At 38.9% G+C, this 144,179-nt stretch overlaps 5 protein-coding genes across 5 annotated transcripts in view; 4 read left to right on the top strand and 1 right to left on the bottom strand.

Annotated features, from left to right (window-relative positions):
• Window positions 1-24,672: 24,672 nt before the first annotated feature.
• Window positions 24,673-67,681, bottom strand: LOC122407775 (uncharacterized). The gene is made up of 4 exons (XM_043414197.1): window positions 67,632-67,681; window positions 66,373-66,472; window positions 53,815-53,900; window positions 24,673-25,285 (listed from the first exon to the last, which is right to left on the bottom strand). Exons 1-4 carry the CDS (start codon window positions 67,633-67,635, stop codon window positions 25,020-25,022), a joined length of 456 nt encoding a protein of 151 aa, XP_043270132.1. The 5' UTR covers window positions 67,636-67,681; the 3' UTR covers window positions 24,673-25,019.
• On the top strand, window positions 27,486-33,889 carry LOC122407774 (uncharacterized). The gene is made up of 5 exons (XM_043414195.1): window positions 27,486-28,759; window positions 28,849-29,049; window positions 29,133-29,288; window positions 29,369-29,614; window positions 29,870-33,889. The coding sequence occupies exons 3-5, from the start codon at window positions 29,261-29,263 to the stop codon at window positions 33,802-33,804; spliced, it is 4,209 nt and encodes a 1,402-aa protein (XP_043270130.1). The 5' UTR covers window positions 27,486-28,759; window positions 28,849-29,049; window positions 29,133-29,260; the 3' UTR covers window positions 33,805-33,889.
• Window positions 67,682-67,980: 299 nt separating the features above from the next.
• LOC122408514 (uncharacterized) lies at window positions 67,981-69,896 on the top strand. The gene is made up of 6 exons (XM_043415308.1): window positions 67,981-68,163; window positions 68,274-68,342; window positions 68,761-69,124; window positions 69,208-69,316; window positions 69,509-69,731; window positions 69,829-69,896. The coding sequence occupies exons 2-6, from the start codon at window positions 68,339-68,341 to the stop codon at window positions 69,894-69,896; spliced, it is 768 nt and encodes a 255-aa protein (XP_043271243.1). The 5' UTR covers window positions 67,981-68,163; window positions 68,274-68,338.
• Window positions 69,897-107,197: 37,301 nt separating this feature from the next.
• Window positions 107,198-110,266, top strand: LOC122408512 (uncharacterized). Its single transcript, XM_043415307.1, has 8 exons — window positions 107,198-107,643; window positions 107,723-107,778; window positions 107,884-108,222; window positions 108,292-108,391; window positions 108,473-108,756; window positions 108,928-109,300; window positions 109,406-109,626; window positions 110,181-110,266. Exons 1-8 carry the CDS (start codon window positions 107,198-107,200, stop codon window positions 110,264-110,266), a joined length of 1,905 nt encoding a protein of 634 aa, XP_043271242.1.
• A 29,709-nt stretch (window positions 110,267-139,975) lies between these two features.
• LOC122408511 (uncharacterized) overlaps window positions 139,976-144,179 on the top strand; it is a 5,608-nt gene continuing 1,404 nt past the window's right edge. The window contains exons 1-5 of the mRNA XM_043415306.1: window positions 139,976-140,453; window positions 140,543-140,743; window positions 140,827-140,982; window positions 141,063-141,308; window positions 141,564-144,179. The exon at window positions 141,564-144,179 is cut by the window's right edge and continues 1,404 nt beyond it. Coding sequence (XP_043271241.1) covers window positions 139,976-140,453; window positions 140,543-140,743; window positions 140,827-140,982; window positions 141,063-141,308; window positions 141,564-144,179 — 3,697 coding nt within the window. The remainder of the gene's footprint in view (window positions 140,454-140,542; window positions 140,744-140,826; window positions 140,983-141,062; window positions 141,309-141,563) is intronic.

Raw genomic sequence — 144,179 nt, 5'->3', positions numbered from 1 at the left:
GTACGCACGCCTAGGATTCTACCTGTTCCTCAAAAAACCGGCGGTTTATTACCCTTCCTCGTACCCATCTTTGCCGGTCTTAGCGCTGTTGGAGCATTGTCGGGTGGCAGTGCTGCAATAGTCAAAGCTGTAAATGCTGCTCAAGCGGCTAAAAAGGAATTGGACGAACGTAAGCGTCATAATCGAACACTCGAGGCCATCGCTTTGGGTAAAGGTTTACACTTGAAACCATACAAACAGGGTTTGGGTCTTTACCTCGGGTCAAAAAACGTATAATCACGCTACCACATCAACCACTCACCGACATCGATCTGCTAAAATATGCGGGAGCCATGAAAATTCGTAACTTTCGCGGTGTTTTCATGCGTGACATTTACCTGCGGACGGACTACTCGAGCAAGAATCAGCAATCGTTAATTTGGATGATAATGTGGGACCTGGTACACACTGGGTTGCTTATAAAAAATCTGGCCGAGGAATCACATACTTTGACAGCTTTGGCAATCTTCCACCTCCACCCGAACTCATGAAATACTTTAATGTTGGTAGCGTTAAATATAATTATAAAAAATATCAAGAATATGACACAATAATATGTGGACATTTATGTTTAAAATTTTTGTGTAATCAACTGAATCGGCGAGACAATTATAAACTATATAAATAAAGATTATGGAGCTATGTGTTTAGTTCTAAAGTTGCGAGCATCATGGATGACAGTTTAACTATTACCATCACTGGCACATCCTCCATACTCGAAGCACAATTTTTTCCACCCATCGAACTATCGCCCGACAAAAATTATACTCTTGGACTCGTCGAGCTGCTCACGTTCAATTCAATTCCAAATATTGACATTGGTTGCAATGAATTTCATGTTGGAACGCAAGTGTTGACCATTCCAACGGGCAGCTATGAAATTGAAGATATTGAAAAATATTTGAAAGCTCAGTTGACAAACATACAAATTCAGCTTAAGCCGAATAATTATACGCTACGTAGTGAAATTGAGTGTAATCAATCGATTGATTTTACATCGAACAATTCTATTGGACCTCTTTTGGGTTTTACATCGCGTCGATTGGAACCCAATAAAAGACACGTGTCTGATTTGCCGGTATCCATTATCAAAGTGAACGCCATCCGAGTCGAGTGTAACATAACAACTGGTGCATACATCAACGGACGAAAAGTTCACACAATTCATGAATTTTTTCCATCTGTACCGGCTGGCTATAAAATCATCGAAGTACCATCGAGTGTCATTTATCTACCAATCACAAATCGGCGAATTGACAATATACAACTTCGTATTGTTGATCAGGACAGAGATTTAATAAATTATCGCGGCGAAGTAATTACCATACGACTTCATATAAAATCTCGATGGGGATAATTTACAATCACCGTATTGGCAATATTAATAAGCCAACATGGGATTACGAAACCACCAGTCGTCGAACGACGCTGAAAGCGTTAACACCTCAAAACCTTCTACTATTAAAGAGTTTGGGTCTCAAAATTCGTGGAGTTGCCGTGTGAGAAATTATATGTTGTGCATTTGCTGCTTGCGATGGAGGAAGAAATCATAAACATCCAAACACCCGTCATGTTTGACGAATCCATCATACATTATGAGGTTCATGCTCATCAACCATACGCATCGTCAACATACAACAATAGTGATGAAATACGTATTTCAATCCAACATCAAGATTTATCAATTTTACCGAGCAAAAGTTCAATTCACATTTGCGGTAAACTGACAAAGGCGGATGGTACAGCGTTAGCTGCAATGAGCCTCGTCAACAATGCCATTTGTCATTTATTCGAGGAGGTGCGTTATGAACTTAACGCAGTTGAAATCGATCGTAATAAAAATGTGGGAATCACATCTCTCATCAAAGGATATACATCTCATTCGTCGGCGAGAAGTGCAATGCTTGAGAACACCGGTTGGCTCGATGTTGAGGAGACTCAACAAATTGTAGACGTAGCAGGCAACTTTGACGTATGCATACCACTGAGCATGCTGCTGGGATTTGCTGAAGATTATCGAAAAGTGGTGGTGAATGCAAAACACGAATTGATCTTGACTAGATCACGTTCCGATGATAATGCAATAGTTCAAGCAGCCGCTGAAGATTATAAAATTACATTACGAAAAATTGAATGGCTCGTTCCATACGTCACCGTGGCAGATAAACGGAAAATTCAACTGTTGAAATTCATCGCCAAAGATACTCCAATTCCAATGAGTTTTCGTACGTGGGAATTGTATGAATATCCAATGTTACCAGCGACATCGAAACACGTGTGGTCTGTCAAGACATCCACACAGCTGGAAAAACCTCGATATGTGATCCTGGCGTTCCAAACAGGACGAAAGAGCGTTAAAAGGCAAAATGCGAGCAATTTTGATCATTGCAATGTTACCGATGTAAAATTATACTTAAATTCACAATGTTATCCCTATGGTAACATGAATTTGAATATACCGCAAAATCAGTATGCAGTACTATACGATATGTATACAAACTTTCAACCGATGTACTACAATAAGGAGGCCGAACCGTGGCTTACAAAAACGGATTTTCTCAAATATGCTCCTCTCATTGTGGTTGACTGCTCGAAGCAGAACGATTCTCTCAAGTCTGGGCCTGTTGATGTACGCCTTGAATTTGAAACAAGCACAAATATTCCTGCTCAAACATGCGCATACTGTCTCATTCTACACGATCGCATCGTTGAATACAATCCTGTGAGTGGTGGGGTGAAAAAATTGGTATAAAGTCATGGTGATGATTTTACTAATCGTCAGTCGAGATGGACTTTATCGTTGATCTCCAGGGTTTTAAGGGCTCACGCAATGAATTTTTCCCGAAAGAAATATCAATTATTCGAGCCAACGACAAAATTTATAAACCTCTAACGCTGTTCTTCAAATCACCATGTACTTGGGACGCGCTACCCGGTCGATATAAAATAACAAACAAATGGTTGGAACGAAATGTTCACGGGATTCCATGGGACTATGAGGGTCTACCATACAAAACAGCGAAAATAATCATTCAAACAATCTTACAACGAGCTCGTGCTATATACGTGAAAGGGAGCGAAAAGTCTTTGTGGCTGAAGAATTTCTTGGATCTGTCATCGGAAATTATTAGTATGATTTTTCAATAATGATCACAATTATACATTTTTTTCTTTTCACGAAGATTTTGGAATATGTTTGAACAAAATTTTACTCCACTTGTCGGCAAACGTTTCCATGTAGAGTTCTCTCGCTTGAGCCGCCTCCAACAGCTTTTTGAATTCATCCTCGTCTTGGTCGAAAGCCTCAGAAAGTCTCCCCGGTAGAAAAACCATGAATTGACCTCCGATGTTGGCGATGTATCGTTTTCCAAATTTCGTTTTCACCGATCGAATATGATGAATTGGATGATCAGTCCCGACCTCAAGTTCAATCAGCTTCTTCGTTGGTATGTTGTTTTCCAGCGTGGCAACTTTGTTCAAAGATGTAAACTCCATTTTTGAAGAGTGATTTTTTTTCTCGTCTGCTCTCGAACTAATGCAGCAGCTGACTGACGACGACGTTGCTCTCGATTTCTCTTGAATTTTTAGGGTTATTCCCCCTCTACCTTATGCATGTCCTCCCTCTCCCGACATTTTCTACAATTTTTCCGTAGAGGGGCCGGAGCATCAATGTGATCTTCCATCGAAGACGTATTCCAATGATCATGGCATCGACGCAACGATTGAATTTCAACGTCGGATTTGTAGTAATATGGAAAACGCTCCCACAAAACATCCGTAAAGTCACTGAAATATTTCTTGAACGTTGATGGTGATATAATGAGGAGTTCTTCCGCCGTCATTTCACGAGGGCTCCGTATACAATAAATTGCATAAATATTCACTAGTTGTTCCATGATCCAACATTTTTCACACTCTCGACGTATTGGTCCTAGAGCATCAATATGAGTCGACAACCACGGTGGATTAAAATGATCGTGACAATATTGATAAGACTGAACTTTACTATCACTCTTCAAATGTTCAGGTAATCGATCCCATAGCGATGGAATGAATTTACCATAATATTTTATGAGCAGAATCTTAGGAATTGATTCGAGTTCATTTTTAGTCAGCATCCAATGTTCTTTCAACGGATGGATCGCATACATACTCGCACATCTATCCATCTTGAGAATACTTTTCATACTGAAGTCTTGAAAAAAAAAAACAACAAAATGTCGAAAAAATCTTGAGACCTCTTATAGAATTATTGTAGAATAATTTTGCTGCAGACCCTTCCCTATCCGGCCCGCACATGAGCGATGACGAATCAATGGCATTTCAAACTGAATGTATTCATCTCGACATACACCCAGAGTTCAAAACTCTTAGAGAATATTTTTTCTCGTTCACTCCGTCTCTCTCATGCTTTTGCACTCTACGGTCATTCTATCTCTCTCACACCTCCCTCTCCAACTGCAGACCCTTCGTTATGCCCCCCCCCCCCCTCCCCTCCCTTATCTGCATCCGAGGCGAAGACAAATCCGTAACGCACTGGTCATAAATTAACACGATTTTTCTCATTCCATCTCTCTCACACTCACCATCGGCTCTATCTCTCCTTCTTTTTCAAGGGCCGCGAGAATGTGTGCGACACACACACACGGCCCTACGGCGCGCGGCTTCCCCCTTCGCTGCCCCCCTCTGGCCCTGGCGCTTCCCCGCACACCGCTCCCCCCTCGCCCCCATTTGAGCCAGAACCGGCGTAGCCTTACTACTTATCTCTCTTTACTGTCTACTCTCTGTTATCTCCTTCATTATTTCTTGCGTCTTTCTGCCTTCTGCACTGCGTTACCCTTGCGTTTTTCGTATGTTTTCTTTTTCTTTTTATACATGGAACCGAATGTTTCACTGCGTTTCACACTCTTATATTGTTTCCCGTTTTTTGGCAAATTTGTTTATTATTTGGTTTTTTGGCCGTGCTCGCCGCTTTGTTTTTGTTTACGTTTATTTAACATGATTTTGTATTTTTATTTTTGTTTCCTCGTTATTTTCTCTTATTTCTCTTAAGTTTATTTAGTTTATCTTTAGTTCAAGTTTATTTTTATTTTTAGTTTTAAGTTTATAGCTTAACATTGCTTTATTTATTTCGTTGCTTATGCTTTTTGTTTTTTTTGTATTGTTATTTTTTGCCCAATGGTTTTTCCGTGGGATAATAAATTCATTCATTCATTCTCTCTCTCTCTCTCTCTCTCTCTCTCTCTCTCCTCTCAAGTGAGTATCTGACAGCACGTAAACCTAAGCTCCAGCTCAAACCGTACTTTTCTGCTGCCGCTTTGTGCCTTCGGGCGTTTTTTGTTCCAGGGCAAAGCACGCAAAATATTGCTTTTATCCTATTCATAAAAAATTGATCTAATATTCATACATCTTTGGGAAAATTGGGATGAGAGCTGATAGATTCCTAACCTCAATCTTGCACGCCGTTACTAAATTCACCGTTCATTCCTGAGCTTGGACTACATCGCCTGTAATTGGCTCTTGCTGGTGTAACGGGAGACTGTGATTGGCCAATATTTAACTATTAGTGGTGCTCTTATCTGCCACTGCGTATGCTTGCCGGATCATCACGCGGGCCTGAATGCGCATGCGTCATCGTTTTCTGCTGCCTCACTGCCTCTACCACAATTCCTTCTACTGCTCGACGGTGATATTGGTATGCTTGATCTTTTTCTGGAGCCTCATTGGTCAAGTCCTCTGTATTATTCACGGATCATACAGAATTACCACCACATTCTTATTTACTCACTTGTCAAATATTATGTGTGACTGAGATTTGAGGTTAGCCGTTGTGAATGCTATCCTTTGACTCACGGCGCGATATTGATTCGTCTATAAATTGTCTAGGTCACATGTTTTTGACATAATTTCTACTGGATTATTGACCTTTTTATGTGCCATTACTTAGATCGCACTACAATTATTATTATTACTAAGCAATTTTACTGTTCTGAGTGTGAGTGAATGAACGTATGGATGTACGAGAACCTACCTATAGTTATTGCTACATACTGGATCACTTTTTTTCTCTTCTTTTAGCGTTGTTTTGTAACTATATCAAGGCATTGTTTTGCAAATAATTTCTTTCTTGTTCGGTACTGCACGCTGGCGCTGTGTTACAAGTGTGGCAAACCCGTTGCGACCCTGGGCGTCTCGTGTCCTGGTTGCGATCGAGCCCTTCACCCTGGTTGTGCTAAATACTATTTGAAGACAAGACGTGCGCTGCAGTGTTGCCTCAACTACTTATCCACTCAAAATAATAACACCGAAATCGAATCTGAGCTAGAGAAAATCGAAATGTCAACCACGAGAGCACCGGCCCCGCTCTCAGCACCTGGAGCGACTCCTGGTACTCAGTCTATTACTCCGCCTACTATGACAAATGAGCTTTTGCTGACAAACTCTTTCAATGCGACAGCAACAGGGTCAATGGATGATGGGCCGTATGGCAATGGTATGTTGGCTGGCAACTTTTTTACGCAACAGTCTCAACCCTCTCAACAATCGCTCAATAAAACCTTATTAAACAGAATTCTTGCCGAAATTTCAGCTTTCAGGGAACACCAAGAAGTGACCAATAATGAATTTCGTGCTCATCTAGCTCGCATACCCATTATTGATTCAACGGTTAGCAAGCATTCCGAACAAATTGCAGCTCTTCAGCATGAGGTTCAGATGTGGAAATCTCAAGCTCTTGCAAACAAGCCTGCGGAGGAGGATTGTGAAATCATTGTGTCCGGAATTCCGGCACATGAACAGTTTACTCCAGAAACATTGGCCACGAGTATTTTTGAATCCCTTGGCATTTCAAACTTATCGAGCCATATCATAGGCTGTCGGAAAATGAATTTGCAGTCAGTGACTGTTGCCAACGCCTCAAATCGAATGCTAGGGGGCAAGTACATCATGACATTATCTTCTAACTCTATTCAAAACGCTGTGATGAAAAAGAAAAGGTTCAAAAATGAGCTGAAGTGGGGTGAAGTCTTTCCTCAGTGCCCAAAATCAGTATCTAATTATCAAGAGACTCGGCAGAGTCTCGGGACAAGTACATTGACAGCCCTGTCGTCTGCTGGCCCGAGGCTCTCGCCAAGACTATATTATCTCTGAATAAAACGATTCGCGGTGGTGGGGGTTTGACAGCCCTGTCGTCTGCTGGCCCGAGGCTCTCGCCAAGACTATATTATCTCTGAATAAAACGATTCGCGGTGGTGGGGGTAAAATCGACATGTCATTTTCTTGAATTGCGAAGCTCAGGAGTTATGTCGCAATTTGAAAATTGAACTTTCAGCTAATTAAGAAATTCTCTTTCGATTGCGCCCAAAATCAGCATGATCGGTGGCGTAATTGCTGAAAAAAAACTTTGCACGGGCTCAAGATTATGCAAAAAGTACCAACACATTTACGCAGCTGACGTATCCGTATATGGGTTCAGACCGATACATACAAGGGCTTCTTGATGCCCATCATAACCAATCACCGGTGAGAATCTATCCGTCTCGACCAATCGCCGATGAGAAAGTTTCTGATAGTCCTCAATGTTTTCTTGTATACCGTCTATTATCGTCTGTTATGTTATTATAAAGTGATTGCGATCGTAGCCCCGTGGATCAACGGTGCAAGATTTGCAAATTTCGTTTAAATAAATAAAACATTATTGGAAATAGCAGTGGATATAATCAATTTTATTTTTTTCATAAAAGAAGTTTCAATAAGTTTCGAGCCCAATTCACGACAATAATATCTATAATAAATAAAACCTCAAAAGTGGATTAATTGATCTCATACAGTGTACTGAGAGTGAGTAAAATATTGAGAAGTGAAAACGTGAATAATGTGTATCGTGAAAATTAAGAATTATCTGTTCTACTTCGATATCGTAATATATACATAGATAGCAAATTTGCGAGATTTCGCGTCATGTTGACGTTTGGGGTTATGACCGCCGGAGTGCTGTTGCGTGCAGAGTGTAGAAAAATAAAAGTGGTTATTGAAAAGTGGAAGGAATCGATATTATTAATGACGTGACTAATTAGTGTTGAATAATAATAATAATAACAATGAGAAAAAAAACGTTCGTTCATTATAACCTCTAAAATGTTCTTTCCAAACAGAAATTCTATGTTGTGTAATTACATTAAAGAAAGAGGTGGATGGTTGTGTGTAAACGAATTCAAATAAATTTTAAAAAACTTTGGTCAAGTAATTCAATGTATTGTTGTCATAATTTCTTTCATTTAGTTTGGCTGTGTTCACCGGTCCCTTTTTTCCACCTCCTTAGCTTACAGTGTATTGTCATACCAATTTCTATTTGTTCTCCAGACAATACGAGAGATATTCGTATTTCTATTTTTTTATATTAATTTCAACAAGATAATTTGAAATATTTATAACAAAAAGCCTTCATGATTGCTTGTTCATACACCCAAGTTTTGAAAAATCTTTGGGCCATGTAAATGCATAGATATATTCACTTGAGTTGTTACATGATAAATTTGGAAATTTATTTCAATAAGTCATTGGGTGCTTAATTTTCATGATATCAAAATTTGTATCTTCGAAATGCAATGAACACCTCTAAAGTTCGACAAAGTGATGAAGTGACATGTATATTGAATATTTCCAGACCATGTTTGCGATTGGCATTGTGGGTTGAAAAATTCATGTCTGCAAGTCTACACCTGATCATTTTTGGATGTGATCAAATATTTTGTCTGCGGATAACCAAGGAGACATACAAAATTACAGCATTTTGCTTGCTTCAACATGCATTGTATCTGTAACTTTTTTTTTGAATGTGTCATAATAAGTTTCAAAAATGTGGTTCATGTAATTTTTAAGTGTTTTTCCCTATAGCACCAAAGTCTGTATAACTGGTACGTAGCAAGTACCTATGAACTTTGATATTTCTGTGAAATAGCAGGTATGCCAATCATTTAGCTTTTTGGTTCCGACTGGAATATATTAACGAAGATATTCATTACTAAAGTCTTCACCTACTTATTTCTGAATAGATCTGAAATTACTGTCTTCAGAAACTAATGCACAGATACATGAAACAATTTTGATTTCTGTTCTCTTTCAATTGCGCTGTCTTTTTTCTTTTTAACTATGGCTCTGCTCTTTCCGATCCTTGTTTTGACTCCATCGGTTTGCAGTGGATCGATGCATATTATTAATTGGTTGCCTAATATGTGTCCTATGATTTTCTACTATTTCTTCATGCTGATTGTGGTAACGTGATTCAAGAGGTTTCCAATTATGATCATCAATCGCACATTTTGTACAACAGATTCTCAAAACAGTTTCTGGTCTTGATATAAGTGTAGTTATTCTTTTTCCACCTGGTCTGTCGAGTAATAAATTTTGAAACTTGTTCCAAAAAGTCTTTGCATGCTTTTTTTGCTGATAATATGAAAAGTTGAATCTTCGGAATGCGGTAGGCAAACACAAATATTGACAACAATACTTATGAAATGACGTGTATGTTGAGTATTCCTATTCTGCAAACTGCAAATGTGGAATTATTGGTGAAAACATTCATTACGATAAGTGTACAGTTGCTCAGTTTTCGATGCGATTAAGTATAATACCTGCCAACATCATGGAAACCTACAGAATTTCTGAATGTTATGTGCGCTATGTCATTTTAATGTAACATCATGACTTCTAACAACTTTCCACTCTAATACTATAGATTTGGATCATTGAAATACAGCAAAAATCTGCAAACTATAAAATTTATATACTGTGCCATTCATTTTATTTTTTGACTTGCACCGTAACATAAATATCAAGTGAAAAATTCATTACAAAAGTCTTCAGTTGCTCATTTATGGATGGATTTGAAATTGCTGTCTTCCAAACTCATTGCGCAGATACATTGAATTGCAGCAGATACCTGCGAATTTGGAAATTTCTGTGGATAAGTATATGTGCTAAGTATCACCCCCTATCTTTATGGTAATATGTAATGGAACTTTGTTCAGCAAGTTTTGAAGTATTTCTTTTCAAATAGTATTAAAGTTTGTACTACTGCGGTATGGAGCGAATACCTTCAAACTTTGATATTTTTGTGTCGCAGCATGTGCGCCAATTATTTAAATTTTTTACTCCAACCGTAACATGTAATTTCAAAAATTCATCACAAAAGTTTTCAGCTTTACTAATTATCTTAATTTTCCTTTTTCTAAATTCTATGCTAAATTTCTGAATTTCCTAATTTATTTCTAAATTATCCTGAAATGAAATTGTTTTCCTCCACAAGCAATGCAGGTACCTTAAACGTCTTTGAATTCCGTTGCTCTGTTGAATCAAGTACGCTCAGTTTTGATTCAACCAGGGGATCCTGAAAATCGGAGGGGAATCGATTCTTTAAAGTGTGTACCTTGTTGAAGTAACGATTGACTTTCATGTGAATTTTTAATGATTTCATTTCCATTAATTTTTTAGTAATTTTGATAAAACGTTGTGAGCCCGACAAGGATTCTCAACGCTCATTTGTCGCCGGAGATTATATTTCGAATAACTGATAAATACTTGACCTCGAATTGATATAATACATTTTAGTACTGCACGTAACTTCCGTTATGACTTTTTTTGGATGGATTTGAAACTGCTGTTTTGAAACTGAAGTTTTGAAGTATTTCTTTTCAAATAGTATTAAAGTTTGTACTACTGCGGTATGGAGCGAATACCTTCAAACTTTGATATTTTTGTGTCGCAGCATGTGCGCCAATTATTTAAATTTTTTACTCCAACCGTAACATGTAATTTCAAAAATTCATCACAAAAGTTTTCAGCTTTACTAATTATCTTAATTTTCCTTTTTCTAAATTCTATGCTAAATTTCTGAATTTCCTAATTTATTTCTAAATTATCCTGAAATGAAATTGTTTTCCTCCACAAGCAATGCAGGTACCTTAAACGTCTTTGAATTCCGTTGCTCTGTTGAATCAAGTACGCTCAGTTTTTTTACTTCTTTGAATTCTGACATAATAAATGTTTCCGGGTGCCTTTTTTCTGCAACTATCAAACTGTAGATAATTGAATCTCCGCGGCCACTTGCAAACTTTGAAAATATATTTCATCGGGGGCATGTTTTGGATGACACGAAAATGTCTAGATTCAGAATGCAAAAACGACATTTAAAAATGGCCAATTCTGTTGTATTCGTTGTGTCTTGAATTTGATCTATCTTTTCTCTTTTCCTTTCTTTTCACTAACGTTATAAGCCGGAAATCATATCTCAGCCCGCAACACGCATTGCTACATGCTCTTGAGTTTCCAATGGACTAAACATATTAGAAGACAAGGAGAAAAATCACCAAAGTCCAAGAACAAACCTCTATGGAAATATTTCCAGTTCAATTTTGACGAAATTTAGGTCTTTTTTTGTGGAAACCAACGTTATAAGCCGAAAATCATGTCACGACCTACAACCTGCTTTTCACCGTGCTCTTTGGTTCCTAATTGACAAAACATATTAGAGTACAAGGAAAAAAATCGCCAAAGTCCAAGGAGAGACCTGTGACGAAATATTTTCAGTAAAATTTGGATGAAAAATAGGTCTTTTTTCGTAGAAACCAACGTTATAAGCCGAAAATCATATCTCGGCCTCCAACCCGCTTTCCATCGTGCTCTTTGGTTCCTAATTGACAAAACATATTAAGGTACAAGGAAAAAAATCGCCAAAGTCCAAGAACAAACCTGTGACGAAATATTTCCAGTTCAATTTTTACGAAAAATAAGTCTTTTTTAGTGGAACCCAACGTTATAAGCCGAAAATCATATCCCGGCCTGCAATCCGCTTTCGACCGTGCTCTTGTGTTCCTGATTGACAAAACATATTAGAGTACAAGGAAAAAAATCGCCAAAGTCCAAGAACAGACCTGTGACGAAATATTTCCAGTTCAATTTTTACGAAAAATAGGTCTTTTTTCGTGGAAACCTACGCTATAAGCCGAAAATCATATCCCGGCCTCCAACCCGCTTGCGGCCGTGCTCTTGGGTTCCTAATTGACAAAACATATTAGAGTACAAGGGAAAAAGTCGCCGAAGCCCGAGGACAGACCTGTGACGAAATATGTCCAGTACAATTTTGACGAAAAATAGGTCTTTTTTCGTGAAAACCAACGTTATAAGACGAAAATCATAAATAATTCATAGAAATTTAAACTAAAATCCTATAGTCAACTGAACATAAATAAGGAACTTTTGAGAAAAAAGACGTGTTATCAAACCATAAACTTCCCCTAGGAAAAAAAAGGTTGGGACAAGTACATTGATGGTCCCTCGTTTGCTGATAATTCCATCCATGAAAAAAACTTTAAAACAAAATTTTTATAAAAAATGGGCAAAAAAATTATTGTATAAAAAAAATACAGAACAATTCGAAAAAAATTTCACAAATCTTGAAAAAGCATTATCTTTAAAAAAAACTAAACTGTATCTATTTTTTAAAGTGTTAAAAGAATCAAATAACAAGTAAAAAATAAAAACCGAAAAATCGCGCTTGAAATCATTTTGGAAACCGATGCCTCATTTTTCTTATTTGATTCGAAGGGCTAAATCAATTTAAAAAAATTCCATCTAATTTACGTGCAGCATTAAAATTTATTATATCAATTCGAGGCCAAGTATTTTCTAATAAATTGAACAAAGTTACCATTTGAGTTACGGTTTACAGCGGATCGATTCATATTATTAATTCGTTCCCTAATATGCGTCCTATGATTTTCTACCCCTTCATGATGATTGTGGTAACATGATTCGAGAGGTTTCTAACCATGATCTTGAATTGCACATTTTATAAATCAGATTTTCAAAAAAAAATCTGGTCTTGGCATAGTGTGTAGTTATTCTAATTAAAAAATTGATTATAAAAGTCTTCAGTTGCTCATTTATGGATAGATTTGAAATTGCTGTCTTCGAAGCTCATTGCGCAGATACATTGAACCGCAGCAGATACCTGCGAACTCTGAAATTTTTGTGGATAAATATATATGCGACGGATCACCCCTTATCTTTGATTATGGTAATATATAATGGAACTTGGTTCGGCAAGCTTTTAAGTGTTCCTTTTCAAATAGTATTGAAGTTTATATGACTGATATGCAGCGAATACTTCCAAACTTTGATATTTCTGAGTTGCAGCATGTGTGCCAATCATTCAAATCATTTACTCCAACCGTATCATGTAATCTAGAAAATTCATCACAAAAGTCTGCCGCTTTCCTAAATACTTCAATTTTCCTTTTTCTACTCTATTCTGAGGTTTTGAATTTCTAAATTCATTTCTGAATTGTCCTGAAATGGTTTTCCTCCAAAACCAATGCAGGTACCTTAAACGTCTTTGAATTCTGTTGCTCCGTTGAATTAAGTTCGCCTAGTTTTTTTGCTGCTTTGAGTTCTGGCATAATAAATGTTAGAAGTTTTCGGGTACTTTTTTTCAGCAACTATCAAACTGTGGATAATTGGACTTCAGCGGCCACTTGCAAACTTTGGAAATATATTTCATTGGGGGCACATTTTGGATGAGATGAAATCTCTAGATTCAGAATGCAAAAGCGACATTTAAAGTGGGCAAATCTGTTGGATTTTTCGTGTTCTTTCATTTGAATTTTGAAGAAAAGGGATAAATAAAATGTGTTCTATTAAGGAAATCTTTACCTCAGTTTTTTCTTCGTTCAAAGACTTGGAAAAAATTGCCAAAGGCCAAGGACAGACCGGTGACGAAATATTTCCAGTACAATTTTGACGAAAAATAGATCTTTTGTCGCGAAAACCAACGTTATGAGCCGAAAATCATATTACAGCCCACGAGACGCATTTCTTCACTCTTTTGGGTTCCTATTACACAAAACATATGAGAAGATAAGGGGGAAAATCACCAACGTGGAAGAAGAAACCAGTGCCGAAATATTTCCAGTACAATTTTGACGAAAAATAGGTCCTTTTTTGTGGAAACCAACGTTATAAGCCGAAAATCATATCTCGGCCCCCAACCCGCTTTCTACCATTCTCTTGGGTTTCCAATAAGTATAGCATATTAGAGTAGAAGAAAAAAAATAGCCCAAGTCCATGGACAGACCTGTGACGGAATATTTTCTGTACAATGTTGACGAGAAATTTGTTGTTTTTCGTGGAAACCAACGTTATAGGCCGAAAATCATATTACGGCCTACAACACGCATTTCTTCATGCTCTTGGGTTCCCAATAGACAAAACATATTAGAAGACAAGGAGAAAAATCACCAAAGTCCAAGACCAAACCACTGCCTATATTTTCAGTACAATTTTGAAGAAAAATTGGTCTTTTACGTGGAAACCAACATTATAAACCGAAATTTATTTCTCGGGCCTCATCCCGGATTCCTCCATGCTGTTGAGTTCCTAATAGGCATAACATATTAGAGTATAAGAGAAAAAATCGCCAAAGTTCAAGAGCAGACTTGTGACGAAATATTTTCACTACAATTTTTACGAAAAATTGGTTTTCTATGGTGGAAACCAACTTTATAAGCCGAACATCATACCCAGGGAAAATAAGGTTGTGAAAAGTACATTGATGGTCCCTTATTTGCTGATAATTTCATGAAAAAGATTATCCCATAAAAAAATGTTCGTATGAGAATGGAATCTATAAAAATGTACTAAGCAAATAATTCATAGAAATTTAAACTAAAATCCTATAACCGTCATAACATAAATGAGGAACTTTTGAGAAAAAAGGCGTGATATCAAACTATAAACTTCCCCTTGGGAAAAAAAGGTTGGGACAAGTACATTGATGGTCCCTTGTTTCTGGATGACATAGAAAAAAGATTCAGAACCAGGAAAAAAATTCTATAGAAATAATAAACGAAAAATTGAAAAGTTCAAAAAAATTCATAAATATTGAACAAATTGAAAAATGTACTATCCAAGTTACATGCAGTATAAAAATGTATGATATCAATTAGAGGCCAAGTTTTTATTGATAATTTGGAATATTTATTGAACAAATCGGAAACTTTAATTGAAACTCATGATAATTATTTTCAAGAAAAAAGTTAATGAAAAAAAAGTCATAACGGAAGTTACGTGCAGTACTAAAATGTATTATATCAATTCGAGGTCAAGTATTTATCAGTTATTCGAAATATAATCTCCGGCGACAAATGAGCGTTGAGAATCCTTGTCGGGCTCACAACGTTTTATCAAAATTACTAAAAAATTAATGGAAATGAAATCATTAAAAATTCACATGAAAGTCAATCGTTACTTCAACAAGGTACACACTTTAAAGAATCGATTCCCCTCCGATTTTCAGGATCCCCTGGTATTATTCACAACATTCAACTTCGTTTGGATCGGTACAAATTATGTTCAAATACGTCTTAAACGTACTTGTCCGGCCCATCACTTTTTATTCAAATTGCTCATTCGAAAACAAATCAAAAACAAAGTTAATGCATGTGTTAATATTAAGGAACAGTAATTCCCGAGAAAATAATTTTCCTTCGAATCGCTCTTGTCAAAATGAATCGAAAATGAAAGAAAAGTTGATTAATCTATTTATATCATATAAAGTCAGAATTCACAACAAAATAATTTTTCTCCAAATTCCAGGAATCCACGTGTGGTACTCGACTAGTGGTATTTATAAAAATGTGTACGTGACTTTAGAAAAAAAAACATTGCATGGCTGAGTAGGTTCGAAAATTTCTAGTAATGCGCCTGATTATTTCTCATTTTCATTGGTTCTTACCGAATGGTATGTGTTCACTGAAGAAATTGAGAAGTGGATATTGCTATACGAACTTGCGAACAATCAAGTTCAAATTACTTGGAGATATTATTTTTATTTTTATCCATTTTATTATATTTGTCATTATAGAAGAGCCCTGATTTGTTGTCGAATGAGCAATTTGAATAAAAAGTGATGGGCCGGACAAGTACGTTTAAGACGTATTTGAACATAATTTGTACCGATCCAAACGAAGTTGAATGTTGTGAATAATACCAGGGGATCCTGAAAATCGGAGGGGAATCGATTCTTTAAAGTGTGTACCTTGTTGAAGTAACGATTGACTTTCATGTGAATTTTTAATGATTTCATTTCCATTAATTTTTTAGTAATTTTGATAAAACGTTGTGAGCCCGACAAGGATTCTCAACGCTCATTTGTCGCCGGAGATTATATTTCGAATAACTGATAAATACTTGACCTCGAATTGATATAATACATTTTAGTACTGCACGTAACTTCCGTTATGACTTTTTTTTCATTAACTTTTTTCTTGAAAATAATTATCATGAGTTTCAATTAAAGTTTCCGATTTGTTCAATAAATATTCCAAATTATCAATAAAAACTTGGCCTCTAATTGATATCATACATTTTTATACTGCATGTAACTTGGATAGTACATTTTTCAATTTGTTCAATATTTATGAATTTTTTTGAACTTTTCAATTTTTCGTTTATTATTTCTATAGAATTTTTTTCCTGGTTCTGAATCTTTTTTCTATGTTAATATCTATCTGCGGGAAATGCTGACCCCACAAACTCGTGATTTTCTCACCAGTGCTCGCTCGAAAGGGCATAAAGCTGGATTCAAGTATATTTGGGCAAATAATGGGACTGTCTATGTCAGGAAAGCAGATGGTGATGCACGCATACAAATAAACTCACTTAAGGATATTCCAGATAACATTGCTTCTTCTGTCTGACTAGACATTTCGTCTGCTGTACTGCCTAGAACAAACAAAGTGAAAAAAATTGCTCCAATCCAATCTCAGTCTTTGTGTGGTTCCTTAAAGGTGGCACAATTCAATGCAAATTCACTTCCGGCGCATATCGACTTCGTTCGTGCTTATTTTGCTTCGCATACAGCCCATGTTATATCTATATCAGAGACATGGCTTCACTCACATATCTCAGACTCCGTTGTAAGCCTTGATGATTATTTTCTAATCAGGAATGATAGGGAAGGTAAGGAAGGTGGAGGTGTCGCGTGTTACATTCACAATTCTCTCAGAGCTCGCATTCTTGCTGCCTCGGCAAGTGAGTTCAGCAACTCCCCTGAATTCTTGCTCCTCAAAATCTCGCAACACTCTGTTACTCCATTACTATTTGCGTCGGTTTACAGACGACCGAAAGGACGTCTTCTGGATGAATTTACTAATGTTCTACTCGAATTCCTACCTTCTTTCTCCAATGTTATTATCGGAGGTGACTTAAATTGCAACTTATTATCAGACAATTTCGAAGCCTGCTACCTTCGTGACTTTATTTTTTCATCGGCTCTCCATCTAGTAAATTCAAATGCCACCTTCTACACAGCACAATCAGACTCGTGGCTGGACATCATTATGGTTGATGAAGAGGACAAGATTATATCCTTTAACAAGTCAGAGTCGTCCTTTATCGGTGGTCACGACCTCCTTGAAATCTCCTATAGGTGCAATTTTAGGCTTACTACTTCTCGCACTATCTCGCGTCGATGCCTTACTGCCTTTGACACTGATGTACATAACGACTTAGTAACTAGGAGCCTAACTACTATTCCAACCAACATAGATTTTTCTTCTCGTCCCACCACTACTGATATTGACTCTCGGATTCACTCCTTAGTTGGAGCCCTACGCAATGCCTTAGATGTTACTGCGCCTATCAGAGTGTTCGAAATTCAAAAACCTGTTGTCCCCTGGCTCTCAGAATCCATCAAAAAGCGTATCAAGGAACGTGATAGAATGTACAAAGTGGCTAAGCGATCAGGAAATTTGCTTGCGTATGAGATTTATCGCGATTTCAGAAATCGCCTGACGGACGAGATTAAATTAGCTAAAAATAATTATTACTTTTTCTCCCTTAACTTGATTCAGGAACCCACTAAACTTTGGTATAGTCTTGCTCGACTTGGACTTGTTAAAACAAATTCTAACTCTCCTTTGCGTTACATTACTACTGATGAGCTGAATGAGCATTTTGCTAGTGTCTCTAGGCGTACTCTGCCTGCTAATATTAACTCAAATATCTCGGACCAGTTACTTGTAGCACGAAATGATCATCATACTTTCTCACTGAGCACGGTGACGCCTGTCCAAGTTCTTACAATGATTGAAAAAATACCTTGCTGCTCATTATCACAGGGACCGGACGGGATCTCATGTTTCAGTGTGAAAAAGTCAGCTCCGGCGATCGCCGAATTTCTTGCCATTATTTTCAATCTAGCCATAGTAGAAGGCTATTTCCCTCCGCTAAGGAAACGTGCGTATATTCGCCCGCTATTAAAAAACAAAAAACCTGCTTCTTCTTCAGACACAAGACCTATTGCGAATCTGTCTGAGATTTCGAAAGTGTTGGAAAAGTTGGTTATCTTGCAGTTGGTGCCTTATCTCGAGAGGTTTAATCTTTTGGATCCCATGCAATCTGCGTATCGACGTGGATTCAGCACACAAACTGCCTTGCTAAAAGTCCTCGGTGATGCAAAAAAAAAGAATTGATAACGGGAAGCTCACCGTTCTGGTTTTATTTGATTTTAGTAAACCGTTTGATACGGTGTTACATAGTATTCTCCTAGCGAAACTGAAGACATTGGGTCTGGATGAGGGGGCGTTGAAATTTCTCTCTTCTTATTTATCCGATCGTTTGCAAGCCGTGATAGACGAACAAGGTCAATGCTCAAGATGGCTACAAACTGATAGAGGTGTCCCTCAAGGATCAGTACTTGGTCCCGTCCTATTTTCCATTTTTATTAATGATATCACGGCTAAATCTAGAGTCGCGGCAGCTACTCTGAGACAAGTACATTTATATATATGACGAGTTGCTGCCAGAGACTCTTTACCGGAGCGATAGCGTTTCCGATTGTTTTCGAAAATTTTCAAAATTTATTTCTTCAATAATTAATTAATTATAACATTTCGGAGAAGTTTATAAGTTGACATATTTTTTATTTTTTTTTTCTTTCGATTGCGACCTCTTCGAACTCTGTAGCTTAATGCGTTGAAGAGATATTAATTATTTATTTTTGAATTGCATCAAAAAATGGTCTCGGATTTTCGCACACATTTTTGATGTTTATTTGTTTTATTTAGTGACAAATCTGGTGCCATAATACATTTTATATACCTATATATTGTTTTTCTGGTGCCATAATGCAAGTATATACCTATATATTTTCATGACGTATAACGTATGGTGTGTTGTTTATGCTGATAGATGATGAGGTTATAAAGATTGCGAATTTGACAGTTCACCGATATCCCGGTCTGTAGTACAAGTATATACCTATATATTTTCGTTATGATATGACGTATGGTATGTTAGAAATGCTAACTGGATAAGGTTATAAAGATCGCGAATCTGATAGTTCACCGACACTGTTCCAATTTTTCCGGTTCTGTAGAAAATAGATAAAGGCAGGACAATGTTTTGGTAAAAGTGGTGAAAAAAAGTGAAGAAGAAAAAAAGAGAAATAAAGGCCGAGGAATCCAACAGTGTTATATGTAATGGAGACAAATCGAAAATTGTCAACAACATTCGGATTGATGGTATAAAATATTTAGAAAGATTAGAGTTTATTTCTATATATATCTAGAGACAGGACTAGAGATCAGTCAGGATTCTGAAACATTAGAAAAAAAATCCATGCCTCCGCTTTTTCCCATCAGCTCTCTCTCTCTCTCTCTCCCTTTTCTCTCTCTCTTTTCTCTTAAAATTACCTCCTCTGCAGAATGACCGACCAATTTTTGAGTTTGCTCTACTCTCAGCTGAATCTTTAACCCTCTTCATTCGTACCTCACTCAAATCTTCCCACTCGGCGGGACCAGATGGTATTTCTTCTTTTACCATTCTGTCTGCTTTACCGATTCTGCTTCCATCTTTGTTACTGCTCTTTAATGCTTCCTTAGCTCACTCTTACTTCCCCACCACGTGGAAACGTGCATTTATTCGGCCTTTGTTGAAGGTTTCGCCTCCTGCTTCGCCGTCTGACTGCCGTCCTATTGCGAATTTATGTGAACTTGCCAAATTGCTAGAACGTATAGTGCTAAAACAAGTTTCCTCTTTTCTAAATAACAATAATCTGTTTGACTCTAGGCAATCGGGTTTTCGGTGTGGTTTTAGTACACAAACTGCCCTTCTGCGTATACGACAAGACGTCTGCCAGTCGGTGGACGATAGGAAAATTACCCTACTCGTTCTCTTCGATTTTAGTAAGGCTTTTGATATGGTTCCTCACAATTTACTTCTTCTTAAACTTCGTTCTTTTGGATTTGGTGACCGTGCCCTCCGCTGGTTTTACTCCTATTTAACTGGTAGGTCTCAAGCTGTAATTGATCCCTCTTCTAACCATTCACCTTGGCTTCCTACTTCCTCAGGTGTTTCTCAAGGATCCGCCCTTGGTCCCTTACTGTTCTCATTGTTTATCAATGATATTGGAGCTCAACTTCTCTACACGCATCACATGCTCTTCGCTGATGACCTACAGATTTACTTGAGTTGCCTACCTTCTAATTTGGACGATGCTCTTTTGAAAATTAAAATTGATGTAAATGTGATTGCGGAATTTGCTTTGAGGAACGGGTTGAAACTAAATCTATCTAAATCTAAAGTCATCCTGTTGGGTAGTCCTGCGTATATAAATCGTATTGACTTGAACTCGCTTACTCCAATTATTATCGATGGCAAATTAATCCCGTTTGTCAATGAGGTACGGAATCTGGGTGTAATTATGAACTCGAATCTATCGTGGAACAAACAAATCTTGTCTCTTTCGAAACGTGTTCATTTTGTTCTTTACAAATTAAAATACCATAAATCGGCGTTGTCGGTTAAGCTTCGCACTACATTGGTCACTACTCTAATTTTTCCCATTATTGATTATTGTTGTCTAGTCTTTAATGATCTAACTGATGAGCAAAATACTGTATTACAACGTGCTTTGAATTGTGCTATCCGCTTTATTTTTGACTTGCGTCGCGATACTCATATTACCCCTTATAGACGTCATCTTGGTTGGCTGAGCCTGCGTTCACGACGTCGCTACTTCTTAGGCATCAGCATGTTCCACGTGGTAAACGGCACTGTGCCTACCTATTTGAGTGAGCTCTTTACTCGTGTTCCTCCTCCTCTTCGTCCGACTCGACAAATTCTACCTCCCACGTTCAAGATTCCTCATTTCAGAACTTCCACACTTCAAAATTCTTTTGCTTTTTCGGGTGCTAATTTTTGGCATTCCCTACCTTTCTCTATCACCTCCTCGGTTACTCTCTCATCTTTTAAAACTAGTCTTTTTAAGTTTCTTTTTGATTCAGATCAATGATGCAAATCTTTTATTATTCCATTTACTCTTCTTTTACATTTCTTTTCTTTTCCTTCCACTTGTTTGTTCGTATGTTTCATGGGTATCTCCAGCTTTCTATTCGCTGATTTTCGCGAAATTATATTCTTAATTGTTCTCATGCTTTATATTTACTCATTCGCTTATATTTACTATATTACGCTTGTTTTTACTTAGTTTTACGTAGTTTTTTTACTTAGTTAAGTTTAGATACGTATTAGTCTAATGAGCTATGTTATTTTTAAGTTAGGCTGTTATGCATTATGCTAGAATATGTTACTTTTAATCTTCATTTTATTTTATTATTTACTTTTCTCTTAATTCCTTCTTCATGTTATTTTTATTTTATGCTTTTATATTCTTGTACCTTGTGCCCCATAGCTTTGCTAGGGCATAAATAAACCTATCAATCAATCAATCAATCAATCTCTCCGATTGTATCATCAGACTTGTCGATGTTTATTATTGGAGAATATAATAAAATAACCCAAAGCAGGAATGTCGAAGGAGAGCAAGCGACTACAAAAGTATAGAAAGGCAGTATAAACGCATAATCTCTAAACGCATGACAGATTATTCGAAAGTGCTTAATTACAAAATTTCTATTGGCAATTCGAAACTGAGGCAATCAATATTTTTTTTCGTTTTGCATTGGTGGATTTTTTATCCATTAAAAATATTAAATTGGTCATAACGGATAATTTTAACTTCAATTCCAACAAAGTAAAATTTAAGTTCGAAATAAAATATGTCCGCGTGTGTGTATGTGTGTATATTAGGGTGGTCATTATATTTGGGGTCAAAATTTATTTTGACCTTTCTGCCCCCTAAACCGGTTCGAAATACATAAAAAGTAATGCTGTAATTTTTTCAGATTTTTGAATCAATGCTTAATCCTCGACCACGGGGGTTGAAGTTTTTCGTTTATAATACATGGAATTTTTCTGCGTTTGTGGTCACGATTTTACTGTGGGCCTCAATCCGTTTGGAAAATCTTGAAATTTTCAGAAATTATTTCACAAGCATGTTGCTACACGGAAAAAATTTCCAATACTCCTACCCTCAAAATGTTGTATAGTATCACCATACTAACCTAAATAAAGCGCAAAACGATAATTTTGGACACACAATTTCAAGTGAGCAGTTTTAACTAAGGAAGAAAAGACAAATTCTCCAAAATCTGATATAGGGGCTTTTTGAAGATGCTCTTTCAGAGTCTGGCATTTATTTTGTAAAATTAAATTAAAACCTTCAGTATTTGCATTTTGAATTGGAAAGTCAACAATTTTTGACGTTTTTTTTCCTGAAAATCGATTTTCGTTACTGTTGCTGCACTCAAATAACCATATCATCGTCAGCAAAAGTGTTCTCATTGTCTGACCTTTCCAAAACACTGGTTGTAACCAGTATTATAAAAGTATGTATAAATACTCTTTCCTCACTCAGTCTTTCCAAGATGGCGGTTTTTTCAAAACAGCATGATGTAAATTTGCGTGATTTTTTTTCCCGAAAGTCTCAACGTAACAAAGAAATATTACAGAACAAAATATTGAGCATCGTCTAAAGAATACGTCTGATTTTTATCAAAAATTTTCTAGCTGTTTTTGTATTTTTCAATTTTGACAATTTTTGGAAAAATTTTTGAAATTCGAAAAATAGTCACACGTATTTTTTAGATGATTCTCAACAATTTTTGTTATCAAATTTTTTTGTAAAGTCGAAACTTTTTGAAAAAAAAATTATTCTCCATCGCATAATAAATAGGTTCATAATTTTGTTCTCAAAAAGTTTCAGCTTTAAAAAAAATGTTACATAACAAAAATTGTTTGAGAATCATCCTAAGAATGCGTGTGAATCTTTTCAGAACTTTTAAAATTTTACAAAACATCGAAATTGAAAAATACAAAAATAGCTAGAAAAATTTAAAAAAAAATCACACGTATTCTTTAGATGATTCTCTATACTTTTTGTTCTGGAACATTTCTTTGTTATGTTGAGCCATTCGAGAAAAAAAATCATGCAAATTTTCATCATGCTGTTTTGCGAAAACCGCCATTTTGTAAAAATCAAGTGAGAAAAAAGTGTTCATCACCAGCGTTCTGGAAAGGTCAGTCATTGAGAACACGTTTGCTGGCGATAGTATGATTATTTGAGTACAGCAACAGTAACGGAAATCGGTTTAAAGGGAAAAAAACGTGAAAAATTCTTGACTTTTCAATTCAAAACGCAAAAATAATGAAGATTTTAATTTAATTTTACAAAATAAATGCCATATTCTGAAAGAGCACCCTCAGAAACTTGCTATGTCAGATTTTAAAGATTTTATCTTTTGTTCCTCAGTTAAAACTGATGTGTACTTGAAATTGAGTGTCCAAAATTGTTATTTTGCGCATTAATGGGTTAGTATGGTGATGCTATACAACATTTTGAGGGCAGGAGTATTGGAAATTTTTTCCGTGTAGCAACATGCTTGTGAAGTAATTCCTGAAAATTTCAAGATTTTCCAAACGTATTGAGATCCACAGTAAAATCGTGACCACAAACGCAAAAAAATTCCAGGTATTATAAACGAAAAACTTCAACCCCCGTGGTCGAGGGTTAAGTATTGTTTTAAAAATATGGAAAAATTACAGCATTATTTTTTATGTATTTCGAACCGATTTAGGGGGCGGAAACGGTAAAATTTTGATCCCAAATAACGATCACCCTAGTGTGTGTGTGAATATACCTAAACCAACTTGCATGTTCAATAAATCGATTTTTATTTTCAAAAAAACTGATTTGGCTTAAGGGAGTCACCCCCGGTGGGAGCCGCATTTTTTGGGGTTTTTCCCCGATGTTTTTGAGGCAAGGATAAAAAATATAGACTTTTGAAATTTGAAGGTTTCATTCAATGGTATTCAACTCTATGGTAGAATTTTTTAACTCTGATATTTCGGGTTTATTCGGTGTAAAACTACTTCAAAGGAAACCATCTGCATGGTCTCCACGATTCCGGAGGTTCCGTTTATCTGCGATCAAAAAACCAAGGAGCGTTTTGATTTGTAAAGCAGTGGCTATCGCCTGAACGTACAGAATCGTACAGAAATATTAAAAATTAAAAGATTATTGATCTATGCAATATTTTGGAAAATTTAAATCAGGTGTTTCAAAACGGACAAATCCTTCAATTTTTCATATTTCTGTATGATTTTGATTCAGGTGATAACCACTGCTTTACAAATCAAAACACTCCTGGTTTTTTGATCTCACATAAACCGATCCCCCGGAATCGTGAAGACTATGAAGAAACATATGGGTTCCTGTGGAATAGCATTACACCGAATCTACTAGAGATATCAGTGGGGGAAGAAGAATTTGCACGTTGGCGTATGCGGACGATGTAGTGATACTGGCGGAAGGGGAGGGGGAGATGAAAAGAATGATGAGCAGGTTGGAGAGATATCTAGAGGAGAAAAAACTGGAGCTGAACACGGAGAAGACGAAGGTGATGGTTTTTAGGAAGGGAGGGGGGAGAAGGAAAAAGATAGAATGGAAATGGAAGGATAGAAGAATAGAGGAAGTGAGGGAAGTGCAATATTTAGGCTTTTGGTTTAAGAGTAACGGGGGGTTAGAAAGGCATATAAAAGATAGAGTTAGGAAAGCGGCGATAGTAATGGGACAGGTGTGGGGGATCGGGAAAAGAAAATTCGGAAAGAACTGGGAGAGGAGGATGTGGCTTTACGACTCGCTGGTGTGGACGGTGATGGCATACGGGGTGGAAATATGGGGATGGGAGGAGTGGCAGGGAATGGAAAGGCTGCAAGATAGGTATTGTAACGGCACACTTGTGTGCCGCAGCCCCAGCAGCACAACTGCTGCCATCTATAGGAGTACCTGCGAACAATAAATAAAGGTTAATAATAATCATAATAGGTTAACAAATTATTTAGTTTATTTATATGCTGCCAGAGGGCTAAATTGAACAAATATTGCTCACAAGCAAAGCCAACTCTGGAAACATATAAAATCAACAGCGAATTCATGCTCGCTCTCTTCTCTTCGCTTCTTATAACAGAGCATTAGCTCAGCCAAATATCCAATATATTATTGGCAAGACTCAGCCTCGCTAGAGCCCGACAGTCAAGGAGTAATCCAAGACTGAGCGACAGCTCCTGTGTAGTGGCTGAATCAAACCAGTAGCATTAAAGATATCTGGCATATTGAAAGATCTCTGGATTCTCTCAAGTACGAAGTTTTATCCAGGAAAGTAGTAGGTGGTGCACTATGGCGACCCCCACTCCTATCCCCACTCCTATCCCCACTCCTTTCCCCCACTAGGCCGAGCGGCCGGCGTTGTGGGTGAGAGGTTTGCGGGTGTGCGGAGGGGGGATGAGCGTGTCGCCATAGTGCACCATCGTTTTTTCAGGTATATATATTTTTATTTTATATTTCTGAAAAAATATAAAATAAAAAATCTCTCTCTCTATATTAATTTTATTTTTAAAAGGGATAAAAAAAAGCAGAAAATAAAAAAATAAAAATTAAAAAGAAAAAAATAAAAAATAAAAAATATATATCGAGAAACTTACCAGGGTGGCGTGCCTCTCTCTCTCCCCGACCCAGGCTCCACGCCGCTGTCTCGCGCACCATTGTTTTTCACGCGCACACAAACACACACACACACACACACACACACACACACACACACACACACACACACACACACACACACACACTACTCTTCAGGGTCGTCCGGGGCGGCAGCAACGCCGAGGAGCCCGTCTTCAACCCCTTCGTCGTAATCGGGATAGGCGGCCCGCAGTTCGTTCACGAGAACACCCCCGAGATCCCGGCCGTCCTCGGCAAACAGCTGGATGCTCAGGGGGTGACGTGCAGGAGGACTCATGACCGTAGCCGTAAGAGGCCCCTCGCACAGCGCTTCCATCTCATGGATGGGATGGTGAAAAGCCTCTAAGTAGGCGAGGCTGTGGAGGGAGCACTCTATCACGAGCGCCGGTATCGCCTCTAACGCCGGTGAGGGGTGGTACAGGCAGTTTAGCTCGTAAAACTCACTGTCACCGTGGTCCACCAGATGCACCTCGACAAAATCACCGCTGTCACAGTACACTATTTCCCCACGGTACGCAATACGCGAGCCCCGCAGCACCACCACGCAGTTCACACCCGGCGTTGCCTCCTCGCTTTGGACGGGCCGGCCCAACCTCCCGTCTATAAACTCACTATACATTAAACCTACCACGTGGCGGTACAATTGTTCAAAAGCGTCGGTGCGGACGTATAGGGACGCGACGCTCAAGAACCGTATGACGCGGCACGTAAATGAGTGGCACAAAAACTCATAATCCCGGTAGCGCGGATACATTTTTTGGCGAAAAAATAAAAAAAAGAAAAAACTTGTAGAGGAGCGGTATATAAACGAGGCCGGGACGAGATACTCGCGCACGGTTCGGTTGAAGACTGACGGCTAAGACGTTCATGCAAATACGTGCTTATGGTGAGCACATCATTGCAGGGGCAAAAGAAGGACCGGAGGGGTGTAAAACAGCTGACACCTCGGCCCGATGCAGTCATCATCGTATACGGGGCAAAGGAATCACACATGCCCTCTCGCTCACTCTCGCGCTTAGATAAGACCGTTCGCGAGGCGCGATGCCTCGCGAGAGCTTGAGGTATTCGCTGCTTCATCAAAACTGCACGTGGCGGTAATCTCGACGGCGTACACCCTCTTACTCGCTCTCGTGCTAGCATACGCGTCAACGTATACGCTCTCGCTCGCTCTCTCTCTCGAGATACGGTACCTCGCGCTCACAGTGCACAGCCTCTAAGCAGGCGGGGGAGTACGTCATCGTAGCATTGACCTTAAGTCATAGCATCGCGCTGGTTCTTTAAGCAACAGCCGGCAACGATGGCGCATACCGTCTCCCTCGCTCCAGCGTCATGCTACATCCTCTTTCTCTCTCGTGAGGCACAATACTCGAACATTTGAGAGTCGTCGCAATGATAGCGCATGCTATCTCGCTCGCATCCGCGTCGTGATAAGCCCTCTCGCTCGCTCTCTCATGAGATGCGAGGCCCAGCGCTCTCGCGACGCCGTCGTGCAGCGTCATCAGAATTGCACGTGCATCGGCCGAGCGCTCCAGAGCTGTAACGAGGATAGAGCACAGCCTCTCGCCCACACCTGGAGACATGATACATTTTCTCGCTCACTCTCTCTCTTGTGAAGCGCACGAACGCGAGAGCAGCAGCAACAGCATATGCCCTCTCGCTCACACTCGCGACACCGTGCATTCTCTCACTCGCTCTTTCGCTAGATGTAGAGGCACAGTGCTTCAAAGCTGCAGCAGTGATGCCATATACCGTCTCGCTCGCTCTCATCACACTGATCCTTTAGCGAGCAAACCTCTCTCTTTCGCTCTCCCGTGAGCCGCGATGCTTTATACAGAGATGTCAAAACGACGCATACGGCTGCAGCCTCTTGATACCTCTAAACAAACCCCACCGATATATATTCTTTATTATATGCTATTTTTGCGGATTCAACCGATTCACTTATGAAGGGCGTATCTCCGGGGGCTAAAGACACAGCTCGGTCTTCGGGAGAAGATGCTATACAGGAGATGGAGCAATATGCTCGAAAATATGCTTGCACAGGCATAAACAAAGCTGTCTCACTCGTGCGCGTGCTTTTTCACGCAAACACCGGGGACCATGCAGAGTACTGTAAAACTTCAGCGACTGCTCCTTTGCCGTCTTGAAAAAAAAAATATCGCTAGCATTTTAATTATGATTCACACCTATCTTCTCGCTCGAGATATGTCAGTAGCGATTCAACCGTCATATAGAGCGGTATTTAACGATTACCCCTTACAATGTCGGATGAATCAGTGCGTTCTTGTATTTTGGGTCTTTTACGCCTAACAAAACCGCATAGCGCTCAGCTGAGACGTCGGTGTAATGATCTATGGTGTTACGAGCTGCTGCGTTTATCGGGTGATTGACTCGTGAACAGACTTAAATACGTGATCTGGTGGGCCCCTTTACGAGCTCTAGTGGTGGCCTATAACAGAGGCATATTAAGTGGTCAACGAGTGTTGGGTGTTGTGTATGAGGAGTTACAGCGCCGCGGTGTTTTAGAAGCTCCCCGCGTAAGAGGCCTTGTCGATGAAATCAGATGTAAGTACCATTAGCTCGATAAATCACTGTTGTTGACGGTTAGCAATACAGCAGTTATTTTTACCATAGGCTATCGGCAGTTTTACGATGCGGGGAGTGACGAAGAAGAGGCTCTCGCTGAGGCGACGAGAGCTGCGGAGGAAACGGATCTAGAGCGTCAAGCCGTCCTCTACCGTGCGTATTCAGCTCTGTTTTGGCGTTATTACCCCCCTCCGATTTTCGTTTTTAGACATAAAAACTACTGGGGGGTGGTATTTTTTCAGAACCGCTGCATGAGGAGGGGGTAGGGGAAGAGCCTAGAGCGAGCACCTCGGCAGCCCCGGCCGAGCCGATACCGCAGGGTTTCACCATAGGCCATCGGCAGTTTTACGACGCGGTGAGCGACGAAGAAGAAGAAGAGGCTCTCGCTGAGGCGACGAGAGCTGCGGAGGAAGCAGATCTAGAGCATCAAACCGCCCTCTACCGTGCGTATTCAGCTCTGTTTTGGCGTTATTATCCTCGATTTTCGTTTTTAGACATAAAAACTACTGGGGCGGTATTTTTTCAGAACCGCAGCATGAGGAGAGGGCTGAGGAAGAGCCCAGGGCGAGCACCTCGGCAGCATCGGCCGAACCGATACCGCTGCAGCCCGAGTCTGATGACGACGAGGCGTCGACTATTCTAAACCCCTCCTTGATGTTTAGCGATCGGTCTGATATACTGGGTAAGCATAGTCGTACAATGATAATAAAATAAAAATAAACCGCGTAAAAATAAACAGAAATTATGAAATAACCCAAACAGCTGTGTACCGGCAAGCCAGAGCAAACGATGACGACGGAGCGATAGCGGGTCCATCGTATCACCACCATCGTCAGCAGGAAGATGACCTCGTACAGCCCGAGAATCAGCTGGGGGTGTATCCGATGGATGCTCGACAGGAGGAGGAGGAGGAGGAGGAGGAGGAGGAGGGGGAGCGTCTAAACGAGGAGCGATTAGAAGCTAGACGCTTCGGCCTATGGTTTCAAGAGCTGATGGAGTGTGATTCAGGTAAAGAAATAATAACGTCTTCTCTCTCTTTCTCCCTCACTCGCGCGCTTTCTCTCTCTTTATCTCTAGCCCTTGCGGTATATACAGGATACGTTTAAAAAGGCTTTATTATATTTACCACAGGGTACTCGTCAGCTGACTCGTCAGCTATCTCGTTATAGGCGTACCGCGATTAGTACGAGGTACACTAAAGTTACAATATGCCTTTTTATCGGCGATCTCTACTCTATAACTCACGCCTTTGTTTGATTACAGATATACAAACGGGCGGGGGAAGAACGCGCAATACACAGGGGAACGAGGCTTTCGGGGATGTGCAACCCCCGGGAGGGCGGATCATCATCACGCACGATACAGCCCGTTATTTCAAACGTTTTCAACTACGTGGTCGGGAGATAACATTGCGTATCCGCCAGCCTCACGCTGGCGCAAACGTGACAACATGGCTTGAAGGAGCATTCCGCGATCTTCTGACGCATCTCACGAGTCACTGTGAGGATGGTGACTACGCGGGGATCTCGTTCTCCGCGAGCTGCTTAGCGCACGGCCCCGTCTGGCTTTCATTCCGCCCTGTCCGCGCCTATACATTTGTAGATATTTGGCAATTAATAACAAACATAGCTCAAAGTGCAGCGTCTCTGGATATTAATGATTCTTTCCATATAAAAGTATGTATCGTTAAAGGTTTGGAGGGTAGGGGGCGAAAAGGTTTGACACACGAGGGCGTTGCTAAAAAATCAATTTTAACGATTCGAAATACCGACAATCTGTGTCTACCGCGCTCGTTAGTAACAGCACGCGCGTACGCGGAAAGGGGTGAGATACGCTCGGGGGCTCTGCATTCTAGATGGCAGCGTATACGACAGATTAACGGGTCGCTTCAAAAAGAGGCGGCGCTTGAGCTCACGAGAAGCGCAAATGTTGTTATACAGCCCGCTGGCTGCGGTATGCGCGAAATTGCTATATACCAGAATTATTTGGCTCGCGAGGGGTTAGCTATCGTGGTTTTCGAGTTTTTGACTTTGGGGCGACGCGAAAGACCGGTGTTTGACGGTACACAGACGGTTATGGATACAGTAGGCTCAGTCCGGCACACGTTATACATTCTGTATTATGAGCGGTCGCATCATTTCCAGCCTATCTTGAATCTGCGTGGTGCTGTAGGCAGCTTAAACTTCTGCGCAATCTGTAACGTCCGTTCTCGTCGGGATCATAGATGTTTAAAAAAGAAATGCCCTCGCTGCCTTCAAGCACCGCCCTGCGCTCTGGGAGCAGCTGCCGCGATCAGATGCGAGACATGTAACCGCGATTTTTTTGGGGAGCAATGTTTAGAAAATCACAGGGCTGTTACCATCCGTCGTAAACACAGGGTAAACACTGTTTGCGAGTCTCTTCAGCGGTGCCGTAACTGCTTTCGCGCGATAAGACCTTTAGAGAAAAAGACGCATGTGTGCGGGGAGGGTTTCTGTAAAACGTGTAAATCGCGGCACCCCTATAATCGCCTGTGCTATATGAGGCCTATTCGCGTCGATGAGAGGCCAATAGAGAACATATTCATATTCTATGATTTTGAAACGCAGCAGTGTACCCCTCTAAAAGGTGATCCTACAACGCGCGTTCACGAACCGAATCTTTGCGTAACTCAACGTGTCTGCACCAAGTGCTGCGATAATGCTTCTATAGACGAGCCGTGCGAGCATTGCGGGGATCACGAGTTTATATTTAGGACGAACCCTGTGTGTCAACTTGTGGAGTTAGCCATACAGAGTATGCCGAACTTCTCTCACGTATTTTTAATAGCCCATAACGCCGGTGGTTTCGACGCCCAGTTTATCCTGCGCTACCTCATCGAGGAGAAAAAAACGCAGCTCCCTTCTTTAATAATGAACGGCACTAAAATCATCACAATGCGCATTGGCAAACTCGTGTTTCTCGACAGCTTGAACTACTTTCACATGCCTCTGAGTGCACTGCCTAAATCTTTCGGTCTAAAAACTGCTCTCGCCAAAGGATCTTTTCCGCATCTGTTCAATAGGCCCGAGAATCAAAATTATATTGGGCCGATGCCGCCTGCGGCCGATTACTCTCCCGACACTATGCGCCCGGAGGAACGCGAGCGTTTTTTTGCATGGTATAACGAGTTAAAGAATGCCTCTTATGTATTTAACTTTTCAAACGAGCTCATAACCTATTGTAAAAACGACGTTACGATATTGAGACAGGCCTGTGTGGTTTTCCGGAAAATGTTCAAGGACAGCGGACGCGTTTGCCCGTTTAGCGAAAACACAACAATCGCGTCCGCCTGCTTTCAAATCTTTCGAAAAAATTTTTTAAAACCTAACACGATCGGTATTATACCTACGGGCGGTTACAGATGGGCTCACAATCAGTCAAAAAAAGCGGTCTCTTGGCTCGTGTGGATGGAGCATTCTTTAAATCGTCGTATCATTCACGCAGGACGCTCGCGCGAGTTTAAATTGCCTCAAAATTTATTAGTAGACGGTTACTACGAAACACCTGATTCAGCCCACGTGTTACAGTTTCACGGTTGCTATTGGCACGGGTGTTTGAGCTGTTTCACTGTAAACAGAGACCGTGTACAAAGCGATGGTGATACACTGAACGAGCGTCTCGAGAGAACAAACGCTATATCGCAGAGAATCCGCTCAAGCGGCTACACGTTAACCGAGATTTGGGAGTGCGCGTATGACCGGATGATAAAAACAGATTTAGAGATGAGCGCTTTTGTGAGTGATCACCCTCTGGTTCGAGCGGAGCCTCTCAATCCGCGCGATGCTTTTTTCGGTGGTCGCACGGAAAACATGGTCACTCTGTACGACGTGAAAGACGGGGAGCAGATACGATATGTTGACGTTTGCTCTTTGTACCCATACATCTGCAAGTACGGCAAATATCCGGTGGGTCATCCAACGGTATACGTCGGCGACGAGTGCAGGGCGCTGACAGGTCCCGAAAATAATATCAGTCTTTCCCGCGTCGAGGGCCTTGTTAAATGCACAGTGCTTCCACCGCAAAATCTTTATCATCCGGTGCTGCCGGTGCGAATGCATCAGCGCCTGTTATTCGGGTTATGTCGTAGCTGCTGCGAAACAATGAACCAGGACGCGTGTCCTCATGAAGACCCCGCGGAGCGTGTGTTTAGCGGTACTTGGGTAGTGGATGAATTGCGAAAAGCTATTGCGTGCGGGTATAAAATATTAACCGTGAGCGAGATTTGGCAGTATAAGATAACGCAGTACAACCGCGATACACAGAAGGGGGGCCTTTTCACCGGGTACATAAACACTTTTCTTAAAATCAAACAAGAGGCTAGCGGTTGGCCCGAGGGTTATGCAGATGACGAGGCTGCCCAAGAGCGTTATATAACTGCTTTTAAGACAGCCGAAGGGGTTCAGCTGGAGCGGGGTGCGGTAGCGAAAAACCCAGGGCAGCGCTCGGTAGCCAAACTTTGTCTTAACTCCTTTTGGGGTAAATTTGGACAACGCGAAAATTTACCGCAAACAGAAATAGTATCGACACGCGAAAAACTTATGGAGCTGCTAAATAGCCCCGAGCACGAGATCACTGGTATGCTACCTGTTAACAACCAGGTGCTGTATGTTAATTATATGAAAACCAGTGATGCTGTAATACCGTCTAATATAGCAAATACTGTCATAGCTGCATACACCACAGCCCAAGCCCGTTTAAAACTTTACACCTATCTCGAACCGCTGGGTAAGCGTGCTCTGTACTGCGACACCGATTCCGTTATTTATGTCACGAGAAAAGAGCCTGGAGAGTATGAACCGCCAACGGGTCAATTGCTAGGGGATTTAACCGACGAGCTAAGCTCTTACGGCGAGGGCAGTTACATTAAGTCTTTCATCTCAGGCGGCCCTAAATTTTATTCTTTCATAGTTAATACGCCGAGCGGCGCGGAAAGCGAGGTTTGCAAGGTTAAAGGCATAACGCTGAATTACGCAAACAGCTCGCTGATAAATTACGAATCAATACGGTCATTTATAATAGGTGAGAGAGAAAATCCTGTTGTACTACAGTTTGATTCAATACGTCGTACGCCGTTCCACCAGGTTGTCACACGACCCGAAAAGAAATCGTGCATGCCTCTAAGCGTCAAGCGAAGACGTGATGGCGAATACGGCTCGCTCCCTTACGGCTACAAGTAACCGTTTATAAAAACTCTCGCTTTAAACATTGTTAAGCAGCGTTGTAAAATATCTATGTTATTACTGTAAAATATTTATACTGTTACGGAAAAATAAAAGCTCTATACATGTTTCAACTGCTCGAATTCTTTATATTATACTGCCCCGTAGGAAACGTGGTCATTCGCGCAGATGGATGTACGGTGGAAGCATCCCTGGACCTCAATGATCTGTGGTCCCACAGGCTGCGGTAAAACGTACTTTGTAAAAAAGTTTTTAAAGTTTATTTCACGGATGAACAGTGAGCCGTTTGAGAGAGTCATTTTCTATTACTCCGAGTGGCAGTCAGCGTACACGGAGTACGGTGAATCAATAGAGTTCCACGAGGGTCTACCTCAGAGTGCTGATTATGCTAACGACCCTCGCGCAAAACTTCTCATAATCGATGATTTGATGCGCGAGGCGTCTAACAACAATGTTGTGGATCTTTTCACCAAAGGCAGTCATCATAAAAATCTGAACGTTATTTTTATTACCCAGAACTTATTCCATCAAGGACACGGCCAGCGCGATATCTCACTGAATGCCAACTATATAGTGATTTTCAAAAATCCCCGTGATCGTGCTCAAATTCAGCATCTCGCGCGACAGGTGTATCCTGAAAACCCGCGTTTCCTACAGGAGGTGTACCACGACGCAACAGCCAAGCCGCACGGTTATTTGCTACTCGACCTGAAACAATCGACGCCTGACAACTGTAGATTCCGTACCTGTATTTTTCCCGACGACCCCCATCATTTTGTCTACGTACCGCGGAAAAAGTTTAAAAGCGGATGCAATGATGGTGAATTACCAGTTGAGCGCATGTAATGGCGCCCAAAGGGCTATCGCACTGTGATAAATGCATGATCGTTTTGAGCGCACTTCAGCGAGCTAACAAGATAACGCAAGGACCCAACACCTGTGGAAACACCTCCCACCCTTATTATTGTATTGGTCTATGCGTGTGGTATATTCTTAAAGGCACCGCTACCCCCCATCCCTATAGGTCGAAAAAATCGGCTAAAAGGGGCGATACGTCGAGAGGTTAGACAGTTTGACACGCGTAATGGAGCGAAACGGTGCACCGCTCTGTAAAAAGCACGTGACGATACTACGGGCTCTTCAGTATCTCAATAAAGAGCAGCGCGAGGCTGTCCTGCGTAAAGCGGACCCAAGCATCGTCCGCTGTATCTGCGAGTGTGCCTTGAACGTTCTTTGCGGTAACGTTCCTTTGAAGGCTGATCAGCGAAAAAAGCTACGACGACACGCTCCCGCTCTCCGTCGTTTAGCCGCGAAAAAAGGCTGCTGGAAAAGTAAAAAACGTTTTGTTATCCAGAGCGGCGGGTTTCTACCGCTCCTACTAGCACCGATACTAGGCACTGTTCTATCGAGCCTGATTGGCGGACGGGGATGATGGAGCACGCGAGAAAAATGGTTCTTATCCCTGAGGAGCATGTGGCACAGCTGGGCATGCAAAACCAGAGACAGCCAACGGCCGGCTGGAACGCCTCGGCCCAACCGCCACAATCTACTGATACCGTATTATCCAGACTGGACGCGGAGATGAATGAAATTTTGAACTCTAATACCTACAAGAATGAGAGGGAAAAATGGACAGCGTACCTGGTTGTGCTACAGCGTTATCTCCATTTTTCTGATGACGAGAGAGCTCGACAACACAGCGATCTTATGAAGAACGACCATGCAACGACGCCTAATTATGATAAAAGTGAAAAAGGAGAAACTCGTAACGGGATGAACGACTCCGTCATAATTGAAAGCATACCAGCCAAATATCGCACTAAAGCGAAGTTGCTGCTCCGCCGTTTACATGACGCGCCACGCAGCAATTTTTCTTGGGATTCCGGAGGAGTCGTATCGATTGAGGGTAGCCCTATTCAGGGCTCGAATATTGTTGATCTTGTGAACGACGCCATGAGAGCTAGAAAAATATCTAAACCGGCGGGGCGTGGTGCTTTCGCTAAATTTCTGAGAGCAATACAGACACCGCGGGAGTTCATCGGCAATGACGCGCTGTGGCAGGAGACAAGGGCCAATTCAACGCTACGACCGTCGCAGCTCGAGGAGAGCAGCAACAGCAGTACAAACAGCGACAGTACAGGTGCGACGAGTCAGTCGCCGTTCTTCAGCGGCCGCGATAGCAAATCAGATAACGCAGGGCAGAGCGGCAACGGTTATCCTCATAAATATCATAAGAAAAGACATGTAACCTGGGCTAACCTCAAATTATAAATATGAAAACGTTGGAAAAAGTGTATTTTAATCCATCCCATGAAGCATCGTTTTCAGGCGCTGCTAAACTGCTACGTCTGGCACGTCAGAAAAAAGTATCCAGAACGAAGACTCTGCAGTGGCTTGAGGGACAGGATGCTTACACGAAACACAAACCCGTGCGACAGCACTTTCCGCGACGTTTTTATAACGTACGGAACATTGATGATTTTTGGGAAGCTGATCTGGTAGATCTTCGCTCAATTAAAGATTATAACGACGGCTATGTTTATCTACTCGTTGTGATAGACACTCTCAGTAAATTCGCATGGGTTCAACCTCTACGCGACAAATCTGCCGCATCTGTGGCTAAAGCGTTTAATCTCATCTTGTCTAAGAAAAATAGCAACGGTCGATCACCCGTTTATCTGCAGACGGATAGAGGTAAAGAATTCGTAGGTGCTGCATTTCAGGATCTCCTAAAGAAAAAAGACATACGGTTTCGCATTGCGAGAAACCCCGATATCAAAGCGGCTATTGTCGAGAGATTCAATAGAACGCTGAAGGAGAGAATGTGGCGCTATTTCACGTATTCCCGGCAAAAACGCTACCTCGACGTTCTACAGAGCATTGTTTCAGCATACAACAACTCTACGCATAGCGCTATAAAAATGAAGCCCGTCTCAGTGACGTTTGCTACAGCCGCTAAGGCTCGGAATAACCTGATACAGCGATACAAAAGACCAGAGCATTGTCTCCCTAAATATAAGGTGGGTGACATTGTGCGTATCAGTAGCGCGAAGGCGGCCTTTGCAAAAGGTTACGAAGGTGGCTGGAGTAGCGAGCTGTTCAAGATTCACCGTGTGTCGTCCGGCGTTTGCCCTGCGGTATACTTCCTGCGCGATCTCCGCGACGAGGATATTGATGGTATATTTTATGAGCCCGAGCTATCGAGAGTGCAAACAAAGCAGGTTAAACAGCGGGCGTTAAAATGAAAGACGAGTTTTACATGGTTTTGCCTAGCAATAGTAGTATGGATTATTATCCCGATAATGTAACAACACGGTATACCACACATCTACCGCAGCGTATGTCTCTTCACGGTAGTTGGGCTGTTTCATTAGCTGAGATCCATATACCCGCAACCATTTTACACGTGCCTACCGATGGCAAGCGAAACTTTCTGAATATGACAACGGAGCAGGCAGCTGGTATCCCAACGAAGTACGTACCTGTCGAGGGCGCGCGAAACCTCCTGAGTGTGACAACGAGGCAGCCGGCTGGTACCCCGGTGAAGTACGTGCCTATCGAGCGCGAGTTGGCGACCGGTGTTTCAACGGCTTTTGCTTTTAAGGAAGATAACGCCTGTGTGCCACCCGGTGTATACCACAGCATAGGGACATTGCTCGAGGCTATTAACGAAATACCTTATGTCACGGGCCATTTGAAATTCAAGTACGCCCGCAACGGGTATGTGACGGTGAAGCGCGTCTGCGAATCCTGTAAGAACCTGGAGCATACCTTTTTTTTCTCCGACGTACTGAGCAAGGTTTTAGGGTTCACCGAAACAGGAGGCGTAGTAGTACCCCGTGGAGGATACACTGCTCAGAGGCCTGCCAATTTAGCCAACGGGACCCCCAACATGATGTACGTTTATACCGATATCTGCGAGCCCTATATTACCGGCGATGTTCGCACACCATTGCTACGTGTTGTGCCTGTTGCTATCGCCGATGCCCATAATTACGGCTCTGTGAGGATAAAAAGCTTCTCGCCACCGCGTTATATTCCCTTACTACATACTAGTTTTCAAACAATAACCATTGATATAAGGGATGAGTTTGGCGAGCCAATACCATTCGAGCACGGGACGCTGACGGTGACGCTACAGTTCAAACGTATAGACTGACCTGGGTGTATCTACAATGGATTACTATGACGAGTACTTCGAGATGCAAACGGGGAGCGGGGCTCGAACAGGCTATGGCGGTATCAGCCATGTGTATATCGGCTCACCAAACCAGCGAGGTCATGGCATTGGAAGTTTTTTAGGGGGTCTCTTTCGACGTATCATACCTCTCTTGAAACAGGGGGCTCGGACTGTTGGTAGAGAGGCGCTTCGCTCGGGGATTAACATGGCCTCTGATGTCGTTAACTCCGGTGTACAACCGAGAGAAGCGTTTCAAACGCGCCTGCGCGAATCAGGGCAAAACCTGAGGCGTAAAGCTGAGGAAAAAATTACATCGCTCATGAAGGGCTCCGGCTATAAAGACAGCAAAATTAATAAACTGGTGCATTCTGCTGCGGGGAGCGTATCACGGCGCAACTCTGTGAAAAGAAAGGCGGTGAAATCGCGAAAACGTTCAAGCGGCGGCGGTGGTGCAAGAACGAAGTGTGTTAAGAAGAGGAAGAAGGGTGTGAGAGGTAGAAGATCATCGGCTAAACCACGCGTCACGAGACGTAACAAGAAACCAAGAACAGTGACGGATATTTTTGCTTAAACTGCACTCTGAAAAATGGCGTTCCTACACGCGCACTCGTGCGAGTGTCTTAAGTCGGAGCTTGAATTATTTTCATTACCGCCAACCCAGACAACGATCGAGGGGACACACTCTGTATACTACAAACCAATCTCATCGCTGACGGATGATTCACCGATAGAATTTGTCGTCCCAGGCCAGGGGGATGAGTACATTGATCTCGCGCATACAATGCTAAGTATACGCGTTAAGATAGATGCCCCAGATTATAAAAAGACAGGGGGGTTAGAGGGCGTATCACCCGATGTAGGACCTGTCAATAATCTCCTACACTCAATGTTCAGCCAGATCGATGTATTTTTGAATCAAAAACTTGTGTCTCCTCCTAACAATGCTTATGCTTATAGAGCTTATATTGAAACTCTGTTGAACTACGCGTACGCCGCGAAGACCTCGCATCTTACGAGCGCTTTATGGTATAGCGATACAGAGGGAGCAATGGATGATAAGGGCGATGGTAACAAAGGCCTTGTAGAGAGACGGGATGCGTTAGGCAAGGATAGAACGATCGATCTTCTTGGACATCTGCATTGCGATATCTTCAATCAGGAAAGGTTTTTGCTGAACGGTGTTGAGATGCGTTTGCGACTCGTGCAGAACAATAGCGCTTTCTGTCTCATGACTGATTTGAAAAACTGTAAAATCCGCATCATTAAATGAAAAATTTCCTTACCCATTATTTATTGCTAAAATGACATAGTAGGATGATCAAGATAAGAAAAAAAATATGAGATCATTTTAGCATAGCCAAGGATTTTGAATAAATTTCGATTTCTGCAAAGAATCATGTTACACCTCCAACTGTACTGGCTAAAGAGTTCTGTGACTTCAAGCGTTCCCAGAATGATTTTGCGATTAAGATATTGTTATTCTAATTTAATGCACAAATTCACTATCAAAATTACACACAAACTTGGCGTGGATGGTTTTCAAATGGAAGCTCGGGAAGACACGATTGATCAAATATACTATTCAAAATTAATGGTTTAATGAATAAAATAGATTCCTGAGATAGTGTATAGATGAAAGACATTAATGAAGAAAATAAAATAATTAGCAAATATGAATGATTTAATGAATTATTACACAATAAATATCCAGGCGAATGGTTTAAATTATTGAATCAACAAACGAATAGAATGTGGAGAAAGTATGGTTTTAGGAATAAAAGAAATAGACAATCTGGTGAATGAATCAGAGAATGGGATACAGAATACTTGTGATGAACCAGTATATGGATAGGTAGACAAGTAAAAAATTCATACGTGGCTGGATGAAGGATAACGAAATAAGAAACAAATGAATTATTGGGCATTGAAATTCGCTCTAGATGCAGACGGATGGAGCATTAGCATTCCTTCGCCGAGCTTCCATTTGAAAACCATCCACGCCAAGTTTGTGTGTAATTTTGATAGTGAATTTGTGCATTAAATTAGAATAACAATATCTTAATCGCAAAATCATTCTGGGAACGCTTGAAGTCACAGAACTCTTTAGCCAGTACAGTTGGAGGTGTAACATGATTCTTTGCAGAAATCGAAATTTATTCAAAATCCTTGGCTATGCTAAAATGATCTCATATTTTTTTTCTTATCTTGATCATCCTACTATGTCATTTTAGCAATAAATAATGGGTAAGGAAATTTTTCATTTAATGAAAATATAGTAAAGATCATTCGAAACTAGAGGGGCGGTTTTTTAATACTTGGCGTTCTTTTTTTACTTTTTTGAAGTATTTTTAGAGTGATTTCGCTTTTTTTTTAGAAGAGTGACAATTAATAAATATTTTGGAAAATTATACATTTTTTCTTATCTCCAAAAAATTTTTTACAAATGATTTGTTTAAAGTTGAGTAACTACCTTCAGATGGCGAAAGCAATCAACGCTACTAAATATTTATTTTTTCTATGTTGACGGACAAAAACTGTTTAGTCAATTTCCAATGATGTAAATCTTGTCTATATTAGAATGGTCTTATATTTTTTTCCCTATCATGAAACAAATAATGAGGAAGAGAATTTCAAATTAACAATGATAATATGTGAAGATCATCCAAAACTAAGGTTGCGGTCTTTCAATATTTGTCGCGCTTTTTTTTTACTTTTTTTCAAGTGTTTTCACTACCGATGAGAAATTTCCGAATAAAAGACCAAAAATGTTCCGCGCTCTTTTTTCTTCTAATAGGCCACTGGTTTAGATCTCGGATGCAAGTAGGAGCATTTTAAAGGGAAGAGCTTACTTTGTTTTATTTTGGTTTACTTTGGTTTATTCGAAAAGTCATTACGACCCTTTTTACGGGTGCTACGTCATTTCGAAAGACGTTGATTTTTGGTTTGTTGGATTCCCCTTTCAATTGGACCGCGTTTTCACATGAAATTTTTTCTCCTCAATTCTACGAGCGAATCCTCAAAAGTTGAGGTTTTAGATTCAATTTTTTTATTGGAAACGATTTTTTCGCTCAATCATCGCGTTTTTAGCAAAAGAAAAATTTTGAAAATTCCCGCGTATCGCGAGAAATATTAAATTTCACATGATATTTCAAGCGTAAAAAGAGTCGCGTCAGCGATTGTTTATTCACTAAATTTTTTTTAACATTTTCCGCCATGCAATTTTCAGTGAAACTTCAAGTACCTCGATTGTCGTAACTCTGAAACAATGAGGTTTTTTAATGAAATTTGAAGGAAAAGTTTTACCTTTTATTCAATTTCAGCTCATGGGAATGATATCAGATTTTTTTAATTTTTTACTTCAAACAGTTATGGATTGATCTAGGTTTTTCGAGAATCATGAAGTCGTATTAGAATATTCAACGTAGAAAAAGTGTCATTTTTGCTTTTGAATTTTTTATTGATCGATTTCTTTATAATAAGACATGGCACGAAACACTGAAATGCATTCTTGAGAAACTCATAGAAAAAATACTGTGAATTGTGTAAAAAGTACTCATAAAATGTTTGTCTCATATCAAAGAAACTACCTTTGGTGTACAGCACTTTTTTTCACAATTCACGAAATTCACAAGTTTTTAAAAAACGAGCATTGGCATCTCATACCACGTATTCGCTCTGTGTACGTGGGCGGAGCCAAAAATCTAATACTACTGCACTAATAGTATTAGTGTATTCATGCATACTGCCAGCATCACCGTAAATGGAACTCCGGCGTTTTTGGGGGAACACGTATACACGACACACGCTCACTTTCAAAGTAGTGCGAGCGCACTACTTTACGCGCACGGAGCGAATAACCTGTTGACTGGTATATACAAAAAAAGTCGGGTCAGTTCTGGTAATAATGTATGATATGCATACATATTGAAATCTTGTTTTAAATTTTCAACCGATTGAGATGAAAAAGGGTTTACAAGTATTTTTTGTGTTGCCGAATCGACTTCCGGGCTTAATTTTCACCTTGAAAGAGGTGAAAATCGAGCGTTAAGGCTAACATTGTTAGATTTTTCAATGGAAAGTTATTATGCGATATTACCCGAAAATTCCAAGTTCCACACTAGACTCTTTAGAAATAGAACTAAATTCACTATCCCCGAAGAAATTAAAAATAAGGGTTGGGGTGAAATTTTCAGATTTTTCAATGGGAAGTTTTTATGCTATATTACATAAAAAGTATTCGTTTTTAAGGATACCAGATTCTTTTATCGAAATAAAATAAAATTCACCACCCGCGAAAGGATGAAAAAAAAGAGTTGGGGGTGAAATTTTCAGATTTTTCAATGTGAAAGTTTTTTACATTATATGAAAATTGCAAGTTTTTTAGGACACGAAACTCTTTTATTGAAATGAAAAAAAAATTACTATTCCCTAAGGGGTGAAAAATAAGGTTTGAGGGTGAAATTTCCAGATTTTTCCACGAGAAATTTTATGCTTTTCCACATAGAAACTGTATGTTTTTTGTAGAGCATGAACGTCCTTTATCGAAATAAACCAAAACTCCCGATCTGCCAAGGGGTGAAAAATGAGGGTTGGGGGTGCATTTCAATAGAAGAGTCTAGTGTTCTAAAAAACTCAGAATTTTCATGTAATATAGCACAAAAACTCCCTATTAAGAAATCTAAAAATTTCATCCCCAAACCTTATTTTTCACCCTTTCGCAGGTAGCGAATTTTATTTTACTTCGATGAAAGAATCTGGTACCCTCAAAAACAAACATTTTTTATGTAATATAACGCAAAAATTTCCCATTGAAAAATCTGAAAATTTTACCTCTAACCCTTATTTTTCACCCCCTCGGGGATAGTGAATTTTATTCATTTTCATCCTAAAAAATTTGGATTTTCCATGTAATATAACAGCTAGCAAATCAGAAATATTCTCTTTCAACCCTTATTTTCATCCTTTTCGAAGGTAGCTACATGAAAATTAAGATTAGGAATGAAATCAGCAACCTCGAAAATCCCAAGAAACAAATTTTCATGTATTTCGGTAATTTATTGACTCGTGCCAGTTTTGGCACGAAAACCAGAAAAAAAAGCTTACTAGTCAACCGGTTAATAATAAAAAATCAAAAGTAAAAATGAAATTTTTTCCACTCTGTATATTCTAATACGGCTCCATAGTTCTCGAAAATTCCAGATCAATTTATTAACGTACCATGTAGAAATTTTTGGTTGACAAAAATTAGCAAAAAAATCTGATAAAATTTGAATGTGTTGGAATTGAAGAAGTAAAATTTTTTCTCTCCGAATTTTCCAAAAAACCCCATTGTTTTACTACAGTTACCACAATCAATGTACTCGAGGTTCCACTGAAAAATAAAAAAAAAAAAATATATCGAAAATTGAGGAGACAAATTGTTTTATCTGAACTTGCGGCCCAGTTGAAAAAGAAATCAAACGAACGAAAATATCAATGTTTGTTGAAACGATGTAGTACCCGTAATGAAAGTCGTAGAGACTTTTCGAATACACCAAAGTAAAGCTAAATGTCTTCTCTTCAAAATACGCCTTGTTGCATCCCAATATCTAAACCAGCGGTGCAGTAGCATTAAAAAGAACGTGAGAACATTTTTGGATATGCGTATAGAACTCTCGCCACGCTACGACGAGTGGGAGAGAGAGGGAACGAGTCTTCGCGCGCTGTCTCTCGCGCTCGATCGGGCGCGAGTAGAGGGGATATCGCGTTCAGTGGACTGGGCGAAACGAAACGGGACAAAAGTAACGTTTCATGCAAAGGACGTATGTCCAAAGGTAAACAAACGCTACTTAAGTCTTTCTGACTCCAAGCGACTAGAGCGTACCGAAACATTCGATTTTAATTGCTTAAATCATCATATCTCGGGATTGAGTAAACGGATTTACTTGCAATAGGGATCAATTGAAAGAGAAAAATCGAAAAAAAATTATCACTAATTTTCAGATTTTTAACTACAATGGTTTATCCGTGAGAACGGTTTGAAAAACGTTATGACGTCATAAATCGACATATTCGCGTATATAAGAGTGCGGCAGGGCTCGCGCTGACTTTTCTTTTACACTTTCGTTTTTTTTTTAATACTTGGCGTCGAGCCGCTACCGCGTCTCTTGATCTTGATTACAGAAGCATCGCTAATCGTGCGACGCGTTAAGATAGCGCCCGGTATACTCCTGTCTCATGCGAGAGCTCTGTCTAAATCCACAGCAAAATATCCGCTGACGCGTGTCGAGGTTAAAGCTATATCAATGCACGCCGGAATACACGGCGATACTCTTGATAACGTCATACTGGGCCAACTACCAAAACGTATAATAATTGGTTTTGTCGATAATAAGGCTTTCAACGGTGATTATGGCAAAAATCCGTTCAATTTTCACCACTACTCGATCAATTATCTTTCTTTATATGTAGACGGCCAACAGATACCGTCAAAACCCCTGCAGACAGACTTCACAGATAGTAATATGTATGTGGATGCATATCACACGTTATTTTCTGGCTCGGGTATTCACTTTCTCAACGACGGTAATTGTATCTCGCGTTTGAACTACCCATACGGCCATTGCCTTTTCGCGTTTGATCTGACACCCGATCTCTCTGCTAATAGCAGCACCCACTGGAATCTGGTGAGGCATGGCAGCGTGAGGATAGAAGTACGCTTCGCGGGGTCTTTACCTACAACGATTAACTGTATTGTGTACGCTGAATATGATAAAACAAGTAAAAAATAAAAACCGAAAAATCGCGCTTGAAATCATTTTGGAAACCGATGCCTCATTCTTCTTATTTGATTCGAAGGGCTAAATCAACTAAAAAAAATTCCATCTAATTTACGTTCAGCATTAAAATTTATTATATCAATTCGAGGCCAAGTATTTTCTAATAAATTGAAAAAAGTTACCATTTGAGTTACGTGCAGCACTAAAATTTATGATATCAATCGAAGGACAAGTAATTTATGAGTAACTCCAAATTTCAACATCATGGAACTGTTTTAAGAAGCTTTTAAATCCAAAAAAATCACATGCAAGCTAGTCATTTCTTACTCTATGATGGCAGAGACAATCGATTTTTTTCAGACTTTCAGGAGCTACTGATATTATTCACAATATTCGACGTCGATTGGATCGATAGAAATTATGTTTAAATATGAGTTAAAAGTACTTGTCCGGCCCATCACTTTCCATTAAACTTATTATATTTAAATAAAAATCAGGGCTTTTTTAGAACTGTTGGAGCACAAATATTCATGCAGAGGGAATTTAGAGAGTTATTTTCAAGTAATTTTCTCTTAATTGCACTAATTTAATAAGAATGGAAACAAATTGTCCTGTAATATACAAAAGATGTTATTGTGCATCGATAAATAAAAAACATTTTGCACATTAAATATGTTGAAGCTTCCAAAATAACTCCCCAGTTTGTATTGCTATGACGGCAGTGTTTACTTCTCACTTCTTCCAGCGAACGAATTTCATTCGGCATAACTAACCTAAATCGCATTTCAATAAATTTTTAACCGGATTCTCCCGTACAGTTTCGTTTTTTTATGATTGATCTTTATATGATTTAAATGAAAAGTGATGGGCCGGACAAGTACTTTTAACTCATATTTAAACATAATTTCTATCGATCCAATCGACGTCGAATATTGTGAATAATATCAGTAGCTCCTGAAAGTCTGAAAAAAATCGATTGTCTCTGCCATCATAGAGTAAGAAATTACTAGCTTGCATGTGATTTTTTTGGATTTAAAAGCTTCTTAAAACAGTTCCATGATGTTGAAATTTGGAGTTACTCATAAATTACTTGTCCTTCGATTGATATCATAAATTTTAGTGCTGCACGTAACTCAAATGGTAACTTTTTTCAATTTATTAGAAAATACTTGGCCTCGAATTGATATAATAAATTTTAATGCTGCACGTAAATTAGATGGAATTTTTTTTAGTTGATTTAGCCCTTCGAATCAAATAAGAAGAATGAGGCATCGGTTTCCAAAATGATTTCAAGCGCGATTTTTCGGTTTTTATTTTTTACTTGTTATTTGATTCTTTTAACACTTTAAAAAAGAGATAAAGTTTAGTTTTTTTTAAAGATGATGCTTTTTCATGATTTGTGAAATTTTTTTCGAATTGTTCTGTATTTTTTTTATAAAATAATTTTTTTGCCCATTTTTTATAAAAATTTTGTTTTAAAGTTTTTTTCATGGATGGAATTATCAACAAACGAGGGACCATCAATGTACTTGTCCCAACCTTTTTTTTCCTAGGGGAAGTTTATGGTTTGATATCACGTCTTTTTTCTCAAAAGTTCCTTATTTATGTTCAGTTGACTATAGGATATTAGTTTAAATTTCTATGAATTATTTATGATTTTCGTCTTATAACGTTGGTTTTCACGAAAAAAGACCTAGTTTTCGTCAAAATTGTACTGGACATATTTCGTCACAGGTCTGTCCTCGGACTTCGGCGATTTTTTCCCTTGTACTCTAATATGTTTTGTCAATTAGGAACCCAAGAGCACGGCCGCAAGCGGGTTGGAGGCCGGGATATGATTTTCGGCTTATAGCGTAGGTTTCCACGAAAAAAGACCTATTTTTCGTAAAAATTGAACTGAAAATATTTCGTCACAGGTCTCTCCTTGGACTTTGGCGATTTTTTTCCTTGTACTCTAATATGTTTTGTCAATTAGGAACCAAAGAGTACGGTGAAAAGCAGGTTGTAGGTCGTGATATGATTTTCGGCTTATAACGTTGGTTTCCACGAAAAAAGACCTAAATTTCGTCAAATTTGAACTGGAAATATTTCGATAGAGGTTTGTTCTTGGACTTTGGTGATTTTTCTCCTTGTCTTCTAATATGTTTTGTCCATTGGAAACTCAAGAGCATGTAGCAATGCGTGTTACGGGCTGAGATATGATTTCCGGCTTATAACGTTAGTGAAAAGAAAGGAAAAGAGAAAAGATAGATCAAATTCAAGACACAACGAATACAACAGAATTGGCCATTTTTAAATGTCGTTTTGGCATTCTGAATCTAGACATTTTCGTGTCATCCAAAACATGCCCCCGATGAAATATATTTCCAAAGTTTGCAAGTGGTCGCGGAGATCCAATTATCTACAGTTTGATAGTTGCAGAAAAAAGGCACCCGGAAACATTTATTATGTCAGAATTCAAAGAAGTAAAAAAAACTGAGCGTACTTGATTCAACAGAGCAACGGAATTCAAAGACGTTTAAGGTACCTGCATTGCTTGTGGAGGAAAACAATTTCATTTCAGGATAATTTAGAAATAAATTAGGAAATTCAGAAATTTAGCATAGAATTTAGAAAAAGGAAAATTAAGATAATTAGTAAAGCTGAAAACTTTTGTGATGAATTTTTGAAATTACATGTTACGGTTGGAGTAAAAAATTTAAATGATTGGCACACATGCTGCGACACACAAATATCAAAGTTTGAAGGTATTCGCTCCATACTGCAGTAATACAAACTTCAACACTATTTGAAAGGAAACACTTTAAAACTTGCTGAACAAAGTTCCATTACATATTACCATAATCAAAGATAGGGGGTGATACTTAGCACATATACTTTTCCACAGAAATTTCCAAATTCGCAGGTATCGGCTGCAATTCAATGTATCTGCGTAATGAGTTTGGAAGACAGCAGTTTCAAATCCATCCATAAATGAGCAACTGAAGACTTTTGTAATGAATTTTTCACTTCATATTTATGTTACGGTGGGAGTCAAAAAATAAAATGAATGGCACAGTATATAAATTTTATAGTTTGCAGATTTTTGCTGTATTTCAATGATCCAAATCTATAGTATTAGAGTGGAAAGTTGTTAGAAGTCATGATGTTACATTAAAATCACATAGCGCACATAACATTCAGAAATTCTGTAGGTTTCCATGATGTTGGCAGGTATTATACTTAGTCGCATCGAAAACTGAGCAACTGTACACTTATCGTAATGAATGTTTTCACCAATATTCCACATTTGCAGTTTGCAGAATAGGAATACTCAACATACACGTCATTTCATAAGTATTGTTGTCAATATTTGTGTTTGCCTACCGCATTCCGACGATTCAAATTTTCATATTATCAGCAAAAAAAGCATCCCAAGACTTTTTGGAACAAGTTTCAAAATTTATTACTCGACAGACCAGGTGGAAAAAGAATAACTACACTTATATCAAGACCAGAAACTGTTTTGAGAATCTGTTGTACAAAATGTGCGATTGATGATCATAATTGGAAACCTTTTGAATCACGTTACCACAATCAGCATGAAGAAATAGTAGAAAATCATAGGACACATATTAGGCAACCAATTAATAATATGCATCGATCCGCTGCAAACCGATGGAGTCAAAACAAGGATCGGAAAGAGCAGAGCCATAGTTAAAAAGAAAAAAGACAGCGCAATTGAAAGAGAACAGAAATCAAAATTGTTTCATGTATCTGTGCATTAGTTTCTGAAGACAGTAATTTCAGATCTATTCAGAAATAAGTAGGTGAAGACTTTAGTAATGAATATCTTCGTTAATATATTCCAGTCGGAACCAAAAAGCTAAATGATTGGCATACCTGCTATTTCACAGAAATATCAAAGTTCATAGGTACTTGCTACGTACCAGTTATACAGACTTTGGTGCTATAGGGAAAAACACTTCAAAATTACATGAACCACATTTTTGAAACTTATTATGACACATTCAAAAAAAAAGTGACAGATACGATGCATGTTGAAGCAAGCAAAATGCTGTAATTTTGTATGTCTCCATGGTTATCCGCAGACAAAATATTTGATCACATCCAAAAATGATCAGGTGTAGACTTACAGACATGAATTTTTCAACCCACAATGCCAATCGCAAACATGGTCTGGAAATATTCAATATACATGTCGCTTCATCACTTTGTCGAACTTTAGAGGTGTTCATTGCATTTCGAAGATACAAATTTTGATAACATGAAAATTAAGCACCCAATGACTTATTGAAATAAATTTCCAAATTTATCATGTAACAACTCAAGTGAATATATCTATACATTATTACATGGCTCAAAGATTTTTCAAAACTTGGGTGTATGAACAAGCAATTATGAAGGCTTTTTGTTATAAATATTTCAAATTATCTTGTTGAAATTAATATAAAAAAAATAGAAATATGAATATCTCTCGTATTGTCTGGAGAACAAATAGAAATTGGTATGACAATACACTGTAAGCTAAGGAGGTGGAAAAAAGGGACCGGTGAACACAGCCAAACTAAATGAAAGAAATTATGACAACAATACATTGAATTACTTGACCAAAGTTTTTTAAAATTTATTTGAATTCGTTTACACACAACCATCCACCTCTTTCTTTAATGTAATTACACAACATAGAATTTCTGTTTGGAAAGAACGCTTTAGAGGTTATAATGAACGAACGTTTTTTTTCTCATTGTTATTATTATTATTATTCAACACTAATTAGTCACGTCATTAATAATATCGATTCCTTCCACTTTTCAATAAACACTTTTATTTTTCTACACTCTGCACGCTACAGCACTCCGGCGGTCATAACCTCAAACGTCAACATGACGCGAAATCTCGCAAATTTGCTATCTATGTATATATTACGATATCGAAGTAGAACAGATAATTCTTAATTTTCACGACACACATTATTCACGTTTTCACTTCTCAGTATTTTACTCACTCTCAGTACACTGTATGAGATCAATTAATCCACTTTTGAGGTTTTATTTATTATAGATATTATTGTCGTGAATTGGGCTCGAAACTTATTGAAACTTCTTTTATGAAAAAAATAAAATTGATTATATCCACTGCTATTTCCAATAATTTTTTATTTATTTAAACGAAATTTGCAAATCTTGCACCGTTGATCCACGGGGCTACGATCGCAATCACTTTATAATAACATAACAGACGATAACAGACGGTATACAAGAAAACATTGAGGACTATCAGAAACTTTCTCATCGGCGATTGGTCGAGACGGATAGATTCTCACCGGTGATTGGTTATGATGGGCATCAAGAAGCCCTTGTATGTATCGGTCTGAACCCATATACGGATACATCAGCTGCGTAAATGTGTTGGTACTTTTTGCATAATCTTGAGCCCGTGCAAAGTTTTTACTCAGCAAATACGCCACCGAGAATGCTGATTTTGGGCTCGTTCGACAGAGAACTTCTTAATTAGCTTAAAGTTCAATTTTCAAAGCCGTACATAACTCATGAGCTTCGCTATTAAAGAAAATCGCATGCCAATTTTACCCCCACCACCGCGAATCGTTTTATTCAGAGAAAGTATAGTCTCGGCGAGAGCCTCGGGCCAGCAGACGACAGGGCTGTCAATGTACTTGTCCCGAGACTCTACCGAGTCTCTTGATGTGCTTGAGATTGACTCATCCAGACAGGTCATCGTAGATTTCAGCGGTTGATGAGCGAGAGAGAGAAGCACCCTCAGTTTTCACTGAGCATTCAAAGAGTGACGGTCAAATAAAAAAGACGGCATCATGTATATTGTTATTGATGTGCAGGGCGTGAGAGGTAGAGATAACCAGTTTATACCTAAAGAAGTAGCCGTCGTATCGGTAAAAACTGAAGACTATGGTCACTGGATTGTAAAGCCGCCCTATACGGACGATAACTTGCCAGTCTTTGTGAGACGTCAAAATATGTGGCTACGCGATAATGTCCATGGTATAGAATGGTCTAAAGGCGATACATCGCTACAAGCGTTGGAGACAAATCTGAAAAGGATTGCGGGTCAGGCGACACGAATTTTCACGCGCGGCTCTGACAAATCATCGTATCTGGCGCAGCTCACGGGCTATTTTATTATAAATTTAGAAGATGATGAAGAGGCTCCTTCATTACGTCAGCTACCTCGAAGCGACGCATGCTGTATGCACCACCGCGTCGCAAACCACAGACAGGCCTACAGATGCGCCCTGAACAACGCTATGAGAATCAAAGCCTGGCTCTGTCAAAGCGAGCGGATTACCTCTCCTTATCGAAGTATAGGACTACCACGTCGTGGAGCATTGGTATGTTTGAGGCCAGGACCGTGGAGGAAGAAGAACCCCCGAATCATGAACAGTCTTCAGATCTTACAATCTCTCAAAAACATAAAGGAGCATGCTATAGGCGTCGTATCCCGAAGGTGTGGACGAAACCGACGGCATTCGTGGTTAACACCGATGGATACAAACGCCCAGGGGCCCATTGGGTCGCCATGTACGTCGATCGAAATGGACACGGATGGTTCTTCGACAGTTACGGCCTACCTCCAATCATCCCACAGCATCTCGCGCGTCTCCGAAGAAACTGTCGACTCTTCCGTTGCAACACGGTTCAACTCCAAGGCCCTAATTCGCAGTGTTGTGGACAGTATTGTGTTATGTTTTTTCATTATATGGCTACTGGTCTCGGTATTCAACGATTTAGAGATGTTTTTTCGCATGATTTGCAGCGAAACGATAAAATAGTTCATGAGTATTATAATGCGTATAGCAGCAAGGGTGGTAAATCTAAGGGCGTGGTTTCCGATACAGATGACTGTATCGGCAGGGGTTATAGGATTAAGCATTTACATTGTATACAGCACTGTTGCTCTCGTTCTCGGTAATCACATGCTAATAAAATTTTAAATTAGATAGATCGTTAGATACTTCTAACGACTGTCTCGTTGCTTTCAACAAGAATCACACGTGCCGTTTTAAAATCCTGTGTCTGTCTCCTATCCCGTTTCTTTCGGCGAAAATTGTACGAGTGGTGACGGGGGGGGCCCGGATATCAGATTTCGCTGACGATCAGCGCTGTTGTCTCTATGCAGCTGCAGAGCGTTCAACGTTCATCGTCAGTCGGCGCTCAAGGCTTGAGACTTTACGTCGGTCGGGAGGCATCATGAACATCGTCGTTGATATACAAGGCCTGAAGGATAAATATAATAACTTCGTGCCTAAAGAAATTGCCGTGGTCTCTGTGAAAACATCTTACTTAGCACACTGGGTCGTATCACCGCCTCACGCTTATAGCGTACTGCCTCCTAGTGTGAAACGACAAAACACGTGGCTAAAGTGCAATCATCACGGTATAGACTGGTCCGAGGGTGAAACACCTTTACGTGCGGTCGAAGCTGCTTTAAAGCAAATCGCAGTACAATCCGATCGCCTGTTTACAAGAGGATCTGATGCAGCCGCATATTTGACACAGCTAACAGACTGCTTCGTTATAAATCTAGAGGAGGACAAAGAACCACCGTCTCGTAACCTCCCCGAGAGCAGTACTTTTTGCATATTTCACGGCTTACTACATAAAAACACCTCGTTCAAGTGTGCTCTCAACGGCGCTGTGAGGTTAAAAAAATGGCTTTCTCATAACGATCGCTCCATCGCCTTGTGGGAGTACAGAACCACCACGTCCTGGACTGCTGGCTTATTAACGGTGGCACAGCGGGAGGAGGGAGAAGCAACCGGTATCAAAAAATCATCCTCGTAAAGAAGCGCATTGCCGCTGATCTCATCCTCACATTTCATTATCTTATAAATGCTGACTTATGCTAGCGACGGTCGGGACCATGGTAAACCAATACCTCCGCCAAGGTATTGTCGGAATTCTCCCACCACTGCCATCCTGTGGCGGGAGATGCTGCATCAAAAGTTTGTTGTCAGCTCTTTTCTGCATTCGAGGTAGGGATATGAATCTCTCAAACAGGAGGCTTAAATCATTTGAGCTCTCTGATGGTCAGTGCTCCCAAGTCACCGCATGAGTAAACGACGTGAATTGAAAGTACGCTTAGATCTCTTTTTGCACGATATCGCAACGTTTAAAGCCAGAATACGCAACATATCAGAACTCCGCGCTTTAACAGTGGCCATAAAAAAACTCGATCTGAACAATGGATTTCACGCTCGTCAATCAAACAGGCCTTTTGGAGTCCTTCCTCCCCGTCAAAAAACTGTCCGAGCTTGAACTCGCCACGGAATACCGCATCACCTGTATCCGTGTCGTCGAATCGAAATGGGGCAAGCGAATTGCCATGGACGTGGACAGCACATTTACATGCTTCCTGCCGGCAAGATTCGTCAAAGTTTTCGAAGATAAGAGCAGTTTATTCCAGCAGATGTGCGAAGCGGCCTCAAACAAAAACTTAATCATGCTGTACCACGGCACGAAGCTCAACAGACTGGAGTTCAAACCTGCTGAAGAATGATCATAAACAGGTATGGGGCAAAACTTATTTATCAGCCATCTGAACACTCCCAAGCGCACACGAACCTCTCTCACATTATGGTGTCTCTATCGGCCCTGTTACAGCATCGTCTGACCATCTAAGCAGCGCACCCCGTAAACCACCGCTCCATGGTCATCGGCGCCGTCGTGAAAACGAACGAAAATCCGAAAATATCCACAAAAAATACCCCCCTACTACTATATGTATTGTGAATTATATGCCATATTACAACCAAATTTGTAAAATTAATAAGGGTTGAAATATATACGGAGAAAAATAAAAAAAAGGTGGTGCGCTATGGTGACACGCTCATCCCCCTCCGCACACCCGCAAACCTCTCGCCCACAACGCCGGCCGCTCGGCCTAGTGGGGGAAAGGAGTGGGGATAGGAGTGGGGATAGGAGTGGGGATAGGAGTGGGGGTCGCCATAGTGCACCACCTACTACTCAGGAAAGACTAACTTGTCCAGATATCTTTCAACTAATAAATAATAAAGGTGATACTTTGACTTACCCAGATATTTTATAGAGATTCTCTCCGTCACTGGTCCTCCGTCACCAGGAGTTCTGCTCCACCTCTGTCGGGTCGCCCAAAGGTACCTGCTAGGGGATATCAAATCAATTAGTAAAAAGAATTATAAAATTATAAGTAAGAAAGCCACCCCTCTGCCTCTGGCTCAAAAGTAGGAGACAGAGTGGGGTTTCTCTAACCTCGAAAAAGAGGAGAAGTAATTAAAGGAAACGGAGTGGCTAGCCGTACTGTTAACCGTACGATTAGTTATTCGTACTGTCATTTATATATAAATATATCGATAAGCATGTTTATGTTTTATATGTTTGGCACAGGGCGTCGGCGGCGTTGTGTTTGTCGAATTGTTTTCACGCATGCGCATTGCGTATGACTGCGTCGTTACATTTGTACGATTTGCGCGCAAAAAGGCATTGTTGATTGTCGCCGGTGTTTGTGAAAAAAATTGTTCGAGTGATTAATAAATTAAAAAGTAATACTCAATTCAGAATTCGTTCATTATTTTGCCAGGTAAATTTTTTCTCAATTTTATGTATAAAAATTTCAATAAAATTTATATTTTTTCTTTTTTTCTGCTTGCATGACTTCACTAACCTCAAATTTTTGCACGTGTTACAGATTGTGTCTTATTTGTTGAACAGGATTTATTCAGGATTTATGATTCACAGTTATGTGTAAGTTTTTAATAATTATTTGTAACGAGTTTTTTTCGAGCTACTTTTGGTTTTTTTTCTTTTTTTTGAATTAGTGTTGCACAATCGTTGTGCTGTAGAACTTTTGAATGTTTAACGTAGTTTAGTCGAGATATTATTTTTCACCGGACCTCTGCGGTAGTTCAACTTTTTGTTGTTTCTGTGGAAATTGAAAAAAGACTATATTCAACTATGGTTTGTTATCCGAGTCGAACGTGAGGGTGACTTTCCGCAGTTTGATATAGTTAACTTTTTATGTCCGGTAAATTTTTTTGTTTTTAATATTTGAATTGAAATAATAAAGTTATATAAAATGAATATATATTTATATGAATTATATTCATTATTTAGCTTCATCATCAAGTTCTGATCATCGCTGTGATCTGTCCGAAGAGTCTTGTTCTAATCTCAGCGATATTGAGCGACCATCGACAAGTAAGAAAAAATCATCAAAATCATCAGTTTGTGCTGGGGACTCTCATTCATCGAGGGAAAAAAATTCACAATCTGTCATTCCGTTGACGGTCGGAGTGGAGTTTGATTCTATTACTCAACTTGAAGAATCAGTCGCAGCTTTTGGGAAAAAAGTTTATTGTGTTTATTATAAACGCGATAGCACAACTATTGAACAGTGCAATAATAGGGGTATTTCACCACCGCTAAATGCTAATTTGAAGTACTACCGATTGGTGTACAGATGTATTCACGGAGGAAAAACATTTAAATCGTTGACGAAAGGCATTCGATCCTCATCGTAAGTTTTGATAGTTATTTGTATTAGATTTTATTTTTTGTGGTTGTAATTTATATGTACAATTCTTATTGAATATTTCAGGACGTTTCAACAAGAATGTCCGGCTATGATTTCTTTCATTTGCAACCGTGATGGAAACAAGCTGGTGCTAAATAAAATGATTAATAATCATAATCATATCTGTGCGAAGGTATGAGATTTTTTAGTATGTTCGTAACATTTATCTTGAAAGTCTACGTATATTTAGAGAGTTTTCAAAGTTATTTTTCAAAAATGTTTCATATTGACAATGTAGTACTTTAAGGCGATTTATTAGTTGTGTGAGTATTAGAGAGACAAACATACGTTCGCCTTGGATATTTTTGATATTTTGATAAAAAGGAAAGTTTTCTGGTATAAATATAACACACTGTAATTGGAATTTGTTTCGAAATATTGAATCTTTCGAATTAAAATTTCTATTGATCGTACACCTGATAGATTACCTTTATTGTGATTTATATGAATTTTCCGAGATTCAATAATATGGTGTAGTTATGAAGAAAATTTAATTTCAAGTGCAATGGTTAAAATATTGTTTTTTCAAATATGGTAATAGTTGAATCTTGAAAACTTTGTAAGGAATTTGAATGAATTTTTCTACAAAGAATACGCTTTTTTAGTTTTTTTTTATTAAATTGTTTCAAGAAATTTGTGTAAATGAAAAAGAAATAATATTTAAGTAACATTTCTACATTTAGATTATTGTTTAAAAAATACGAAAATAAAGTCGGCTGAGGAGAGTAGTTTTGTTGTATATATAAAACAGAAATATTTGTTTAGAGAATGGTTTTTTTATTTATATAAAAATGACTATTAATCAAAATGTGATCTCAAATTTGACTAGTGTTTGAAATTTCGCAAACGATATTCAAAAGTGGGATTATTCCTAATTATGGATAATTGTTTCGAAGTATTGCATAAAGTTGTGAATCTCGATTTCAGTAAAAAATTGTATTGTTTTTAATGCTTATGTTTATTATTTTTTTTTAATTATTTTAATCCTTAGTATTTTTTTTTGATTAGTCAAAATTGCGTTTTAATACTCGTTTTTTTAAATTTATGTGGTTTTTTAGCACAATAATTTGGAATTATTATTTGAGCAGAAATATTTAAATCCAGATAGGGTATTTGGTAAATATTTGATATCGCGGCACCAGCGATAACACTCTAAATCCATATAAAGATTCCGCACACACGTCGAAGGTGCTCCAAACTCACCCAACGATTCCGCACACATTCAGGTAATATAGAAGTCATAAAAAAAATGTACAAGCCGATTACAGTTGGTGCCGCGATATCGAATATTCAATGAGTATTTAATGAATAATGTAGAACTAACGATTCAAATTTAAGATTATTGAAAGTCCGTTTTGTAAATTTTTTTTTTATGCATATGAAAATTCAGGAAACTATTAGCTTAAATTTATACGAATTTTACATTTTTAAAAAAGATATTTTTATTTTTTTTCTAGAAATTGTACGATTTTTGCCGCAAGTTCGAGCTATGACAACAGATGAAAAGACTCAAGTTAAAGAGTTGTTGGATATTCGTGCAGATAAAAAAATGGTCAAGCAAAAATGTGGCTATGATTTCGATAAGAAAATTTTGCTCAAAGATTTATCCAATCTTATCTCGCGAAAAGGAGGCCAAAATAATTTGAAAAACACAGTTGAAAAACTTGAAAAAGAATACGGTATGTATAATCATAATTAATTTTTATGATTGATAGTGAACTATTATTTAACGCATTTATGTTGAGAAGTATTTATGTGTCAATATTTTGATATTTTTTCTAGGAGCTGAATGCCACATATTTGAAGAAGATAAAGAAATGAAGGGTCTTCTTTTCGCAACACCTCATATGAAACAATCAATGGCTGCATATTTCGAATTCGTGGGTATCGATGCAACATTTAAGCTTCTTAATATACGGGCTCCTGTTTATCTGATGGTAGTAGAAGATTCTGAAGGGAACACCGAAATCGTTGCTGTTTGCATCCTTGTTAACGAAGATGCGGAAAGTATGACTTGGTTTCTTCAAGCGTTCAAAAAAATCCATCCCTCTTGGTCAAAGACTAGGTGCATCATGGCGGATAAGGATTTGCTTGAAAGAAGAATCATCAAAGAAGAATTCAAAAATGCCAATGTTTTGATATGTACATTTCATTCTCTGAGAACTTTCAACAGAGAAGTGAGCTGCGAAAAGTTGCCTATCACACCAGAGCAACGAGATGCGGCAAAAGGACTTTTTCAGAAAATGGTATACTCTGCGACTGAATCAGAGTATATGCGTTACTACAAAGAAGTTGAAAAGTTGCCATCGGCAATCGTAAACTACTTCAACAAAAATTGGCACCCGATTCGCAACGAGTGGACCTTGAGCAACGATTTTATGCAAAGTACATTCTTGAATACAACAAACAATCGAATCGAATCATTAAACGCTAAAGTTAAAAGCGTTGTCAAACTATACAGCACGTTAGAGGAGTTCATCGAAAGCTTATTCATTCTTATCACGTGCTTAGATTCGGAACGCGATTCCAAGGCTGCGTATAATTATCAGAAAATGTTGGTGATACCGTATGAAAAAGACACTACAGAGTGGCTTTATTGTCGTTATCTTACGCGACGCACATTCAAATTCGTTAGCAAGGAATTGAAGAGTTTCAGACGTGAGAAGAATATTTTTCAAAAATTTGTATGTGATTAAGAATTACCCTATTCCATAATTTGTTTGTTTTAGAAAATTTTGTACTCACAAATGGTTTGAAAAAGAAATAATATGCATTAATTTGTGTTCTTCGATTCTGATCAGGTTTTTTCAAACGGCTTTAAACCGTATAAGCGGACGATTAAGGACTGCTTATTCATCCGTATATGCTTGAATACATGATTTTCCTTTGTGATCGGATGACTAATTTATCCTTATTCATCTGAAGGCTTTTTCGAACGGCTTCAAACCGTGTAACCGGACGATTAAGGACTGCTTATTCGTCCGTATATGCTTGGATACATGATTTTCGATTCTGACCGGACGACTAATGTATTCTTATTCGTTCGAAGGCTTTTTCAAACGGCTCCAAACCGTGTAATCGGGTGATTAAGGACTGCGTATTCGTCCGTATATGCTTGTGAAGTAGAAAATTATTGTTATGATTGTTGTGAGGTTTTGTTCGTGCGGAAGAAGAAGAGTATAAAAATGTGGTTTCGTTTTGTTTCAAGACTTTTGGGGTAGAGATTTGAGATGTCATGGAAACGAACGAATAACAAAAAGGAAAATGCTGAAGACAAGACGTGAAAAAGATTGATTAAGAAATAACATCCAACTTATTGTATAAAGCATTAAAAAGTCTTTATTTTATCTACGACAAATCAGAAGTGGGATATACCAGCGTTTTTCAACATTAAAAAAAAAAAAAAAAAAAAAAAAAATCAGTGACGACAAGAACTCATTGTGAATAACTCATTGCTCTTGGTGGAAAATGGGTCGCAGCAGATCTCGTGAGAAGAATTATAGACATGATCGAGAAAAGAAAAAACGACGGGAAGAAGAACGCTCGAGTGATAGGAAGATATCAGCGAGATGTAATTTGAAGCGATCTCATAGAAGTCCGGAAAACCAAGGTCGAATAAAAAAAACACACAAGAATTCAGAACACAGTAATTTAACTGAGATTTCTACTGTGGTTGATACGAATTTTGCTAAATTGACAGAAATATTATCAGGTATGGTGAAATTGAATACTCAAAAGACAAGTAATAATTTTATAAATGAAAAGTTTCTACCTGAATTTGATCCATCGGAAAAGAATATATCGGCAATGGATTGGTTGAATAAAGTAAATACTTGTGCTATATTATATGGATGGGATGAAAAGACTAAACTTTATTTAGCGGTGTGCAAGCTTCGGGGAAATGCAAAAGTCTGGTATAATGAATTACATGAATCACAATTGACATGGTCAGTATTTTCGCATGCTATTGTAAAGCAATTTCCGGATGAACTTAGTTTTGGAAAATTACTCGAAGAAGCAGTTTTATATAAAAGTAAACCTGGTTTGGATTTGCAAATGTATTGTTTCAAAAAAATAGGAAAAATGAATAAGCTAAAGCTTGAATTAACGGAGGATAAACTTGTTGATTTTGTGGCACATGGAATTTGTGATGACAGAATTCGCACTATGATTTTAGCATCTCGTTATAAAACTCTATACGAATTGAATAATTGTTTGAGTGTTTATCAGGAACTACATATTGCTAAAACTAAAGAATCAAATAAAAATCATCCACGTGATGATACATTTGTAAAACAAAAAATACACGAAGAAAAGAAAATTGCTTGTTATCGATGTGGTAAAATTGGACATAAAAAAAATGATTGTCCTGATAAAGGAAATACCTCAATAATAAAAACAAACGAGAATTCAAAGTTGAATGAAAAGAATGATAGTAGACCTAAGTGCGGATTCTGTAATATGGTTGGTCATACGGAGAATCGTTGCTATCGCAAAAATGAGAAAAAAAGAGTGACGAAACCTTTATGACTAGACCGTCTCGCAGTTCCCTTAAAAGTCTGCGAAATAAACAAGTGCAAAGTACGTAAACCACTCAAAATGTGTCGTATAAACAATATTGAAAATGAATGTATTATTGATTTGGGAAGTGATTGTTCGATAATGCGCGATAGTGAAGCGAAAGTGCTTGGATTGAAACTATTGCAAACAAAAGAAATTTTGTCAGCTTTCAATCAAGCGTTAGTTACTCCAATCGCTCGCGCTGAAATTCAACTTTTAATTGATGATATAAATTTCGAGATAGAAATTTACATAGTCCCGGATGATCAATTATCAAGGAAAATACTTATTGGTCGTGATATACTTGCAAATTCGGGAGTTAAGGCAACTGTAGATGCTATGGGAATAAAGTTGATAAAAGACAATACTCATGACAAGTTGGTGAAACCTCTGGAAATTAATAATGTTGAAATGAGCATAAGACCAATAAATGAAGATGATATTCAATGTTCAATAGTAGATCGTAAAGTTGTGGCTAAAGTATTACAGTTGTTGAACAAATATCGTTCGAGTATTGCATTAAATATGAGAGAATTGGGCAAAGCTGAAGGTACAACAATGCAAATTCGATTGACAGATGAAGAGCCAGTACATTATCGACCTCGAAGGTTGTCTTACATGGAACGTAAAAAAGTAAAAGAAATTGTTGAGGAGTTAGAGGAGAATGGAATTATTCGTGAAAGTTATTCACCATATGCAAGTCCGATATTATTGGTACCAAAGAAAAATGGAGAAAGTCGAATGTGCATTGATTACAGAGCAATTAATAAAAAAACAAAACCTGATCCACATCCTTTACCACATATTGATGATCAAATAGATCGATTATCAGGCAAGAAGTTTTTTATTTCATTGGATTTGAAGTCAGGATTTTATCAAATTCCAATGGATGAAGACTCGATTGAAACGACTGCATTTGTGACTCCAGATGGTCATTATGAGTTTTTGAGGGTACCCTTTGGTCTCAAAAATGCACCTGCAGTATTTCAGAGAGCTATTAATAGAGCTTTAGGAGAATTAAGATTCTCTATCGCGCTTGTGTATGTGGATGATATACTTATACCAGCGACGAGTATTAATGAAGCTCTTGAAAATTTTGAACTTGTTATGAGAGCTCTTCAAAAATATAATTATACTTTAAATCTTGCCAAATGTAAATTTTTGGAAACTACTATTGAGTATTTGGGTAGAGAGATATCGGTAGAAGGAGTACGACCGGGTAAACACAAAATTGAAGCAGTACTAAAAGCAACAGAGCCGACGAATATAAAAGAATTACGATCGTTTCTTGGTCTTGCCAACTATTTTAGAAAATTTATTCAGAATTTTGCTAGAATAGTTGCTCCATTGACATCTTTATTAAGAAAAGATGTTGCATTTAAATGGGGGCAAGATCAGTCTAGTGCGGTAAATCAAATAAAGAAAATACTCACAAATAGACCAATTTTAGCTCTCTATGATCCTAAACTAGAAACAGAGGTGCACACGGATGCTAGTTCTATTGGTTTAGGAGCGATCTTAATACAAAAAAATAATGATGGAAAACGAGTTGTCTCTTATTACAGTCGTAAAACTTCAGTTGAAGAACAAAAATATCATTCTTATGATTTAGAGACACTTGCAGTAGTTGAAGCTCTCAAAACATTTCGAGTTTATTTATTAGGAATAAAGTTTACTGTAGTTACTGATTGTACTGCAGTTAGAGCAACGGCTGAAAAAAAAGATATATTACCTCGAGTTGCTAGATGGTGGGTTTACATGCAGGATTATGAATTTGAGATAGTATATCGACCAGGAGCTCAAGGAGCGCATGTTGATTATTTAAGTCGAAATCCGGTTGACTGCATGTTAATAGATATAACTGATAATGAATGGATTAAAGTAGCTCAAATGCAAGATCCAAATTTAGAAATCATTCACAGAATACTTGAGTCTGGAGATGTTCAATCTGATACGAAACAATATTTTGAAAAATATGACTTGAAAGGTGGAGTGATTTTCCGACGAACAAATACGGGAAATAAATGGGTAGTACCACGAGCTTCACGCTTCAACATTGTTAAGATGTGTCATGATGATCAAGGACACTTTGCTTTTGAAAAAACTATTGAAAAAGTTAAGGAACATTATTGGTTCAAGGGCATGCGAAGATTTGTTTCTAAATATGTTAAAGCATGTCTAAATTGTTTGTATTATAAGAATATATCCGGACGTAAACCAGGCTTGTTACACCCCATAGAGAAAGTTGCTATCCCATTCCATACTATACACATTGATCATGTGGGTCCGTTTGTGAAGAGTAAACGTAAAAATACTTATATATTGAACATTGTGGATGCCTTCACAAAATTTTGTATTCTTGAACCTGCAAGAAACACGAAGACTAAGTTCGTGATAAAAGCACTCGAACAATTATTTGCAATTTTTGGAGTAGCTACAAGAATTATCAGCGATAGAGGAACGTGTTTTACGTCTCATAGTTTCGCTGCATATTGTCAAGAATATGGTATTAAACATGTGTTAAATGCTGTAGCAACACCAAGAGCAAATGGACAGGTCGAACGTGTAAATGCTACAGTTCTTAGTTCACTAGCTACTACAAGTGCTGGTGCTTCAGAAGATAAATGGAACGATTATGTCAAAAAAGTACAAAGTGGCATTAACTGTACTACAAATCGGACTACTCGGAAGAGTCCGAATCAACTTTTGTATGGTTACAAGCCCCGTAGCGCTGCGGATGCTGTATTACTTGCATCGATACAAGAGTCTCTGGATCAGGTGGATTTAACAGAGTTACGTAATGCAGCTAAGCGGGCTACGGATAAGGAACAGGAAAAACAAAAAATTCGGTTTAATGCACGAAGATTTAAACCACCGCATTATGCAGTAGGTGATATTGTCATGATAGCATCTAAACCAGCGGCTACAGGACAAAGTAAGAAATTAGTGGCAAAGGCTAAACGTCCTTTCAGAGTTACCGCAATACTGCCACATGATCGTTATGAAGTTGAAGATTTAAGAGAACTTAAAAAAGCACGAGGTCAGAAAAGTGTAGTTGCAGTTGATAGTATGCGTAAATGGATTACGTTTGACGCCCTTGATTAATTTCAGGTGAGATAATGTTAATAATAAGTTCTGTGCATTTCAGAATTTTAGAGTGGTGTTTGTATATTTGAAGAGCTTTGGAATTGATAAAAGTTGAGAATTATCAATAACACAAATTCAAAATTAATTTTGTGAATTGAAGTCACAAGGTTGTACCTTGGGCCGTAGTCAGAGGTACCTTAACACGGTCCTTAGTCAAGATCGTGTGTATGGGGTCCTTGTGGCAAGGTCGGGACTACTTGGCCGAGTTAATCAAACTCTGGCACGAACCCTGGTCAGGTTCGTGTGGATGGAGTTATTAGCGGAGGCCGGTGACCAGATTGAATACAATCGAGAAAGTGTAGTTTAAATAATACTAGATTAACTGTATTCCTTATTTGTTTAATAACAATTATATATATAGTATACTATGACATGCCTTATACAGTCTGATGAATTTGATCACTTTATCAGATATAAGTCTAAAGTAATGTTACATGGTTATTGCATTATATATGAAATAAAATAAAAAATGTTTGTTTGTTAAATTATTGTTTCAGAAAAAACCTTGATGACAAGCCGAGGGCTGCTTGATTGTCAGGAAGGTCGACTGAAGTAGAAAATTATTGTTATGATTGTTGTGAGGTTTTGTTCGTGCGGAAGAAGAAGAGTATAAAAATGTGGTTTCGTTTTGTTTCAAGACTTTTGGGGTAGAGATTTGAGATGTCATGGAAACGAACGAATAACAAAAAGGAAAATGCTGAAGACAAGACGTGAAAAAGATTGATTAAGAAATAACATCCAACTTATTGTATAAAGCATTAAAAAGTCTTTATTTTATCTACGACACTTGGATATATGATTTTCGATTCTGACCGGACGACTAATGTATTCTTATTCGTCCGAAGGCTTTTTTAAATGGCTACAAACCGTGTAACCGGACGATTAAGGATTGTTTATTCGTCCGTATATGCTTAGATACATGATTTTCGATTCTGACCGGACGACTAATGTATTCTTATTCGTCCGAAGACTTTTTCAAACGGCTCCAAACTGTGTAACCGGACGATTAAGGACTGCTTATTCGTCCGTATATTCTTGGACACAAGATTTTTCATTCTGACCGGACGACTAATTTATCCTTATTCGTCCGAAGGCTTTATCAAATTTTTCCAGAACGTATATTCTGGAACAGTAATGCTGACTTATTTCAAAACTGCGTTATTTTTATCGCTAGGAATGTTTCAATTGAAATATTTCAACTTATTTTTAATGTTTAAAAAAAATTAATGACGTTTAGAGCGATTTTCATTTGGAGGAAAGATAACCTCACTTTTGGCTAATTTCCGGACGAATAACACATGCTTAGTTGTCCGGTTAGCAGTACGAGCAGCAACAGTCTAAAGGAAAAGAAAGGAATTTTCGTGTAATCCCTCACACGAAAATTAAAGGAAAGGAATAAAGAGGTGACAAGGAGGACGGAATTGATAAAAGGAATAAAATTTATAGAAGGAAATAACAAAAGTTATATCGGGAGGGAAAAGAGTCAAGGTATCATTTCTTGACTATGTCGATACTACACGTAGTCAAGAAAAACACGCAAAGTACACTGAGAACACAATCACTCACAAAACAAACGATCATTGTATTAATTTTATTTAATGCACTTTACTATTTTTGTGAATTTAATCATAACACTCACTCGAGCTGTCACACGCGGGCACAGCCATATTGACTGTCTTCGATCAGCCGAGGCGAAAATCATGTGAACGTAGCGCCACGATACACAGCGGTAAAAATATATACTTTTACACCACATTGAACGTACACTCTCAATGAAAAGTATCGTAATTCACGCATCATATTTAAACTTGCGAAATCATTGAATTTATAATTTATACCTCACAAATAAACGATAGCCCGAGCGTAGCCATATCAGGAAGATTTAAATAACGTTTATTTCATATCATTCTGTCAAAAATCCGAGAGTACAGTCATATTCGAAAATACTCTCACGGTGTCATATTCGTCGGTAATAACGAGATTTCTTTTGGGGTAAAACCTGGACAAATCAATACAAAACACATATTTCGTTACACATTTTCTTTATTTTACATTTGTATTAGTAAATAAGTTACTGAATAAATTCTTTGTATAATTTTATGTGACAATCAATCAAACAAGGTCTAAAATTAATTCAAGCCCTCTTCCGTGTCCCGAATCCTTCATAATAAAGAAACAAAAAAATCAATTACGTTTCAGTATATAAGGTGGACGATGGGCTTAGAATGGACAACATCAGGGTACATGGTAAGGGAGGAGACGAAGAGGGAGAAAATAAGGACAAGAGCGGCTAGGAGGGCATGGAAGTACGAGGAGAAATTAGAGGAGGGGAGGGGAAGCGAATTAGCGAGAATCTGTTGGGAAGAGACTAGAAGGAGAGAGCAAGGAAACAGGGAGCTATCGGGATGGGAAAAAAGAAGAAAGGAAAGCAGGGAAAAGGGGAGGGTGGAGGAAAGACAAAAAATGGAAAAATGGATGGAGAGAGACAGGGAAGAACAGAGAGAAGAAAGGGAAAGGAGGATAAGGGATTCGAAATACAACAGATGGTATAGAGAGATAAGAACAGAGGAAGTCCCAAAATACTTGAGGTCAGGTTGGGGGGAGGAAAGATACAGAAGGATAGGGAGATATAGATTGGGGAACGAAATGAGAGAGGGCCAGTATTGGAAGGGGGTAGAAGAGAAAAAATGCAGAATATGTGAGGAAGAGGAAGAAACATGGGAGCATGTATTAGATAGATGTGGTGGAGGGGAGGAGTCAGAGAGAGGAGTAGGAGAAAGAATTAAGGAGATTCTGGATCAAGAAGGAAAGGGGGAGGGATGGATGAAGAAGATGGAAGAAAGGAGGAGAGGGAGAAGCGAAGACCAAGGAGATGAAAGAAGAGGCACAGATGAATGAAAGAAGGAATGGAATGAAAGGGCGGAAACGGAAGTCGGAGACGGGGAGAGGGAGAGGGAGAGGGGGGAGTGAGAGAGGAGAGAGGGGGAGGAGAAGGAACACAAAGGCGGAAATAAAACGAATAGAGCAATAAGGATGTAAAGGGAAAAAATGTAAAAAGGTAGAAATAGATGGAATGGAAAATGGAAAGGTAGAAGGCGAATAAAGGCGATAGTAAAGTAAGATAGAAGTAAGACGACGCGTTAGATGCAAGGTAGAATAAGAAGGAATAGAATAAGAAAGAGGAAATGTGAAACAGGAGGATGTAACCCTTATGGGAGTCATTAAATCATTCAAACAAAACTAGAGATATCAGAGTTAAAATTTCTACCATAGAGTTGAAATACTATTGAATAAACCCTTCAAATTTCTAAAGTCTATATTTTTTTTCCTTACCGCAAAAAAATCGCGAAAAAACCCCACAAAATCCGGCTCCCACACGGGGTGACCCTCTTATGTTGTATTTCATTATTCCAATCGACCAATATTGCGTTATCTGAAAAAAAGATTCGAGTGCCTTAGTCGTTGAAATCCTGTCGTTATATAACGACTTAGTCTCAACATTGAAATTGATAATTCGTTACAATTTTTTGAATTTTTAAATATATTAGCCGTAATTTGATTAAAAAATTTTTGTTCCATTTTTTTCGATATCTCTTTCGACGAGGCAGAAAATAATTTTAATTATAAATTTTTCCAATAAATGTCGTTTTGATGGGAGATACTCTGATGGGAGATAATCATTACCTAACATGAAGATTTTTCCCATATCCTGTAAAAATTTGTCAAGTACATAGTGCACAAAAAGTAGTCAAATCAAATCAAAAGTCACAGCACGAATGCTGTTGAAAAATTGGAGACAAGTACATTTATGTTTTATGTCACCTGGACAGTAGTCTCAGTGAAACCCCGTGTGACACTCATGTACTTCAAACCACAAATGTACGATAATTTATAAGAAGTTGTTCGATCTATTCTCTCGAAACTTGCTTCAAATGAGCAATTCATTACTAAAGGTCATAAATAAACCATTTCAAACGTAATTAATAAAAAAATATTCAAATCCAGGAAAACAATTATATGGAAACAAAAAACGAAAAATTGAAAAGTTCAAAAAATTCAACAAAAATTAAAAACAATCGAAAAAAATTCTATAAAGAAAAACTAAAAAATTTTCAAACAAAATCATAAATATTAAACAAATTGAAAAATGTACTATCAAGAGACGCGGTAGCGGCTCGACGCCAAGTATTAAAAAAAAAACGAGTCCAAGTTACATGCAATATCAAGAGACTCTCAAGAGTCTCGGGACAAGTACATTGACAGCCCTGTCGTCTGCTGGCCCGAGGCTCTCGCCGATCAAGAGACTCGGAAGAGTCTCGGGACAAGTACATTGACAGCCCTGTCGTCTGCTGGCCCGAGGCTCTCGCCGAGACTATATTATCTCTGAATAAAACGATTCGCGGTGGTGGGGGTAAAATCGACATGTTATTTTCTTGAATTGCGAAGCTCAGGAGTTATGTCGCAATTTCAAAATTGAACTTTCAGCTAATTAAGAAATTCTCTTTCGATTGCGCCCAAAATCAGCATGATCGGTGGCGTCATTGCTGAGAAAAAACTTTGCACGGGCTTAAGATTATGCAAAAAGTACCAACACATTTACGCAGCTGACGTATCCGTATATGGGTTCAGACCGATACATACAAGGGCTTCTTGATGCCCATCATAACCAATCACCGGTGAGAATCTATCCGTCTCGACCAATCGCCGATGAGAAAGTTTCTGATAGTCCTCAATGTTTTCTTGTATACCGTCTGTTATCGCCTGTTATGTTATTATAAAGTGATTGCGATCGTAGCCCCGTGGATCAACGGTGCAAGATTTGCAAATTTCGTTTAAATAAATAAACGGAGTGGCTACTCGTCCGGCTAGTCGGACGAATTGTTATTCGTCCGACTAATTATATATAATTATACAGCTGAGCGTTTTCAATGTTTCTTGAAATATGGGGCGCTGCGTTCGACGAATTTTCGTTACGCATGCGCACAATTTAACCGTTTTCTAAACTACGCCGATCACGCATATTTGCGCCTAAAAGCAAGCTGTTCCCGGTTCGACGTGATATTTTTGTGTTTTAATTATTTATCAAAGTGCGTCGGATTGGGTTGCGATTTGTTATTTTAATAGGTGAGTTTTTTTTTTTTTTAATTATCTGTAATTGAAATGGTAAAATTTGTATGATTTTCTGTTTTGGTTGTTTGATTCAGTTATAACTTTAAATTTTTCACGTGTTACAGTATTTAGTTGTCCAAATAACAATCAGAAGTCAGCGATTGATTGGGAATTGGGAGGATTCGCAGCGATGTGTAAGTTTTATATAATTTTTTTATCATCCAGAATTTATTCAAGTTTTTTTTTGGTAAGATGTGAGGTGGTAGTATTGAGTGGTGGATAACGCTAGGCAGCTAAATTCTTGGATACTTACGAATATCTATTAGAAAAAAAATGAGAAAATGCGTCTTGCAGTGATGATGTTTCTACTCTTTTCAATATATTCTCGTTTGAAAATCAAGCTATTCGGTGTTAACTATTGTTTGGTGTTATCCGTCTCTCTCTTACATTTATTGCATTCTGATAATATTAATATACAGTGCTTTTCAATTATAGCGGAGTTGGATATAGAGTTCAACACAGTATCGCTCTGTGTCCGACACAGCTGTAATTGAATAACATTGATAGTCAACACGTTTAAAGAATTTCCATATGGATTATTTCAATTTTTAGTGTCATCATTGGGTTCTGACGACAGCTCTAATCAGTTCGAAGAGGTGGAATCATGTTCTGAGTTAAGCGACGTAGATTTAGAGCGACCATCAACGAGTAAAAAAAAAACATTACACTCCGTCATGCCGCTGAGTGTTGGGGTTGAGTTTGCTTCCTACGCTGAACTTGAACAATCGGTTTTGGCTTACGAAAAGAAAAATTTTTGTATTTTCTACAAACGTGACTGTTCAACTATCGATCAGTGCAGAAAGAGAGGTATTTCAAGACTGCTCAATGCTGATTTGAAATACTATCGGTTAAGATATAGTTGTATACACGGAGGAAAAAATTTTAAATCGTTGACGAGAGGCATCCGGAAATCTTCGTAAGTTTTGATAGTTGTTAATCTCAGATCTTATTTTTGTGGCTATAACTTATATATATTCATTTAAAAATTTGATTTACCAGGACATTTCAAAAACAATGCCCGGCTATGATGTTCTTCATTTGCAGCAGTGATGGGAAGAAACTAGTTCTGCGAAAAATGGTTGATAAGCATAATCACATCTGTTCAAAGGTATTTGGAGATTTTTAGTGTTTATCAAATAATTCGGTTGTTTTGAAACTTTTATAGGGAAAATTTTAGAACGCTTTGTGTTTTGTGCGTGTTTTTGCTAGTCGGCTACTGGTACACAAAAATGATAACTAGAATCGAAAAAATTTATTTGTTCAACTATATTGCTACATATTTCACACATTTTTTTTTTAGAAACTGTATGATTTTTTGCCTCGAGTTCGAGCCATGACAGCAAACGAAAAGAGTCAAGTCAAAAATTTGTTGGCTCTCGGTGCAAATAAAAAGTTAATTGCACAAAAAGCTTTTTCAAAATCCAAAAAACAAATTTTGCTTAAAGATTTGTCTAATGTCATGTCACGAAAAAGCGGCCAAAACAATTTGAAAAATACAATCGAAAAACTGGAGAAAGAGTTTGGTATGTATAAGCATAGTTTAGTTAATTTTTGCAATGGATATATTTTATGGATTGATGTTTGAAAATGTTTACGTGTGAATGTTTGATTTTATTGTAGGAGCTGAATGTCATGTACTCGAAGAAAATCGAGAAATGAAGGGTCTTTTTTTGCAACAACTGAAATGAAACAATCGATGTTGGCATACCCTGAATTTGTGGGTATTGACGGAACATTTAAGCTGCTTGATATACGAGCTCCGGTTTATCTGATGGTTGTAGAGGATTCAGAAGGAAATACCGAGATTGTTGCTGTATGCATTCTTATGAATGAAGACGCAGAAAGTATGATTTGGTTTCTTCGAACTTTTAAAGAAGTTCATCCATCGTGGTCAAGTACTAAATGTATCATGGCGGATAAAGATTTACTCGAGAGAAGAATTATCAAAGAAGAATTTCCTTCTGCCAACGTTTTGATTTGTATTTTCCACGCTCAAAGGACGTTCAATAGGGAAGTTAGTTGTGAGAAGTTGCCCATTACACCCGAACAACGGGATACGGCAAAAGATCTCTTTCGGAAAATGCTTTATTCTTCAACTGAAACGGAATACATGCGTTACTATGAAGAAAGCAAGAAGTTGCCATCAGCAATTTTAAACTATTTTAACAAAAATTGGCACGATATTCGAAACGAATGGACCTTGAGCATTAATTTCATGCAGAGCACATTTTTGAACACAACGAATAATAGAATCGAATCGTTGAACGCAAAGATTAAAAGTGTGGTTAAATTGTACAGCACTTTGGAAGAATTTATCGGAAGCTTCTTCGCTTTAGTCGCTTGTTTAAATTCTGAACGCGATTTCAAGGCCGCATATACTTACCAAAAGTCGTTGGTTATACCGTATGAAAAGAATTCCGCAGAATGGTCTTACTGTCAGTATCTTACACGATATGCATTCGATTTCGTCAGTGCGGAATTGAAATGTTATAGACGCGGAAAGCTTACTTATACCGAACGGGATGATGACCATTTCGAATTTCGATTGGCAGGTTCAACGATTATTGCGTCTGAAAAGTCATGCGAATGTCCTTCATTTATGTCAATGGCGTTGCCGTGCCGGTTACTATCAATCCATTATCGATCTCTGCATTATGTTCAATTATTACTGAAAGTGTTCTTCATTTTTCTGTTTTTTTCTTCTAGCCATGTGTTCGTTGTTAAAAATCTGTCAGGTTGCGATCTTTACGATCCCAGTATTTGCAGTCGTCGATGGACTCGGGAATACTTTTGCAATACACAGCGAGTTTTCAGCGATGAAACAATAGACGATGAAAATATTCCCAGCGTAACAGTTTCTTCGAAACTTTCAAAACGCTATGTTTCTACTGAAAATCAGCGTTATCGGATAATGCGTGATATTACTAGCGAACTTAATAAACTAGGCAGCGAGGTCACCGGTAATATCTTCCTTGGGCGAGTTAAGTTACTAGAAAAAATACGAAAAGCCTGGTCAGAAAATCGCGAATTCCAGAGTTCACCGATATCGATGGAAGAAGTTTCCGGTTTTTCTACGAGTACTCCAGTATCGTCAAGTCTTCCATGTGATTTCAATTTTGACGATGGTTTTAATTTGGGTTCGAGTAAAGATTTACTTTTTCATGAAATTGACGTGAATCAGAATACTGTCAAAGGAAGAAATGATGATGACAATGTCAGTGGAGTAGAATATGACAGAACTGGTTCAGTGGAAAATGAAAACTCGTCATTGAGCGCTATGGATCCTAACGGAAACGCGTGTTTAGTGGGAGTTAACCGAAATCGCTCAGAGCGGAATCGCGATTTAGAAAACCTTACGGTTCCCTGTGCTTTAAAACGGAGGGGACGTCCGAAAGGGTCTGAGAAAACCGTCATTGGGTTGCGCAAGAAACGTCGTGTGCCTGCAGGAATTAAACAACGGCCGTTTTTTAAATTGAGTATTAATGAAAGAGCCCTTGTTATTTTGAAATGGGTGGTTGATGATAAAATTGCATACTCAGCAGTTTATCATGGTAAACATATCCAGGAAGAGTCTGTGGAATCGAACCCGGACGCAGTTTGTGATTCAATTATCGATGACGATATCAATATCTTGTCAATGAAAAAGTATTTTTCTGGGGATGCATGGAGAGTCGTTGAACAGATTCTGGAATGTAAACGGAAAAATGATGTCTTTTTATGCGCTGTATGTGCTGTTGATTTGGATACTACTATTGACGAATCTTCATCGAATTGCAAATTTTCTATACGCTGTGATTATTGTGTATTATGGTATCATGTGGGATGCGTTGAATTGAAAAAACCACCAAAATCGAAGTTGTGGAAATGTAATAGATGCTAAATGGGAGAATCATTTATTTCTCTTTACTTTCAGTTGCTCTTTTGCTCATTTATGAGAATATTATAATAAGCGTCAAGCATATTTTTTGTTGAACCGAAAAATTATTATTTGTTTAAGAATATTGTGATGAACCTATTTTTAAGGTTAAAGCTTTAATAAAGTTAGATTACAACCTTTCAATGATGCATTTGATTGACTTATTATTATCATGATTTGTGATTGTTTTAGTAATTTCATCGTTTAAATTGTTGCAAAAATTAATGGTTTCGGAAAAAATGGATGTACTACACTTAATGGGTAAATATTTACTTTATTCACTTTTATTAAAAAGCATGGAAAATTATTTTTCAAGTATTTTTATCAATAAAAAATAATATCGCGATCAATTTTAGGGAGGGGGAAGGTACACAAACCAAAAAAAAAAATTTTGAAAAAGTCCGAAAGAAATTTCAGTTTTTTCGCTATATTCAAAGATGTTCTAGACGTTTAATGGTTAATTTGAAGACTACATGGATGGCAAACGTTGCGCTCCTTGGCTGGGCTACTCTGGGGTTTTTGACCTTAAAATTCGTCTTTCCGGCGCGAAGCGCCGGGAAGACCCACCCATGTACATTCCAAGAATACAAAAAAAGGTTCAAAATTTTTTTTTGCTTTTTGTACCTTCCCTCTCCCTAAAATTGATCGCGGTATTATTTGTTATTGATAATAATGCTGGAAAAAATGTTAAGACTATTTTTAGTAAAAGTGAATAAAGTAAATATTTACCAAAGTTTTTGCTCTCCAGATGCAGATGATATATTACGTAACTAAACCATGTTCTCGTGCTTTACGAGGAAATTGTAGTGCGCGTTACTCCATGACAGTTAGCGATATGCCAAAATGATATTAGTCATTTGATATAATATTAGTCAAAATGACTATTAAAATTTTTAAATAATTAATAACAGGAGTATCACATAATCTTTTTTTTTTCCAAGTTTTAAAATCAAGTCTTTTTTTTCGGGTTATGTTCTCAGTAAAATTTTTTACATGAATCAATTTTCCGATAGATCTTTTGCCAAAACCTTTCGCAAAACGGCTCGCGTTAAAACGTAACACACGCTGGACTGAATATTCGGACTAATAAGGGTTACTTAATCGTCCATACACGTTTGTCTGTATGATTTTCAACATGGACGGACGATTAATGTATTCTTATTCGTCCGATGGTTTTCATGGACACTCAGACTGGATGTTCGGACGAATAAGGCTTGCTTAATCGTCCATATACGCTTGTTTATACGATCTTCAACATGGACGGATGATTAATGTATTCTTATTCATCCGAAGGTTTTCTTAGACACTCAGACTGGATTTTCGGACGAATAAGGCTTGCTTAATCGTCCATACACGCTTGTTTATACGATCTTCAACATGGACGGACGATTAATGTATTCTTATTTATCCGAAGGTCTTCTTGGACACTCAGACTGGATGTTCGGACGAATAAGGTTTGCTTAGTCGTCCATACACGCTTGTTTATATGATTTTCAACATGGACGGACGATTAATGTATTCTTATTCATCCGAAGGTTTTCTTAGACACTCAGACTGGATTTTCGGACGAATAAGGCTTGCTTAATCGTCCATATACGCTTGTTTATACGATCTTCAACATGGACGGACGATTAATGTATTCTTATTCGTCCGATGGTTTTCTTAGACACTCAGACTGGATTTTCGGACGAATAAGGCTTGCTTAATCGTCCATATACGCTTGTTTATACGATCTTCAACATGGACGGACGATTAATGTATTCTTATTCGTCCGATGGTTTTCTTGGACACTCAGACTGGATGTTCGGACGAATAAGGCTTGCTTAATCGTCCATACATGCTTGTTTATACGATCTTCAGCATGGACGGACGATTAATGTATTCTTATTCGTCCGACGGTTTTCTTGGACACTCAGACTGGATGTTCGGACGAATAAGGTTTGCTTAATCATCCATACACGCTTGTTTATACGATCTTCAACATGGACGGACGATTAATGTATTCTTATTCGTCCGACGGTTTTCATGGACACTCAGACTGGATGTTCGGATGAATAAGGCTTGCTTAATCGTCCATACACGCTTGTTTATACGATCTTCAACATGGACGGACGATTAATGTATTCTTATTCGTCCGACGGTTTTCATGGACACTCAGACTGGATGTTCGGACGAATAAGGCTTGCTTAATCGTCCATACACGCTTGTTTATACGATCTTCAACATGGACGGACGATTAATGAATTCTTATTCGTCCGACGGTTTTCTTGGACACTCAGACTGGATGTTCGGACGAATAAGGTTTGCTTAATCGTCCATACACGCTTGTTTATACGATCTTCAACATGGACGGACGATTGATGTATTCTTATTCACCCGACGGCTTTCTTGGACATTCAGACTGGATGTTTGGACGAATAAGGCTTGCTTAATCGTCCATACACGCTTGTTTATACGATCTTCAACATGGACGGACGATTAATGTATTCTTATTCGTCCGACGGCTTTCTTGGATACTCAGACTGGATGTTCGGATTAATAAGGCTTGCTTAATCGTCCATACACGCTTGTTTATACGATCTTCAACATGGACGGATGATTAATGTATTCTTATTCATTCGAAGGCAATGGGTTTTAAATTGAATAATTGAATTTTGCTCATATAATAGATCTCTGCATATTTCCATCTATCCTTTAATTTATTATTACCAATTTATTTTATTTCCACTATTTAAAAATATATTCATGATATTTTGTGTGATTTTTGTTTGTAGAAAAGATAAACTCATTTTTGTACTGTTTTCGGACGATTAAGCAATACTTATTCATCCGTCTGGTCGGACGAGTAGCCACAGCCATAAATAAAACATTATTGGAAATAGCAGTGGATATAATCAATTTTATTTTTTTCATAAAAGAAGTTTCAATAAGTTTCGAGCCCAATTCACGACAATAATATCTATAATAAATAAAACCTCAAAAGTGGATTAATTGATCTCATACAGTGTACTGAGAGTGAGTAAAATACTGAGAAGTGAAAACGTGAATAATGTGTGTCGTGAAAATTAAGAATTATCTGTTCTACTTCGATATCGTAATATATACATAGATAGCAAATTTGCGAGATTTCGCGTCATGTTGACGTTTGAGGTTATGACCGCCGGACTGCTGTTGCGTGCAGAGTGTAGAAAAATAAAAGTGGAAGGAATCGATATTATTAATAACGTGACTAATTAGTGTTGAATAATAATAATAATAACAATGAGAAAAAAACTTTCGTTCATTATAACCTCTAAAACGTTCTTTCCAAACAGAAATTCTATGTTGTGTAATTACATTAAAGAAAGAGGTGGATGGTTGTGTGTAAACGAATTCAAATAAATTTTAAAATACTTTGGTCAAGTAATTCAATGTATTGTTGTCATAATTTCTTTCATTTAGTTTGGCTGTGTTCACCGGTCCCCTTTTTCCACCTCTTTAGCTTACAGTGTATTGTCATACCAATTTCTATTCGTTCTCCAGACAATACGAGAGATATTCGTATTTCTATTTCTTTATATTGATTTCAACAAGATAATTTGAAATATTTATAACAAAAAGCCTTCACGATTGCTTGTTCATACACCCAAGTTTTGAAAAATCTTGGGGCCATGTAAATGCATAGATATATTCACTTGAGTTGTTACATGATAAATTTGGAAATTTATTTCAATAAGTCATTGGGTGCTTAATTTTCATGATATCAAAATTTGTATCTTCGAAATGCAATGAACACCTCTAAAGTTCGACAAAGTGATGAAGTGACATGTATATGAATATTTCCAGACCATGTTTGCGATTGGCATTGTGGGTTGCAAAATTCATGTCTGTAAGTCTACACCTGATCATTTTTGGATGTGATCAAATATTTTGTCTGCGGATAACCATGGAGACATACAAAATTACAGCATTTTGCTTGCTTCAACATGCATCGTATCTGTCACTTTTTTTTTGAATGTGTCATAACATGTTTCAAAAATGTGGTTCATGTAATTTTGAAGTGTTTTTCCCTATAGCATCAAAGTCTGTATAACTGGTACGTAGCAAGTACCTATGAACTTTGATATTTCTGTGAAATAGCAGGTATGCCAATCTTTTAACTTTTTGGTTCCGACTGGAATATATTAACGAAGATATTCATTACTAAAGTCTTCACCTACTTATTTCTGAATAGATCTGAAATTACTGTCTTCAGAAACTAACGCACAGATACATGAAACAATTTTGATTTCTGTTCTCTTTCAATTGCGCTGTCTTTTTTCTTTTTAACTATGGCTCTGCTCTTTCCGATCCTTGTTTTGACTCCATCGGTTTGCAGCGGATCGATGCATATTATTAATTGGTTGCCTAATATGTGTCCTATGATTTTCTACTATTTTTTCATGCTGATTGTGGTAACGTGATTCAAGAGGTTTCCGATTATGATCATCAATCGCACATTTTGTACAACAGATGCTCAAAACAGTTTCTGGTCTTGATATAAGTGTAGTTATTCTTTTTCCACCTGGTCTGTCGAGTAATAAATTTTGAAACTTGTTCCAAAAAGTCTTTGGATGCTTTTTTTGCTGATAAAATGAAAAGTTGAATCTTCGGAATGCGGTAAGCAAACACAAATATTGACAACAATACTTATGAAATGACGTGTATGATGAGTATTCCTATTCTGCAAACTGCAAATGTGGAATTATTAGTGAAAACATTCATTACGATAAGTCCACAGTTGCTCAGTTTTGGGTGCGATTAAGTATAATGCCTGCCAACAACATGGAAACCTACAGAATTTCTGAATGTTATGTGCGCTATGTCATTTTAATGTAACATCATGACTTTTAACAACTTTTCACTATAATACTATATAGATTTGGATCATTGAAATACAGCAAAAATCTGCAAACTATAAAATTTATATACTGTGCCATTCATTTTACATTTTGACTCTAACCGTAACATATATATGAAGTAAAAAATTGATTATAAAAGTCTTCAGTTGCTCATTTATGGATGGATTTGAAATTGCTGTCTTCCAAACTCATTGCGCAGATACATTGAATTGCAGCAGATAGCTGCGAACTTGGAAATTTCTGTGGATAAGTATATGTGCTAAGTATCACCCCCTATCTTTATGGTAATATGTAATGGAACTTTGTTCAGCAAGTTTTAAAGTATTTCTTTTCAAATAGTATTAAAGTTTGTATTACTGCGGTATGGAGCGAATACCTTCAAACTTTGATATTTTTGTGTCGCAGCATGTGTGCCAATTATTTAAATTTTTTACTCCAACCGTAACATGTAATTTCAAAAATTCATCACAAAAGTTTTCAGCTTTACTAATTATCTTAATTTTCCTTTTTCTAAATTCTATGCTAAATTTCTGAATTTCCTAATTTATTTCTAAATTATCCTGAAATGAAATTGTTTTCCTCCACAAGCAATGCAGGTACCTTAAACGTCTTTGAATTCCATTGCTCTGTTGAATCAAGTACGCTCAGTTTTTTTTACTTCTTTGAATTCTGACATAATAAATGTTTCCGGGTGCCTTTTTTCTGCAACTATCAAACTGTAGATAATTGGATCTCCGCGGACACTTGCGAACTTTGGAAATATATTTCATCGGGGGCATGTTTTGGATGATACGAAAATGTCTAGATTCAGAATGCAAAAACGACATTTAAAAATGGCCAATTCTGTTGTATTCGTTGAGTCTTGAATTTGATCTATCTTTTCTCTTTTCCTTTCTTTTCACCAACGTTATAAGCCGGAAATCATATCTCAGCCCGCAACACGCATTGCTACATGCTCTTGAGTTTCCAATGGACAAAACATATTAGAAGACAAGGAGAATAATCACCACAGTCCAAGAACAAACCTCTATCGAAATATTTCCAGTACAATTTTGACGAAATTTAGGTCTTTTTTCGTGGAATAAAAATGTATCATATCAATTGAAGGCCAAGTTTTTATTGAGCATTTGGAATATTTACCCAACAAATCGGAAACTTTGATTGAAAAAATGACGTTTTATGCATAGGAGTCACTAATCATTCATAATAATTATATTCGAGGAAAAACAAGCTCATGAAGCAAAAGTTATAAAGAAAGTTAAAAAAAAGTACTAAAATTGATTATATCCATTCGAGGCCAAGTATTTATCAGTAATTCGAAATATAATCTCCAGCAACAAATAAGTGTTGAGAATCCTCATCGGGCTCAGAACGTTTCATTGAAATTTCTGACCACGCATATTTTTTCTATAATGTAATAACACAACATAGAATTTCTGTTTGGAAAGAACGTTTTAGAGGTTATAATGAACGAACGTTTTTTTTCTCATTGTTATTATTATTATTATTCAACAGTAATTAGTCACGTCATTAATAATATCGATTCCTTCCACTTTTCAATAACCACTTTTATTTTTCTACACTCTGCACGCAACAGCACTCCGACGGTCATAACCTCAAACTTCAACATGACGCGAAATCTCGCAAATTTGCTATCTATGTATATATTACGATATCGAAGTAGAACAGATAATTCTTAAGTTTCACGACACATTATTCACGTTTTCACTTCTCAACATTTTACTCACTCTCCGTACACTGTATGAGATCAATTAATCCACTTTTGAGGTTTTATTTATTATAGATATTATTGTCGTGAATTGGGCTCGAAACTTATTGAAACTTCTTTTATGAAAAAAATAAAATCGATTATATCCACTGCTATTTCCAATAATATTTTATTTATTTAAACGAAATTTACAAATTTTGCACCGTTGATCCACGGGGCTACGATCGCAATCACTTTATCAAGAGACTCGGTGGAGTCTCGGGACAAGTACATTGACAGCCCTGTCGTCTGCTGGCCCGAGGCTCTCGCCGAGACTATACTTTCTCTGAATAAAACGATTCGCGGTGGTGGGGGTAAAATTGGCATGTGATTTTCTTTAATTGCAAAGCCTATGAGTTATGTACGACTTTGAAAATTGAACTTTCAGCTAATTGAGAAATTCTCTATCGAATGAGCCCAAAATCAGCATTATTGGTGACGTAATTGCTGAGAAAAAACTTTGCACGGGCTCAAGATTATGCAAAAGTTACCAACACATTCAAAAATGGATGTGTCTGTATATTATATTATAACACCATCAAAGGCACTTTGATGCTATCAAGTTTCTGATTGGTTGGATCTGACGACATCCATTTTTAGACGTTGTGATTGGTTGTTGAAATTAGTTGTTGATGATTGGAAATCTGACGTCACCTTCATAACGTAGCACACGGCGCAGCACAGCTGGTAACAGCAGTCATAAATTCGATCGATATACATATATATATGTACAAACCATGTGTCAGTTTTTGATCGCATGAACAGAGTTTCGACATTACGAAGTGCGTTGGGGATAAATAAAAAAATAATTTTCGTCATCTAAAGAAGTGCATATTACTATTTATTTTGTTAAAATTTGTGATATATTAAACCGGTATCAAAGCGGCCGCGTAAATGTAGTCTGTGATGTGTGTGTGAAAAAGAATAAACCATAAACTTCCCCTAGGGAAAAAAAAGGTTGGGACAAGTACATTGATGGTCCCTCGTTTGCTGATAATTCCACCCATAAAAAAAACTTTAATCAAGATTTTTTTTTAATTGTAAAAAAAATTATTTCATAAAAAAAAATACAGAACAATTCGAAAAAAATTTTACAAATCTTGAAAAAACGTTGTATTAAAAAAAAAACTAATCTGCATCTATTTTTTAAAGTGTCAAAAGAATCAAATAACAAGTAAAAAATAATAAACCGAAAAATCGCCCTTGAAATCATTTTGGAAACCGATGCCTCATTCTTCTTATTTGATTCGAACAGCTAAATCAATTGAAAAAAATTCCATCTAATTTATGTGCAACATTAAAATTTATTATATTTATTCGAGGCCAAGTATTTTCTAATGAATTGAAAAAAGTTTCCATTTGAATTACGTGCAGCACTAAAATTTATGATATCAATCGGTGGACAAGTATTTTATTAGTAACTCCAAATTTTGACATTATGGAATTATTCTAAGAAGCTTTCAAATCCAAAAGAATCACATGCAAGCTAGTCATTTCTTACTGTATGGTGGCAGAGACTTATAAGAAAATCGATTCTTCTCAGACTTTCAGGATCCTCTGGTATTATTCACAAAATTCGACGTCGATTGGATCGATACAAATTATGTTTAAATATGTGTTAAAAGTACTTGTCCGGCCCATCACTTTCCGTTTAAATTGTTTATCCAAATAAAAGTCAGGGCTTGTCTAGAACTGATGGATCACAAGTATTCATGCAGAGGGAATTGAGAGAATAATCTTCAAGTCATTTTTACTTAATTGCACTAATTTAATAATAAACGGAAACAAATTATTCCGCAATATAGAAGGGATATTATTGTGCATCGATAAATGAAAAAAATTGTACATAATGTATATGTTCAAGCTTCCAAAATAACTCTGCAGTTTACATTCGATGACGGTAATTTTTACTTCCCACTTATTCTTCCAGCGAACGAGTTCCATTCGGAATAAGAACTAACCTATACTATTATTAAGAACATTAAATTAATAATGAATCGCATTTCAACAAACTTTTAACGAGATTCTGCCGTGCCATTTCGTTTTTTTATGATTGATTCTTTATTGAATGAATAGTGATGGGCCGGACAAGTACTTTTAACACATATTTAAACATAATTTGTATCGATCCAATCGACGTCGAATTTTGTGAATAATACCAGAGGATCCTGAAAGTCTGAGAAGAATCGATTTTCTTATAAGTCTCTGCCACCATAGAGTAAGAAATGACTAGCTTGCATGTGATTCTTTTGGATTTGAAAGCTTCTTAGAATAATTCAATAATGTCAAAATTTGGAGTTACTAATAAAATACTTGTCCACCGATTGATATCATAAATTTTAGTGCTGCACGTAATTCAAATGGTAACTTTTTTCAATTCATTAGAAAATACTTGGCCTCGAATAAATATAATAAATTTTAATGTTGCACGTAAATTAGATGGAATTTTTTTCAATTGATTTAGCTGTTCGAATCAAATAAGAAGAATGAGGCATCGGTTTCCAAAATGATTTCAAGGGCGATTTTTCGGTTTATTATTTTTTACTTGTTATTTGATTGTTTTGACACTTTAAAAAATAGATGCAGATTAGTTTTTTTTTAATACAACGTTTTTTCAAGATTTGTAAAATTTTTTTCGAATTGTTCTGTATTTTTTTTTATGAAATAATTTTTTTTACAATTAAAAAAAAATCTTGTTTAAAGTTTTTTTTATGGGTGGAATTATCAGCAAACGAGGGACCATCAATGTACTTGTCCCAACCTTTTTTTTCCCTAGGGGAAGTTTATGGTTTGATATCACGTCTTTTTTCTCAAAAGATCCTTATTTATGTTCAGATGACTATAAGATTTTAGTTTAAATTTCTATGAATTGTTTATAATTTTCGGCGTATAACGTTGGTTTTCACGAAAAAAGACCTATTTTTCGTCGAAATTGTACTGAAAATATTTCGATAGAGGTTTATTCTTGGACTTTGGTGATTTTTCTCCTTGTCTCCTAATATGTTTCGTCCATTGCGAACTCAAGAGCATGGAGCAATGCGTGTTGCGGGCCGAGATATGATTTTCGGCTGATAACGTTAGGAAAAAGAAAGGAAAAGAGGAAAGATAGATCAAATTCAAGACACAACAAATCCAACAGAATTGGCCCTTTTTAAATGTTGCTTTTGCATTCTGAATCTAGACATTTTCGTGTCATTCAAAACGTGTCCCCGATGAAATATATTTCCAAAGTTTGCAAGTGGCCGCTGAGATCCAATTATCTACAGTTTGATAGTTGCTGAAAAAAGGCACCCGGAAACATTTATTACGCAGAACTCAAAGAAGCAAAAAAAACTGAGCGTACTTAATTCAACAGAGCAACGGAATTCAAAGACGTTTAAGGTATCTGCATTGATTTTGGAGAAAAACAATTTCAGGAGAATTCAGGAATGAATTTAAAAGTTTAAAAACTCAGAATAAAATAGAAAACGGAAAATTTAGGAATTTAGAAAAGCTGAAGACGTTTGTGATGAATTTTTGAGATTACATGTTACGGTTGGAGTAAAAAATTTAAATGATTGGCACACATGCTGCGACACAAAAATATGAAAGTTTGGAGGTATTCGTTTCATACCGCAGTAATACAAACTTCAATAGTATTTAAAAAGAAATACTTTAAAACTTACTAAACCAAGTTCTATTACTCATTCTCATAATCAAAGATAGGGGGTGATACTTAATACACATATTTATGCACAGAAATTTCAGAGTTCGCAGGTATCTGCTGCGATTCAATGTATATGCGCAATAAATTTTGAAGACAGCAATTTAAAATCTATCCATAAATGAGCAACTGAAGACTTCTGTGATGAGTGTTTACTTCATATATATGTTACAGTTAGTTTTAAAAAGTAAAATGAGTGGCACAGTATATCAATTTTATAATTCTCAGATTTTTGCTGTATTTCAACTATCCAAATCTATAGTATTATAGAGAAAAGTTGGCAAAAGTCATGATGTTACGTTGAAATGACATAGCGAACATTGTATTCAGAAATTCTGTATGTTCCCATGGATGTTAGCAGGCATTATATTTGATCGCATCCAAAACTGAGCAACTGTAGACTTAGCGTAATGAATCTTTTCACTAATAATTCCACATTTGTAGTTTGCAAAGTGGGAATACTCAACATACATGTCATTTCATAAGTATTGTTGTCAAAATTTGTGTTTGCCTACTGCATTCCAAAGATTCGACTTTTCATATGATCAGCAAACAAAGCATCGAAAGACTTTTTGGAATAAGTTTCAAAATTGGTTACTCGACAGACCAAGTGGAAAAAGAATAACTACACTTATATCAAGACCAGAAACTGTTTTGAGAATCTGATGTACACAATGTGAGATTGATGATCATAGCTGGAAACCTCTTGAATCACGTTACCACAATCAGCATGAAGGAATAGTAGAAAATCATAGGACACATATTAGGCAATTAATTAATGATATGTATCGATCCGCTGCAAACCGATGGAGTGAAAACAAGGATCGGAGAGGGCAGAGCCAAACTGAATATGAAGCAAAATATGGGAAACATGAGAAATAAATTAGAAAACATTTATTTAATTAAAGTTTACAACATCATTCTAACAGTTCTGTGTGTTTTCGTTGTATTTATTCATATATATAATCTGACGCCTTCATATATATAACCTAGCCTACTGACGATATATTTACACTGGACAATATTTCTCGCACTCTGATTTAATTGAAAGATTATTTTATTTAACGCTTATTTCCAGTCGAACAAAATAATGAAATCTTGAAAAGTTTTCGTTGACATATGCATCGCGCATTTTTTATATCCTTTTTCGCACACATATCACAGACTACATTTCCGCGGCCGCTTTGATACTGGCTTAGTATATCACAAAATTTAATGAAATAAATAGTAATATGCACTTCGTTAGATGACGAAAATTATTTTTTGTTATCCCGCACGCACTTCACAACATCATAACCCCAAACGTCAACATGACGTGAAACTTCGGCTGGTGACTTTCGAGCTCTCGGCATGTGACGTCAGTCCGCGACACCGCCGCGAAGTTAGACCGAGGGACATGAGGCCTTTGATGGTATTATATACAGACATGTCAAATTTCTAAATGTGTTAGTAACTTTTGCATAATCTTGAGCCTGTGCAAAGTTTTTTCTCAGCAATTACGCTACTGATCGTGTTGGTTTCGGGCTCATTCGAAAGAGATTTTGAAATTTAGTCTCCAAACTAATTTTCGCTTAACAAAACATCTCTTGAGCTCCGCAATTCTAGAAAATGACATGCCAGTTTTACCCCCACCACCGCGAATCGTTTTATTCAGAGAAAAGATAGTCTCGGCGAGAGCCTCAGCAGGCCAGCATACGACAGGGCTGTCAATGTACTTGTCCGGAGACTCTACCGAGTCTCTTGATAAAAAATGCGCGATGCATATGTCAACGAAACTTTTCAAGATTTCATTATTTCGTTCGGTTGGAAATAAGTGTTGACTGAAATAACCCTTCAATTAAACCAGATTACGAGAAATATTGTCCAATGCGAATATATCGTCACTGGCGTTGTTATATATCATGTGTAAATAGGTTATACATACGAATAAATAGAACAAAAACACACGGAACTGTTAGAATGATATAAGAAACTTTACTTGAATAAATGTTTTCTAATTTATTTCTTGTGTCATCATTATTTTTAAACATCCCCATATTTTGCTTGATATTCAGTTTGGCTCTGCCTTCTCCGATCCTTGTTTTCAACCCATCAGTTTGCAGCGGATCGATACATATTAATTCGTTCCCTAATATGGGCGCGTTCAGGGAGTCGCTATTTGCGCTAAAAATATAAGATATAGTAATATCATTCAATGATAACGTTAGCGTTTGTAGCGCAAATAGCGACTCCCCGAACGCGCCCTATGTGTCCGATTTTCTACTCCTTCTTCATGATGATTGTGGTAACATGATTCGGGAGGTTTCTAACCATAATCTTGAATTGCACATTTCGTAAATCAGATTTTCAAAAAAATTTCTGGTCTTGGTATACTGGGTAGTTATTCTTTTCCCATTAGGTCTGTCAAGTGATAAATTTGGAAACTTGTTCCAGAAAGCCTTTGGATGCTTTTTTTGCTTGATGATATGAAAAGTCGTATCTTCGGAATGCGGTGTGCAAACACAAATTTTCATAACAAAACTTATGGAATGACATGTATGTTGAGTATTTCCACTTTGCAAACTACAGATATGGAATTATTATAAAAAAAATTCATTCCGATAAGTCTACTGTTTCTCAGTTTTGGATGCGATCAAATATAATGCCTACCAACATCCCCAGAAACTTACAGAATTGCTGAATGCAATGTGCGCTATGTCATTTTAATGTAACATCATGACTTTTGACAACTTTTCATTATAATGCTGTAGATTCGGATCATTGAAATACAGCGAAAATCGGCAAACTATACAATTTATATACTGTGCCATTCATTTTACATTTTGACTCTAACAGTAACATATTGAGACGAACTAGATAACAGAGCATGCGGCCGTACCGACGGCAATTAGCGATACGCGTATCACTCAAAGAGAGGCGCCAGCGTACGGGCTCGCTTATCGACCCGCGCCACGTAGATCACCAGAAAAACCAATTTTCAATAATTTTCATTAAGAAATTCATTTCCCGTTAACAACAAAAAACGGAGATGTAAAGAAATATTTGTGCGAATCAATTAGTGGCAACTTCAAAGCAAATTCATTTCAAAACACAAGAAAAATTGATCAAATCATTTCAAAGCGATTAATTTGAATTCAAACAGGTTTCGCGCGCTGCTGCGACCAGGCTTGCAAGAGCCAATCAAAAAATCCAGCCAATAGGCGAATTTCTCAAATGACAAATGAGAAAATTACTCAGTCTCGATTGGCGATTGTGAGGGTCGCACAAGCGCAGTTCATTAAAATAAAAATTTACGATTGGTCGCAATTAAGCAACCAATAATAGAGCACACCGAAGGTAAAATTGGCCAATTAAAAATTTTAACACGCATAAGCGAGCAAATCAGAAATATCACGAAACCCGCAAATTTATTATGATTATTTCGCGTTGTTGTATCAGCCGAGTATAAAAAGGCATCGAGAGCGAGTCTCGTTAGCCAGTCTTGCCCTCATCACGCTTGACTCGCTTACGCACGCCGGTCTGAGACTGAGCAACTCAAATCCGCACACGCAATTTTTCCAGCCGATTCTGACTTCGTAACTCAGAATCCGCTTTGCAAAACGTAGACTACCACCGACTCAGTTTGGAAGGGCAGGCCCCATTCGGTTCCGTTTGGGTTCAAGATTTCCACTCTGGGGCACCGATCTGACCAGAAGGGCGGGAACAGTTCGATTTCGTTCTGGACCAAGATTTCTGCCAGATTACCCATCCTTTTCCTGCCAAGAGGGCGGTGACCGTTCGGCTCCGTTCGGTCACAAGATTCTTGTGGGAGTTCTTCCCTTCATGTCAGGAGGGCGGGGGCAGTTCGAGTTCGTTCTGCCTTAAAATTCCTGGGTGGATTGAATTCCGGTTGATAGGTGCCAACGTTTAAAAGCAAACAATTAAGATCTACTTTATTTTTGTATGAAATCGTAAGATTCTAAACTGCGTGAAAAATTCTTTAATTTAATTGCGAAATTTAAATTTAATTATCTATTTGCGAAACTTAAATTTTTATTTGCGAAATTTAAATCTTTATTTGCGAAACTTAAATCTTTATTTGAAAAAGTTAATTCTTTATTTGCGAAATTTAATTGCGGAACGAAATTCGTTAATTGCGGAAGTTAAATCTTTGTTTGCGAAATTTATTTGCGAAATTTAATCAGTTGATTGCGAAAGTTAATTCTTTATTTGCGAAAGTTAATTCTTTGACTGCGAAAGTTAATTCTTTAATTTGCGAAATTATTTCTTTAATTTGCGAAATATAATTTAGTATCTGCGAAATTTAAATTGCGAAATTTAATTCTTTAATTGAGAAATTTGCCTTATTTTGCGAAAATTGCTCTTACTATTCTTTAAATGCGAGATTAAGTCATTTGCGTGCGATCATATTTTTTTGTGACTAAAAGAAAAATACCAAAAACAATAAGAAAAAAAGTCTTTTGCTTGAACAAATAACATTCTCCTTTGTAAGCAACTCACAGAAAACAACAAAAAATTGTCTTTTTTGAATAAAACTTCTGATTTTTCACAGATCTTTCCTCGCACTCTTGTTTTTCTTTCATGCCTGCTCCCTTATTCTATAAGAAGCTCGAATCTACGCGTAACGGGTGGTTCTGACACAAAAAAGTACCGTTACAATATATATGAAGTAAAAAATTGATTATAAAAGTCTTCAGTTGCTCATTTATGGATAGATTTGAAATTGCTGTCTTCGAAGCTCATTGCGCAGATACATTGAACCGCAGCAGATACCTGTGGACTCTGAAATTTCTGTGGATAAATATATATGCTACGGATCATCCCTTATCTTTGATTATGGTAATATGTAATGGAACTTGGTTCAGCAAGTTTTTAAGTGTTTCTTTTCAAATAGTATTGAAGTTTGTATGACTGATATACAGCGAATACTTCTAAACTTTGATATTTCTGTGTTGCAGCAAGTGTGCCAATCATTCAAATCATTTACTCCAACCGTATCATGTAATCTAGAAAATTCATTACAAAAGTCTTCAGCTTTTCTAAATACTTCAATGTTCCTTTTTCTATTCCTTTCTGAGTTTTCGAATTTCTAAATTCATTTCTAAATTGTCCTGAAATGGTTTTCCTTCAAAACCAATGCAGGTACGTTAAACGTCTTTGAATTCTGTTGCTCTGTTGAATAAAGTTCGCTTAGTTTTTTTTGCTGCTTTGAGTTCTGGCATAATAAATGTTAGAAGTTTACGGGTACTTTTTTTCAGCAACTATCAAACTGTGGATAATTGAACCTCAGCGGCCGCTTGCAAACTTTGGAAATATATTTCATTGGGGGCACGTTTTGGATGAGACGAAATCTCTAGATCCAGAATGCAAAAGCGACATTTAAAATGGGCAAATCTGTTGGATTTTTCATGTCTTGAATTTGATCTATCTTTCATTTAAATTTTGAAGAAAAGGGATAAATAAAATCTGTTCTATTAAGGAAATCTTTACGTCAGTTCTTTCTTGGTATGAAGACTTGGAAATAATTGCCAAAGGCCACGGACAGACCGGTGACGAAATATTTCCAGTACAATTTTGACGAAAAATAGATCTTTTTTCACGGAAACCAACGTTATAAGCCGAAAATCATATCTCGGCCCTCAACCCGCTTTCTACCGTTCTCTTGGGTTCCCAATAAGCATAGCATATTAGAGTAGAAGAAAAAAAATTGCCCAAATCCATGGACAGACCTGTGACGGAATATTTTCTGTACAATGTTGACGAGAAATTTGTTGTTTTTCGTGGTAACCAACGTTATTAACCGAAAATCATATCTCGACCCGCAACACGCTTTTCTCCATGTTCTTGGGTTCCAAATAGACGAAACATATTAGAGTACAAGGGAAAAGATCACCAACGTCCAAGGACAGACCTGTGACGAAATATTTCCAGTACAATTTTGACGAAAAATAGATCTTATTTCGTGGAAACCAGCAACGTTATAAGCCGAAAATCATATTACGGCCCACAACACGCATTTCTTCATGCTCTTAGGTTCCTAATAGACAAAACATATTAGAAGACAAGGAGAAAAATCACCAAAGTCCAAGAACAAACCAGTGCCGAAATATTTTCAGTACAATTTTGAAGAAAAATTGGTCTTTTACGTGGAAACCAACATTATAAACCGAAATTCATTTCTCGGGCCTCATCCCGGATTCCTGCATGTTGTTGGGTTCCTAATAGGCATAACATATTAGAGTATAAGGAAAAAATCGTCGAAGTTCAAGGACGGACTTGTGACAAAATATTTTCACTACAATTTTTACGAAAAATTGGTCTTTTATGGTGGAAACCAACTTTATAAGCCTAACATCATACCCAGGGAAAAAAAGGTTGGGAAAAGTACATTGATGGTCCCTCATTTGCTGATAATTTCATAAAAAAGATTATCCCATAAAAAATGTTCGTATAAGAATGGAATTTATAAAAATGTACTAAGCAAATAATACATAGAAATTTAAACTAAAATCCTATAACCGTCAAAACATAAATGAGGAACTTTTGAGAAAAAAGGCGTGATATCAAACCATAAACTTCCCCTGGGGAAAAAAAGGTTGGGACAAGTCCATTGATGGTCCCTTGTTTGATGATATAGAAAAAAGATTCAGAACCAGGAAAAAAATTCTATAGAAATAATAAACGAAAGATTGAAAAGTTCAAAAAAATTCAACAATAAAAAACAATCGAAAAAAATTCTGTAAAGAAAAATAAAAATTTTCAAAAAAATTCATAAATATTGAACAAATTGAAAAATGTACTATCCAAGTTACATGCAGTATAAAAATGTATGATATCAATTGGAGGACAAGTTTTTATTGATAATTTGGAATATTTATCGAACAAATCGGAAACTTTAATTGAAAAATTGACGTTTTATGCATAGAAGCCACTAATCATTCGTGATAATTATTTTCAAGAAAAAAGTTCTTGAAAAACAAGTCATAACGGAAGTTACGTGCAGTACTAAAATGTATTATATCAATTCGAGGCCAAGTATTTATCAGTTATTCGAAATATTATCTCCGACGACAAATGAGCGTTGAGAATCCTCGTCGGGCTCAGAACGTTTTATCAAAATTACTAAAAAATTAATGGAAATGAAAAATCGCAGAATCTTTCTTTCGAATAATAAGAAGGATGTCAAACCATTTCTTTTTAACCAGACCATATAAAAATCGTTAAAAATTCACATGAAAGTCATTCGTTACTTCAACAAGGTACACACTTTAAAGAATAGATTCCCCTCCGACTTTCAGGATCCTCTGGTATTATTCACAACATTCAACTTCGATTGGATCAGTACAAGTTATGTTCAAATACGTCTTAAACGTACTTGTCCGGCCCATCACTTTTTATTCAAATTGCTCATTCGAAAAATAATCAAAAACGAAGTTAATCCATGTGTTAATATTAAGGAACAGTAATTCCCGAGAAAATAATTTTCCTTGAAATCGCTCTTGTCAAAATGAAACGAAAATGGAAGATGAAGTTGATTAATCTATTTATATTGTATGGAGTCATAATTCACAACAAAATCATTTTTCTCCAAATTCCAGGAATCCACGTGTCGTACTCAACGAGTGATATTTATCAAAATGTGTACGTGACGATCGAAAAAAAAACATTGCACGGCTGAATAGGTTCGAAAATTTCTTGTAATGTGCCTGATTATTTCTCATTTCCATTGGTTCTTACCGAATGGTATGTGTTCCCTGAAGGAAATGAGAAATGGATATTGCTATACGAACCTGAGAACAATCAAGTTCAAATTACTTGGATATATTATTTTTATTTCTATCCATTTTATTATATTTGGGATTATAGAACAGCCCTGATTTTTTTTCGAATGAGCAATTTGAATAAAAAGTGATGGGCCGGACAAGTACGTTTAAGACGTATTTGAACATAATTTGTACCGATCCAATCGAAGTTGAATGTTGTGAATAATACCAGAGGATCCTGAAAGTCGGAGGGGAATCGATTCTTTAAAGTGTGTACCTTGTTGAAGTAACGAATGACTTTCATGTGAATTTTTAACGATTTTTATATGGTCTGGTTAAAAAGAAATGGTTTGACATCCTTCTTATTATTCGAAAGAAAGATTCTGCGATTTTTCATTTCCATTAATTTTTTAGTAATTTTGATAAAACGTTCTGAGCCCGACGAGGATTCTCAACGCTCATTTGTCGTCGGAGATAATATTTCGAATAACTGATAAATACTTGGCCTCGAATTGATATAATACATTTTAGTACTGCACGTAACTTCCGTTATGACTTGTTTTTCAAGAACTTTTTTCTTGAAAATAATTATCACGAATGATTAGTGGCTTCTATGCATAAAACGTCAATTTTTCAATTAAAGTTTCCGATTTGTTCGATAAATATTCCAAATTATCAATAAAAACTTGTCCTCCAATTGATATCATACATTTTTATACTGCATGTAACTTGGATAGTACATTTTTCAATTTGTTCAATATTTATGAATTTTTTTGAAAATTTTTATTTTTCTTTACAGAATTTTTTTCGATTGTTTTTTATTGTTGAATTTTTTTGAACTTTTCAATCTTTCGTTTATTATTTCTATAGAATTTTTTTCCTGGTTCTGAATCTTTTTTCTATATCATCAAACAAGGGACCATCAATGGACTTGTCCCAACCTTTTTTTCCCCAGGGTAATAACATAACAGACGATAACAGACGGTATACAAGAAAACATTGAGGACTATCAGAAACTTTCTCATCGACGATTGGTCGAGACGGATAGATTCTCACCAGTGATTGGTTATGATGGGCATCAAGAAGCCCTTGTATGTATCGGTCTGAACCCATATACGGATACGTCAGCTGCGTAAATGTGTTGGTACTTTTTGCATAATCTTGAGCCCATGCAAAGTTTTTTCTCAGCAATTACGCCACCGATCATGCTGATTTTGGGCGCAATCGAAAGAGAATTTCTTAATTAGCTGAAAGTCCAATTTTCAAATTGCGACATAACTCTTGAGCTTCGCAATTCAAGAAAATGACATGTCGATTTTACCCCCACCACCGCGAATCGTTTTATTCAGAGATAATATAGTCTCGGCGAGAGCTTCGGGCCAGCAGACGACAGGGCTGTCAATGTACTTGTCCCGAGACTCTACGGGGTCTCTTGTAAATAGAATCTGCTAAATCTTGATAATGTATCAAAAACGTTTGGTGTTCAAATGAACAAAACGTTGTCAAATAAATGCAAAAGTGACGAGTACATCGGATGACGAATGAAAAAAATTAAAAACATAATGGTATGTAAAAAAAATTGCGAAACCAACTGTAAATAATTTCAACAACACAATTACGAAAAGCTTTCACAAATCGTGAAAAAAACATTATATTTAGAAGAAATACAAATCCGTAATTATATTGTAAAGGAAAAAAAAATTCAAATAGAACGTGAGAAATTCATTCCTACGGGAAGCATCCGGAACTTGAAAAAGTTCTAGTGAATCAAAAAGTTACCAAAAAATCGCATCAAAGGTAAAAGTCATTTGTTACTCTATGGTGACAGATACTTAGAAGAAAATCGATTCTTCTCAGACTTTCAGGATCCCTTGGTATTCACAATATTCGATGTCGATTTCGTGTCGGTACAAATTATGTTTAAATATGTGCTAAAAGTACTTGCCCGGCCCATCACTTTTCATTCAAATTGCTCATTCAAATAAAAATCAAACTAGACCTTATTTAATGTATTATTGTTATGGAACTAGTATTAACGCTGCCGTTACACGCCCACTTGAATTCGAACATCATCCTATATATGCTCGGCGGCAACTATTTCTTCGCAACAATTCACTGATGTTTTTATGTTGATTTTAACAAAGTGCAATTGTGTACGTGATAATAAAAAAAAACGAGATTGTACAGACGAATCCTCTCGAAAATTTATTAAAATGCTATTTATTATCAGTTGAATATCTTCAGTAATAGAATAGGTTAGTTGCTATAACAAATAAAATTCGGTTGAAGAAGGAAATGTGAAGTAAAAATTGCCGTCATTTCAATATAAACTGGCGAGTTAATTTGGAAGCTTGACAATTTTTATCGTCCGAAGGGTATTTTTTCATCAATACACAATAATATATCTTTTATATTACAGAAAAATTGAATGCAATTAAGTTAAAATCTCTTGGAGATAATTTTCTCAATTCCCTCTGTAGGCATACATGTGATCCATCAGATCTAAAAGAGCCCTAATTTTTATTTGAATGAGCAATTTGAATGAAAAGTGATGGGCCGGACAAGTACTTTTAGCACATATTTAAACATAATTTGTACCGACACGAAATCGACATCGAATATTGTGAATACCAAGGGATCCTGAAAGTCTGAGAAGAATCGATTTTCTTCTAAGTATCTGTCACCATAGAGTAACAAATGACTTTTACCTTTGATGCGATTTTTTGGTAACTTTTTGATTCACTAGAACTTTTTCAAGTTCCGGATGCTTCCCGTAGGAATGAATTTCTCACGTTCTATTTGAATTTTTTTTTCCTTTACAATATAATTACGGATTTGTATTTCTTCTAAATATAATGTTTTTTTCACGATTTGTGAAAGCTTTTCGTAATTGTGTTGTTGAAATTATTTACAGTTGGTTTCGTAATTTTTTTTACATACCATTATGTTTTTAATTTTTTTCATTCGTCATCCGATGTACTCGTCACTTTTGCATTTATTTGACGTTTTGTTCATTTGAATACCAAACGTTTTTCATACATTATCAAGATTTAGCAGATTCTATTTTTTTTATTAATTACGTTTGAAATGGTTTATTTATGACCTTTAGTAATGAATTGCGCATTTGAAGCAAGTTTCGAGAGAATAGATCGAACAACTTCTTATAAATTATCGTACATTTGTGGTTTGAAGTACATGAGTTATTATATACCAAACATATGATTTATGCAGACGATACTCAAATTTATCTGAACTGTGAGCCACACGAAATTAGTACTGCCCTTACGCGAGTCAATCATGATGCTCACGTCATTCATAATTTTGCAACTGAAAACGGCTTGACACTGAACATAGCTAAATCGCAAATCATTATTATAGGAAGTCGTGAACGAATTCGAAGTGTAGAAATATTATTTTATTGATCAAGGTGGTGTAGATGAATCAAGTGACGGGACATTCAGTAACGAGACATACGTTATGGCCCAGGTATTGTTGGTTCCATTTAATCGTATAACACTAACACCAACGGTCAATCAATCATAAACAAAATAGGAACAATTCTGTTTCTTACAAAGTGAGGCTTATTCCACAGTAATATACATTCCTTCTCATTCACTCTTATAAATTATTCGACTCCAATCTTTACAATAATATTTTCAAAGAATATTTTAAAAACAATTGACTTATCGGTTTTCGTTTTGTTTTTTGGAAAATCCCTCGTTGGCTCCTTGCCCCGGGACTCAGGAAAGTTGCGACGGTAGAAAATGGGAGACGAAAATCGGCAAAATAATCGGGCTGGCCGCACCCGATGAACTCGATGCCCAGATGTGTCTCAATCTCACGTGGCGACGGTTCGTTTCCCCAACTTATCCCGTTGACGGTCCCGGAGCGAAAGATATCGAGGCAATCGGCGCGCAAATCTCTTCAACGCGGGGGGAGAAAAATCTTCCCGTCAGAGATTAACTACCGAGCTCAATTTACAAATTTATTTTCGGCACTCTGGCGGGCAAATTCGAATATTCACCTCACAGAAGGTTGAATTACGACGAACTACCTGTGGTTTCAGTCAATGAAATTCCTCTTCCGTATGTCGGTGAGGTTAAAAATCTAGGCGTTAGGATTGTCTCAAATCTCTCTTGGAAAAAGCACGTTGCTTCAATCTCACGTAAAGTTTTTGCCACACTTCATAGATTAAAATTTAATCGACGAGCTCTATCACAGCAGTTACGCATAAAATTGGTCACATCCTTGGTGTTCCCTTGTATTGATTACTGCTGTACAGTGTATCACGGTCTAACGAAAGAATTAGATTGTAAACTTCGTAAATTAATAAACGCCAGTATCAGATTCATCTTTGATTTGCGACAGGATGCGCACATCACGCCTTTCAGACTCCGACTGAAATGGCTCTCCTCGTCGAATCGCAGATTATATTTCGTTGCTATCCTAATATACAAGATGATGCGTGGGGAAGTACCTGCCTACATCGCTAATTTTTTCACTATCATGCCCGGGAGTCGTCTTCCTGCTCTCAAGGCGCAAACGGGGGTGACATTTCAAATACCTTCACATAAGTCTGAGACGTATAGAAAGTCGTTCACTGTAAGTGCATATTGTTGGCATACACTTCCTGTCGAGGTCACTGCAGCGCCGTCTTTAGCACTTTTCAAAGAAAGAGTACGCGATCATCTACTCAAGTTGGAGCTACGTGACTACTATGGTGCAGGGCTCGATTGAAACTCAGATTGAAATTGATGTGGAATTTGTATGTAAGCGAGCGGCTTATGCTGAAAAAACACTATGATTATGTTCTTAAGTTCTTATTTTCTTTATTGGTTTTCATCTCTTTTAGTATACTCTTAGATAAACATAAAGCGCCTGCGGCTATGACAGTGTGACGTATTACTTTAAACTTTTCATATAAATATTGAGGGAGAGTGTCTTTCTTATTTTATCTTTCTTTTTTTCGATTCGTAGTTGTAACTAGATTAAGGAGGGTAGCTACGTTCGTAAAATTGATAAGAGATTGATCAAATTTGGTGATAATGTTCTTCAACATCAAGTGCGAAGACACAATTTTTTTCAAAATTTTCTTCTGCTTAGTTATCGAGTAATTACGGATTAAAGCAGATTTCTTATGCCCGGAATGTATACCTATATATATGGAAACGCTATGCTTATACACTTGAACTTTAGTGATCAATTACTCGATAACTGTACAGAAGAAAAATCTTAAAAAATTTGTATTGTCAAATTTGGCCCTAAAGAATATGTTCACCAAATTTTATTAAATTCTTATCATTTTGAAATTTTTAATGTATTTAACATGGTTTAGCATGGCAACATTGTATCGTCGGTAGCCACCCTCCTTAAACAGCGATGCTATATTCTGCTCTATTGTAATCCTCATGTTTCCGGCGAATAACTTGCAAAATGGAATTAATTAGAATAAGTAATTAATTACTACACTGCAATGTAACCTTGCCCCTTAGTTTTACTCGGGCATAATAAATATCAAATCAAATCAAATCAAATCTCTCTCTCTCTCTCTCTCTCTCTCTCTCTCTCTCTCTCTCTCTCTACCTATTTGAGTGAGCTCTTTACTCGTGTTCCTCCTCCTCTTCGTCCGACTCGACAAATTTTACCTCCCACGTTCAAGATTCCTCATTTCAGAACTTCCACACTTCAAAATTCTTTTGCTTTTTCGGGTGCTTATTTTTGGCATTCCCTACCTTTCTCTATCACCGCCTCGGTTACTCTCTCATCTTTTAAGACTAGTCTTTTTAAGTTTCTTTTTGATTCAGATCAATGATGCAAATCTTTTATTATTCCATTTACTCTTCTTTTACATTTCTTTTCTTTTCCTTCCACTTGTTTGTTCGTATGTTTCATGGGTATCTCCAGGTTTCTGTTCGCTGACTTTCGCGACATTATATTCTTAATTGTTCTCCTGCTTTATATTTACTCATTCGCTTATATTTACTATTACGCTTGTTTTTACTTAGTTTTACGTAGTTTTTTTTTACCTAGTTAAGTTTAGATACGTATTAGTCTAATGAGCTATGTTATTTTTAAGTTAGGCTGTTATGCATTATCCTAGAATAAGTTACTTTTAATCTTCATTTTATTTTATTAATTACTTTTCTCTTAATTCCTTCTTCATGTTATTTTTATTTTAAGCTTTTGTATTCTTGTACCTTGTGCCCCATAGCTTTGCTAGGGCATAAATAAACCAATCAATCAATCAATCAATCTCTCTCTCTCTCTCTCTCTCTCTCTCTCTCGAGTATCACTCAGACTAGCAAACTGAGCAGTCGCGTTTATGTCGGCTCTTCGATTCTTGATCGTGTTTCTTGATCGAGTGTCTCTATAGCAGTGAGATCTATTGAGTGTCAACTAACGACACATATGGTTGCACTCTTTGTGTTTATCAAGTATTTTACATGTTATCTAGCAACTATTAGTGTTTTACGAGTGAAAATTACTGCTTCAGTTAGTGCGTGATACGACCCCCGCTGGATGGACGATCTATCCATCCTTACCTGTGCGCATGCTCTGCTCGTGCTCATATACATATTGACTCTGTATCGACTGGTACACTGACAGCTTCTCATCTGTGTCTGTTCGACTATTGGAATCTGTGCTAAGCAGCAGACCCGCTTGTGTACATTTTTTCCACTTCATAGCCTGAGAGTGAGTGACTTTCCACTGTCAGTAGTGTATTCATTACTTTATCGTCAGCATACGTTTATCATTATTTCAATTTCTTCGCATTTTCGACCGGTGACTCTTATTTGGGCTATGTCTGTGACATGTTTCAAATGCTCTAAACATATTGCCTCTAATATAACGACGTGCTCGGGCTGTTCTCTTATTTGGGCTATGTCTGTGACATGTTTCAAATGCTCTAAACATATTGCCTCTAATATAACGACGTGCTCGGGCTGTTCTCGTTCGTTTCACCCTGGTTGTGTTGTGTATTATTTACAAACCAAGAACGCTCGTGTTTGCTGTATCAACTATTTCACCGTTAACATGGCTTCTCGATCTCGTGCTTCTGGTCCTGATCCCTCGGCCAATACTTCGATCGACGATCTTCTGAATTCTACTATTGCCTCCAATAGTGTACAATCTTCGCTATCTACTCAAAACACTCTACCTGACGGCTTGTCTGATAGCTCTAGTATGAATTGGTCGAGAGTCTTAACCAAATTGGACAATCTTCAAGCATCTGTGGCCAAAATTGACAGCTTTTGCGATCGTCAGGAGGCTACGAATTCTGAATTTCGAGAATTGCTTGGAAAGATCCCGAAAATTGAAAAAGTTGTCATCGATCATGCAAGCTATATTAATCAACTTCAAGACGATCTTCGTGTACTAAAAAATGAACTGAATGAACTTAAGTCTGCCAATTCTGCGCCACACTCTATCCCTCGCCACGACACTGAGCTCAAAATTTCTGGATTACCTACTGATTTTGCTGCATCTCCACGTGACATTGTATCACGCATCTTCGATATTTTGAGCATCGGACATCTATCAAGTCACATACTGTCTGTTCGACCCTTGCCTGCTCGCCCAAGAAATTCATCGACCGATTCGCAAGCTGATCGCACGAGCTCTTCATTTGTGGTAGAGCTGACGTCTGGATCCGTACGCAAGATTGTAATAGGTTGTAAGCGTAGGAATAATAAGAATATCATTCTTTCCGACATTTTAGATAACGTCGAACCTAAATTCGCTAAGGCCAAGATTTTCATTAATGAGATGCATTCTCAAATCACACATAAATTGTTGATGGCTGCTCGTGCCAAAGCTAAAGATCTAGGCGTTCAGTACGTATGGGTGATGAATGACATAGTTTATGCTCGGAAATCTGATGGGTCTGAACGTCACACTATCACCACTCTAAATGACCTCAATTTTGTAGCATGAACCAGTTCTCCACCTCGGGGTCTCTCTGATTCTACATGTCACAATCGTCATATATCCCCTGTTAGGTCGTCGCACAATGGAGTCTTGAACATTGCACAGTTTAATGCTTGTTCCTTGCCTGCGCATATTGACTACGTTCGGTTACACTTTCGACTCTCATCACACCATATAATATCTATTTCTGAGACTTGGTTACATTCGCATATTGATGATGAATTGATCAATATGAATGATTATTTCTTAGTTCGGAATGACCGCGAGGGTCGCGAGGGTGGGGGCGTAGCATGCTACATTCATTACTCACTTCGGGCTCAGGTGCTTGCGCGTTCTCCCCATGAATTTTCTAACTCTCCGGAATATTTGATACTCGGCATTTATCAGCCATGCTCTATCCCGGTTTTATTTGCTTCTGTTTATCGTAGACCTAAGGGTCGCATGTTTGAAAATTTCTTATATGACCTGAACCGGTTCTCTCATTCTTTTTCGTGTGTTATAATCTCCGGAGATCTAAATTGTAATTTACTCGCAAATAATTTTGAATCAAATTATCTAAGGAACTTGATTTTCTCGCTTAATCCCGTGAAAAAATTGCCGATGCTTACCATATGGCCGATGCTTGGCTCGATACTGGGTAAACGACCGTTGGGACTCAGCGTTGGGCCCGAGTACGGGCCAGCATGTTTGCCCACGTTTAGTCAATGCTAAACTTGGGCATTGGGACCCGACAACCAGCCAACCCTCGGCCGGTGTCGGTTTATAACTGGCAGCCAACCGTTGGGACTCGACGTTGGGCCCGAGCATGGGCCAGCATATTTGCCCACGCTTATAGCCAATGAAGAATTTGAGCATTGGGACCCGACAATCGCCCACGCTTGGGCCGGTGTCGGTTCATGACTGGCAGCCAACCGTTGGAGGCCATCATTGTCCCATACCTCGGGTTAATACTGCTCGCCTTATTTTTTAAAATCTGTACCTGCTATATTGTTAGATATACAATCGGTATCCGCTCATCAGCCTAGGCTCAGCCAGCACTGTCTTGCAACGGCAGCAATTGATGATCAACTTCTGGTCATCCATTAGTTGTTCATCAATCAATTTGTTGTTATTAATCCAAGAATATTTTGTTGCTCGCACTCACCAAATAATAATCGACTCTTTAAAGCAATTTTTTTTTTCAGTATATATAATATTTAGTGGACACATGTTGTGTTATCTTCATTTTTTTGATATTGCAAATGAATTAAGATTTCTTGTATAACAATAATAATAACGACAATAATATCAATAATAATAACAATAATAATCTAGAGATGCGGCAGCGTCTTGACGCTAAGTATTGAGGTAAAGTGTAGGCAGAAAGATTCAAGACGGGCCGTGTATCTTTTAATAATATACAGATTAGTCATTTAATTTTTTCGACTTTATTAATTAATCAGCTGAAGGATAAACTTTTTTCAATTTTCTTATCAAAACTCGTACGAGCTAATAAGTTATCGAATTACATGAAAATTTGTTTCCGGGTATTTTACAGTTGTGTACCAAATTTGGTCTAAATCGGTTGAGAATTAAAAAAGTGATTTCAATATGTACACATATGATACAATACCAGAATGGGCCCAATATTTTATTTTGAGAATGTTGATACAAAAATAGAAAGTAGTCGATAGTGTAGTGGTTAGCGTCTCGGACAAACTAGGTAGGCATTAGGTAGGAAAGTTGTAGGTAGGCAGTTCAAATCCCCTCTGAAAAATTTCAACTCTAAAGAAAATATAAAGAACTGTTTTTTTTTAACTAATTAAAATTTCCACAATGACGGATAATTGTATAGGGTGATAAAATAAGCATGATTGAAAATAAATATTATTTAATTAAATAATCGATAACAGGCATTCGCTGGGGAATGACGCTGGGTGAATGTGGGGCTAGCATTGGGCAAACACCGGCCCAGCGTTGGGCCGTTGTCCAAACTAACGCTGGGCCGATACTGGTCCCAAGCGCTAGCCTACCGTAGGACCGTAGCTATCACTCCAACCGTGGTGCTACGGTTGGCCGAGTTATATTGCCAACGGTCGTCCAACCATCGCGTATAGTTGGCGCGGTACTGCACCAAGCTTGGGCCAATGGTGCCGTTTTTCACGGGATTTTCATCTTGTTAATACTGACTCTACTTTTCATACCATTGGTGTCGACTCATTGCTCGATGTTATTATTGTCGACAGTCAGGATCATGTCATTACGTATTCGAAATCTGATACACCTTTTATTAATGGTCATGACTTGCTGGAGCTCTCAGTAATGTGTGGTCGGCAGCGTAGTACTGAGCGGACAATTCGTCGGCGTACTCTGTCTAATTTCAATCCTGAGAATTTCATTGATTCCGTCTTATCGGCACTACCATCACTATCCGATTTTGAGACTCACTGCGCGAATCTAGATGTCAATAATGGTGTTGGTCTCATCTCCCAGTGCCTAAAGTCTGCCATGGACACCCACGCACCTTATCGTGTCTTCGTTGTTTCACGGCCACCGATGCCCTGGTTTACAGATGAGTTCAAACTAAGAATCCGACGCAAAAATATACTTTTTAAGCAAGCCAAAAGATCTAATTGTGTCTCGACTTTCGTCGAATATAGGCTCATGCGAGATACGCTTATTCATGATATACGTAAAGCAAAGCAAAATTTTTACTTAGCTAAGCTCTCATCTATCTCTGATCCTCGGACCTTATGGCGTGAACTTGTGCGTTTAGGTCTGGTACGACCTAAACTCAACTCTCCCTTGAACCACTTTGATATCAACTCTCTTAATGATTTCTATGCATCTATTTCCCATTCCGATCTTGATCTCAATAATAACGACATTCTACTCACACTTGACTCTCTCCCATGCTCTCATCTCAAATTTTCTTTTGCGCGAATTACCCTTGAAAATGTTATCAAGCAATTTAATACTCTATCCTGCTCTTCGCTTTCTGAAGGACCCGATGGTATCTCAAATTTCGCAATCCTTAAATCTGCTCCTGTTCTTTATAGTTATTTGGTTATCATATTTAACTCCTCTCTTGAAAGTGGTCATTTCCCCTCTGAATGGAAGAGAGCTTTCATTAAACCACAGTAGTATGTGGGCCACTATGGCGACCCCCACTCCCATCCCCACTCCTACCCCCACTCCTCGGCCTCCCCTGCCAGCTCGATTTTTTCGAGTGGTGGGGGGAGGTGATGGAGGTGGGGGTGGGTGTGGAGGTGGGGTGCGTGGAGCCGTCATAGTAACCCATATGTTTTGTCATTTTATTAATTTTCAAACCGAAAAAATCAAAAACTCACCATTTCGATGCAACCGCTTTTTTCTGCGCCTTGTTCATGATTTAGCCAGAGTCCGTTTTATTTTTACACGCACGTACACACACACACACACACACACACACACACACACACACACACACACACAGCGCGCGCGCGCGCGCGCGCGCGCGCTCACTCTTCGGTGTCGTCGTATCCCTCATCGCCAAACAAAACGTCATCGGGGTGCACGACATTCTGAATAATCTCGGTTGTTATATCGCGTTCTTCGCCGGTGTCGGAGAGCAAAACACTAAGATGTTCACCATCTGTATGCGTGACCACCTGGGTTCTAAAAAAATGTCCCTCGCACATCGCGGAAAGAGCGCGCGTCACGTATTCATGCTCACAATAATTGAACAGACCTTCAATAGCGCACTCTATAAGAAGCGCCGGTATGACGGTCAAAAGCGTTACGGGTTCATACAAACTGTTCATATCGTAAAAGGCGCTCTCGGCGAAATCCACGAGATAGACCTCGACGCATCCGTAGCTGTCAATATTTATGACTTCGCCACGGTATACTGCAGGGCTCCAGGGCGTCGACACAACACAGTTCACACCCGCTTTGATTTCGCGAGCTCTCAGATGCGTCCCAGCTTTGAGGTCCCCATAGTACTGCTGCATGAGGAGCGTGTAATGCTTCAGCGTTTTCTCCAAAGCTCGTGTGCGGATAAATACACTTCGGGTGTTATTTACTAACACGACACGGCAGCGGAAAAAATTCTCGATGAACAAAAAATCTGAATAACGCGGGTACATGGCACAGAGATTTGTAAATAATAATAATAATAGCGAAAAACTCGGGGAGGTGTAATTAGTACGAGCGTTCTTTTGAGACTGACTTGATGAGTGATTAAAAGATTGTCTCGAATAAGCCACGGGCAAAGCGAGGGGGAGGGGAATACGGAGGTCTTCCTTGATGATGAGCTCAGAGGTTAAGTGGAGGGTGATAATTTCACACCTTTCTTCACATTGAGAGTGTATTGTATGTAGAAGATCTATCACGAGCGGTATGTAATATACTCTTTATAGTAGGCTCTCGCTCCTCGATGAGGAGCCCTGGACAAAAGAGCTTCATTACAAAAACAGCTGATCCAAGCCGCGAGCTTCGAGTAATATATACCCTGCAGTAGCAAACTCAATGTTTTGGTTATGCGCCGGCAATAAGGCGTCAGGAGAAGTATATCTCGCGAGTGTAACCCTAGCACCAGCACGGACCATAGGAAGAACGCACGTGGAAAGAGACAGTGAGAGAAAGAAAGAGAAAGGAGTATTGATAACCGTATAGATGTACTTCCTTCTTATTCTTGTTTTTCAAATATCTCGAGAACGGTGCAAGATACGTGAAAATTGAGAAAATTTAAGAGAATGGTATAAAAATTTTTCAAAACGCTCTCTTTAGGGCGTTCGACATTTTTGTCGAGGAGCTCTGATCAAAAGAGCTTCATTACAAAAGCAGCTGATCCAAGCCACGAGCTTCGAGTAATATATACCACGCGGTAGCGAAAACTCAGTGTTTTGGTTATGCGCCGGCAATAAGGCGCCAGGAGAAGTATATCTCGCGAGATGCTGGCTCGTGTAACCCTAGCACCGGCACGGGGCATTGGAAGAAGAACTCACGTGGAAAGAGACAGTGAGAGAAAGAAAGAGAAAGGAGTATTGATAACCATATAGATGTGCTTCCTTCTTATTCCTGTTTTTCAAATATCTCGAGAACAGTGCAAGATACGCGAAAATTGAGAAAATTTTGTGGTGCTTTCTAAAGAGGAACCAAAGAGGCCCGGTGGTTCGAATAGCCTAACAACTTTTTCAAAATTCTCTCTTTTCGGGTGTTTTGAGATTGGCTCAATATATGTATAAAACAACAAAAATGTCGAACATCTTAAAGACTCTGCTGGAATAAATTGTCGGCTCAAATGATTTTTCAAAACGCTGCGTTTCAGAAGGCCCGTCTGTATTTTCCATACCCCGCACCGTTTTCGAGATATTTTAAAAAAAAAAAGAGAATTTTGAAAAACTGTTACGCCATTCGAACCACTGGGCCTCTTTGGTTCCCCCTTTAGAAAACCCCCAAAATTTTCTCGGTTTTCGCGTATCTCGCACCGTTCTCGAGATATTTGAAAAAACAGGAATAAAAAGGAAGCACATCTATACGATTATCAATACTCCTTTCTCTTTCTTTCTCCCACCGTCTCTTTCCTGCGCTCAGCTCTTAATGCTCAAGTTACAGCCGCCAGCGTCTCGCGAGATATACGCCCCCAGCATGACGTTTTGTTGTTTGAGAGGAAAATAACCCTGTCTCTATCACGCCAACGATGCCGTGGTATCTCTTTTCCACTCTTACACGTTGGTGCATATGATAAAGACAGAGAGGTTGTGCTCTTATATACCGATGAGTGGGAGGGAGAAAGAAATACAGAAGAGTCATCGGTGCGATACATACAGAGTCTCTCTTTCCTATAGTAAATTCTGCATACGCATATACCTGTGAGAGGGAGCGAGCAAGAAATACAGCGGAGCCAGCGATGGTGATAAAGGCAGAGTTATAACAAAGGCTGCACCCTTACATACCGATAAGCGGGAGGGAGAAAGAAATACAGAAGAACTATCGGTACGGTGCATGCAGCGCCTCTCTTTCATATAGTAGATTCTGCAGATTCTGCAAGCCCACCTCTATGTATTTTAGAAAAGAAAGTGTAAAAGAGGCAGCGTTTTTGCTCTGCAATTAATTCAATAGAGGACCGCTTTGCGCGATTAGCTGCTGATAATATAAGGCAGGCCTAGCTTACTGAAAAAGAGATCCGCGCAAAATGTAAACGCAACCTTAGTTTAATGAAAAAGAGATGTATTCGTTGTGTCTGCAGAAATGAATCCTCTCACGGAAAAGAAAACATTTTTGCTATTAAGTATGTACCCTTGAATAAGCATATAAGAGCACATACACACATAAGCAGAGAGATAGGTAAAAAATGAGCGAGCGGTAAAAACGGGCGGAGAGCCAGTCTTCGTTCAACCGTGTCGCGATAAATAATTTCACTGCTAAACCACGATGACAGATGCAGTCCTTATTCGTACATGCATTTTGAAGCTCTTGCGTTTGGCTATATGCTGTAGTAGTCAACTTAGGCGCCGTGTTGATGAAAGATGGCGTAACGATTTATATCATCTTCGGAAAAAGTGCTTAATTACACGCTTAAAATATGTTATATGGTGGATGCCTCTACGCGGTATAATAACGGCTTACAACAGAGGTTTTTTTAAGGGGTATTGTGTACTAGAGTGCGTGTACAATGAGCTTGTGCGCCGAAATCACGAAAGTTTACCGGCCGTCAAAGACCTCGTTCAGGAGTACAGAAGTAAGTGCTTAAAGCACACTGTGTTGTGTATCACGGTGAAGCTCAATGAGTAATTTGAATCGTTAAAGATTATAGGTGTTTCTTCAACGCCTCACGTGAGTAGAGTAGCTAGGAGAGACCTAACCCATGGGATCTCAGGGGGGAGCGGGGACGGGGGAGTACGGGGACTGCGGGGCAGGGTCCAGAGTGGAGGGGGAACTCGGGGGGTGCATGGAGGGGATGAGGTTGCGTCACAAAGTGAGTAGAAGGGATGGAGGGCGTGAGAGAGGGAGTGAGATGCTAAAATTTATGGGTTGCGTCACAAGGTGAGTATAAGGGATGGTCAAGTGGAGGGGCGTGAGAGAGGGAGTGAGATGCTGAAATTTATAACTTTTAGCGAAAGTTTTTGAATAGTGTTTTTTTTCACATGAACTTTCACACGGTTTTTTTCAAAGCGAAATTTTATGGAATGGGTATTGAGGAAGCCGTTTATGTCTTCAGCCCTAAGGGACAATAGCGGCAACCTGTGCGTTAGTAATAAAGTATGAGATTTATGACCTCCGAAACGAAATATTTTTTTCAGTCGTTGCAAGATGAGCATGACGTTTCCTAATTAAATGTAAGTCTTTGATGGAAAAAAAAACCGCGGAAACTTTCATGTTGAACTACCACCTGCATCCCCACGATTGATTTATTGTTCCCAAAAATGTCCTCAGGAATTTTTCTTCAAAACTTTAGAAAACTTATTTGATCATTATCGATAATTAAGACTTCACGCAGGTATGGCATAGTTTATGAAGCACCGGCAATACCTGTATTCACGTGATTGACCCATTGTTTCCGAAAAAAAAGATGTCCCATAGGTTTCTTAAGGTTGGTTCAAAGACGCGAAGCCGATTCGTGGGGGGGTGTTACGAGACGTTCAAGGAATGAAGATCTCTTTGAGTTCGGGCCGACTTTTTTCTTCACTCTATCATTGACAGGATAGAACACGTGCAAAAAAAACTTTCATGTTGAACTACCACCTGCATCCCCACGATTGATTTATTGTTCCCAAAAATGTCCTCAGGAATTTTTCTTCAAAACTTTAGAAAACTTATTTGATCATTATCGATAATTAAGACTTCACGCAGGTATGGCATAGTTTATGAAGCACCGGCAATACCTGTATTCACGTGATTGACCCATTGTTTCCGAAAAAAAAAAGATGTCCCATAGGTTTCTTAAGGATGGTTCAAAGACGCGAAGCCGATTCGTAGGGGCTGTTACGAGACGTCCAAGGAATGAAGATCTCTTTGAGTTCGGGCCAACTTTTTTTCTTCACGCTATAATTGACAGGATAGAACACGTGCAAGCACCATTTTTCTCATGATTGACCCATTTTTCGGCAAAAGATGTCCTAAAAAATTTTTTTCTTTCAAAAAATCTTTGCCTACCAACTTTTTTTTCCCCACACGACATCGATCTGGAGCAATGATATGGAAATGTCAAAGAAAATGCCGACAGGTTTCCACCTCCGCGTTTTCACATATTTCACCCCCTCTCCAAGAAAAAAAAAGTTAACTTTTGGGGGGAAAAAAAGTTTAAAAGGGATGATGTTAATTTAGTCGAGATGATTTCAAAAATCGAGACATTCAGGATCGAGTTTTCTTCGAGTTCACATCAAAGTTTTCTTTCACATTCTCCTCGTCACCATGGCAAACTTCAATGATGCTGAAGCTGTAGAAAAGCTTTTGAGTGATCGTGCGGTTTCATTACAATCGGTAGAAGAATATAACGTGTGGGAAGAAGAGTGCGATGCGTTCATCAAATCATTGAGTGGTGAAAATTCTCCCAAACGTGCTCGATTGAACATAGCGTCACACCGTTCATTAATTGCGCAAATTATACGTTTAGAAACTTTGAAATTGACAGTGCGTTCACAATTCATTCACACGGGTGATGGATTAAATAATCAGAGCTTGCTATGGCGTGAAATCGATACGGCATTTGACAATCGAGTGCTTACTGGTGCTGTGATTAATAAAAATTACATCGATCCACAAAAATTTCTGCAAGACTCATACCAATTAGTGAAATTACATGTGATGGATAATATTTCTAAACATAGTAGTATAAAAGTAAATACCGAGTTTAATGGTGAGTTCACTGTGAACGGCAGGTATGCAAATAAAAGTATAATTACAAAGACAGTTGAGCTACTCGAAACATGTAATATAAGTGATTGGTATAAAAATCATGTTGTTGAGCCAACTCTTAAATCCCTCGACGAATTTCAAGAGAGTGAGAGTGGTTGGGCCTTAAGTTCAATTCTGAACTTGACTGTCAATATCAATAAGTATAATGCTATGCGCGCGGGTTGCCACATATCTCTGACAAAAGAAATTATATCGAGGAGAGCAGTGGTCAATGTGCGATCTAATGACAACGCGTGTTTCGGCTGGGCGGTGGTTGCGGCTCTTCACCCTGCAGCGAAATATAGTGAGCGCCCATCATCATATCCTCACTATTCTACGAACTTGAATCTTGCGGGTATAAACTTCCCCATGAGTCTAGATCAGATAAAAAAATTCGAGAATCTCAATGACATCTCAATAAATGTATACAGTGCACCAAATAATGTGGTTCAACCTATTCGCTTGAGCAAGCAGAAAAAGGCGAAACATATTAATTTACTGTATATAGAAGATGTGATGGATGTAAATATGGGACACTTCGCATGGATTAAAAATCTATCGATGTTGGTCAGCAAGCAGCTGAGTGCTCACAATGGCCGAAAATACATCTGTGATCGGTAAGTAATATCGCACTATCACACAATAAATATAATGAGATTTGTTGAAAGTTAAAAAAAAATTCTGATTTTTCCATAGATGCCTTCACTATTTTTCATCTCATGAGAAGCTCCAATCACATGAGGTGGACTGTGGTGAGATGAATGATTGCGCAATTCTCCTGCCGAATGCACGAAACAAATGGTTGGAGTTTAAGAACGTGAATCATAAGGAACTTCTCCCATTTATTGTATATGCAGACCTCGAGTGCATTTTGAGAAAAACCACGGCTGAAGATATGGAGAATAATAAATTTCAACAGCATCAAGTCTTCAGCGTGGGATACTACGTCAACTGCTCGTATGACGAATCATTGTCGGGGTATCACACACATCGGGGTGAGGACTGCGTTCAATGGTTCGTACGAAAATTGGAACAATTGGCGAAACAGGTGGCAACCATCTTATACACTGTAATTCCGATGAAAGAATTGACTCCTCAAGAATGGCGAAAATTCCGAGAAAATAAGGAATGTCACATCTGTGAGAAATCATTCGTAGAGAGTGATGTTCGAGTACGCGATCATTGTCATTTGACAGGTAAATTCAGAGGTCCAGCGCATCAAGACTGTAATTTAAAATATCAACAGTCTTTTTTTATCCCAATAGTTTTTCACAATTTGTCGGGCTATGATGCTCATTTTATTATAAAAGAAGTAGCTACGGCGTTCGAGGGGAAAACCGATTTACTGCCCATAACGAAAGAAAAGTATATTTCTTTTTCGAAAACCGTTATAACTTCGAAGGACTATAGGAAAAATATCAAGTTGCGTTTCATTGATTCTTATAGATTTCTGAACACAAGTCTTGATAAATTAGCATCTTTCCTAACTCCCGATCAACTCACGGTTTTAAAATCTGAATTCCGAGATACCGATAATTTCAATCTGTTAACGCGAAAAGGTGTATTCCCATACGAGTACATCGATAGTTTTGACAGACTGGAGGAAACGGCACTTCCACCGCGAGAATCATTCTATAGTTCTTTAACCAATTCAACGGTATCGGAAAATGAGTATGCTCATGCTTTGACCGTTTGGGAGCGGTTTTCCACTCAAACGCTTGGAGAATACAGTGATTTATATTTGAAAACCGATGTTTTATTGTTGGCTGACATTTTTGAAAACTTTCGTAGTACTTGCTTAAAAAGTTACGGTCTTGATCCCGCATATTATTATACACTTCCTGGATATACCTGGGATGCAATGATGCGATACACAAAGATCAGATTCGAATTGCTCACAGATATTGACATGGTCTTATTTGTCGAAAGAGGCATTCGTGGGGGTTTAAGTCAATGCAGTGGTAGGTATGCACGCGCTAATAATAAATACATGCCATCGTATGACCCATCAGAACCATCGGCGTATTTAATGTATTATGATGTTAATAACTTATATGGCTGGGCAATGAGTCAATCTTTACCCTACGATCAGTTTGAGTTTGTTGAAAATATTGAGAATTTCGATGTAGCATCGATTCCATTGAATGGTACACATGGTTATCTGCTGGAGGTTGATTTAGAATATCCAGAAGACCTCCATGATATCCATAGTGATTTACCATTCTGTCCATCCCATGAAAAACCTCCGGGTAAACAACAAGAGAAGCTCATTGCGTCAGTCAGTGGGAAAGAACGCTACATCATACATTATCGCGCATTACAGCAATGTCTGAAGCATGGTGTAAAACTCACGAAAATACATCGGATTTTGAAATTTAGGCAATCATCATGGCTTCAGAAATATATCGACCTGAATACCCAGTTTCGAACAAATGCGAAGAATGAGTTCGAAAAAAATCTGTTTAAACTAATGAACAATGCTGTTTTTGGGAAAACGATGGAAGATGTTCGAAGTCATGTGCAGGTGAAGCTTTTGACGGAATGGGCAGGAAGATATGGTGCCGAAGCCATGATTGCAAAGCCCAACTTTCATAGCCGCAGTATTTTCGCTGAAAATTTAATTGCTGTGGAACTTCGGAACTTGCATGTAATGTTTAATAAACTGATATACGTTGGCATGTCAATTCTAGATATATCGAAAACATGTTTGTATGAGTTTCATCACGAATTCATGTCTCCGTTATATCAGAATAAATGTAAAATATTGTACACTGACACCGATAGTTTAATATATCACATTGAATGTGATGATGTATATAATGATATGAAGAACAATCTTAATAAGTATGATACAAGTGATTATCCCATCGATAATAAATATAATATACCACTAGTTAATAAAAAAGTACCCGGTCTCATGAAAGATGAGAATAACGGGGCTATTATGACCGAATTCGTCGGTCTTAGGTCAAAAATGTATGCAACACGAGTTTTAGGTAAGAATGATGTAAAAAAAGCCAAGGGTGTTAATAGTAATGTTGTAGCGCGAACTATAACTTTTGATGATTATACTAAATGTTTAAATGAGGAAATTGAGATGAAGCGCACTCAATCATCGATTAGATCTACTTTACACAATGTATATACTATTAAGGAAACAAAAATAGCGCCGACGACAAGCGGTACATTATTCCTGGCACAGTAAATACTTTGCCATGGGGTCACCGTGACATACCGTAATGTCTTTGAAAGGGATGTAAATAAGTATGAGTGGGTGAGAGCAAGAGAGAGTTTGTACATTGGAAGTGAAATAAAGAAAAAAAAAATCTCCGACCAAGCTCAATGTGTCCTTTTTTTCTTATACCTGCTATGTTTCGAGCTCCGCTATATGTATAAGGAGTGGTCATAAAAAAAAAAAAAACAGAGTTGAAATTTTTTCCATCTTCTTTATTCATAGGTCATCCTTGCTTATCCAACTATTGTGTGTATTGTCGAAACCTAGCCATTTTACAAGCAACTGATTGCCGCGCTTCTTCAACACTTTTTCAATGAGATATATGTCGGGGTATTTAACATGTAGTAGCTCTTGCTCGTAGAAACCACCTGCGATGGGCTCATCTTGATGATCTTTTATATTATAAGTAACTGGATTAGTTTTTCTCACTCGATATATTGTAAATATTTCTGTTGTCCAGTTTGGGGTATAACCTTTTTCGAAAACATTCTTAAATTTACTTATGCGCACTTTATCGCCGATTTTAAATTTTGCTGGTTTTTCCCGATTCACAGTTCTATTAAATACGTTACGCCATAGTTGTTTCTCATTCGCAGCACTAACATCTTTCGGTTTCATTTTTATCGTACGATGTAATGTATCATTATATTTTATAATTAATGTATCGAGAATATCGATCCATTTCCAGCTTCCGCGAAAACTGAATTGAATCCACATTTTATTCTTAAGTGTACGATTGAAGCGTTCACAAATTGAAGCTTTCAAATTACTAAATGTAGAATACAAGTGTATATTATACTTTTTCATCAAAGCCTTAAAGTCCGTATTATAAAATTCTTTCCCTCGATCCACATGGAGATTTTTCGGTATGCGTCCTTTGCTGAGAATCGACTCCATTGCAGCGGTCACATCTTTTCCACTTTTACTCTTCAACGGTGCGGCCCAGGCGAATTTGGAGAATATATCGATGACGGTGAGTAGGAATTTATGGTTGGAATTGTGTTGTGCATATGCAGACATATCTACAAGATCAGCTTGCCAAGTCTCATCCAGGCCACGTATATCCACATGTCGACGTGGATAATTCCGCCGAGCTGGCTTATGCAGTTCTTCAACCACCGCAAGCTTCTTTTCACTCATTTTTTCTTCTCCCCCCCACGGTCCTCATCAATTACAGAAGATAAGAGTCTGGAGAATTTTTCACTGACTTATCATTAGATGATCTCGTAAAAACTTCATATCATCATGAAGTTCTGAGATTTCTCTCTTTATATTATCAATTTCTTCACGGAGATGGGCGAGCTCGGTTCTCACACGCTTTTCTGCAGCCGCCACATTCGATTCACACTTTTGATTCGTTGTATGAGTCACACTATGAGTTATAGAATGAATGTGTTTGCTGAATGCACCGAGTGTTACAACATCTCGAGCATTTACTGGCTCGCCAACGTTGCTCAGTCGTTTTCGTTCCAAGTCGTAATGACCGTCCCATGTAATTTTGAATCCAGCACCTGGTTTACCCGGAGGACCTGCACCACGTCTACTCAACTTTCGTCCAAACACATCGACGCTTATGTTGGGAATGTGGATGAAAGCAAGCCATCACATGTTAATAAATGATTTCGGCTTCACGCAACTCCTCGATAATCGATATAATTTCATTCGAATGTGATGAATTTCCAGCAGCTTGCGATGCGAGCAACAAACGAAGACGATCTACCAGCTCATTTGGATCATCCCAATGAACATAGTCGACAGAGGTATGCTTTCGTGCTACCTTATACTGAGGCAGAGTACCACCCTTCTTATCGTTGCTACCGAGCATTTGGGATATATAATTTTTAAATTTACTATTTTTATCCTGACGTACCGCACCCGTGCGTTTATAAAATTTTTTATGAGCATTCGTTGTGATGATAATTTTCTGATATTTCTCCAAGTCATTTGGTGTTAGATATTTGAGTTCGGGCTCTTTTTTAAACAACAGTTCTACCAAGCCAATACTTTTGGGATACTTTTCATCTCCAACCACTATATGATCGAGTTTGAAATGAATTGGTGAATCACCAATCATTAATCTGTTTTGAGCGAGATTTCGTACTCCATACACGCCATCTAATCTTGTTTTGTTATTACTACGCAGTAAGCCCAGATATTCACGTATCAAATTATCAACATCTCCAGATGATTCCAAGTTATCATCGTCCTCATCATCATCATTATTATCTTCATGAATATCATTATCACTATTTTTAGTTAAGGGTACACCGACATTCTCATCAGTAATTGCATCAAATTTGGAGACTCTTCCTCCTTCTCCTCCTCCTCCTCCTCTTCCTCCTTTTTAACATTTACACGTTCATTCTTAATTTTAGGTTTTTTCGTATATGAAACTAGTTCTTCTAATGGTTCAACAATCGGTTTAAACACATCTTGCATTTTCTGCTGAGCACTATCACGTCCACTTTTCAACATTCGATGTTTTCGTCTGATTGCATCACTCGCCTTGGCAAGTTCACTCAATACAGCCGTCTCCTTTAAAAGTTCTTTGCGCTTCATGTTGACACGAGTAAGTCAGACTTTAGACTGTCTTGTAAAATCCAGGGGAACAATTATTTATCATCATCATCATCATCGACAGTGAGGAAAGAATCAAATCCCCTTCTATATCTTCCAGCATTCAACTCACTGTCCTTGTCAATCGTGATGAATCCATACTTGTCCGATTTCCAACACTTGACACACATTTTTTTGAAACTTGCATAAGTCATATCCGTATTGACATGATCATTATATACATGCTTGAGGTTCATATCATCTTGTTTGAATAGCACTATAAAATTTGCATTGTCTCTCACGAGATGTTTCGGAATACGAGTATACGTCTGACAGAGATAAAAACTATCCACAATCTCGTGTCTTCCCATGGAAAAAAATGCTCTCACGTTGTCCTGTTTCTCACACGCTATATCGTCAAAGATGAATATGGAGTTTGGGCGAGCTTCACTAGGTGCCACAACTTGTTCATGCTCGTTAAATTGAAAAAATTCCACTCCTTCCACAGGTTTAAGCATTTGCTCGAGCAATCGGTATTTAGGCTGCTTCAAAGATTTCGAGTATAGATATATATTCTCAAATCTCAAACCATTTGGATGTATTAAGAGCGTGAGTAAGGCATTCGTTTTTCCACAATTCGAGGGGCCACAAAATACGGCTCGAATGCTGTTAGGTAGTAAGTTTCCATGACGCTTCTTCACACTACCCGCTCCAACAATAAATTCATCGAAATTTATTATGGGGAGTTGACCGCTCGAAACTTGTTTCTTCGACTTCATCTCGCATGCGACTGATTGAAAAAATCATATAAATGCAACTTTATAATGTTGGAATAGTCAGTCGAGTTGTAACCACTGCAGAGTGATGATTGTACATGATAAACCTGGTAAAGGTTTGGTAAACAGTATAATCAACAATCTCCCCGTGGAACTACATCTACCGGGCTATCAATATTGTGGACCTGGTACGAAATTGATCAAACGTCTTGCTCGTGGTGATCCTGGTATAAACGCGCTGGACGCTGCTTGTAAAGAACACGATATCGCATATTCGAAAAATCGTGAAAACTTGGAAGCCCGACATCTGGCGGATAAAATTTTGGCTGAACAAGCCTGGCAACGTGTAACCTCGAAAGACGCAAGTCTTGGTGAAAGAGCAAGTGCTTGGGCTGTGACGAACATTATGAAGGCGAAAAAGAAATTTGGTCTAGGCATGAAGCGAGCTGGGAAAAAAACAAAACCGCGAAAGACTGTTTGTTTGAAAAAGATCATCGCTGCTGCAAGAAAAGGAATGATACGTAGTGAGGATCCTCGTAAAGTAATAATGTCGGCATTGAAAGGTGCGCGTGCCAGTGTTAAAGGCGTTAAAGTACGCACACCTCGGGTTCTACCTGTACCTCGCAAAATCGGAGGTTTATTGCCCTTCCTCGTACCCATCTTTGCCGGCCTTAGCGCCGTTGGTGCACTGTCTGGTGGAAGTGCTGCAATAGTCAAAGCTGTAAATGCTGCTCAAGCGGCTAAAAAGGAATTGGAGGAAAGTAAACGTCACAATAGAACACTCGAGGCCATCGCTTTGGGTAAAGGTTTACATCTGAAACCATACAAACAGGGTTTGGGTCTTTACCTCGGGACAAAAAACGTATAATCACGCTACCACATCAACCACTCACCGACATCGATCTGCTAAAGTATGCGAGAGCCATGAACATTCGTAACTTTCGTGGGGTTTTCATGCGTGACACTTTGCCTGAAAATGGACCACTCAAACAAGAATCGGCAATCGTGAATTTGGATGAAAATGTGGGCCCTGGAACACACTGGGTTGCATATAAAAAGACTGGTCAACGAGTCATATACTTTGACAGCTTCGGCAATCTCCCACCTCCACCCGAACTCATGAGATACTTCAATGTTGGTAGCGTGAAATACAATTATAAGAAGTATCAGGAATACGATACAATAATATGCGGACATTTGTGTTTAAAATTTTTGTGTGGGCAACTAAATCGACGAGACAATTATGCACTATATAAATGAAGACTACGGAGCTACGTGTTTAGTTCTATAGCTGCACGCAACATGGATGATAGTTTGACGATTACCATTACTGGATCATCCTCCATACTCGAGGCACAATTTTTTCCACCCATCGAACTATCACCCGACAAAAATTATACTCTTGGACTCGTTGAGCTGCTTACATTCAATTCGATTCCAAATATCGACATTGGTTGCAATGAATTCCACGTTGGAACGCAAGTGTTGACCATTCCAACGGGCAGCTATGAAATTGAAGATATTGAAAAATATTTGAAAACTGAGTTGGCAACGAAAAACATACAAATTCAGCTTAAACCGAATAATAATACACTACGCAGTGAAATTGAGTGCAATCAATCGATTGATTTCACATCCAAAAATTCGATTGGATCTTTGCTGGGTTTTACACCGCGTCGATTGGAGCCCAATAAAAGACATGTGTCTGATCTGCCCGTGTCCATTCTAAAAGTGAACGCCATTCGAGTCGAGTGTAACATAACCACTGGTGCATATATCAACGGGCGAAAAGTTCATACAATTCACGAATTTTTCCCATCTGTACCGGCCGGCTATAAAATCATCGAAGTACCATCGAGCGTCATTTATCTACCAATCACAACGCGTCGAATTGACAATATACAGCTTCGTATTGTCGATCAAGACGGCGATTTGATCAATTTCCGCGGTGAAGTCATCACCATACGTCTTCATATAAAATCTCGATGGGCATAATTTACAATCATCGTATTGGCATTATTAATAAGCCAACATGGGATCGCGAAACCAGTCGCCGATCAACGCTCAAAGAGCTAACACCTCAAAACCTTCTACTATTGAAGAGTTTGGGTCTCAAAATTCGTGGAGTTCGCGTGTGAGAAATTATCTGCTTTGCTCGTTGTGCATCTGCTGCCTGCAATGGAGGAAGAAATCGTAAACATCCAGACACCCGTCATGTTTGATGAATCCATCATACATTATGAGGTTCATGCTCATCAACCATACGCATCGTCAACATACAACAATAGTGATGAAATACGTATTTCAATCCAGCATCAAGATTTATCAATTCTACCGAGCAAAAGTTCAATTCACATTTGCGGTAAACTGACAAAGGTGGATGGTACAGCGTTAGCTGCAACGAGCCTCGTCAACAATGCCATTTGTCATTTATTCGAGGAGGTGCGTTATGAACTTAACGCCGTTGAAATCGATCGTAATAAGAATGTGGGAATCACATCTCTCATGAAAGGATATACATCTCATTCGTCGGCGAGAAGTACAATGCTTGAGAACACTGGTTGGCTCGATGTTGAAGAGACGAAACAGATTGTGGACGTAGCAGGCAACTTTGACGTATGCATACCACTGAGCATGCTGCTGGGATTTGCTGAAGATTATCGAAAAATGGTGGTGAATGCAAAGCACGAATTGATTTTGACCAGATCACGTACCGATGATAATGCGATAGTTCAACCAGCAGCTGAAGATTATAAAATTACCCTACGAAAAATTGAATGGCTCGTTCCATACGTCACCGTGGCGGATAAACGGAAAATTCAACTCCTGAAATTCATCGCCAAAGATACCCCAATTCCAATGAGTTTTCGTACGTGGGAATTGTATGAATATCCAATGTTACCGGCGACATCGAAACACGTGTGGTCAGTCAAGACATCAACGCAGCTGGAAAAACCTCGATATGTGATCCTGGCATTCCAAACAGGACGAAAGAATAATAAGAGGCAAAATGCGAGTAATTTTGATCATTGCAACGTTACTGATGTAAAATTATACTTGAATTCACAATGCTATCCTTATGGTAATATGAATTTGAATATAGAACAAAATCAGTATGCAGTACTCTACGATATGTATACAAACTTTCAACCGATGTACTACAATAAGGAGGCCGAACCATGGCTTACAAAAGCTGATTTTCTCAAATTTGCACCTCTCATTGTGATTGACTGCTCGAAGCAGAACGATTCTCTCAAGTCTGGACCTGTTGATGTGCGCCTCGAATTTGAAACAAGCACAAATATTCCAGCACAAACATGCGCATACTGCCTCATTCTACACGATCGCATCGTTGAATACAATCCTGTGAGTGGTGGGGTGAGAAAATTGGTATAAAACCGTACCATCAACTTCTTCAGCCAACAGTCATCATGGATTTTGTCATCGATCTACAAGGCTTCAAAGGACCCATCAATGAGTTTATACTCAAAGAAATTTCAATCATTCGTGCAGACGTGAAGAATGCTGAACCTCTCACACTTTTCTTCGCACCACCGTATGCATGGGATTCTCTACCGGCAAAGTATAAAACGACAAACAAATGGCTGGAACGTAATTTTCATGGATTATCATGGGATTTTGGTGTAATACCATACGATGCGGCAAGAGGAATAATTCAAACTATCTTACGCGGCGCTCATACCATCTTCGTAAAAGGCTGCGAAAAATCTTCATGGCTGACGAACTTTTTGGATCTGTCAACGGAGATTGTCGATTTGGAGACTTTGGACTGCCCATCGTTGAAAAAACTGCCGAAAAGTCCATCGAAATGCGACCACCACCACACCAACGAATCGAAATTTAATTGTGCAACGATGAATGTAAAATCTTTGAAAAGCTGGTTATATGTATATCATGCATTGTGCAAACGAGGGATTTTTGAATAAACAAAACATTTTTTCCATATATGGGTGTGTGTGTTTTTTTTTTATTTTATATAATACTCTTCCTCCTCCTCCTCCTCCTCTTTCAACATTACTCACACTTCATCGAAGATTTACATATACTATTTACATTTTTTCTATTTGTTGAGAAACATTAAACTTCTCTTTGACAAAATTTGATGGCCTTCAAATCGCCACCAAGATACTTCATATAAAGTTCCCCGTTATGAGCTGTTTCCAGGAGTTTCTTGAATGTAGCAGGATGCTGATCGAATGCCGTTACGACTCGTGGCGGCAGGAATATGTTGAATTCATTCTTGATTTCGGCAACGTATCTTTTGCCCCACTTGGTGTTTGCGATCCTGACATCCGAGACGAGATATTCCCCATCGACTTCGAGCTCGTTCAACTTCTTAGTAGGAAGATATTCGGACTTTGCGATGATGTCGTTTATTGCAGCGAACTCCATTTTACGATGAATATAGTTTTTGAGATTTTTCCACAAAGAGCAAGTCTTGACTCAACTTTATGAAAATGTGAAGTGATGCTTTTTTCTTCTGGACTCTGCTATTTGTAGTTTTTCCATCTATCCCTACCCCAAAACTGAATCATCCCCTTCCACACGTTTTCAAACAGGTTCAAACGTGATCTATATTGTGATCGATACAGTCTCCTCCGGTGGTTCTTTTTTTCTGTACAGGCTCAGACGGGTCATCTCTTTGATTCCGCCGACGTTATGAACACGTGCATTCTAAACTTGATCGAACACGTTTTGAACACCTGCATTCTAAACTTGTTCAAACACGTTCGGGCCTTCGCAACATTTCCAACAATGTCGTCGTTGAGGAGCAGGACCGTCAATATGATCATCCATCGACGATACGTTCCAATGTTCAACGCAACGACGTAACAATGCAATCTCTCTATCACATTTGTAATATTCTGGTAAACGATCCCACAGGATATCTGTATATTCACTAAAACATTGTTTAAAGACGGTATGAGATATAATTTGGAGCTCCTCCGATGTCATTTCACAGGGATTTTTTATGCGTAGAGTCGTATAGATATTCACAAGTCGTTCCATTATGTGACACTTTTCACAATCTCGACGTTTAGGTCTACAAGAATCAATATGCGTATGTAGCCAGGGTTGATTAAAATGATCGTAGCACAATTGATATGATTGCACTTCACTATCACACTGCAAATACTTGGGTAAACGATTCCATAAAGCAGGAATGAATGCACTATAATACTTCAAAAGCAAAGCCTTCGGTAATGATTCAAGTTCATTTGCTGTTAATGCCAATGGATGTTTCGCCGGGTGGATAGCATACATACTTGCACACCTCTCCATCTCGACCTCGACTTCAGAAATGATCCCATTTTTTTATTCCAATGTCTTTTAAATATTTCCCTCCCCACTTTCATCACTAGAATTTCCGTTCTACTACCCCAAATCATTTCATGATATATTTTTTTAATACTCCGTCCCCCTAAAAACTCATTAAGTGATCAAGATAAATCTGGTTTGAGAAAAGTTGCGTGGGTGGGCATTTCCGTAGAAAGTTTTCGAAACACTTTTTTTTCAGTGCCAGTAAATCTTAGTTAGTTACACCATGGCGGATATTCGACATACTTCGAATGTCATAAATTTGATTATGAATTTCATGGGTACTTTGAAATGGTTGAAAAAAACTTCCGCTCCTTTTCGTTCCTCACTCGCAGGTCATTGCGGGTCCTTAGATTTTTTGTCCCCGCAGTAGAAGTTTTTTTTTTGCTGGAAAAGTTCAGTTGTACATTTTCTAATTTTTGGTGGAAAGTCGTTGGAGGGGATTCAATGCTCGCCATTAGTTGAAGTGTTAGAGTATGCGGAATCCTCCCTCTTGTTCTGTTTTTCTACGAAGAGTTAAAAGGGTATTTTTCTCATGAGGAAGATCATTCTGCTCTCTACGTCTCTTCTGACTCATCAAAGTTTTGTTTCGTTACGTCAAAAATCACTCCTCGTAAAAGTATCGGTGACATTGCCAGTCGCGTTCGCGTCATATTTATCTTTTCGCCAAAAACGTAAAAATGTCTCAAAGTTTCAACTTATGTAAAAGTGAAGTGGAGATCTTCGATCTCGTGAACGACAATGATAGTTATTGTAGTGATAAAGAAAGTGAAATAATGGTTGTCGACATATCCGATGACGATGTCGAAATTATTGATCTCAGGAACAATGGTTATCGTGATGAAAGTAACATTTCCGACGATGAGGTCGAAGTGATTGATCTCGTGAATGATTACGAATGTGATTCTAGTGTTCAAAGAAATAATCTTATAATTGTCGACATCTCGGACGATGATGACAACAATCCAGACATGGAGAATGTGAGTGATGATGAACACGATAATGACAGTGATGATGGAAATGATGATGTTGATGTTAATGATGAGGAAATGAACAACATCCTCGATGACATCGAGCGTGATTTCGCTTACTATGGGAGGGACGTGAACTGTGCCATTAGTGATGAAACGGAGGACGATCTATCCCTCTATGAAGGGTCTTTCGAGTTCCCCGATAGTGAACGTGTTGCGTCACCCAATTATAATTCAATCCGTATTGATATGGAGGATTATAGTGAAGTGGCGCTGTGGAGGGCTGGTGGGGACTTGTCTCTGAATTCGTGGGGCTTCGCGACCAGTACCCCTATACCAGCTACATCGCCGGAGGAAAGCCGTGACGATTGTCGGCTCGAAATGATGCGGCATCTGGAATCGGTTGATGTAACACCGATGACCCAGATTTGCCGCATGCAATCATTTTATGCCGACGATCAACAATTCTCGGTCTGTACGAGCTGTTTCGTACAGGCCTCAGATGCGTACGGACGAGTCACCGCGCACTTCACCCACCTGAGGGGGCCGTATGACGTCCTGGACGATCGGTGGTGCGGCAATTGTGGGAGATCGCTATCATTATTCGTCGCTGAAACGATGTGCCGGATATGTATGCAGTGACGGTGAGTTTCATCTTGCACAATTCTTTTTCTCATTTTATAATTAATGAATTAAGAATTTTTTTGTTCTTTTTTGTTACCGGAAGGCTCCGATTTTTTTTTTTTACTGAATAATAATGATAATCATAATAATAATCATAATAATAGTTATAATTATAATATATAGTTTTAATACTTACCGGGTCGTTATCGCGTCTCTTAATAATAATAATAATTTAAGAAGTAATAACAAGTAAATGTATCTAGTTATAAGAATAAATACTGTATATATCATCGAAAAAATTTTTATCTTCGGATCCCCTCTCCATAATTTCTTTTCATCTCACTCCCTCTCTCACACCCGCCACTTAACCATCACCCCCCCCCCCCCTCTCCCCGCATTGCCGCCAACCTTTCTGACCATCCCCTCCAAACAACCGCACAACGGTTCCCCCTCCACATCCTGCCCCGTAGCAGACCCCGCGCCGCAGTCCCCGCGCTCCCCCGTCCCCGCACCCCCCCTGAGATCCCATGGGTTAGGTCTCTCCTAGCTACTCTACTCACGTGACGAAGAAGAGGCTCTTATTCAAAGCGCCCTGATTGCGGAAGAAGAGGTTTTACGGGCACAACCGGAAGTAGTAGAACCGAGCACCAGTACATCGAGCAACATAGAAAAAGAAACAAGACGGCCTATCATTGACCTTGATTATTCGGAGATTTCTGATGAGAGCAATAACTCTGTAATACGTATGCCTAGCGGACATATTGAGGAAAAGACGGCAATTGTGAATCGTATTATTGATTACTTATCGGACTTTTCAGCTGCGCTTCCTAGAACAGCCAACGACGATGTTGCTTGTAAGTACCGATAACACCAATATTTTAATCACTGCTTTAATAATAACTAATACATGATCAAAATAACAGCTGACTGTGGAGGTGAGGGTTTGCACACTCTTAACGCTGCTGATGACGAACAGGCCCAAACAACGCAGTTCGAAAACAATATAAGAGATGTGTATTTTGATCACCGTGAAAATCAGGCTTGGGTGTATCCTATAGAAGTTGATCTCACACAACAAACCGAAGAAGAAGAACGAGAAACCCGTTTGTGTGCTGAAGCGTTGCTTGAACAGCTTGCAGTTGATAATAATTTGCACAGCAATGCGTCCTCTTCTAACAATACTGGTAAATATTAATTTTTATGAACAGATTCAACAGAGAAATAAGGTTGCCTTTTTTACATAACAGGTTGTGACACAAGCGAGACTTTAATTTGATGCCTTCTGGATCTAATATTACTAATCATGCTATTGACCGTAGGTATTTGTAATATAATAACAAAGACTGACAAGAGAAACCGTTAAGAGTATTGGCCTGTTACAGTTTTTAATATATGTTCTTTTTTCAGAAATACAAACAGGCGGTGGTGCGCATCAAGACGATGCTTTTGGTGATGTACGCCCACCCGGTATACGTATTGAACTTCTGGCTGATTCAAGACGTTATTTTAAGCGATTCAAAGTACGACGCAAGGAAATAATAGCACGGATTGTACCGCCACCACCAGGGTGTAACGTGTTACACTGGTTAGAAGGAGCGTTTCGCGATCTTTTAACGTTCATAACAGGCTCCTGCAACGGTGAAGATTTCGTGGGGATGTCGTTTTCATCAGATAGTTTACCGCAGGAATCTGCGTGGTTATCCTTCAGACCTGTGCGGGATTGTACGTTCGCTGATATATGGGACCTGATAACTAGTATAGCTCAAAGCGCGGCATCACTCGATATTATTGAAAAATTTGAAATTAAAACATGTATTGTCAAAGGTGTTGAAGGGTCGGGTAGAAAATGGCTAACCCATGAGGATGTTGCTAAAAAATCCATTCTGACAATTAGAAATAATGATAACCTGTGTTTACCACGATCATTAGTAACGGCTCTTGCGTATGCTGAACGGGGTGAAATACGCACCGGTGCTTTACACACTAAATGGCAAAAAATAAGACAGCTTAATGGCTCTATGCAGCTGTTAGAGGCAACGGAACTGACTAACGCAGCAGGTATTACTATTCCGTTACGTGGCGCCGGCGTATATGAAATCACTCGTTATCAAAATTATCTGGCTCAAGACAGTGTTGCAATCATTGTTTACGAATTTTTGACCCTGGGTCGGCGCGCAGAACCTTTATTCGATGGTACACATCAGGTTTTAGAGTTGCGGGGTACCATTCGGCACACATTGAATATTTTGTATTATGAAAGATCGAATCATTTTCAACCGATCCTGAATCTTAGAGGGGCTGTGGGGTGCAGAGATTTCTGCTCATCTTGTAACGCTCAGTGCAGACGTCTTGATCACCGATGTAAAAAAAAAAAATGCCCTCGTTGCTTCACTACGCCTCCGTGTGATACTGCTTCAAATAACATTATAGAATGCAATGATTGTGAACGAGAATTTTATGGTATAGCCTGCTTTAATAATCACGTTTCAGTTATCTTGCCCGGGAAAAAAAAAGCTAAAACCAGTGTTTGCGCTACGGTCAAGCGTTGTACCGTGTGCTTCAAAACTGTAAGACCGGCGGAAAAAAAGAAGCATTTATGTGGAACAGCTTTTTGCAAGACATGTAGAAGCGTGCAGGTAGACAATCATCTTTGTTTCATGAGACCTGTACACTTATTTGAAAAACAAGGAAAAGTACTTTTCATTTTTTACGATTTCGAAACACAGCAATGCACGCCTGTACGTGGTGCTGAATCTACACGTTTGCATGTTCCTAATTTATGTGTAGCACAGCGTGTCTGTGCATTTTGCAGTAGTAACAACAATATTTCGGAGCCCTGTGTATATTGCGGGCAACGCGAATTTATCTTTCGGTATAACCCTGTAGGCTCGTTAGTCAACCTAGCAATGCAAAAAGTCAAAGGTTTTTCGCGCACTATTTGTATAGCACACAACGCCGGTGGTTTTGACGCACAGTTTATTTTGCGATATCTAATTGAAGAAAAAAAAACACAACTGCCCTCTTTAATAATGAATGGCACCAAAATAATTTCTATGCGCCTTGAAAAACTTGTATTTCTCGACAGCTTAAACTACTTTCACATGCCGCTGAGTGCTTTACCGAAAGCTTTCGGCCTTACAGGACCAATAGCAAAAGGTATATTCCCTCATTTATTTAACAAACCCGAAAATCAGAATTATGTTGGTGAATTACCAACTATAGATTACTATTCGCCTGAAACGATGAGTAAGAACGACCGCGAAAAGCTTATGACGTGGTATCGGCAATCAAAAGAAAACGGCTATATTTTTGACTTTGCAAAGGAAATAGTTAACTATTGTCGGGACGATGTAACGATACTGAGACGCGCTTGTATGGTTTTTCGTGATATGTTTATGACGAGCGGCCGTGTGTGCCCTTTTGATGAAAGTACAACGATAGCATCAGCTTGTTTTCGTATTTATCGTAAAAACTTTTTGAAAGATAACACGATAGGTATTATACCAACAGGCGGTTATAGATGGGCTCATAATCAGTCAAAAAAAGCAATTGCATGGCTAGTTTGGATGGAGCATGTTCTCGGACACCCTATAGTACACGCGTGTAGAGGTCGTGAATTTAAACTACCTCAAAACTTATTAGTTGATGGGTACTACGAAACTAACGGTATATCACATGTGTTACAGTATCATGGATGTTATTGGCACGGTTGTTTGCGCTGTTACCCCACAAACAGAGATCTGAAACAAAGCGATGGTTTGTCTATGCATGAACGCTTTGAGAAAACAGTCATCATACGTAATCGAATCCTTTCGGGTAATCATAACTTGAAAGAAATTTGGGAATGCGAGTATGATCAAATGATAAAAGAAAACACGCGAATGAGCTCTTTTCTATGTAACCACCCTTTGGTTAGAACAGACCCCCTAGACCCCCGCGATGCTTTTTTTGGTGGCCGTACAGAGAATATGGTAACACTATATGACGCAAACGATATGGAGCAAATACGTTATGTTGACGTCTGCTCCCTTTACCCGTATATTTGTAAATTTGGAAAGTACCCTGTAGGGCATCCAAAAGTATATGTCGGCGATGAGTGTAAGGTTCTGACGGGACCGCATAATACAGATCTCTCTAGAGTTGAGGGTATCGTGAAATGCACTGTACTACCACCGAGGAATCTTTATCACCCTGTTTTACCAGTACGCATGCATAACCGTCTACTATTCGCATTGTGTCGCACTTGCTGTGAAATTATGAACCAAAACGATTGTATGCATGATGATACAGATGATAGGGTGTTTGAAGGTACCTGGGTAGTTGATGAATTACAGAAAGCTATCTCCGTAGGCTACATCATAATGAGCGTGAGCGAGATATGGCAGTATGAGGTAACGCAATTGAACCGTGATACACAGGAAGGCGGCCATTTTACGGACTATATTAATACCTTTTTGAAAATCAAACAGGAGGCGAGCGGTTGGCCTGAAAACTGCTTAACGAGTGATGCTGCACGTAAAGCTTATATTGAAGAATTTGAAAAATCGGAAGGAATTAAAATGAATCATGATTCAATTGAAAAAAACCCTGGTTTAAGATCCGTTGCTAAGCTGTGTTTAAATTCATTTTGGGGTAAGTTCGGTCAGCGTGAAAATCTACCCCAAACGACCATTGTTTCAACGAGAAAAAAATTAATGGAAATGTTGACAAGCCCTGAAACCATAATTACAGGTATTCTGCCTGTAAATAATGATATATTATACGTTAATCACGTTAAAACTAATGATACGATCGAACCATCGGGTATAGCGAGCAGCGTGATAGCTGCTTATACTACCGCTCAAGCTCGCTTGAAGCTCTACAGCTATCTTGAGTTGCTTGATAAAAGAGCACTGTACTGTGATACTGATTCGGTTATATATGTGACGAAAAACTGTCCTGACGAATTCGAACCACCAACGGGTCAAATGTTAGGGGATTTGACCGATGAGTTGACTTGCTATGGCAAGGGGTGTTACATAAAGAGTTTCGTTTCTGGCGGTCCTAAATTTTATGCTTTCGTTGTTCACAATCCTAACGGGTCAGAAACAGAAGTTTGTAAGGTCAAAGGTATAACACTTAATTTTAGTAATAGCGCACTAATTAACTATAAATCAATACGTTCTTTTATTGTGGGGGAAAGAGAAGAGCCTGTTTTATTACAATATGATGCTATAAGACGCACAGCTTTTCACCACGTGATAACGCGCACGGAAACTAAAAAATGTAAACCAGCGAGCGTGAAACGCCGGCGTGATGGTGAATACGGGTCGCTTCCTTATGGCTATTGTTTGTAGGTAATTTTTATACGTAGGGGCCTATGAAATAATAAAACTGAATGAGAAAATAAAATAATTACTTTTCTGTTTTTGATTCATTCCTTTGTGAGGCGTCTGCATTACCACCTGATAAAAAAACCCCCCTCGCTTATTTATAAGTAAGCGTACAGCATTTTACTCATTCATAATGTTGGACACACGGTGGTCACACCCCTGGACATCGGTAATCTCTGGACCTACAGGCTGCGGTAAAACATATTTCGTTAAAAAATTTCTTAAATTTATAACGCGTATGAGTAGCGTGCCATTCGAAAGAATTATTTTCTATTATTCTGAGTGGCAGATGGCTTATACAGAATATGATACGATTGAATTTCGTGAGGGGTTACCGCAGTCTTCAGATTACGCTAATGATGTGCGTGCGAAGCTCATAATTATTGACGATTTAATGCGCGAGGCGTCGAATAACAGTGTAGTTGATCTATTCACAAAGGGGAGCCACCATAAAAATTTAAGTGTTGTTTTTTTAACACAAAACTTATTCCATCAGGGTCGCGGGCAGCGTGATATATCTCTTAACGCTAATTACATAGTTATATTTAAAAACCCTCGTGATCGTGCCCAAATACAACATTTGGCTCGTCAGGTTTGTCCTGAAAATCCTCGCTTTTTGCAAGAGGTATATTACGATGCTACAGCTAAGCCGCACGGTTATCTGTTGCTGGACTTGAAGCAATCAACACCTGAAAACTGCAGGTTCCGTACAAATATTTTTCCTGATGATCAATACCATTACGTTTACGTACCACGGAAAAAGATTAAAACCTGTAACACAACAGGCGAGCTACCAGTTATACGATTGTGATGGAGGGTCGCGGATCACCTTTTTGCAAAAAGTATTTTACTATTTTGCATGCTTTGCCGCATTTGAACACAGAGCAACGCCGGGCTCTTTTGCGTAAGGCCGACACACGTATAACACGTTGTATATGTGAGTGTGCTTTGAATATACTAAAAGGTAATGTACCGCTCAAAAACAGTCAGAGAAAAAAACTCAGAAGATACGCACCTTTAATACGTAAATTAGCTGTACGGAAAGGTTGTTGGAAAAGTAAAAAAAAAATTGTCGTTCAAAGTGGCGGCTTTTTACCCCTTTTATTAGCCCCGATATTGGGTAGTTTTTTGTCTAATATCATAGGTAACCGCTGATAATGGAACATGCTCGAAAAATGATTCTCGTTCCCGAAGAGAGCTTATCGCATTTAGCCCTACAAAAAGATAACAAGCATCGTTTCATTCCTAATAATAATGAAAATGATTCTAAGGAGTGTCATCATGGTTCGCTAATCGGCAAAACTATTGAAGCAACATTAGCTAGATTAGATGCTGAGATGAGTAAAATTTTACAAGACGAATCGTACGAAGACCCACGGGAGAAATGGCGTGCTTATCTGGCTGTGCTACAACGTTACCTGCATTTTGCAACTAGTGAGAGAGCTCTGCAGGGTATCACAGATTTAAAAGAGAAAGAAAAAACGGGTCAGAACGATAAGAAGAATGACAAGAACATGGAGAACATGGAGAAAAAAATGAACCGGGAAAGCTTGAACGACTCCCTTATAATCGAAAGTGTCCCACGAAAATTTCGTAACAAAGCAAAACTTTTATTACGTCGCTTGCACAATACACCTTTGTCCCTTTTTTCCTGGGATACTGAGGGTGTTGTTTCTATACGTGGTAAACCTCTGAAGGATTCAAACATAGTTGATCTGATCAACGACGCAATGCGAGCACGAAAAACCTCTAAACCTGTCGGCCGTAAAACATTTGCGCAGTTTTTAAGATCTGTAAAAACGCCGCGTGAGTTCATTGGTAATGAGGAGCTGTGGGCAGCGTCAACAGCTAATTCAACACTCAGAAGCCCTACATTACAAGCAGGACCGAGTCGCGATAGTAGTAGAGAAGATGTTGAAGAGGAAGAAGATCATTCTGAATTTTACAGCGGTAACGAGAGCAATAGGTCAGTTCAAAGTACGCAAAACGGTTCTGGTTATCAGTGTAAAAGAAAACGCATAAACTGGGTAAAAATTAAATTATAAGCTGAAAGATGCTGAAACGCGTTTACTATAACACTAGCCATGAAGCATCCTTTTCAGGTGCAAGAAGATTATTACAGGAAGGAAAGAAGAAAAAAATTCCTCGTGAAAAAGTGTTGCACTGGCTTGAAGCCCAGGATGCTTACACGAAGCATAAAGTGGTGAGGCATCGTTTCCCGCGTAGGTGTTATAATGTGCGAAACGTAGACGATGTGTGGGAGGTGGATCTCGTAGATCTTCGCTCAATTAAAAATTACAACGATGGCTATGTGTATCTTCTTGTGGTTATAGATGTTTTAAGTAAATACGTCTGGGTAGAACCGCTATTCGATAAGAAAACCGAATCTGTAGCAAAAGCTTTTGCCCGTGTACTTCACAAGCGTAATACATGCAGATCACCAATTTGTTTACAATCGGATAGAGGTAAAGAATTTATGGGTAATGCATTTCAAACTCTTTTGAAGCGTAAAAACATTCGGTTTCGTACGGTGAGGAACCCTGATATTAAAGCCTCGATCGTTGAGCGCTTCAACCGCACACTTAAAGAAAGAATGTGGCGCTATTTTACTTTTAGCAGGGAAAAACGATACATTGATGTTTTACAAAATATTATCCACGCGTATAATCATGCGTTACATAGTGGTATAAAAATGGCACCAGTTTCTGTAACGTTTCACACAGCTGCTAGAGCTCGTGCGAATCTCATGCATCGGTATAAAAAGCACTGCAGTCAAGGGGCTCCTAAATACAGCGTAGGTGATACTGTACGTATCAGTAGCGCGAAGGCAGCCTTTGCAAAAGGCTACAAGGGTAATTGGAGTGAAGAGCTGTTCAAAGTACACCGTGTATCAACAACGCGGCAGCCTTTCGTATATATTTTACACGATCTTCATGGTGAAGAGATTGATGGTATTTTTTATGAACCGGAATTATCAAGAGTTCGCGTAACTGCATCAATCAGGTCGAAAGTATAATAAAAGGTGGCATAATGAAGGATGAATTCCATATCGTTTTACCTAGCAATAGCAGTATGAAATACTACCCTGAAAATACAACAACACGCTACACTACAAATTTACCACAAAGCATGTCTTTGCACGGTAAATGGGCTGTGTCTTTAGCAGAAATACATATACCCATGACTATTTTACATATACCGAAAGATGGCGAAGAAAATTTTATCAATATCGTAACAAACGTTGTGACTCCTGGTACGAAAGCTGATGTTGATTTCATAGACGATTACGTATGCGTACCACCAGGTGTGTACCGTAGCATAGATGCGCTACTAGATACGATTAACGAAATGGCTTGTGTATCCGGTCATCTTCAATTTCGATATGAGCGCAATGGTTATATTACTGTAACACGCATCTGCCGTAATTGTACAAATATAGAGCATTCTTTCCGCTTCTCTCCTATATTAAACAAAATTTTAGGTTTTACGCATTCAATAGGTCTTGTGGTACAACATAAATCACCATACACAGCACCAAGGCTTGCAAGTTTGACTAACAGAATTCCTGATATGTTCTTTGTATATACAGATATTTGTGAACCATATATTACAGGAGATGTACACACACCCTTATTACGTGTCGTTTCATCTGACGCCTCTAACAATTATAGCTACGGTTCTATGAAAATCCGTAGTTTCTCACCACCTCGTTACATACCCTTGTTACGTACGAATTTTCAAACAATAGATATTGATATAAGAGACGAGTTTGGGGAACCTATACCATTCGAGGGAGGAACGCTGACGGTGACGCTACAGTTCAAACGTGTAGGTTAACACCTAATAAAATGAATCATTACGATTTATATTTTGATACACAGACGGGTGCCGGTTCCAGAACAGGTTATGGCGGGATTAGCCATGTATACATTGGCTCCCCGAATCAACGGGGCCATGGGATCGGTAGTTTCTTAGGGGGTCTTTTTCGACGTATCATACCTCTCTTAAGACAAGGAGCACAAACGGTAGGTAAAGAAGCTTTAAGGTCCGGTATCAACGTCATAAACGATATAGAGACTGGCGTACGGCCGCGAGAGGCCTTCAAAACGAGGCTGCGTGAATCGGGTGAAAATTTAAAACATAAAGCTGAAGAAAAAATTAATAAACTGATGCGTGGCTCAGGTTATAAAGACTCGAAAATTCGTAAACTGATGCATTCCTTCAACGACAGTACACAGCGACGTATCGCTCGCAAAAAGAAGAAGAAGCGAAACACACGTTCTACCCAACGAAAGCGAAGCGGTTGTATAAAGAAAAAAAAAGCGGCTAGAAGGACAAGATCTTCTGGCAGTCTTAAAACAATAAGAAGAAAAAAGAGGAAGGTAAAAACTAAATCAAGAACAGTGTCTGATATTTTCTCTTAGATCTATTCATTGAAAAAATGGCTTTTTTACACACACACATTCATGCGAGTGTATGAAATCAGAGCTTGAATTGTTTACGTTACCACCAACGCAAACAACTATAGAAGGAACACAGTGGGTGTACTATAAGCCTATATCATCTCTCACTGATGATGCACCTATTGAATTCGTAGTGCCAGGGCAGGGGGATGAGTACATTGATCTAGCGCATACTATGTTGAGCTTAAAGGTTAAAATTACTTCAACAAATGCGAAGCCCGAATTAATATCGGAAGTAGCCCCTGTTAATAATTTACTGCATTCGTTGTTTAATCAAGTCGATATTTTCTTGAACCAAAAACTCGTATCGCCTCCAAATAACGCGTACGCGTACAGAGCATACATTGAAACATTATTGAATTATGGTGTTGGTGCAAAATCGTCACACCTTACGACTGTTCTATGGTATAGTGATACAGCTGGTAAAATGGATACTTTAGGGTCTTCTAATACAGGTTTTGCTGCTCGTAGAGATATCCTAACAGGTAGTGGTGAGATTGACCTTCTTGGCCATCTGCACTGCGATATCTTCAATCAAGAAAGGTACTTGATAAACGGCGTCGAAATGCGCTTACGCCTTGTACGCACAAATGAGGCTTTTTGTGTTATGACAAACTCACCTGATTATAATATTCATGTTAGTGAGGCGTCTCTTCTTGTAAGAAGGGCAAAAATAGCTCCAGGTGTTCTTTTAGCTCACGCCCGGGCTCTGACCAAAACAACCGCAAAGTACCCGCTGACACGCGTAGAGGTTAAAGCTATATCAATGCATGCAGGGGTACATGGTGATACCTTAGACAACGTCATATTAGGGCAGTTACCTAAGCGAATCATTATAGGATTTGTCGATAATAAGGCTTTCAACGGTAATAGAGCGCTGAACCCCTTCAATTTCGATAATTATAAAATTAATTATCTTTCTCTGTATCTGGACGGTAATCAAATACCGTCAAAACCTCTACAGCCGCGCTTTGGTACCTCGGGGCTATACGTAGATGCTTATCATACTTTATTTTCAGGTACAGGTATTCATTTTTTAAATCAAGGGAACACGGTCTCGCGTAGTAATTACCCTCTAGGATATTGTCTCTTTGCTTTTGATCTTACACCCGATTTTTCGGCAAATAGTAACACCCACTGGAATCTGGTACGCCATGGTAGTGTCAGAATTGAGGTCCGTTTTGAGGAAGCGTTAAGTACAACTGTTAACTGCGTTGTGTATGCTGAGTATGATAATATGTTGGAGATTGATGCGTCACGGCAAGTAATTGTGGACTTCAGCGGTTGAATAAAAAAGAGCTTCTCTAAACAGTGAAATGGTTAGTTGCTGCTGAAGAGAGCTACCATGAACATCATTGTAGATATACAGGGCTTAAAAGATAAAGAGCGCTCTTTCGTACCAAAAGAAGTTGCAATAGCGTCTGTGCAGTGCTCGTACACGGGCCACTGGCTAATAAAACCTCCTCATAACTATAATGAACTACCGAATAATTTGAAAAGAGAAAATTCGTGGTTACAACGGTATTACCACGGGGTTAAGTGGTCTGAAGGCTCTACAAGCCTACAAGACATAAACAATATTTTGAAAGAGGCTGTGCTGAGTGCTGATCGAGTCTTCACTAGAGGCTCAACCAAATCAAAATATCTAGAACAGCTCACAGGGTGCTTCATTATAAATCTGGAAAATGACTTTGAGGAGCCGTCATTTCACAATCTTTCTGAATCTATAACAACGTGTATTCATCATGGGATGCTACGTGAAAAAAAAAATACCGTGTACGCATGCTCTCTCGACAATGCTTTAAGAATTAAAGCATGGCTATCTCACAACGATCGTATTGGTTCTTTACGGAAATATAGAACTACCAAAGAACGATGCGGCCCATCGCGGTGATCTGTGAAGAGAAATAGCGGTCTTGATTAACGGTCGATTATTATGAACAGTCTTCAAATTCTACACGCTCTTCAAGGCATCAAGGATCATACAGTAGGCGTATACCCGGCTGACCGTATCCCTAAGGTGTGGGGTAAACCAACAGCCTTTGTGGCTAATACTGATGGACACAAACAACCAGGTACCCACTGGGTCGGTTTCTACGTCAATCGAGATGGAGTCGGTTGGTTCTTCGATAGCTACGGATTGCCCCCGATCATCCCGCAGCATCTCAGCAGCCTCCGAAGGAACTGTAGAATCTTCAGATGCAACACTTCTCAACTTCAGAGTGCGGATTCACAATGTTGCGGACAGTATTGCATTATGTTTCTTCATTATATGTGTTCTGGGTTCGGTATTGATAAGTTCAGAAGCATATTTTCAAGCGACTTGTCGCGCAATGACCGAATAGTGGATAATTATTACAAAGACTTTATTGGCCGCTGTGATAAAAGCGCGATGGTTGATTCTGTTTCTAATAAGATTAGAAGTTTTAATAACCGTGATCAGTTTGAAGAAAAAAAGGTATACTGCATTCAAAACTGTTGTTCACGCTCGCGCTTTTTGTGGGTGTCTCGTATTTCATAATTTTGCATGCTTTGCAAAAATATGATCTATCTGTGGTGGGTTGGTGGAGGAATATTCGCTCTTAAGAGGGGGGCTGTCCGTATATAAATGATTCGCAGCAAGGAGCGCATCTATCTTGTACCGTAGTACGATACGAAGACACCGGACCAAAAAACCGGAAAAATAGTCTATTCAGATCGTATGCATAAAAAACGACGCGAGCTGAAATTACGTGTGAATCGCCTCATAAAAGATATCGCCCATATCAAAAATATCATACGGCACAGAGCGGAATTAAATTTTTTATCACGTGAACTAACAAGCTTAAAAATCAGCGATGGACTTTTCACGCATCAACAAAATCAGTCTCATTCGTGCCTCCTTGGACGTGAAAAAATTATCTGCACTGTCTACCGATCAAGACTACCGCCTTTCGGATATTCGACGAGTTAATACAGCGCATGGTGTAAATTATATGATCGATGTGAAAAACGAATTCACATGTTATTTACCAGCTCGTTTTACAAAAGCATTTGATGAAGACGAAGAGTTTTTCAAACAAATGGTGAAATGTGCGCGTGACGGTGCTTTGCTTATACGCTATCACGGTGGTCCATACCATAGTATCGAGTTCAAGCCGGCCCAGAATTGACTTTGACCGTTGTTATTACGAGAAATATCATGGATCTGAACGAGAAGATAAATGAAAAGAAGAAGAAGAGATTACGGTCATTAGGTTTGAAACCGAGGCTGTCATTATTATCAGCATTATACCCCTTAAATACGGAGGCGTCGAAATGTGTATGGGTTGGCTTGGACGCTCATAACAATAGTGATCCGAAAATAGTAATACATATTACTTGTGACAACAGTGGCTGGATTGTGCTGGGTCCTGCTGCGTGGGTTGATTTTGAAGAGCACTTTATGATTATTTCTCGGTTTTTTAGAAAAAATAGAAAAACAGTATTACCGGCCTACAGTAGCTGCGTTCTATCGTCGCTACATAACGGAAAAAAAGAAGAATGGTCTGAGGACGAAGAGGACCATGCAGGTTTTCAATTAGAAAAAAGATCATCTACACCGTCACAGCACACCGTCATGAAAGGTGTTCGTTATTTATTGAAGTTTGAGGAACATGCTAACCAACCCGTAATTATTATTCAAAACGAAACAAATCATGACGTAGAAACTGTATGGCGTAACAACCTGTTTCAAGTCCAGCTTACGGAGGTCGAGTTCTCTAGTTTACGAGCAGTAAGTCATAGTATTAACACGCACAGATCATGGCTTATGGGCATCGGAAATGATGTTAAAACATGTCGGGACACATTGATTAAAACTATTGCGATGGAAATCCCAAAAATCTCTAAGCAGCGTTTACGACGGAAAATTAAGAGAAGGCGTTTAACAATACGGGAAAAAATCAGCCAGAAATTAGCAATGTCAGATGCTAATTGCGGTCTGTCTGCTACATCTAAAGCGTCTTTAATTGACGATCTCATGACCAACCATTTTAATCATATTGTTACCAATATTCTTAATACATATTCATAATCATACTTATAATTTATAAACATTTCATGTATCTTCAAATTGTATGTAAAAGCAATAAAATGATAAAAAAAATCATGCGGGCTGCTATGACGGCTCCACACACCCCACCTCCACACCCACCCCCACCTCCATCACCTCCCCCCACCACTCGAAAAAATCGAGCTGGCAGGGGAGGCCGAGGAGTGGGGGTAGGAGTGGGGATGGGAGTGGGGGTCGCCATAGTGGCCCACATACTACTAACCACTATCTAAAATCCGGACTCCTTCTACTCCTTCTGATACACGGCCCATCGCCAACTTATCTGTTCTCTCGAAAATCTTTGAGCGTATTATCAAAGAGCAAATTTTGAATTTCCTTGAGTCTCATCACATCTTGAATCCATTTCAGTCAGCGTATCGCCGAGGCATGAGTACTCAAACTGCACTTATTCGAATTTGTGATGATATCAAATTTGCTATTGACAAAGGAATGTTGACCATTTTAGTCTTATTTGACTTTTCTAAGGCGTTTGATACGGTCCCTCACGACTTGTTATTAGTTAAGTTAAAAAAGATAGGGTTTGATGATATTGCATTGTCGTGGATGCAAAGCTATTTGTCTGGTCGCTCACAAGCAGTTCTGAGCAACTCTGGGCATCGTTCACGTTGGCTAGGTGTTTCTAAAGGTGTCCCACAAGGCTCTGTTTTAGGGCCTTTATTATTCTCGATTTTTATAAATGATATCTCGAATGATCTATTGTTCTCAAAGTACATGATCTTCGCTGACGATACTCAAATTTACATCTCTTGTAGACCGTGTGACCTACACAGCTCCCTAGTGCAACTGCAACAAGATGTTGATTCCATTGTCGACTTTGCCGAGCGAAATGGACTTGCTCTAAATGGTAGTAAGTCTAAAGTGCTAATCATGGGGAGCAGTGCGCGAGTACGTGATCTTGACCTTGAGAGTCTGCCTCGCCTGAACGTTTCGGGAGTTTTTATCCCTTATGTTAATGAAGTACGAAATTTAGGTATTTTTCTCACCTCTAATCTCTCGTGGCGGAGTCATGTTGATAATATATGCAAGAAAGTATGGGGCGCCCTCCATAAGCTCAAATTCTCTCGCGGTTCTCTGTCCTTTCAACTCCGCATTAAGCTTATTCAATCTCTCGTTTTTCCGTTAATCGATTATTGTTGCTTAGTTTATCATAACCTCACTGCTGAACTTGATCTAAAACTACAACGATTAATAAGTGCATGTATCCGATTCATTTATGGCCTGCGGAGGGATGTACACATTACTCCGTATCGTCTTCAACTTGGATGGTTGAGTGTTGAAAGTCGCCGTTCGTATTTTCTGGGCATTGCGATGTATCAGGTGTTTCACTATGAAGCTCCCACGTATATTCAAGAATTATTTCGTCGTATTGATATTGACGATGGTGGCGTTCGATCTCTGAGACCTCGAGGTACGACATTCTTACTACCTGCTTTTCGTACGGAGATTTTTAGAGACTCTTTCAGAGTTGCAGGGTGTTATCTCTGGCATTCTTTACCTCCGGAGGTCACTGCGTCTACGAGCATTGTCATGTTCAAACTGAGACTCCATAAATTTCTTTTGGACTCAAAGCGTGAAAAATATCTGTAAAGCATCTTGGCTTATGTCTACTTGTATTTTAAAGGTGTATTCTTAATCTTGCTTTATCACATTAGCTTTAATTACCACCTCTCTTACATTCCATTAGTATTTCTATTGTCTGATCTTGCGTATTGTATCTCCCAATTTTTCATTGTCCAATGAGGTCTAGTTCTTGGTAATTATCATTCCCTTATGTAAATTTTGGCGATCTTGAGTATTGTTTCTTTTTACTCTAATTCTTTTTCTTCGATGCAATTATTATTAAATTATTATCTCTCAAAACTAGTCTGTAAGTCATAAATTGATTAAGCAGCAGCCAAATGGTGTGATCTGATGTTGTTATCATTATTTTTATTTTATTTACCTCTCTCACTTTTCGTATCTTGGAATTTCTATCTGTATTCGTAATATCATATTATTCAGTATTTTTTCTCTCTTTTTTTTCTTTCAATTTTCGTTGAATCTATGCCTATTCTGAGTTGTATACTCATAGTTAAGTTTAGTTTAAGGCTTGTAATTGTAATGTTTATTGCCTAAAAGTTGTACTAAGGCATAATAAATATCATCATCATCATCATCATCTCTCTCGGCAGGGTGTCAGTTGGACACCGTGCAATTCTCCATCGTGGCATTTGCCCCGTACTATTCTCCACTGTGTAACTCTCCTACTGTGTCATTTGCCCCCGGTGCCAAATGCCCAACCGGGCATTTGCCCCGTAGTTCTATTGACCACCGTAGCAGTTCGACATTTCCCCGACGCTCAAGTATTCCCACTTTTCGCACCGTCAGGCTCAGCCATCCCCACCATGCCCGATATGCCTTCGTTGTACATCCCCTCTACTGTGGCAATTGGACACCGTGGCAAATGCCCAACCGTGCATTTGCCCCGTAGGGCTATTGACCACCGTAGCATTTCGACATTTCCCCGACGTTCGCGTATCCCCACTTTTCGCACCGCCAGGCTCAGCCATCCCCACCATGCCCGATATGCCTTCGTTGTACATCCCCTCTACTGTGGCAATTGGACACCGTGGCAAATGCCCAACCGTGCATATATGCCCCGTAGGACTATTAGCAATTCGGCATTTTCCCGACTCACAGATGTCCGTATTCCCTATCAGCTGTACTTTCCGAATAGAATCACCCGTACCCGATGAAAAACGTCATTCGCGAGAAAATAGAAAAATTTTATCGTTTGGTAACGATTAAGAACACATCCTAGGCAAAGTATTGTTCACTTAATAAAAAGAATTGGCAAGTCATGGAAAGATCGTGTGAGAAGAAAATTGTTTGACGAATAACTGGAAAATTATTTATTGTCATTAGACATGAAATTATATTTCGTAAAAGGATGCTGGATTCTTTTTTGAATTTCTTTCGACTATCAACTTATTTTGAAATGTTTGTGCAATAATGTATGCAAAATAAAAATTTTCCTCTATTGAATTTTTTGCAAAATTTTGTAATCAACTTTTGAACCAATAATATTCCGTATGATAATTTACAAGAAATTTACTTCATGGAACGATTAGTAATTAAGATTTTTTAAAATATTCTTTATATGTAGAAAATCAAATTAGAAATGAAACCATTATAAAAATATGCAGAAGCTCTGTGAAAATCACAGAACCACGAAGGTTCATGCGTACTTTTTGAACGCGAATTAATCTTTACAAATCTTGAAAATTGCACGACCTTCTGGTATTTTTCCTCAATTGTCCTTCAATAGTTGAAAATTATTCTTCGTCAATCAATTTTTTTTATAATCAATTTCAAACCATTACGCGGTATCGTAGAAACCGTTTCAAAGTCTGGCAAACTACTTTGAAAAAGAGGGCAGACTATTTTTTTTTACATTAGAGGTTGTAATAGCAATCAAGTTATGGGACAAAAATGGTTACGGAAAGTTCAAGTCCTCGTTGCAAACGAACAACGTACAAGCATCTTCATCAGCAGAATCTTGCAAAAAATTTTCCTTGCAAAAAGTATTTCATTGATTGGTATAAGAAAATTTTTTGGGGGATGAGCGCGTCGCCATAGTGCACCATCGTTTTTTCCGGTGTATATATATATATATATATATATATATATTTTATTTTATATTCGTAAAAAATATAAAATAAAAAATCTCTCTCTATATATATATGTAGATGTGACGGCAGATTCCAGGACATTTATATGTTTATCACGGTGTTTACCGAGACATTTGGCAGGTTCCAGGACAGTCCTGGAACCCATTTAATAGAATGAATGGAAAACGTTGCGCTCCTTGGCTGGGCTACTCTGGGGTTTTTGACCTAAAAATTCCGTCTCTCCGGCGCGAAGCGCCGGAGAGACCCACCCATTTACTTCTCAAGAGTTTTCTTTTTTCTTTGTTCAATTTTAAAAAATTAAAGAAAAAAAATTCTTGAAAAGTAAATGGGTGGGTCTCCCCGGCGCGAAGCGACTTGTAGCGAACTTGTAGAGGGACGGAATATAAGCGTGGCCGGGACGAGGTGCTCGCGCGCGATTCGATTGAAGACTGATGGGCGAAGAGGCTAAGACGTTTATGCAAACACGTGCTTATGATGAGCATATCATTTCAGGGGTAAAAGAAGGACAGGAGGGGCCGTAAAAACAGCTGACACCTCGGCCCGATGCAGTCATCCTCGTATACGGGGCAAAGGATTCACACATGCCCTCTCGCTCACTCTCACGCTTAGATAAGGCCGCTCGCGAGGCGTGATGCCTCGCGAGAGCTTGAGGTATTCGCTGCTTCATCAAAACTGCACGTGGCTGCAATCTCGACGACGTACACCCTCTTACTCGCTCTCGTGCTAGCATACGCGTCAACGTATATGCTCTCGCTCGCTCTCTCTTGAGATGCGGTACCTCGCGCTCACCGTGCACAGCCTCTAAGCAGGCAGGGGAGTACGTCATCGTAGCATTGACCTTAAGTAATAGCAGCGCGCTGGTTCTTTAAGCAACAGCCAGCAGTGATGGCATATACCGTCTCGCTCGCTCCAACGTCATGATACATCCTCTCTCTCTTTCTCTCTCGTGAGGCGCAATACTCGAGCATTTGAGAGTCGCGGCAATGATAGCGCATGCTATCTCGCTCGCATCCGTGCCGTGATAAAGCCTCTCGCTCGCTCTCTCATGAGATGCGAGGCCCTGCGCTCTCGCGACGTCGTCGTGCAGCGTCATCAGAATTGCACGTGCACCGGCCGAGCGCTCCAGAGCTGTAACGTGGATAGAGCACAGCCTCTCGCCCACACCCGGAGACATGATACATCTTCTCGCTCACTCTCTCTCTTGTGAAGCGCACGAGCGCGAGAGCAGCAGCAACAGCATATACCCTCTCGCTCACACTCACGACACCGTGCATTCTCTCACTCGCTCTTTCGCTAGATGTAGAGGCACAGCGCTTCAGAGTTGTAGCAGTGATACCATATACCGTCTCGCTCGCTCTCATCACACCGATCCTTTAGCGAGCAATCCTCTCTCTCGCTCTCCCGTGAGACGCGATGCTTTATACAGAGCTGTCAAAACGACGCATACGGCTGCAGCCTCTTGATACCTCTAAACAAACCCCACCGATATATATTCTTTATTATATGCTATTTTTGCGGATTCAACCGATTCACTTATGAAGGGCGTATCTCCGAGGGCTAAAGACACAGCTCGGTCTTCGGGAGAAGATGCTATACAGGAGATGGAGCAATACGCTCGGAAATATGCTTGCAGGCATAAACAAAGCTGTCTCACTCGTACGCGTGCTTTTTCACGCAAACACCGGGGACCATGAAGAGTACTGTTAAACTTCAGCGACTGCTCCTTTGCTGTCTTGAAAAAAGTATCGCTAGCATTTTAATTATGATTCACACCTATCTTCTCGCTCGAGATATGTCAGTAGCGATTCAACCGTCATATAGAGCGGTATTTAACGATTACCCCTTACAATGTCGGATGAATCAGTGCGTTCTTGTATTTTGAGTCTTTTACGTCTAACAAAACCGCATAGCGCTCAGCTGAGACGTCGGTGTAATGATCTATGGTGTTACGAGCTGCTGCATTTATCGGGTGATCGACTCGTGAACAGACTTAAATACGTAATCTGGTGGGCCCCTTTACGCGCTCTAGTGGTGGCCTATAACAGAGGCATATTAAGTGGTCAACGAGTGCTGGGTGTTGTGTATGAGGAGTTACAGCGCCGCGGTGTTTTAGAAGCTCCCCGCGTAAGAGGCCTTGTCGATGAAATCAGATGTAAGTACCATTATCTCGATAAATCACGGTTGTTGGCGGTTAGCAATACAGCAGTTATTTTTACCATAGGCTATCGGCAGTTTTACGATGCGGGGAGTGACGAAGAAGAGGCTCTCGCTGAGGCGACGAGATCTGTGGAGGAAACGGATCTAGAGCGTCAAACCGCCCTCTACCGTGCGTATTCAACTCTGTTTTGGCGTTATTACCCCCCTCCGATTTTCGTTTTTAGACATAAAAACTACTGGGGGGTGGTATTTTTTCAGAACCGCTGCATGAGGAGGGGGTAGGGGAAGAGCCTAGAGCGAGCACCTCGGCAGCCCCGGCCGAGCCGATACCGCAGGGTTTCACCATAGGCCATCGGCAGTTTTACGACGCGGTGAGCGACGAAGAAGAAGAAGAGGCTCTCGCTGAGGCGACGAGAGCTGCGGAGGAAGCAGATCTAGAGCATCAAACCGCCCTCTACCGTGCGTATTCAGCTCTGTTTTGGCGTTATTATCCTCGATTTTCGTTTTTAGACATAAAAACTACTGGGGCGGTATTTTTTCAGAACCGCAGCATGAGGAGAGGGCTGAGGAAGAGCCCAGGGCGAGCACCTCGGCAGCATCGGCCGAACCGATACCGCTGCAGCCCGAGTCTGATGACGACGAGGCGTCGACTATTCTAAACCCCTCCTTGATGTTTAGCGATCGGTCTGATATACTGGGTAAGCATAGTCGTACAATGATAATAAAATAAAAATAAACCGCGTAAAAATAAACAGAAATTATGAAATAACCCAAACAGCTGTGTACCGGCAAGCCAGAGCAAACGATGACGACGGAGCGATAGCGGGTCCATCGTATCACCACCATCGTCAGCAGGAAGATGACCTCGTACAGCCCGAGAATCAGCTGGGGGTGTATCCGATGGATGCTCGACAGGAGGAGGAGGAGGAGGAGGAGGAGGAGGAGGGGGAGCGTCTAAACGAGGAGCGATTAGAAGCTAGACGCTTCGGCCTATGGTTTCAAGAGCTGATGGAGTGTGATTCAGGTAAAGAAATAATAACGTCTTCTCTCTCTTTCTCCCTCACTCGCGCGCTTTCTCTCTCTTTATCTCTAGCCCTTGCGGTATATACAGGATACGTTTAAAAAGGCTTTATTATATTTACCACAGGGTACTCGTCAGCTGACTCGTCAGCTATCTCGTTATAGGCGTACCGCGATTAGTACAAGGTACACTAAAGTTACAATATGCCTTTTTATCGGCGATCTCTACTCTATAACTCACGCCTTTGTTTGATTACAGATATACAAACGGGCGGGGGAAGAACGCGCAATACACAGGGGAACGAGGCTTTCGGGGATGTGCAACCCCCGGGAGGGCGGATCATCATCACGCACGATACAGCCCGTTATTTCAAACGTTTTCAACTACGTGGTCGGGAGATAACATTGCGTATCCGCCAGCCTCACGCTGGCGCAAACGTGACAACATGGCTTGAAGGAGCATTCCGCGATCTTCTGACGCATCTCACGAGTCACTGTGAGGATGGTGACTACGCGGGGATCTCGTTCTCCGCGAGCTGCTTAGCGCACGGCCCCGTCTGGCTTTCATTCCGCCCTGTCCGCGCCTATACATTTGTAGATATTTGGCAATTAATAACAAACATAGCTCAAAGTGCAGCGTCTCTGGATATTAATGATTCTTTCCATATAAAAGTATGTATCGTTAAAGGTTTGGAGGGTAGGGGGCGAAAAGGTTTGACACACGAGGGCGTTGCTAAAAAATCAATTTTAACGATTCGAAATACCGACAATCTGTGTCTACCGCGCTCGTTAGTAACAGCACGCGCGTACGCGGAAAGGGGTGAGATACGCTCGGGGGCTCTGCATTCTAGATGGCAGCGTATACGACAGATTAACGGGTCGCTTCAAAAAGAGGCGGCGCTTGAGCTCACGAGAAGCGCAAATGTTGTTATACAGCCCGCTGGCTGCGGTATGCGCGAAATTGCTATATACCAGAATTATTTGGCTCGCGAGGGGTTAGCTATCGTGGTTTTCGAGTTTTTGACTTTGGGGCGACGCGAAAGACCGGTGTTTGACGGTACACAGACGGTTATGGATACAGTAGGCTCAGTCCGGCACACGTTATACATTCTGTATTATGAGCGGTCGCATCATTTCCAGCCTATCTTGAATCTGCGTGGTGCTGTAGGCAGCTTAAACTTCTGCGCAATCTGTAACGTCCGTTCTCGTCGGGATCATAGATGTTTAAAAAAGAAATGCCCTCGCTGCCTTCAAGCACCGCCCTGCGCTCTGGGAGCAGCTGCCGCGATCAGATGCGAGACATGTAACCGCGATTTTTTTGGGGAGCAATGTTTAGAAAATCACAGGGCTGTTACCATCCGTCGTAAACACAGGGTAAACACTGTTTGCGAGTCTCTTCAGCGGTGCCGTAACTGCTTTCGCGCGATAAGACCTTTAGAGAAAAAGACGCATGTGTGCGGGGAGGGTTTCTGTAAAACGTGTAAATCGCGGCACCCCTATAATCGCCTGTGCTATATGAGGCCTATTCGCGTCGATGAGAGGCCAATAGAGAACATATTCATATTCTATGATTTTGAAACGCAGCAGTGTACCCCTCTAAAAGGTGATCCTACAACGCGCGTTCACGAACCGAATCTTTGCGTAACTCAACGTGTCTGCACCAAGTGCTGCGATAATGCTTCTATAGACGAGCCGTGCGAGCATTGCGGGGATCACGAGTTTATATTTAGGACGAACCCTGTGTGTCAACTTGTGGAGTTAGCCATACAGAGTATGCCGAACTTCTCTCACGTATTTTTAATAGCCCATAACGCCGGTGGTTTCGACGCCCAGTTTATCCTGCGCTACCTCATCGAGGAGAAAAAAACGCAGCTCCCTTCTTTAATAATGAACGGCACTAAAATCATCACAATGCGCATTGGCAAACTCGTGTTTCTCGACAGCTTGAACTACTTTCACATGCCTCTGAGTGCACTGCCTAAATCTTTCGGTCTAAAAACTGCTCTCGCCAAAGGATCTTTTCCGCATCTGTTCAATAGGCCCGAGAATCAAAATTATATTGGGCCGATGCCGCCTGCGGCCGATTACTCTCCCGACACTATGCGCCCGGAGGAACGCGAGCGTTTTTTTGCATGGTATAACGAGTTAAAGAATGCCTCTTATGTATTTAACTTTTCAAACGAGCTCATAACCTATTGTAAAAACGACGTTACGATATTGAGACAGGCCTGTGTGGTTTTCCGGAAAATGTTCAAGGACAGCGGACGCGTTTGCCCGTTTAGCGAAAACACAACAATCGCGTCCGCCTGCTTTCAAATCTTTCGAAAAAATTTTTTAAAACCTAACACGATCGGTATTATACCTACGGGCGGTTACAGATGGGCTCACAATCAGTCAAAAAAAGCGGTCTCTTGGCTCGTGTGGATGGAGCATTCTTTAAATCGTCGTATCATTCACGCAGGACGCTCGCGCGAGTTTAAATTGCCTCAAAATTTATTAGTAGACGGTTACTACGAAACACCTGATTCAGCCCACGTGTTACAGTTTCACGGTTGCTATTGGCACGGGTGTTTGAGCTGTTTCACTGTAAACAGAGACCGTGTACAAAGCGATGGTGATACACTGAACGAGCGTCTCGAGAGAACAAACGCTATATCGCAGAGAATCCGCTCAAGCGGCTACACGTTAACCGAGATTTGGGAGTGCGCGTATGACCGGATGATAAAAACAGATTTAGAGATGAGCGCTTTTGTGAGTGATCACCCTCTGGTTCGAGCGGAGCCTCTCAATCCGCGCGATGCTTTTTTCGGTGGTCGCACGGAAAACATGGTCACTCTGTACGACGTGAAAGACGGGGAGCAGATACGATATGTTG

The sequence above is a fragment of the Venturia canescens genome, chromosome 3 (genome assembly GCF_019457755.1).
Source record: "Venturia canescens isolate UGA chromosome 3, ASM1945775v1, whole genome shotgun sequence".
In the NCBI taxonomy this organism is placed as follows: domain Eukaryota; kingdom Metazoa; phylum Arthropoda; class Insecta; order Hymenoptera; family Ichneumonidae; genus Venturia; species Venturia canescens.
This window is presented reverse-complemented; position numbering and strand designations above follow the sequence as displayed.

What these genes read in the sequence shown, in the direction of transcription:
- LOC122407774 (XM_043414195.1), top strand. Translation starts at nt 29,261, where the DNA reads ATGTTTAGCGATCGGTCTGATATACTGG. An exon ending in CGATCGGTCTGATATACTGG is followed by an intron (nt 29,289 to 29,368) that starts GTAAGCATAGTC and finishes TAACCCAAACAG; the next exon opens with CTGTGTACCGGCAAGCCAGA. An exon ending in GCTGATGGAGTGTGATTCAG is followed by an intron (nt 29,615 to 29,869) that starts GTAAAGAAATAA and finishes GTTTGATTACAG; the next exon opens with ATATACAAACGGGCGGGGGA.
- LOC122407775 (XM_043414197.1), bottom strand. An exon ending in TTTTTCGCGATTTTTTTGCG is followed by an intron (nt 53,901 to 66,372) that starts GTAAGGAAAAAA and finishes ATCCCCTAGCAG; the next exon opens with GTACCTTTGGGCGACCCGAC. An exon ending in AATCTCTATAAAATATCTGG is followed by an intron (nt 25,286 to 53,814) that starts GTAAGTCAAAGT and finishes TATTGTTCGCAG; the next exon opens with GTACTCCTATAGATGGCAGC.
- LOC122408512 (XM_043415307.1), top strand. Translation starts at nt 107,198, where the DNA reads ATGCGCGCGGGTTGCCACATATCTCTGACAAAAGAAATTATATCGAGG. An exon ending in CTGCCCATAACGAAAGAAAA is followed by an intron (nt 108,392 to 108,472) that starts GTATATTTCTTT and finishes TGATTCTTATAG; the next exon opens with ATTTCTGAACACAAGTCTTG. An exon ending in GCCCAACTTTCATAGCCGCA is followed by an intron (nt 109,627 to 110,180) that starts GTATTTTCGCTG and finishes TATACTATTAAG; the next exon opens with GAAACAAAAATAGCGCCGAC.
- LOC122408514 (XM_043415308.1), top strand. An exon ending in AGAGGCATCCGGAAATCTTC is followed by an intron (nt 69,125 to 69,207) that starts GTAAGTTTTGAT and finishes TTGATTTACCAG; the next exon opens with GACATTTCAAAAACAATGCC. An exon ending in AAAACTGGAGAAAGAGTTTG is followed by an intron (nt 69,732 to 69,828) that starts GTATGTATAAGC and finishes ATTTTATTGTAG; the next exon opens with GAGCTGAATGTCATGTACTC.